We start from the raw sequence: 118,084 nt of genomic DNA on the forward strand, positions 1-118,084 counted from the left end.
CAGAATGCCCAGGCACAACCAATAGATGACCGATGAATGCCCCGGCACAACCAATAGATGACCGATCCCAGACCAGAGTGGGGGCCTGACTTCAGGGCACGGTTATGAAGCTGGTTGGAAGCACCCCCGCGGGGCTGTGGTGGGGAGAGAAGACAAAGCACCCAAACGCCATGGCTGCCTCTTCTATTCAAGCCCTCTCACCAGGCTCTAGCGAGCACCCTGCAGCCTGACCTTTATGGTATTCTGAGCGGGAGCAGAACTCCAGAAACACAAAGGATGTGTTAAACCCATTTGGAGACGGCTATTCAAAGAGCTCTCCGGTCTCAGGGAGGCCCAACGCTGCCCGAACAAATTGATACTTTAGGAAAATGCCAGCCTCACGATTCACCAGCGCTGCACCGAGGGCTATGACGACATCTCCAGATTCGGGGGGGAGAAAAGCACTATACAGGCCTTCTAGGGTGTCAGAGTACAAGCCACTTCCTGTGCCTTGGCTACTGACCAGCAATTAATGTTCTAGAACGGAATACACTAGAAACAGGTGGTTCCATAATGGAATCTGCTACAATGACAGGAAGGCAGCTTTTTTTTAAAGAATATCAGAGGTTTGGTTACAGGTAGAGATCACTCATAAACGCACGACGTTCAGCTGTGTAGTATTATGCATCAAAATGAATTACTGATCTCAAATTTATAGTACTAATTGGTAATTTACGTAACATAATTCAATTCAATTCCAAATACTGTATTTGTCCCCAGGGAGGCAATTTAAGGCAAGCAGATAACAATAAAACAATAAAATGCGCAGAAATTTCATCGACACACTAAAATGCTAACAATCTAATACAATCTACTGTCAATATACTGACAATCTAAAACAATCTCACTAAAATACTTGACAATCCAAAAAAAAATACATTCACAAGTATTTGATACCAAGGTTAAGTGCAAGTAACTGTAAGTGCCTGGCAATACCAATATTAATAACTCGAAAATTATCCTTATATGTCTATATAATTTTAAAATCTTTCTTCTGTAATGTTTCCTTTTCCAAGAATAAGAATGCAAGAATTATAGTCTGCAAAAACATTCATATTAAAAACATTAGCATCCAACAATAACTGTGTTTTGCAATGAAGTGTCATCTCTCCCTCTAGTGGTGAAAAGTACTTTTGCTTCCTGTCTTCTACAGTGCAGTGTGATGTGCCGCTACGGAGTGAGGAAGACGCTCATCAAAAACTTTAGCCTCTGGTGGTTCCATCATGGCCTCTTGCAAGATGCCAGTGTGGCCTTTATTGAATCAGAGCATTTTAAAATTTCTACATCGGCAATAAATGCCCTCTTACTGCTTGAGAAGCGGCATAATGTAGTGACAGACAGCCCAATCAGAACGCAAACTTAAACTATAGACCGAAACTTCACCTCGCAACCGAAGCACTGAACTGCACATTTCAGTAGGAGCCACTCAGCTTAATTGCTCCTCACAGTAATTGTGGCTATCAGTCACTCAGAACGAGGTGAGTAACACCCTTTCCTCTCCCTCCCCAGTGAGGAGCAAGAGCAGGGAGAGCTTTCGGGTAGCAGATTCATGTATTTATTTCTTGTGTCATCTGCAGTCCATTTGCCAAGGTTTCCATATAAAGTTTTTTGTGGGTCTCCAGGCTATTCGCAGTGAAGCGTGTCCATGCTATTGAAGGCTATTGGCTAAGAAAGTGCACATACTGTTACCAAGCAGTGAGACTCTAAGACTGTTACTGTTAAAGCCGGAAAGAGCAGAGGTCCCAGGGCCTCATGACAAATGACATACTCATGACAAAGTAAGACTGCAATACATAAGTAAGAAGGCATTCATTATTATTGTTGTTGATGTTGTTAATTTTGTTGTTTGTTGCTGCTGCTGTTGAGCTGAAAGCTGAATGGATCTCATTACTGCAGCTACTACAGCGCCACCCATAAATCTTCTGCTGTTACTACAACTATACTTTGAAATTATATTGCTTTTTGTAACAACACTGCAACCCTCATTAGTCAATAATGATTTGTAAAGTTAAATTGAGTTATATTACAGACTGTTTAGTACAATAACTGTAAAGGACTCATTGTGATTCATGTACACAAAACAATTTTGATACTATTTACTAGTGGAAAAGGACATGTAGGGTGGCAGCTACAGTCATGTAGATTAATGTCACACCTGTAAACAGGAGTGCTTTAATGACAGTAATCGTGTAGGATGAGTCCATTTAAACTTTCGTTTAAATGTGCAGTTCTAACCAATCAGGGACAGCTTGAGTAAGGCCTGAAGCTGGCCTGCTGGAATGTTAGCACGCCCCCCGGTGGACACCGGCTTGCATCACATTTAAAATGGCCAAAAGTGAGATATTGTGAAGCCTCGTGCTGCCTGATGCTGGAGGTTGTGCACACTGGCGGGGGGGGGGGGGGGGGTCGGTCATTCTGCCTGCAATCCTCTCCCAGCCACGGAGCTGCCGTGCTCAGCAGTTTTTTTTCCCCACTTGTGACTCCGGGAGCCTAATTGGAACGAGGTGCCAGGAACGACGTGTCTGTCGGATTCCATCACCCTGATAGCTGGGATAACAGGACAAAGGTGCGAGCCTGCCCCCAAGCTGCAAATGTGCTTGTCAGGTTCCATAACAAGGGTCCTTAGCCAGAAATGCCATCCAGAGCCCCCCCCCCCCACAAGATGCCAAGGACCCCCAGGGAGACTGGGTACTGGTGCCCCTGGGCAGTGCCAAGACCCCCAACTTCCCCCAGATCCCCTCAGTCACGAACCGTGAGTCATATCTGCCCTCACAGGAATAGCTGACTGGTTTATTGCATCACGGAGGACTGGGAGACGGGATTGACAGGCGGTAGCAAGGCATTCTGGTCCGGCGTTCTCTCTTCATACGGCAGTAACCATGAAAACGTCCGTACTTTAGACAGGATGCATCAAGAGAGTTGAAGCGTATTTCTCCAGACTTCTGAAAAATGCCAGTACATCCATACCTGGTATATATTTTTTTTCACTGAAACAAATCATCGAGTGTCAAATCAACCTTGGCTTCCAGTAGCTGCAACGTTGTTTCCTTCCTGTTTCATGGAACGTATCCTGGCTATGTTTTAAATAAGCATGCAGGTGGTTTTGCAGGCAGGTTCTGATCACTGTGGCGACTCATCGCCAGTGAACACTGTACATCTCGCCGCCGTTAGTATTTAATGAACAAAGCCTTGCTGTCTTTATCAGAGGACTAACAGGTAAATTCATTCAGACTAATCGTCTTCTCAGGTTCCAATTCCTGACTATACCGCCTTACGTTTAACTTAAAGGTTTTTACCTACTGAAACTAAGATTACCTGTGATGTATGTCAGTGGCCACCAGGGGGCGTGCTAACATTCCAGCAGGCCAGCCTCAGGCCGTAAAGCAAGCTTTCCTTCATTGGTCAGAAATGAAAATTTAAATAAAAGCGTAAATGGACTCATGCTGCACAATGATTAGACAGCAGATGGATTATAGTAACTCATTTTCAAATCAAGGAAATTTGTTGCACGTGGACTTTTGAAACCATACCTTACAAATCAGACAAAAATAAACGTTAGTTTTACAATCTTTACCGACTATGGCAATGAAGAAGAGTAGGGAGTGGTGAGTGTCTGTTTTGGATGATTTGTATCAGTTTATTTGGATTCGATGAGTGACATTTTCCCAGATTGTACGCATACTAATGCGCCGAGAGAGGATTTATTCAGATTTTTAAAATGTCACATTTTCCACAAAATAAACAATTTATTTGGGATTTTTTTTGTGACACCTATTTCTGGCACATAAAAAATGCAAGAAACTGCTGTACCATCCAAGAATCTGTCTGACAGCTACATCCACGTAATGCAGTTTCAAATCACTGTTTATTCGGTTTGTTAACTATTTATGCAGATGTGACAAATAGTGTCAAATTACACCAGAAGGCAAACCGTGCAAACCAGTAAACTGGCCAGGAACTCATTCACGTAACAGAGTTAAAGTATTCTTATTGTTAATCTGATCGTTGGTAACAAGGTTATACCTATGGAAGTTGTAGCGGTGAGATTTTTTTTTGGACAGGTGATAAATATTTACCCCGAGACCCTTGTTATACTCTGGTTCTTGGGCCTGTTGCATGATGGGATACGCATGACAGAAGCCAGGGAAAAAACACTGCAAAGGTTGTGGGTCAATTATGCAATTATGTAAACCAACTCTCTATTCTGAGATGCTTTAACGCTGGGCACGTCCCAGAAACTCCCTTTAGTCATTAGAAATATGTGTAGATTTAGAGATATACTCTGACTGTAATGTGAAACGTCAGGCGGCTTCCATCAGGTGATCTGGTCATGAGTGTTAACCTAGTCCAACCAGTACATCTGGTTTTTAATAGATCGTTTCCAGTCACCCTTTACACACTGACGCGGAACAGACGTCTATATGCGTTTGCACTTCATACACTTTTGGTAAGAAGGCAGGCAGGCAGGCAAGACAAAAGATACTGAATAATACCGACCTAACAGACAACAAATGAAACACGCACTGTAGCAGAGTCAGGACTCGCATGGGATGGGTCACATTAAGGTGGAGTTAGCAGACAAGAGGTCGCTCCCATTCTACAAAGGAGTAGCTAATCACTATATGATGTGAAGCATTATCCAGTCTAAATAAACTGATGTAAAAACCTTTAAACTGTTAAATACCATTTTAAACACTATTTAATTGCGATTTTGATAAATGTTTTTACATTGAACGCATTCATTCATTCATTCATTCTTTCCTTGTTTGTCTATGAGAGGATCAGCTGATCTGTTGTGGTAAGTCCCTGAATTCAGAGTGGTGTGAAATAGGATGGAAAACTTCCCAGCAGTAGCAGTTTGGCCAGTTTCTGAATCTGCTTTGCTGTCTTCTGAAAAGAGGACAATTGTCTTTAAAGCGGGAAGAACCTGGTCTCAAAGGAAGATCCATCCTGAAGCGAGGAATTCCACACCTGGATCAAAGAGTCAGCAGCTGATGGATGGGCGGTTAGCGTTAGTGGGCATTAGAGTGAATGGGGGGGGGCGCTGTGTACCAAGCACACAGCTGCCATGTCCCTTCAGCGCTAACCGGCCGCCGATGTCAGAGGGCCGCCGATGTCAGAGGGCCGCAAGTCGCTCAGGTCGAAGCCCCCCGCAGGTCACGGAACTCTTTGAGCTGCTGCACGGATGAGGGGTCCACATCCACCAGGCCGGCGGAGAGGATAGTGGCCATCACCTTGAGGTCATTGTCAGTGACGTCCTTGTTAAATATGCGTGGCTGGGGAGGCACATGGATAATTTCAGGGATGCTTAAAGGACATGTCTTACAGAATTATAAACATGTAATAAATGTCTATAGAAAGCAGCTATGGGTTTAGATTATGTATGAGCATTTGTAATAATTTTGTATTTCATTTTCCCAAAAAAGAAACAAACAAATACGATTAGATACCACTGCCTTGTGTCTTTGGATGAAACATTTTCAATTTTTCCGATTCTTACATAGATTTAACCTGTAACCCTATAATTGTCAGCTTCTTGTTCTTTGTGAAAGTGGGGAGCTGTTAAAAATCCCCTACGGGGTTGTGGGAGTACTGTGTGGTTCCGCGTGGGCTGAAGGGCGCCCCACACCAGTTTTTCCATCACCTTTTTCCACTTGAGGATCTGGGCCACCTTGCTTCGGGGCTGCTGGTGCTGCTGGTGTTGCTGGTGCTCCCGGCCTCTCTGTGCTGGCCCCTTCCAGCCCTGGAACATAACATGGCTGTTAGCATTTTGAGCAGCGCCCCAGGGGATCCAGCCTGCATTAATGTTTATTCACCCATTTCTAGCTCGCAGGGATGCCAGCAGGGATTTACAGTAAGAAGAGCTTAGCTTGCCTACTGCCCCCCCCCCTTCCCAAGTGACTCCTTCTGCTGATAGTTAGTCAGTTGATGCTGGAACAGAAAAATACATTCAAGTAGTGTGCCGAAGAGCCACTAGCAGTTTTTTTTTTAATTCATTCATTTACTTAGTTATGTTTCAATTCAAAATCTATTCTACCTGCTAAATCACAAAATGGGGCTGCCAAGCATATATATTTATATAGATTTTAGTGATGACACTGGAGTAGCTGCTAGGGACGTACTTGGGAGGTAGTTGCAGTGACCCACAATGACATGACTCATTAGATATTAATAAAGGTGACTGTGCTTCTACTTCACACACATCACTCCATCTCTCACTAAGGATTCACAGCGCAAGTTGTACAGTCTCAGCTTTCAAGGTTTTTTTTTTTTTTTTAACTCAGACTAGCACCTGTGACACACACCAATTTCACTGTACTATCAGTAATTTTCAAGTACCGCAAGCAGTCCCCAAATTCCCCTGAAAACAGGACATAACTCACCTCCTTTATATCCTTGGAAATGAACACAATGACAAACATGAGGCCGATGACGATCTGTCGGAAATTCAAAGCAAGACAGAGTGAATTCGGTTCCTGTGGGAATAGCTTTGCTTGATGGTAATAAGCCGTCTATCGACGTGTAAGCGACCCAGATCGGAGCCCCATCAACCAAAATCAGACGGTGTACAGGTTTGTTCTATGCGGAGACTGAACTGAGCAGAGTGTCCCAAGCCAAGAACGGCAGCTGGTAGGAGGAGGACCAGCCACAGACAGAGTTGCGGGATCGAGACAAAGGGGCTCAAACTCTCACGAGTCACCACAAGCCAAATAGCTTAACAAAAACCACCCAGGTGTATGAAGTGTAGCAGTACAAGCTTGTAAGCATGAGTGGAGAATAAGAGGATATCATACCCCCAAGAGATCCAGCATTGTGCTGCCTGTGTCTCTTCGCCTCTGTGTTCTTTGTACAGATGATTTAACTTTGCCTCTGAGCTCGCCTTGCTGAGGTCTTCACTGTGACTCTGGAATGCCCTTTCTGAGGGCTTGACTACCACAAACAGAACTTTGAGTCAGTGTCCGGTGTTCTGCAGGAACCAGACTGGCTGGTTTGGTAACATTTCCCTGCAGAGTTAGACAACTGTAGTATCACATACCATCTCAGAAACAAAAACAAATCACTCGTGTGTTTGGGTGCGCCAAAGAAATTTCTTAGTAGCAGGTGACACAAGTGTTTAGACCCAGATGTTCTGTAGGTTGAACAAATGGAGACATACTGTGAAGCCTGATACATTTTGGAGTTATGACATAATTCATAACTGGAGAGCAGATTGGCTTAGAAGATAGCACTGATTTGGTGACTCTTTATGCTCAACTGGTTAGTTGAAACAAAATTTTGGTCTGGATTTGTATTTACTGGACCTGAACTTTCCACATCTGTCATCAGGACATTTTACTTTAAAAAAAAAACTACCAACAACATTTTTGTCTCAGTATAATAGGAGAATTTTCAGCCCCTTCTTTGTTAATAGATCTGGTTATTACTGTGGCTGCATACCTTTCTACATATTACAATACGCACAATATTCTTAAAACATTTCTAGCCCCACTAGTGATTAAGAAATGCAATCCTTGGTGACAATGAGCTTCCACCCTTAAAAAAACCTCTATTGTAAATGAAAGGTGTGCACTATTTACGATTCATATAATAGGACAAAGCCCAACTAAGACACGCAGAGGGAAGATGCCCGTCGATGGGTTACCAGGTGATTTCTGATGAAAGGGAGCCTGACACGGGTTTGTCGGCATCGCGCTGGTGATCTGGTCAGATTGTCCTCCGGGCCTCAGATAAGGGGTTTGCCAGATACAGCCGGGAAGAAGGAGGCTTCTCATTGGAGAACAGCGAGCCGGCATGACGGTGACAGTGACGCAGCTTTGAGGTCTCGCGTCTCGCATGAAGAAATGCGAGTGTGGCCACTTCGCAGGAAAAGGAGGAGGATTTTCTGAGCCACTCGCTGCTTTATCTCACCTGGTGTTGTAATGTTACTCCAGATTCTCCCATGATCCAAAGATATGCAGTTAGACTAACTGGCGTCTCTATGTGTCCTGTAATGGACTAAGTATCCTATCCCAGGTGTGCACCAGCGGTGTGTCTTGTGGAAAAAATTAAGAGAACAGCACAATTTTCTGTTTCACTCATTTCTCAATTTCTGGGTGTGCATCTGTGAATAAAAAAAAATAAATAAATAAATAATATATATATATATATATATATATATATATATATATATATATATATATATATATATATATATATATATTATATTTATATTTGCAAACTGCATCTTCGTTCCCTTCCCTGCTTCCCATTAATGAAGGGCTCCTTCCTTGCTTTATGGGACTTCAGTCCTGCTTCTGGGAGCCTGACACGAACTGTCCTAGCAGTGCACCTCACACCTGCACGGAATGTTTCCATTTCCTTTTGAAGGTCACTTGATGTCATCCTACGATTTATGAAAAAAACTGTCAGATAGGTTGATGGTCATCACTGGCATTAGAAAGTCACTTCCGCCCTTTACCTGGCTGGTTTCTGGTCGTTCCCATTGTCTCTTGCTTCACCTTGTGCAGCTGTCTTAGAAATTTTGAGCCTGGAAGCAACCAGTCATGTAGTCTTCTGCCAATTAAACCAGGATTTGAAAAATATATAAAGATGGCTCTCAGTTTGTATATGGTGCATGCATATGTATTAAAGACAAGGTAGTCTGTCGTAAAATGAATGGTTCTAAGGGGGTCTAGCTATGCATGTACTAGTCCTCGGGGGACTTGGGGTGTGTGTCAATAAGCTTACTTGACTGTTCTTGTGTACCCATTTGATATTATCTTTTATTACGGGAGTACAGTTCAAAAACCCAGAAGCAGGAGTATGGAGGACGGTGAGAATCCCCAGGTGTCGTTCTTGCCTAGCACCAACTATGAAGGCTGCATCAGTTGCATCCTTAGCAATGACATCAATCCCATGATTCATTGCATCCCAAGTTCTTGGCAGGCAAGTTACCGAGTCTGCTCTTGCTAAGAACACGTGCTATTTTGCTGCTTGGTTTGGGAAGGGATGGTGAATTTTTTTTCTGTCCGTTAGCCCAGGATCTGATCTCCCTGAACTGCCTTGCAGATGCAGCGGGTCAAACAAACGATGACCTGCGTGGGCTGTGCCTCTGATGATTCTGCCAACCTTCTTCTTCAGTGGACTAGCATAAACAGGGTCCAGGTTTGGGTGGTTTGCTGGGCAGCCTTCACCACGCAGTGACGCTCCTTACACTCCGCACCTGTTTCGCAGGCTAACTGCACCATCAAGCCATAAGAGAGGATACTTCCGGTCAAGAAAAGAAGTTGACCAGGAGCCGCTGTGATATACAGCCTTTCATGGGCTCTTCCCACCAGATAATTGGTGGTAGGAAATCATGTGAGATCCTCTAAGGAGATTTCCTTTATCTTTGCAGGTATTAGGACCAGATTGTTATTACAGCACCATTCAGCCAGGTATGCTATCTCTGTCTTGGAGGCTGCCTTATCCTCATCGTATTTCAACTACTGGTGCGTCAGCGACATATTTCACTGTGTTGTTTGATGGGAGCATGTGGGTACAGTCATGGGTGAGAAGGCTGAAGAGCACTGGGCTCAGCGCACTGCGCTGCGGGGAACCTGTGTTCAGGATGAGCTGTGCATTCCAGTTCTGGCACTCTGTGGTGCATTTGTGGGAAAAATCCCATCAGGAACAGAGAGCGGCATCCAGGCCCGAACATCTCAGTGTCCAATTTGTGGGGAATGATGATGGTAAATGCAGAACTGAAGACTACAAATAACATCCTCATGTATGTGATCGTTCCAAGTTGGATTAAGCTGTATGAAGTGCAATGAGCTCCATCTGTGGGCAGGTTTACTCAATAGACAAGCTGGTGTTTGTCCAGATCTAAGGGGATGATGGATATGATGTGTCAGAGCACCAGACTCTGGAGGAATATAAAAGTTCGTCCAATATTTGCCTAAAGACACCTTGACTAAAGCCAAACCTTTTGACTCATAAGTCAAAAGTGGAGTTATTTGGAAGATATGGGTCTGGTCATATCTGACGTAAAGCTGACACAACTTTCCACACAAAGAGCATCACGCTCACAGTCAATCATGGTGGAGGCAGCGTGATGGTGTGGGGATGCCTGGCTGCTTCAGGGTCTGAGTAACTTATCACAATTGATGGAAGCATGAATTCTGCTGTGTAGCAGGAAGTAATGAAGGGCAATGTCATCAGCCAATGATCTGAAGCTCAGATGCAATTGGCTTATGCAGCAGGACAACAATCCAAAGCACCTGAACAGCAAGGCCAAGGTTTGTAGGTTTTGGAGTCAAAGTCGAGTCAAGTCAAGTACAAAGAGGCTTTATTGTCGCAACAACCATATTCAGTATGTGGTGTACAGCAATGCGAAATAACATTTCCCCGACCACGGTCCTACATATAGAGTCAACCCTTCCGCATAGTGACTTTTCCAATCACGAGGTCGGCATAAGAAATTAATTAGGAATTTTCTGGGACTTCTTGGAAGTTTTGACAAAGCCTCAGATGACGCATGAAGGCCGGCAGAGGACACAAAAAGTTTAGTTATTTGTAAACGTACAAAATATATGTATAGTGCTGGTTTGCAGAATGCCAGTGGTCCTTTCGGCAGCCGTTCAAGTGGTATCTCACAGTGATCTCGCAGTGATCTCGCATGTTCACTTCGCTCACCAAAGAGACCAAGGGAGCCAAAAAATGTCTTCATATGGCAGAGGGTCTGTACCCCTAACCCCCCAGAAGCGGAAGGGTGGAATGTGTATAGGTGCAGGGTGGGGGGGCGGGGCATCAACACCATTGACACTGATGGACAATGATAGAGCACCAGAGTGATACATAAGAATAATAAAGTAATAAAAAAAAAAATACAGGAAACTGTGAATAATGGTGCAATGGTGGTTAGTGCATAGTTCAGATCTGTGGCGTGGGGGGGCAGCAAAGAGTCCTTCAAATCCCATGTTGTGGTGGGATCTGAAATTGGCCGTTTGCAGCCCAAAACCTTCCCAGGGGGTTGAATTAAAATGACTCTGTAAAGGAGACTGGATCAAACTCCCTGCACAGCCATGCCAAAGACCGATCTCCTGTTACCAGAAGCATTTCATTGCCATTGTTGTTACTAAAGGTGGTACAACCAAGTATTTTTTTTGGGGGGGGGGGGGGGGCAGGATGCTTTTTCACATTTGTGATGTTCCCTTAAATAAATTAAACGATCATTTAAAACTTATGTATTATGTGGTTTCATCGGGCCATTTCTGAACAGCTTTTTAAATCTGGTCATGCAGATCCATGGCTAGTAGGATGGAGTCGGGGGCAGGGAGATGTGATCTGAGAGTCGTTAGTCTGCACACGACTTCGCCTTGGCTTCACTTACCATCCCAGCCTCCGGAAATATCCAGAACATTCCCCGGAGTGGGATTTGCTGTCCTCTTTTATAAGGCAATAATACCGACTGAGATGATCCATAGCATGCAGCCTTTAAAAATATAAACATTGTTGACTATTCAGGCTGAAGCTTCAGGACTCTTAAACCATGGAAGAGTCTGTCAACAATGCAAGACACGCAGCCTTGATCTCATCATTTAGACTGAAGATCTTTTCTTTTTAACTGGCCCTAAATAACACTGTGGGTTCCCTGCACGGCAGACTTATTCATGCCTGCCGCATCTTGCCATCAGTTCCCGTTACACTATAATCACCAATCTCTTCTCTTCTCACTGATCTTTCAGGTTCATCAGCAATGCCTGAGGTGCAATGCAGGGCAATTGGAGTTCAAAAAGAAACACAACATGCCCCTTATCTCAGTCATCTATAAAATGCTTTTTCTGTGGAAAAGAATATATGCATAACAGGCTACGACATGCACAAGCTTTTTGTCATTGTTCCTCTCCTCCATCATCTATAGTTTCATTTCCATACAACTTTCATTTTTGTTTGACATTAACCAATGTTACGATTGCCCATCCGGTTCTCGTTTATATTTTAACATTAGTTAAAGCTCTGAATATCAAGAAGATCCATCTATCTTCCAATTGTATATCCCAGGGTCACAGGGGACAAGGCTGAGGTACATCCTGCACGGCATGATATGAGGAAGAGTATGTATCGAGCTCAGTCATCGCGCAGGTTTACGTTTGTCTTACATAGTTCTGTTTGCGGTCAGTCACCTTCCTCATTGATCATCATGTTAGCAGCAGTGGGATTGACAGAATCACATGGTGGGTTTTGTTTACAGAGTGATTTTTATCTGTATATGTAATTGGTAATTCAATTACAAATGAAATTAGCCAAATATAATGGTGAGATTATGGAGCCAGATAATTGGAGCCATTAATGGAGCTCTACTTTTTGGGATGTTTAGTTCAGCGTGGTGTCTCCCAATGTGATCTGGCAACCCCGTCCCCCCCCCCCCCCCAGGTCACACATCCCGACTCGTGGAGACGCTCCAACTTCGTTAGAACTCATTTTCACTAAATCTCGCTACATCACACTCCAACTTGGAAATGGCTTCTAAATATAGTCATTTAGAGAAGTAAATTGATTTACTGACCATACTGAGGAACATGAGAAGAAATTATATGCCAAACAGTGGATGAATATAACATACAGCCAACCCCGAGGACCAGTAACAGAATGGATTTTAGGGTCTCATTCCGGTTGTGAGCTGGGGAGAGACACTTTAGCCGACAGGAGTACTGTGCCAGGAGCCAAACAGAATTCACCATCCTGTCATAAAATATAATGCAGAGAACATACCGGAAGGGCCAGAGGGGGCGGCAAGGGACTGGAAGAAGAAACGAGAGAAGCTGAAGTACCTGAAACTCAGAGTGAATATTCTGGATCCAGAGTAGGACACATCGGCATCGTTAATGGCTGAAGAAGTCAGAGATGAGGTGAGTTATGGGTAGCAGGTAGCGTGACAGTTAAAGGCAGAGACTCTCCCCAAGTACGCTGGCTGAAATCCAGGAGCATCCTGATGCTCACAGATCATCTGTAGACACGGATGGAACTGTGCTTTTGGACAAAAATGTCCGCTAGGCAAGACGACTGGAAAATAATGAAATTATGGACAGGATCAGACCTGGAAATGTGCGTTGGTAGTCTGAGCATCGCTCTCAGTGATGCAACAGACGAAGACGTCACAGGTCACCACGAAAAGGTGCCATGATGGTTAGGGCGGAACCTTATGTCTGCAAAATTTAAGCTGCTTTATAAACGTATACAGTGTGAGGAAATTAAGCCTAAAATGTATTAATCCAGCTCTGTATTAATCTGTGTGGTAGTGTGGAAGTTACGATTTAGGATGGACAAGGAATCAAAATCATGTTACAATTTTTTTATTGAATTCTCGTGAACGAGGAACTTCCCCCCCCTCTCACAAAGCCACTATCCTTTATACATATCAGGGGTGTGTTGTTATGCAAGAACCGTAACTCACGTCACTCATTTTCTCAATTCTCTTCTTCTCTAAAGGCTTTTGTTTCCAGCGCTGATATGACGTTTATGTAATTGTTATAAAAATTGAATTGCAAAAAAAAATATTCTAAATGTCTAATATTCTACCATGGTAGTGAACGTAGAAAAATCCAGCCTGTCAAAAAAATTAATTAATTTTAAAAAAATTATACGCGCAGTTGTTCGGTGAGGAAATGGCGCCACCTGCTGGACCTACCAGTTATTGCGTGCTGAATGATTCTGCTCATTAGTTGTCCGCGAAAATTATGACTGTTAATAAATCTTATCATCTACAGATGTCCTTTTTGCTTAAAAAACAAAAAACTCATTAATTACGATAGGTTTTATACAAACAGTCTACATTGCCAATATCAAGTGACTGCACTGGTATCCTAAAATAAGTACTAGACAAAATTAGCAGTGTTCTTGTACCACAACAGCGCAAACGAAGGTTGTTCCTGTATTTTGATCTCTAGTTAACTGGCCTCCTTCCAAATATAACATTTAATGCAAAATGTACATAAAAGAAGGACGGGAACTCCCAGTCCTTGGAAAGCAGCCGGTTTGCATTTACTTATTCTACGAGGAGAAAAAAAAATAAACAAATAAAAGTTGAACACCAGTCAAACGGCATTTACTAGATATTCACGGCTAGATAAACGTACTCATAAACGTGAGTCAGGAGCGTCATACAAAATGCATACGATTGTTATATCGCTTTGGACAAAAAGCCAAACATTAATTCAGGACTTATCGATAAGCTAGAGACCAACCCTGTATCCCAGCACAGGGATAACCCGTGTGATTCCCTAACTTACCAACTGTGACTGTATCATCTTCTTGCATTTTATTTTTCGAGAATGACACCGCCAGTGTTATTGTAAAGGACTCAGCTGAAGACTGTCACTCTGTGATCCATATACGAACAGTGTACATAATACGTAGCTCACACGTTTAGGTTAAATTCAAAGCTTTTAAAAGAATTTTGGGTCGTTTATTCTGTAGTACAGCATTCCTGCCATGCATCAAAAATATGTCGGTGAGAATCTAAACAATAGGGGGTGGATTTTGCTCATTGTAAATAAGCCACAAATCAGTGCATCTGCTGTTTTATCACGTGTATCGAACACATATGGCAAAGTAATAAACGACATTTATACAAAAGGTTGTTTGCATGCTCTCCACGCCCCCATGTGGTAGTAATGCGAATTTACAGGCATGCAACATTTTTTAAATCTAGGTTCATAACAATACCGACCTTAATGCAGATCTCAGGACAGGTAGAGCTGCATATTTTCGCCAAGGATCTGCTGCTGCAGATCGCCTGTGAAGTCTGATGGCTGTCAAACCACCACACCTGGTATTATTCAGTCATTCAGACCTAATAAGACAAGATGTCCTAACAAGCGCTGTCAGTCAGTCACATGGCTAATTATACGCAGTCTGAACTCAACAACACCCGCACTCACAGGTAGAAATGCAAACCACTCCCCCCATTATTCAACTGCTCAACAGGCATTTTCAAAATTAAAGCGAAATGCCCCATAACAAAAGCACTATTTCAATTATCCATCCATCACTGTAACTGCTAAATCCCGACCAGGGTCACGGGGACAGGAGCCTATCCCGGGAACAACGGGCGCAGGCGGGAACCAACCCTGGGTGGGCACCAGCACACCGCAGGGCACACGCACAAAAATACGTGGCCAACTTAGAGTCACCGATTAACCTACCGTGTAGTTTTTGGACTGTGGGAGGAAACCAGAGCCGCCAGCAGAAACCCACGCATTAAATGAGAAGATGCAAACGATACACGGAAAAGTCCCCAGGAATCGAACCCAGGACCTTCTCACTGGGAGGTAGCAGCACCACTGCACCACCTATCCTACACACCATCGTCAATATCATAATAATAATAACATATGTGACTATATATATATAACTCAGTAAAACTTGGATTTCTTTTTTTCGAGAAAAAAACTGCTAAAAACTCTTTTACGGAAAGCTAAATGTGATAAAACGATGCCAGATCTGCAATGGTCCCAGGTAACTCATGCATGACACAGACATGCCCGGACAATGAACCGCACTGAAACTCGCCACAGCTCCATCTGGCACCAGCCCAGCCGCCTCCGTCTTTAGCGCCGTTCACACACACGCGGGGATTACCGGACATCAGAAAGCCGAAAGACGACGGCGCCATCGGCGAAGGAGACAATGTGGAATCCTTTTGTCTCACTACAGTGCCCGTCCCCGTACGTGATTGTTGTACTTCACCGATCATCAGCGGCTCACTCAGAACCTTCCGGCGACAGCCATATCCCAGAATCCCCGGCTGCACTGCCCAGGAGACCCCGTGCCCCAGCGGCAGTCACACAGTACGTGGTGGTGTCGAGATCTGCCGTTAGCGGGCCTACCATCTCTCCACGACGGGCACCAGCGTAACAAAAGAACAGGCGTCTCATCCCGTATCACATTGCAGGAAAGCAGCCGAGCGGGTTTTGCAGCCCCCTGGCAAAAAAAGGGGGGGGGGGTTGAATGTGGAGAGGCAGACCAAGTGTGAGAGATCGAGGTCTTGATCGCGCAGCCTGGGGGCGTGGATCGGAACGCTGGAGAGCAGGAGACACAGACCGTTTGGCGGTAGAGTCAAGTGCCACATCGCCATTACAAGGCTTAAGATCAAACATAACCACTGGACCTTGGATCAGTAAATTGGAACTTGTAACATTTTAATTATTTATTTGGGAGAGATGGGAGGTGAGTTGGAGGTTATTTAGCTGAAAACCAGTTTCCCTCCAGTGAATCTCAGCCCACCTGAACAAACATTTAATTATGAAGGGGGTCACATTCAGCTAAGCACACACACTGGCTTACCTCACAAAGGTCACCTGTAGGCCAGCAAATTTGCCAGCAGAATCCCCTCGTTCACTTAATTGGGGTGTGTTTGTTTTCAGTAGATTTCAACCATCTAAAGGGCTTGATAAAGTGTGTGCTGTGCGTGCAGGGAGGAGAACGCTTAAGAGTGAAGGTTTGTGAGCAAGGAGCTGAATGCGAGAATGCGTTACATTCTCTGCGTGTGAGTGTGTGTGCGAGTGTGTGTGTCTACATGCATGTCAGGACAGAGAACTACAGTCCACAGCAGTTCTTGGGAAACCAGCCACAATAAAATTAGGGCACGGGGGGGGGGGGGGTTCATCTTGCATGTTAGTCACCTATCTTATCGTCTCGCCCACTGGCTTGTCATGGGGTTAAGCCAGGCAGTGACCCCCCCCCCCATTTCTACTTCTCATTCAGGCCACCCAGAAACACACGAAGGGTGACTTAACATCAACAATCGGAGGTGAGAGAGTGATCCAGAGAGACGCGGCCAGATGACAAGACAACACGAGGGTCAAATTAGTCGGTTTATTTTAAAGAAAAAAAAAATAAGAAAAATAAAAATGTTACTTTAAAAAGCAACCAATATTCCCAGAGAAAGAACTTTTCATCTTCCTTCTTCCACAGAAATACCAAAGCAGCCATGTAAGGATAAAAAAAACTAGGTAGTATGTATGTACACACGCACGCACACACATACACACACACACACACACACACACACACACACACACACACACACACACACACAGTCTACATGCCTGTTCATTATGGCAGGATAGCAGGCATCACAGTCTGCAGTGACATGGCCCAGTCAGCACATATGGACTCTCCTGGAAACATCTAACAGAACAGGTGCCACCTGCCCACGACAGACTGCTCCACCGTCCTCATTAAAAACCCTTGGCTTCCCATCATGCTTTGCGCAGTCTGCCGTGCCGATGCACTCCCAGGAAGATGCAATCATCTAATGCGGGGGGGGTGGGGGTGGGGGGGAGGGGTAGGGATTTGTCCTGCGGAGTCTGTTTTGTTAGGTTCAATGAGAGAAGGCGGGGGAGAAGACAAGGGTGGGCGGGTCCTTTCTTGAAAGCGGGCAGCACCACGCGGCGGGCCGCGAAAGTCAGAGTCATAAGGGACAACCAGGGACCCCAGAAGAGGCCTCAACGCGGGGGGGGGGGGGGGGGGGGCAGCCTCACGTCCGGTGTAAGCGCAGCAAGGGGGCTCCTGATGAGTCAGTCTCCATCTCCTGATGGTGAGGAGACACCAGTGGGGAAGTGGAGGATGCAGCTGTAGGGAGAAAACAAACCATCGGTACGGCAACCGGAGGCAGCATATGAGAGCAGATTCACACCGCAGCGGCCTCTACGTCCCCACGTCTTCCTCCAAACAGGCTCCACACAGACCCAACGCTCCATCCCCGGAGCTCGGCACTCCGCCGGCACCTTCGTTACGCGTCCGTGGGCATCCATGGGAAACATGAGCCTCCCGCCAGATCGGCGAAATCCCCGCACTGTCACCTCGGGCAGAACGTGTCGCGTTCCCAGGCATACGACACCGAGTGTTTCACGCAGGGCGCGCGGCAGAGTCACGTATCACGCAACGGCGGGAGTCGCGGTTTTGTAGGGGGGGGGGCATCATTAAGCCGCAGGGCGGGTACTTCCAGTCACACCTCTGATCTCGGATATCAGAGACAACCGGAGAGACTGAGCCTGGAATGTGAAGGGGAAAGCAGAGAGGATGCGACGATCTCCTCACAGGCCTGGGGGCCCATGCCAGGACCCCCACCCACATCTGCCACAATGGGCCATTGTCAAGTCCCTGTACCCCCCCCACAAACACCAGCTGAGATTCTCCAGTCTATACAGTTGTAATATGACCAAAATCACACACAAAACGGTTATGCTTAACAATACAACCGCACTTTAAACGGTTAAATAAGTCACTGGTGCAGCCTGTTTTACTCAATCCGTGCCTCTGAAGAGAAAATTTTGGAGAAGACGGGTGAGAACCTTCTCCGAAATCACACTCTGAAGTCTGCTGGTCCCCTGTGCATTTAGAGGACCACACCGCCTGGGAGGCACACAAAGGCAAGACCTTGGAGCACTTCCGAGAATTACTGAACCCTAATATCCACATCATCAATGAGTTTGTGGAAATGGCATGCACCATTTACTTATTTGGGGGGGGTTGAAAATTATTCATCTGCATGGATGTGGTCAGGGGACAGCTTTATCTGCCCCCAGCCCCAAAACGAGGACGATAGGATTAACAGGACATGCCACAAAACAATCAGAAGCAGTGAAGATTCATTCTGGCGACTTCCGTTCAATAGTCCGGCTCAAAACCTCAGCCGTGGTGTCATCCGGACCCCGCGGCTCGGTGCTCCTGCTGTGGTGGTCACTGGCTGGAACACTGGGAACTGGAAGCAGGTCCTCTCCACAGCCCTCAAAGCCTTGACCCAGAGGTCTTTGCTTTGTGTGTAGAATATCAGCATCTCTCGTCGGAGGCTGCCGTGTGGTCGCGTGACCAAACCGCCGTGTTTCAGAACACACTTCATCATGCCACCTTTCACACTCAAAGACCTGTTCTGTAGCTTCCCTGCCTAATGAGCAAAATCTGAGAAAACACCCCCTGGATGATTCTGCTATTGGATTCGCAGCCTTTTTAAAACTCCCATCCTTCAGGTCGTGTCAAGGACTCGTAGATCTTTTTTTAATAAACGTCCAAAAAGACGACATTGCATTTAGAGACACCAAATTCCTCTGGTAAGACGGGTGCTGACAATTTTGATTTATTTTGCACCCAGTATCACATTTTGCTGATGCTTGCTTGCATGCCCCAGAAAATTCAACCTATCAGCATGAATAGTCCAACCCTTTCTTTCTCAAAAACTGCATTTGTGCCAAATTCTGACTGCTTTAAAGTAAATGATTCCTCTTTTTCAGAAAAGTCGCAGAAATGTCATTACCGAAACACCCATTTATATTTCACTGCAGTGCGAGTAGAATATTCTAGAACAAGAACGACGAAAGCATAATGAACACGACTACTGTCACAAGGCAGGCAAAATGTTTGGACCCTGTTACTTCATTTCCTTCTGCTTAATCCCAGCCTTTGTGCTCAGAGAATGTGGGAAATGGCTGCAAGGTTGATATGAGCTGTGCTTTAATTATGACATCATGTGGCCCTAATCACGTGACAAATAGGTGATGCGCAGGCTGGGAAAACTCACCTCGCCCACTGTGTCTCAGCTTTCTGGCCAGTTCATCCGACTGCGTCTGTTCCGAGACTTTGACCTCCGGCTCCGCTAGACGTGAGAGAAAAGGACAGGAAGCTGACATCTTCCGCAAGACAACAGGCGGAATTTCGACTGCGGGAGCTGAAAGTGCATCTTAGGAAACGGGCGAGGCTGCTTTTCGGTAAATGACCAGATCCTACTCCGAATGGACAGCAAACCCAGGAGGTGACTGCAGCACAGTACGAAGCGCGAGACGTCAAAAGCATAAAGCAGAGAGAGAGTGGAATTATTTTCCAATAAATCCTACATTCTTTTCTTTCCCCCTCCTTTTACCAAAATTCTACCTGCAATTCAGGTAGAGAAAAACTACCTTTCATTTAGAAAGGTGACTGCTTACCTAAGCCAAGAAGTGACAGCTAATATAACCTTAAGGTCGTGCACTTATAACCTAAATACCTAGACGATTTTAGTTCAAGTCCTAGTCTGGTCCTTGTCTGTGCTGCTTGTGGGAACAGTCCTTAACCTAGACCCTCCATTGAAATATCCAGCTTACTTGTTTCAATAAAAAAATAAAAAACATCAGTCAGGTTTACATCCTATCTGATCATTTCACAAAAGTGAACCTATTTTTATATTAAATAAAACAATACTAAACTAATTTCTGTGCAATGCTTACATATAAACAAGTGAAAGAATGATTACAGAACATTAGGATGCAGACTAAATATAAACTTTTTTCTGAATGAAATTCCATCTTACTATCGTTGCTATTGAAGGTGTCCGTCATGGTATCGTGGCCACTATCAGAGATGGTTTTGTCCCGCCTCCCATTGACCCGTGACCACGCCTCCTGGGGGGCGGGGTCTCTGTCCCTGAGCACCTTGTTCTTGCGGGTGCTGATGCGAATGACACCCTGCACCAGCCGGCACTCAGCTTCCTTTTCCCGCAGGTTATAGTCCTGGGCGATGTTGTTGATGAGCTCGCTGATTTCGTTGGTCCGCCGGGAGAACGAGGAGTCTGAGGTGCACTGGGCCAGCTGCTCGATCTGGTGCATCTTATACAGCTCCAGAAGCTTCCGCTGAATCAGCGTGTCAATGTCCGTGCCGCTGTCACTGGGGTCGTCCAGGTACAGGTCCTCTCGGGAGTAGATGCTAGTGTCACTGATGGGCCGCGGGGTTTCGCCCTTAGGGGTGGTGCCAGGGGGTCGCGCCCGGCGCGAGGCACTCGGGCCATCTGGGTAGCGTACCTTCTGGCCGCCGATGCGCACGTCGTGGTACGTGAAGCTGTCAGAGCCGGGCAGCTTGACGGATTTGCAGGTGGGCTCCAGGGAGACCCCGCAGGTGGCGTTGCTGAGGGCCAGGCCGTTGGAGGTGAAGTTGCTTGCATACATCTCTGGGTCCCTCTTGCCAGAGGAGGAGGGGGCGGCACCGACTCCAGGATCGGGGTCAGTGGACGACTCGTCCGTGGCATGGCAGGGCTTCGGGGCGCCGTACAGGCCGCAGGTCAGCATGCAGCACACAAACGCCAGGCAGCCGCTCCAGCCACCCAGGGAGCCACAGGGCCCGCATGGAGGGGCCGGCACAGCCGAGTCCGCGGAGCCCGGCACGAAGCCCAGTGTCTCCGCCCCGCAGCCGTTAGCGGTCGGGGGGCGGCCCTTTTGCGAGTACCGGGGATTAGACGGCCTGGGGACCTCCACGCAGGGCTCACGCTGCGATTTCCGGGCGACTTTGCCATCCTTATAATACAAGGGTGGCTGGCGGTAGCCCACAGTTTCGGGACGGCTTACGTAGCGTGGATGGGGGCGGGGGTTGGGGGGACCCCGCGCACTGCGCCCAGGCATGGCTCAGCAGGTCCAGAACCTGAGGGACCAGAAAAAAGACAATAGCATCAGGGCTGGTCGACCCTCCAGGCTACAGTGTCCAAACCCCAGGTGCCAATCTGTGGTCAATATTCCACCCCTACATTCGTGCGTTCAGATTAATAATGTGGCTGCCTGTGGGTCCGTGAGGACCGGATTGGGAAACACTGATTTAAAAGGATGAAAACACATTTGTGTGTCACAGCGTTCCTTTAAAATCATCACTGGCACCATGGCATTAGGATCTGCTTGATGTTTTTCCACTGTGAACCCAAACATACTGGCAAGTCAAAGCTCTGCACTATACCAGGAATCCAAGCCAGAGAAGAATCGCCCAATCAGGCCCTATAAAAGCTACAGTGGACCTCCAGTAACCAGTGCAAAAACACACACACACACACACACACACACACACACACACACACACACACACACACATCCATTGATCTAAAGCACTTTATACAGCTGCTTTTACGTGATGTTTAAAGTCCAATGCTCACTGGTTAAAGGCAGCCATATTCTTAAAACAAAAATCAACAGAATCAACGTCGTCTTAGCAATGCAATGTCGTCTGAGCAGCGATCACCTTACCGGTCCCCCGTCCGTAAGGTCCCCGAGGTTCTGATCCCTCCTACTGTCCACAGTAACGCCGTGGGATTGGCCAGCCGGACTAATTATTATTCAGTTACCGACATGCTTTGCGGCACACCGTTGGCGTCTTTAAATATTGTACACTAATGTGTGTATTCACATACGTTTGTTAATAGTAAATACTGTAACCTTGTAATGTTTGCGTAACAAATGTGTTTCCTTAGCATGTAACCGCAAGGGTCATTTAAACAGTAGGCTTCCCAGTCTGCTGCTGCTAATATTAATATTGACAGTTCGTAAAGAGAGCAACTTCCATATTAAAATAGCAGTCATCTCCTTCATCAAGACGATTCACACACTCGCCACAATACAAGCCCTCTATATGTGCGTCTGCTGCATAGAAAGCATTCTGCACCTTCCAGGATTGCGGCGTGATGTAAAACAAACAAGGTGACAGCGTCATTTTAAGCATGTGACAGATTGTTCTTGCCGGCACGTTTGATTTCGTTTTGTCCGTACGTCATTTGAAGTTTCAGGCCACCTTAAGCCCAGAAGAGAGGCTGTCTGAGCTAATTCCCAGTGCCGTTTAGCACCAATGACAAGAACGGCAATAATCATACATTTCAACTCCGAAATGCGCCTGTATCTCCCAATAATATGCTTTGCAATATTTAGTGCGCGCATTTCCTGCCAGTACAACAGTGACAGACTATTTGAGAAAAAACCAGCAGCGCTGACAGGTGATGGACTATCCCAGCCAGGACAAACAGACCAGTTAACTGGGAGGAATCGTGCCACCCTACAGCTTATTACATGTCATAATGCAGTAAAAATGGACGTTTACAGAAAAATGAGGAGGAGATGGAAAAGAGGAGTGACACCTTCAACTGAATCTTGGAAACTATTTTGCACAAGTCATTTAAACTGGATCCTTCATCAAAATGGGGCGGTTCCAGATTTTTAAAAAATGAGGAAACTCAATCAATGCAGGCACTCTGTCGGTTAATCTGCGAGATGACTCAGAATTTTCTCCAAAATTCCCCGAGTGTTAACCGACCAAACCCTTCACTACAGGTGGGACAGCCCAGCGTCAGCAGAGACTGCTGAAATGACAGCAGTAATTCGTCACGCAATTGTACCTGCTTACTTCCTCAAAAACTGCTACCATCTGACACAGAAGGCACCCGACTTGCCACAGACATATGCGGGGGCGCACACGTGCGCACGCAGCAGTACGCCACGCTCCCCGCGACTGCATGCGAGCGCTGGGACTGGCTGATGCGGAGCCAAGGAAGTGAAGGAAACAGGAGCCGGCGGTGAGTCAGCTAACAGGTTAATCCAAACCGCTTTCCAGTTCTCAAACCAAACAAAACAGGTACAAGTCATGCCCGCTTTACCCCAGGCTGCTCACAAGTCAGCTTGCTGGGACCCAGAATCCAGAACGTAAAACGGAAGCCATCTTACCGGCTCACACATGCAGAATTATCCTACAGAAATCAGGACCCTGACACTGCTACTTCTATTTAACAAGCCTGGACTCCAGTCACAAAAACATGGAGAATCTCAGAGAACCTCCACCTTTGGCTCTAGTGGAGCCCCTCCCTCCAAGGACCCCCATAAGAGAACCACTGAATCCTGAAATCTCCACTGCTCTGGACTAACATGTGTACTCCGAGGGTAGAGGAACAGATGTGGTTTCTTCTCCCTCCACCACAATTAAATAGAAATTTAACCACAAAGAGCAAAAACATCCTATCCAGAACTCGAGTTCCTTACAGAAACACCTAAACACCAAGGTAAATACTTTTTTTTGTTAGAGCCAGACAATCAGTGCACATGGCAGAAGGTGGCTCTCGAAACCATTTACGTTGTTTTCTATTCAAAAGGCAAATTTCACACATCTCACAAAAATCAGGGCAAAATTCCCATCACCTAACATGTTGAGGCCACGACTGAAAGGTAACATTAGATAAAAGCGTAACACAAGCCAGGCTCCGAATGAGTCAGAGGCTGGGTCATTACTGTAACGCAACTGTCCAGCATGCGGTAAGATAAAAAGCAGCATGAAGATAAGCATCAAACAAAACACATCAAGTCACAGTTTTTAACCCCCACCCCCAGGAATTCCTTCAAGGCTGGGGGCCGCTTACAGAGTGTTTTAGAGGCTTCGGTAATGACTCATCAAACCTGCAAGATGACTGAGGAAACTTACACCTACAAACACTGCACATAGAACTTTTTGCATAATCATTACTGCCATGACCTTCAAGCAAATTTTTGCATTTTACAAAAATATAAACACATACAGAACATAAAATGAGCACTAGAATTCCATGCTATGTTACAAGATACATTTAAAAAAAGTTAATGGACAGTAAAGGGATAAAAACGATTTCATAAAAAGGGGTAGCAACTAGACAGCAAGATATCGGAAAAAAATTAACATCGCCATTTGAAATTTTGGCCATTTTTATGAAACAAAAAAGGAATCAGAATATACCAACATAAAACTATAGCCGAAAATATAATATTACCTACCAATAGATTAAAGCAGTACCGACATCTCGTTTTCGCCACGGAATCCAACATATTTTCATACAGCAGAAAACTAATGTTGTTCAGTGACCAGATCTTCACTTCTCTCCCTCTAATTTCTGTGAAATTTCTCACAAAAGCATGTCTGACCGATTCAAACAGCAAGCATGAAAATGATCGGGGATTCGCCCAGAAGTGCATGCAGTACCAGTGCAAAAGGAGCTGAGGGAAACATTAGCTAACCTTAATATGTACGTCGAAAACGTGGCATTATCCTGATAAAGAACATTCATTAAAACTGCAAAGCTTGTCAAGTTTTATTTCCTATAACAGAGTAAAAATGTTTCAGAGTAACTTCTCACCATAAACCACCTGACTATCACAGTTCGTGCAATTAACAACTGCATGTCCATAACAGAGAGAAGGCAGCCTGTCACTGGAATTATTGAGGTCAAAGGTGAACCGACCAGCATCAGAACACGGCACTGAGATACTTTGTTACATAATGCAATTAAAAATTAATAAAGATCAACGTATTCGCCACCCTGCCATTGTGATTTAATTGGTTACTTATAATCCGTCCTGTTCTGTAAAATCATGATGATAATCTTCAGGCAGAGAGCTGGATGCTGACTGGCTTCAACGTAAATCAAAGCCGTTCTTCATCATCCAGGTGACACTGATTTGCTTAATGGTGTCGAACCTCAAATGTTCCAAGCAAAGGCGGGAAAAATAGAATCACCCATCCAGCCTGTCCTAGGCAGCACAGGGCACATGGCTGGGTACTCCTTGGATGAAATGTCGGTCTATCACAGGGGACATGCGTGCACACACACAAACACACACACACTGGAAACCAGGGTACCCGGAGAAACTTACAGGCCATGGGGACAACACACACACTCCACCTGTTCTATTAACAGGCTAATTATTTTTTTAATTTAGTTAGTCATAGTCGAAAGACGCACATTTTAGGTGAACTGGCATATCATATTACCCATAGTGTGACAATGTTGCTATATACGTTAGAATTAGCAGGGATATGCAGACAAGGTGTGGTGCTCTACAGGCCGCGGCGGGGCGGCGCTGCTCTGCTCTACAGGCCGCGGCGGGGCGGCGCTGCTCTGCTCTACAGGCCGCGGCGGGGCGGCGCTGCTCTGCTCTACAGGCCGCGGCGGGGCGGCGCTGCTCTGCTCTACAGGCCGCGGCGGGGCGGCGCTGCTCTACAGGCCGCGGCGGGGCGGCGCTCTACAAGCATGGTGGTTTATGGAAGGTAATAGGAGCTCCAGACAAACCCAGTTACCAATAAGGGCCAATGCAGTGTCCTTCCGGACCAGCCAGTGACAGGATGTTTACTATGTGACCCCGCCCCCATGGTATACCTTACACCTTTAACACCTCATCTGTACTGGATATTGGGGGCATGTTCTCATAAACATCCAGTAGCTTCTTAAATACGATGGAAAGATGCCGTATTCTCCATTTGTACCATTAAATAGAATTTCTTACATTCTCACTCATTACTTCTTACCCTCCGTGAAACATGAGCCCTCCCACTGGTGAGTGTCTGGGGGACGGAGCGGAGGCTCAGTCATTTATCCAGCACCTCAGGAACAGGGTCTGGGGACAAGGAGCTTGGAGAAGAGCGACACGACGGCTTTGCCAGGCTCAGGATTTAAACCAGCAACCTCACACAGACCCTCAGAGCCCCCCCACCTCAGCATTGTTAACGCCCACCCACATGGACTGGCTAATCTGCTCTGTCCTGCCATTTTAATTTCTCCCATGTCCCATGTTGCTCCCACTTCTGTTCAGTCCCCATACAGCCTAAAAAGGGACCCCCCCCCCCCAATGTCAAAGACCCCACAGCCACCCTTACAAGTCTACCATCCCAACCAGAGCGATGCCCGCAGCATCCCAGCTTTTTATTCATGCCCCCCCACCCAACCCCACACACACACACACACACACACACACACACACACACACACAATTTCCCCCAGAACAGCGTTAATACACATCATACTGCTGCCCACCACAGCCCTACCCCAGCAAACACAAGGATCACATTAACGAAGATCATTAACACAAATATATACTCAATCCCAATCACCTATTTAATGCAACATAACATCAGTGGCTGAGTGAATCTCACACACTACTCCTCTATCATATTTAAGGGTTTTCAAGAATGACAAATACTACAGAAAAATAAACCAAAACTGAGACCCATTAATATTGCTGTCAAATCAATGCAAGCCAGATTTAGAATTTAGACTCTTTAAAAGTAAACAGGCTTACAAATGAAACAATAGCCTATATCACACACCCTCTTTGGTCTTTTTTTAACTGTGCATAATTGTCCTGCACTAATTCAGGATAAGTACCTGATCCAAAGGGCGGACATCGGGGATCCTCCTGAGACACGAGGCAGTCTGAGCAACGGGAGAAATCTTCCAGAAGGGATCCTGACGTCATCTAGCCAGTCCTTCTGATCACGGCTAAACCGCGCTGCAAGCCCAACTGCTTCCGTTTGACCGCAAATTACAAAGCACCCCCAACCCAAGAAACACGGCACGAGCCACCCGAGGTTTAAAAGGTCCTAGATCTCAGATCTCTCGTTTGTTCCAATTCATGCCCCCCACCTTGCCAATTCCGGTGGGTTTGTTTTGCACAGTACGGGAGAGTACCAGAGATGAAAAGCCTTCCGAAAACACAAATTCCCAGATGCCTTCTTTTAAAACTTTTTACAAATTTTAAATGATGCTTTTGTAAATATATATATATATATATATATATATATATATATATTAGTAAAAATAAAGCATTAACTTATTTGAGGGGGCAGCCTGTCGGAGAAAAGCAAAAATAGATAACAGTATTACCTGTGTTGCATAACAAACAGTACTTTGATTAGTATAATTTCAGCAATCAAATCGGGTCCAAAAGAACAAATGTTTTTTTTTTTTTTTTTTTTAATTAACCAACTAATTAGTCACCTGACGCTGAGGCTTTTGTTTCTCGCAATACGGACACCCTGATCGGTGAGTCATAGCGGCAGCCTGGCCGCGCTTTTGCAAGCAGGCCAATTCGTCTGCAAAGGCAGAAGTTCACGGTTCACGCCTGGCATTCCTACATGGATGCATAACGCACGGCGAAATCTAAACAAGCTAAATAAAGACCTTACACTTTCCTTTGGGTACTAATGTCCTATGAAACAATCAAAATAGAAATCCGCATTGGACATGTGTAGAAACCGGTACGCCCCTTACGGCCTAACCTATTATAATATAATAAGAATAATAACCATGTGCGGTGTTTTTCCATGTGTGATCATTATCCTAAAAATTAAAAGGTGTAAGTGCGGGTGTCAGAGACAAAGACAATTCAGTGTTTAGTCACAAAGCATCCTCGGGCTATGAGCGTTTAAGGCGTTTAATTAAAGACATTACAGCCCGTAGAGAGCAGGGAATAACCGGAGAACTTCTGCCGAAAAGGATATTTGATGCCTTGCACGCAGGCAGGGCTGAAGATCTGTTACAATCAGTATAGATTCTTTAATTGCGCATCTTTGGGACTCTTTTGCGGAGAAAAAGAAATTAGTTGTGGGTTTAGGATAAACTGGCTTTATCTAATAGGGCATCCAACTCTGCATATTACAGGACTGCAGTGCAAAGAGTGGTGTGGCAATCAAGTAACAGGCAAGGACGCGCACCTCGGACGGTGGCTCCCTCTTTAAAGTTATAAACCACAAATCAACGCTTTCAGCATAAAAGACAAATTCACTCTCAAAATATAGTAATTCGCGCATAATACTCTGCAGAAATTTCACTTCGCAAAATCGGGCTCGCACGGAGTATTTCATCATGGTTCATCATGGATCGAAGTGGTTTAACAGGTCGGGCGATAAAAGGGCCTTTGGAGAGCGATCAGCCGCACTGAGCAGCGTGTCCGTAAAAAAGCAGCTGCGAGCGGAGAAAACGCTCTATGAAAACGATTCCTGAGCCCAGACCGGTATGTGGATCGGGGTGTCCGAGCGACACACGCCAATTCCATCCTGCACATTCATTTAATCATTAATGTAATCATTTTAAGGGGAATCGCCGTCTTCCCACACCTTAAGGAAATCTTCGTCCATTCATTTGCAGGCCACTAATGGCTGTTCTGTAACGCAGAAGCGGACCGGAGCGCCGTCCCATACATTCCCCTTTTCTCACTTACCGCATACGAGGCGAACGCTGTCAGTCCCCGGATACCTTCCGTTCCCCTTCTCTTTCTTCCGGAAGTTTAACTTTTATTAATCTTTCCTAGACTCCTTCGCGGACTCCCTAACTTCTTCTTTCTCGGGTTGAGTTGGCGGCCCGAAGCGGCCGGTCTCCGCACTTCTCAGCGCAGTATTACCGCGGGTGAGGGGGTCCGCCGGGGGGCGGGGGGTCCGGCTCTAGGTCCGCTCGATCGATCGCTCGCTCGCTCGGGTTTTGTACTCCACGGCGTTTTTGTACTCCACCTTCTTGGGTATGTTACCTGCGGCAACAGGTAAATCCCGCACCCACTCATAGGTGAGGCGTGACGTCACAGTGCCTCTTTCTAAAAAAAAAAAAAAAAAGCCAATGCAACAAACCGATCTACAGGCTGATGCACGAAAATATGAAGTGCGTTAACAAAAAATTATAAACACTTTTCGTTTATTTCGCACAGTTTTCCCTCATTCAATCCCTTACAAAACACACATTTGCATTATTTTCCTCTTCGAAGAACGGATTCCCTTGCCTTCCAATGAAAACCTCTAGCATAACAACTGCTAAACACTCAGTATCAGTTGAGAGCAATCACTCCACACCGTTTACAGCAGCGTTGAGGGGGGGGTGCCTGGTATATTTATTGGACCAGAGTGCAGTCAATCCCAAAACATGAATTACTCTCCTGTGAAAACAGCATATTTAAACATTTGAAAAGGTATGATGTATATAGCAGCTTGTCATAAGAATATTAGTTACGACTTTTGTGATTGTGATAGTATTACTGTATCGATTTAACTTCAATTGTACTATCTTTACAGTAATTTGAATAGTAACTGTTGAGTTGTATGTATTCTTTAGTGGTAGAGATGGTTCAGGCAGGCAGCACTATTATACTGCACAAGACTTGAAAGTCACTTCATGGAAAAGAATGCAGTTTCCAGGAACTGACAGAGCAAGCTTTTCAACATCAGCAAGTGTAGCATGAAGCAGGTGTATAATGTACCTGCTGAGAGGAAGGTGAAGGAACTGCACCACCAATATGTCCAACTGCTTACCTCTTTACGCTTTTTTATTATTATTTTACACACTATGCACTGTAATTCTCATAAAAGCATAATGACACAACGAAGAGATGAAGCGCAGGCTTAGAGTCGGACCCCCAGAACAGTGCTTTAGATAACTGTCTGTATAAAGGACTTACATGATTCAATTCTAAACCCTGGAGGTGTGAGTTGGCTGTACCAGTTACTATGCCACCATAGCACCAAATGTGGGAGCGTCTTTTCATGTGAACTGAATTTAAGGGGAAATGGACAAGACAGAGAAGATCACTTGGTCATCAGGCATGGACTGGCCACCTAATAAATCCTTTGTTTGCCATTTGCACAAGTACATTGGAATTCTTTTCTTGCCTCATCTTGTTCTCCATAGCCTGGGGGTCACAGCACGGAGTCATCCAGCATGCAGCCCCCCTGGAGCTAAGCGTTAAGGGCCTTGCTCAAGGGCCCACAGACATGTGCCTGTTGTGCTGCCAGGGCTTGAACCAGCAACCTTTAAATCACAGACATGGAGGCGTAGCCCACTGACCCACCCACCACCCCATCTGGTTTCCTGGGCATTTTCTTGCTAGGCTGAACAGTTTGTGCCCCCCCCCCCCCCCCACTTCGCTGCTCGGCCCAATTTTCAATCCTGATGCAGCTCTTCTGGTCATCAAAGTTACAATCATGCACTAAAGTCGTGTCTGATGTTCTTATGACAAGCCGCTACTGTACAGGCAGAGTTCCCATGTTACGAACCAGATCTGTTCCCTAAATCTGTCTGAAAGTCAAATTTGTAAGTAAGTTGGGAAAATAATAATACATAATTATACAGTAATAATAAAAGTAACTACAATCAGTGCTGTGCTGCACCTCTAGCCAACCAACCGCTGAAGCCACACAATGTTTTCACAAACGTAACAAAATTGTCCATGTGTTCGTTTATTCCAAATCTCCATACTTATTTTTTTAACGTAATAGGCTTTCGGCATTCCATTGGTAAGTACGAGTTGTCCATAAGTCAGACGTTCTTGGCCTGGGAACTATCTGTACTTTTTCTCTTTTCAAATTTGTCATGTCCCTGGCCAGAGGTGGGGGGTCGAATGATCACTCTCAACAGAGTCATACGCAAGCCAGAGATCCTCTGTCACCGGGCTACCCCTGGTGTGTGTAACAGAGCACTCCTACTCATTTCCTGACATAATCCATACCTCTCCCATTTCACTGGAATTGAGTCAAGCCTGGATTTATCATAATGGAAGATATATCTCCCTCACCATTTGGACGGAGACAATATTCACAGTGACATAGATGAATAGTCCCTGCACGATTCTGCAAGTGCATTCATCAGTGGAATTGTGCATTGAGTTCTGCATAATGTCTTTCTTGAGTCGGAGGCTTATGGTTATGGTATAAGAGAGACTCCTGTGGTTCAGGGAAAATGCTGATCTGTTTCTGATATTTTGGAGGAAATGAGGAGGGCAATGTGCGTGAAAACAAATGAGAAAAACTGTAGCGTATTTGAAACCATGATATGTCGTTAAGGTACTTCTCGTTTAATCATAACCACTGTCTCCTGGTCGCTGATAAAATCTACTTTTATTTTTTGTCTTGTTGTTTGCTTTTAACTAGCCGTTTTGATCGTATCACCGTGACTTACTTTGCGATTGAAATGTAATGTGTTAGTTAAATTAACAGTAATGCCGCGCTGATGAACCACGTGAGTAATACATGGGATTTCGCCGAACGATTTATCCGATTAGTCATTTATTCGAGCTAATTCGTGCGGGAGCCCTGACTGTTCCTGTGGATTATAACTGCACTTTAAAATCGATTAACTAATTAACAATACATGACTTAGTGGTGGCCCCTTACGAAAAAGAAGTATATTTAAGTGTGCTATAAGTATATTTTAAATTTAGTAAGCATACTCTCAGTGAACTTCTTATGTACTTTACAGAGATATATTAAATAAAGTTTGATTTAAGTATACCTGGCTTAAACTGACATGTATTTTATCTTTAATTTTGGCATTCAAAATGTTGGTTCATTTTGAGTGACTGAGAGAAAAAACTAAGTATGTTTTGCAAATTTTTATTAGTGTAATCTACATGTAGTCATATCGCTACTGTGCTGTTTGTAGCAATTTCAGGTATAAAAATACAAATAACTAATATTACTACATAAATACATGTAAAATATATACTTTAATACACTAAAACTGGGCCAGTTTAGTCCCAAGAAGTATACTTGATAAAATGAACTTTTTTGGTAAGGGGCGTCCTCACCTGATTTTTCCAGTGATGAGTGAGGTGCAGTAACTCCTTGTGGAATTGATCGTGTGTGCGTGGGTTTAGTTTACATACCGCTCCATGCTTCCTCTGTACTCCGGTTTCCTCCCACAGTCCAAAATCATGCTGTTAGGTGAATTGGTGTCTCAAAATTGCTCATAGCCTATATACTGTGTAATTGAACGATGCGCCGTCCAGAGTCTCCCCCTGTTTCTTGGGATTGAGGGATATTACATTACAGACATGGGCATTACATGCATTGCATTACAGAAAAGCATTGTACTGGAGATGTGGTTCACGAAGGTCGGCGGTGCACAGACAGTGGCTGTTAAGATTAACAGGTGTTTTGTCGATTGAGTAACATGTTAACATTGTTCAGTGAACAGTGTCGATTGTTATATGCCTTATTGTATATGTACGACTGACAAAAGCAGTGCAAGTTTTAATTCCTACCGACATTATGTCGGAGCTTTTCAACTGAATTGTTTATGCAACGCGCAGAAGATTCAAGAGGGACCACCAACCCCGGAGCAATGCATACCAAAACCGGGCTTTAGTTCCTAGCTACTTATGTGGTCATGCTACTTATGTGATTATGTGGTGGGGGAGGGGGGGGGGTTATCTTTTCATCCTGCAAAGTACGCGGAACAGTTTCGCATGTAACTCAGAAATGCAATATTTTAATACTCCGATTAATATTTGTAGATGGTATATTATAGCATGGATATGCGCGGAAGGTATAATTTGGATTAGAAAAATAATAAGCTGCATATCACCCCACCGGTGCTGTGGGTTTGACTCCCTTTCGCCGCTGTCTGCATGGAGTTTGCATACTCACCTGCGCTGTTTTCTCCCGGAACTCAAATTTATGCTCCTAGTTTATTGCCGCTTCTAATTAGCCTTCGTCGATGACTGCGTACTTTATAACCTCTTGGGGTGTCTAAATGCGTTCTTTATAATAACCATATCGATTAATATTTTGAGTTTGATCTTGTTCCATTTACACGCGTAAATTGAGGGTTTCCATTAAAACATATTGTCGATCGCGGTTTCTGTTTAATGTTTAATAATTGAGCTGCAATTCGTCCTATTTAACACTAGATGGCACCAATTCACTGTCGTCTCTTTCGGTTAAACACATGATTGCTTAGAATACTGCCCACTGTTTGTAATTAGTATAGTGTTTATTACCCGAAGGAAAACAGCGTAAAGTTCGATAGATAACGTCGTGTGGTGACATTATTGTGAGTAAATTCTTCTTTTGTGGAGTGGCATTTTTGTGGGGGTGGGGGGTGATTTACTTATGGTGCTCCAAGATATATTTATGCCTGGGGGGACTGATTCTACTTTCACTGTTGTATTTGCTTAAAGGAATATGCGAAATAAATAAATGTAAACCAAAGGATCTCTAATACCGAAAGACTGTGCTTCTTCCTCTGGTACAGTTAGGTATTTTGCTAAGCCTCAAATGGGTTAACAGCCCTCCTCTTACACAAAACAATGTTACTGATGACCCAAGTGCAGCACAGAGAGCTGCGTTGAAAGCATGTTACTGGATGTAGTATGATGTGCTTCACCACCCACAATGGTCTCATTTGGAGTGAACACAAAGACGGCATGGTCTGGGTCACATGCTCGCATCTTCCCGTAGGATCTGAAGTGGGGCTCCACAGCCGCATCCTCTCTGCGTAGGATCTGAGAGGGGCCTCCATCGCCCACACATTTCGGATCTCCAACGGTCTGGCGCTGAGCGGAGATGAAACCCAACTCGCCGCAAATGGCACAATTACAAAGTAATGGGATGAATGAGCAGAGACAGAGACAAGCCGTGGTTGGTAGCCTGGGGGTGGAGAAGCGTTATGGTTTTAGCAGGATTGAGCAACTCGGCTTCAACTGATGCCTGTGCTGCAGATCTCTTCTTAAAAGACTAACCCTGTTGCATGCAAGTTGCTTCATATTTGGATGTATTTTCGCAGCTACACACCTCACCATTTTCCCAAAGCTTCCCTCTGTGGAAGTGAACAATCAGTGCAACGCTGCAGGTCTGCGAGATTCATATTCTTACTGTTCTGCCATGATCAGCGCTACTCACCAACGGCGCTCAGAATTAACGTGTCTGATCCCTTTTTTTGTCTTTCAAAAGCATCAAGGTTGTTAAGAACCCTCAAAATAACTGTAAATTTTTTTTATAAATGATCACTTGTTCAAAACAGTCTTCTGTTAAAACATTTTTATGCCATAATTATTATCCATCCATCCATTTTCCAAACTGCTTATCCTACTGGGTCGCGGGGGGTCCGGAGCCTATCCCGGAAGCAATGGGCACTAGGCAGGGAACAACCCAGGATGGGGGGCCAGCCCATCGCAGGGCACACTCACACACCATTCACGCACACATGCACACCTACGGGCAATTTAGCAAGTCCAATTAGCCTCAGCATGTCTTTGGACTGTAGGGGGAAACCGGAGTACCCGGAGGAAATCCCACGACGACATGGGGAGAACATGCAAACTCCACACCCAGGTGGAGACTCGTACCCGGGTCCCAGTGGTGTGAGGTAACAGTGCTAACCACTGCACCACCATGCCGCCTCCATAATTATTAAATGTATGATAATTAGTCCCCACAATGCAATATAATCCACACGCAAACACACACACCAGTGCACCCCCTACCAACACCCCTACACTATTATATCAGTTATCACATGGCTAGCCAACATATTGGGTTTTTTTTTACCCTGGAGTCCAATCATATGACACACATTCACATCAGGCTTCCTTCTCACCCCTTCCAGCAGAAATGCCCCTTAGAACAGTGATTCCCAACCGGGGGTACGCGTACCCCTAGTGGTACGCGAGCACATTACAGGGGGTACGTGGAAAAAATTTTTATATTTAATTTCCCTGATGATGGGTAAATATTATCAGCCATTCCATTAGCTGTGCCCTGGTATAGAAAGAAAATCTATCTGGGATGTGTTGCTTAATGAATTAAATGTTCAAGTTATGGAGATTTAATAAAATGTTTTAAATTTGATAATCAGTTGTACGTTCTACTTTTATTGAATCATCAACACATTTGACAAAGGGGGTACTTGTGGTATGAGAAAATCTCTCAGGGGGTACACAATTCAAAAAAGGTTGGGAAACACTGCCTTAGAAGACACATGCACAGCTGGCCTGTTCGCCACTTTGACTGAGGGCATCTGCTAGGGACCGTGGATCAATAACAAAACCTGGGCACAGGAACATCAAGCCCTTGTTACACGGTGCCGCCTTTGCAGTTGCACTGTAAGCCCTTTCTACTGGGAAACCCTTCAGCCATTAAGTGCCTCTGGGGGGGGGGGGGGCTCCTCATTTGCACCTTGCTGACCCCAGTATTCTTCTTCATTTTGTCTATTGCTGCTTGTGCTGGTACCTTAACCCTACACTCCTTCAGTTGTTCTCGATCTTATTTTATTTGCCCATCTTTCCACCAGTCGTGTCACCCTAGGAGTGAGTGAGATTCCTGGTTCACTGGAGTCCAGGAGGGAGGCTATTTTGAGCTGGTCGTCCGGTGCCACAGCGGGGGTTCCAGCAGCAGCAGTAATCCGAGCCTCCAGAGACTTCCCATGGGGGGCGGGGGGCACCCTGAGTATCCTGAAGCTGGAGGGAATGAGTGATTTGTCATAGACTCTGAAGAGGCCATGTGTCATACAGATTCTGGAAGAATCTGGTGTTTGACATATAATGCCACGTATTTTATACAGGATCTGGAGAGACCTGCTCAGTTGCACCAAGACCTGGATAAAGATCACAAGCAGTGTAGGGGCTGCATCAAGCAAAAGGCTGGCTGAGCTGTGCAAGGCTTTGACTGAGCTGGGACACCCGCATTACAGCTTCATCAAAATCGTCCATCCCACCATCTTACAAGCAAATATTTTGGTCAGGGTTGCAGGGGCATGGGGCACAGAGCTGGGTGGACGCCCAGGATGGGATGTCAGTCCATCGTAGGGCCCATTCACAAACTCCCACTCACTCTGGTGAGCTTAGAGACACTTGGGGTGTTTCTCAATACCAAGAACACAAAGTCCGTACTAGTTTTGGCAAGACTGGTCTTGCTAACTTGCCTTCCAAGAGTGAACTTCAGGCACAGTGAATCATGGGATTGGTCTCGTTGGCAAGGATACAATTGATGTATCCTTGATACTTGGGGTGCGGCAAGAACAACATCCAGTCATTTTTCCTGTCCTCTGCACTTCTTTTCTTGAGTACTGGAACTGGTCTGCAGCAATGGAAGATGACATAAAATGGCTACACGAGAACGCGAGTACGGTCAAGTATGCATATTGAGAAAACACCCAGAGTCTCTTCACTGTATCAGGAAACTGGTGCAGCTGGAGGAATCCCACACGACACAAAGAGATCATGCAAGTACAGTGAGACCATGCCACCCTGATCAGCATCATCCGCTGACATGTTTTCCACTCACATTTATCGTACTGCACAGAGTACTCAACTGAGAACAATAGATTCTGAGATTCTGAATACAAAATCTTCCAGTTCTATACCTCTTAGTACTCTGCATGTGTACTGTAAGCTCTGGACCTGTACATTATAGTACAGTGTTCACTATCATACAGTACTAGGCATTTTACTGCAGCACATGACAGCACTGCGTGTCATGAGCCTGTACAGTGCACTTCCTTACATCTCTTCGGGTTTCTGCCCTCCGTAGCTGAAGGTATAAGGGCAGCTTGTCGGCACCTGGGACCTTCAAGATATAATGAAGTGGCAACGAGGGTAACAAGGACAAATGATCAGGCACAGCGGTTCAGTGCCATTATTTATGCGACATCACTGAGCCGCCCCTGAGAGAGAGAGAGAGAGAGAGTGTTTTAACGTGCCCATCAGGATCACGCCAGCATTTTAACAGCGATCACACAAAGGCCACATAGGTCTTTAAAATACTGGGCAGTGTTTCCTTTGGTGTTTGTGTGTGTGTGTGTGTGTGTGTGTGTGTGTGTGTGTGTGTGGATCTGGTTTATATTACATTGTAGGGACCAATCAAAAACGCAATCAAAAAGCTAAAAATGCCAAAAGTCTCGTATTTTGTTTTGTTCCTTATGGATAAGGTTGGGGCTGGGTTGGGGTTAGGGTCGTCATGTTGGGATTAAAGTTTTCCCCATAGAAATGAATGGAGAGTCCCCACAAAGATATAATTACAAACCTGTATGTGTGGAGCATTTTGAATATGTTTAAAACAAATAAAAGTATAAAAATCTATACAACTCCTTTATCCTCATGCCATTCCTCACCACAGACCCTCCTCCCTCTCCCAAAAGGCCTCCTTCGGTGTAACCCAGGGAGAACAGCACTCAAGAACTTCTAGTCCAGAAAACATCGAGGCATGAGGTCACTACGGTCCCAACATTGGACACGATGATGACATAGCCACGCATTCCATGGCGGGCCGACGTGGGCAATACACAGCCTGCGAGGGGTTAAGCATGACATCCCGGCACCCAGGCATGGCGCCAGTATAAATGACTGCTGTTAATGGTTTTTCTGTGTGTGCTGCTCGCTTGCCACCAGTTATTAAAAAGCTGCCGCTTGTTTTTTTCAGGTTCCTGAACACATCTGATCTCTTGGAGCACATTCCACACACACACACACACACACACACACACACACACAGAGGTTTATAATTATATCTTCATGTCTATGGGGAAAACTCCAATCCCAACATGACGACCCTAACCCCCACCCAGCCCCAACCATAACCATAAGGAACCAAACAAAATATGAGACTTTTGGCATTTTTAGTTTTTTTTATTGTATTCACAGATCTTTGTGGGGACCTGAAAAATAAAAGGTTTTTATCACATTGTGGGCAACATCTGGTCCCCATAATCTAAAATGAGCCTAATCGAAACACACACACGCACACACAGTGAAACCTTCACAGTCACGCACACACGCAGCAAAAAGGCCCGCAAATCCTGTCAGACATGTAAGCAAACATTCCATCTGTCACACGCGTAGGAATGAACACTAACGCACACAAACACTCACAGAGTGTCAGATCTATATACATACTCTCTCTCACACATTCTAATTCACACAGAAAAAATTAGTATACAGTCTCTTTCACGCATACGCATGCACGTGAGCTGTGAAATACGCGCAGTAACACGCACAAGGTCTTTAATGCACACAAATGCACATGCACTCTTCCCTACCTTCTTAGGGACAGAAACAAATGTTTGCTGTCAATCTCAGCATGATCGATAACGATCATTACAGCCTCCTTGCTGCAGACAGAACACGACCACACTCTCACACACAGGCACGGAGGAGCTCGGCACCACCTGCCTGCTGCCAAAAACCCAACAGCCATGGAGATCCGTCACCTTGCCCCAGTTTCCCCCTACCCCCCCCCCCCACCCCATGGCCCCCTCCCCCCAGGCTGCCACGCTCACCCGACGACTGGGCGATGACAGCTCATTTTAAACGAGTACTTAGACCAACGTTAATGACAGGAATGACACACAGCCTCTTACATCTGGTACTGTATGTTACACCCTGGTGTGGGGGGGGGGGACCTCCACAGCTTAACACTAAAGTTAATTATGTAATTATCGTAAAACGAGCCACTGGTTTGAAAGCTGTTGATTTTTAATTGAATTGATACAGATCATGCTGTTTGAATGGATACAATTGTAAGTTTGGATGGAAACAGAAAATAAATCATGGAAATAAGTGATAATATAGCATCAATTACTGAGGGAAAGGGAATCATTGATAAGATTTAGAGATAGATATCTGTCTTATATCTGAGTTCCCCCATCAGCTGGTTGTTGTTTTATGTTCCACAGGTTAGATTAGCAACCTCGTAAACCCCATACCAACCGCATTCATTCATTTTTGCCCAAATGTCGTCACTCATGTCCTCCCTGATGCCTGCATGAAAAGGCATCGGATTCCTCATTTCAGCACCGTCCCGATGACATTATGCCAGGGATGTTGCTAAGGATTGTGGGAAGGCGCCATAAGCCAATCAGTACAGACCGTCTACCAATGGCGGTCTCCAGGCCTGGAACATGCCATTATGAGAACCGTCACCTTCCAGCACACCGTTTGGGGGGGGGGGGGGGGTGGATTGAGCGCGTTGTTAAAAATTACAGAAAAAAGGCGAAACACTCAGTCATGGGCAGATGGTGGCACCCTCCAAAGGCTCTGTGACCTTTGACCCCCCAGCGTGCTGTCCTCACACTGACCAATCCGGCACCAGGCCCCCTTCCGCTCGGACATCTGGCCGTTCCTGTGAAGTGATGAGAGTGTCAGTGTCACGATGAGTTCACCACTTCTGTACAAACAGAGGGGGGAACCCCGCAGATCCCCCAAACTCCGCCCTCCGCTACTACATGGATGTAATACTCTACCATGTGGCAAGGCCAGGCGAGCTGGTTTGTACAGTACGTTTCATACAGAAAAGGAATTCTAATGAAGTCCTAATAAAATAATACTATTAAAATGTACAATCGCTGTTTAAGCCATAAATTATGAGCTAATTAAAAGAGAAGAAACTTTCAAGACATAATAAATGTGTATAACGAAGAAGATATGAATGTGAGTAATAAAAAAGATAAATTACAGAACATTTAAAATAGAAAAGCGCAGCGCTTAACCTAAGAGACAACTCAAAGGGAGCAGCCGATGTTTTAGTTTGGTCATGAAACCGGCTACAAGATCTTTGTTCCGGTTTTGAACAGGATACCAGCAGGTTTCCAAACATTATGTCATATTATGCTTTTCAACAGCAGATTCCGGCATACAAACCGATTTATAAAGTTTGTTTGAGTTTAACTCAATTATAAAGCCACATATTTCAAGAATTAGGTCAGTTTAATCCCCAAGCTACTTAAACATAAAAAATTCTGAGTTAGTTACTCTCACCACAAACTCATCCAGCCTGCACGAGAGATATGTGTTCCCATGCAGAGGTGGATAGTTCAGGTCTAGAAAGCACAAATCCAGACCAGGATTTGGAATCAACCATCCAACTGAGCATAAAGAGTTACAGTCACAGAGCGTTCAATTGGCTGGTTTAAACCAAATATTGGTCTGGATTTTTACTTTCTCAAGCTAAACTACTTCCTACCCATGTTTACATGCAAAATAAGCAAGCAAGTCTTGTCGGATGGGTGTCTATCTGGGATACATTTTGCATTGGGGGGGAAAGATACAAGCAAAACCAAAGACAGCTTTCTGGCCCAAGCTGAAGTGGGCGGGCCTTCAAGATCGGTGCCGGGATCAATGATGGGTGGGGAATGGAGTTGGAAATGGCCGAGGCTTAATAAAAGTCAACAACGGCGGAGTCTGCTCCCTTTCTGAACCATTACAGCAATCTATCCTGCTCTACATAGCTGGGACTCGTCCATGGATGAATGATTAGTTTTCTTACAGAACAGGTTCCTCTTGTGTCAGCCCTGTGCCTAAACCTAACCCTTGTCTTACTAGACTTAGTCCTTTGAAATTACGAACCCTTATTTTTTTCCCTACTAAATTCTTGGTGGCTCACAGCTCAGACTTAACCTGGCTGGTTTGGGTCCGCGCCCGTGGTGCTGTTCAGCGGTAGAGTCCGCATGAATCAATCCCGCAAAACATCCAGCTGTACAAATATTACTGCACGTTAGCTAAGTATCAAAATAATTCAAATCCAGTGTGTCTGCTGCTTAAACCCAAACACCCAGCTTGCTTCCCTCTGGCTAAAATAAGCACTTTCTCCTATTTCTGTGGATAAACTCAGGCCATACCGCTGAGTGCACGCTGGTATCAAACATTAGCTACAGAGATAAGTGAGTAACATGCAGTATGAGATTCACTCTCCTCCCCTGCCGAGGAACTACCCATAATCCCACAGTCCTGGCCAGAGCAGACGAGACAAGGAGGCGATGAGCCAGGGTCTGCTGGTGAAAACAGTTCCCTGGTGATTTTCTCCAAAACGTGAATGTTGAGTCATGGTTTACACATGTCTGCAGGGACAGTTTGCCATGTTAAGCTTCTTAGTTACATACAGAAAACATCTGGGAAATTTACATATATCTTCTCCATTTTCCTTGTTGTGAATGAAACTCATGGTGCTTCCCAGGATCAATGTCCTGTGCTGCTGTTGTACTAGAACGTGCGAATAGCTCTAGATCCTATGGCTGGGTGGAGATGGTCGTCAACAGCATGTGTTAAGGACACTGGAGCCTTCAAAGAGGGTAAAAGATCTCCATTATTTATGGTCTAAAAGCCTCCCCTCCTAATCCCCCACTGCTGCGTGCCCTTTTAATGGTGTTTTCATGACCTCAGCTGACCTTTGACCCCATCCTGTGTCCCATAAGCATGTCACTCTTCTTGGTTCCCAAACTCGCAGTCCCATTTGTACCCACTGACAGGTTTGAGGGGGGAGGGGGCAGATTCTGTGCGGTCAGCACCATTTAACATGCTATTTAAATAATAAACCTAAACATGTATCCACATTTCACTCCATAAACATCCTAATATATCTAATATTACGTTTCGTGAAATATCTAATCGCATTTAGATAAAGAGGGGATTATTGTAATCTATGCGTCTCATTAACCCAATTAAAATATCTAGCTACTGATCCAACTGAAAAAAAAACAATAATTAATTAATTACAAATTAAAGTTTTGCTCAGAAGAACACTGATAAAGAAAGAAATGGCAAGCATTGGTGAGTTATAAAATGAGAAATTTCAAAGAAAATGTCGCTCTTGTTAAAAGCGTCGCTTTCCCCTTGTTATTATAAAGCGTCATTTTTTTTACCCATCCATCCATCCATTCATCTTTTGACTGCTGGCCCAGTTCATGTACATCTCCACTGCCCCCCTCCTCCCTCGGGATGCTCAGGAGCCATTGTTTAGCTGGCCACAGCTGGACACCAAATGTGTATTGTTCATGCGTCTGTGACTTTAGCAGCAACCTGCCCTGCAGCTTGCTGAGTGTCACAGTTTGGGTGTCACTAAACTTGCCCAGCTGACAGTGACTCTGGGTTAGCCAGACTCGGGGAGATTAATTGGTGGACTGACCAATGGGGGAACACAGCACTGGTGCTCCACCCCCAAGCCCTAGTCACCATATGTTAACAATAAAAGACGCATCTTACAGTTTCACTCTTATATACAGAAGAAAGTTTTGTTAGAGAGTGTCAAGATAACAATAGTCTACGAATGTTTTTGATTGAAGTTTGTATTTAATTGACCGTCTTCACAAAACAAAAAAACCTACATTCGCCATAAAAAGCTGAAATTATTGACTTAGTCCTGATTTACGAGTTCACTGTTTGCAACTTGCATCCTGTCATTAAAGTGTACTGTTTTACGGAATTTTTGCATTTAATTGCCTTACAGTGAATAGTTAACGGATGTGTTTCAGATTTTCTTTCGCTGTTGGATAATAGGATACCGCTGTTTTTAGTTTCCCAATTACCCTGGGAAGTATCTCCGAGGCACTTTGTGACGATTGTGCGATGCATAAAGAAAAAGATTAATTGATTTATTGACCGATTGTTGAAAGCGAACTTTACAAAAAAAGCATGTAATGCATAACAGCGGACGGATATTCCCATAGGTCGTAAATGTGAGAGTGGAGAGCCCATCTGGACCCGGGGGTATTATAGCCTGGGAGGGGGGGTCGGGGTCGAGCAGTACAGCCAGCGCGATCACTAACCCTATGAATGCTTATTTCAAAAGAGCATTAAACTGCATACCCCTCACGAAGCTCTTATCTGTAAAATATAAACCACTGGTGGTAGCCTAACAGAATAACTTTATACGCTTTTATTTATTCTAAATACGAAATTTTATTAAGCAGCCGAATTGGCTGATTAGTGTGTAATCTTTATTTAAATTTAACTGAGACTGCAAGGGGACCACAGCGTTCGGGTTTTGAGCAATAAGACTATTTACGCCTGCATTTTTAAAGCATGGAATTACGCGACTGTTGGATTTAACCCGTCTGTCTGACTATGCGCGCACCCGTGAGCCCGTCCGCGCGCATCGGGTTTATCCATTCAGTTACACAAAAACGGTCAAATAAAACTTTAAAAAGGCGAACGGGTAGGAAATTGTTTATAGACTGAGGAACACAGCCGCCTTGCCGTCTGAGATCGAATTTCCACAGATCCTACAGTGACTGTTGTGGCTTTTTTTACATGTTAAATTCTTTACAGATGTCCGGTTCTCTTTTAAGCCATATTGTGAGCCCAAGTCGCCTTACATGCTAGACGGCTGCAGTATGGTTCTAATTATCTAGAGTGACATGAGCAGCTAATTATTCTGCAGCAAACAATGTCTTTCAATTTTTATAGCTTCTCAAAACCACATTGAACAGAATATGGAAGAACAAAGTCGAACAAACTTCAATTGTTTCCGCAGTGGTTACAGACCGGACTGCGACGCTTCAAATGAATTTTAAAGAGTCCGCATTTAAAACGCTTTGAAAGCTCAGGAATGCTGTGTGCAAATGTAGCTGAACGTTATGGACAACAGACAGCGGGGTTAGCGTCGAGAAAGCCAAAGCAATGAATGGGATGTTTCAAAGCAACTGGGACTGCGGAAAAACTTCACGAATTCAGGGTATAAAAACTCAGTTCGTTCGTGTCCAGGAATATTTACCAATGGGCAGAGTCATCCACCCAGAAATCTGATGAAATGTAGCTTACAAAGAACACTAAAATAGGATACAGAACAGAATCACGCTACTGTCATTCTTTTTTCTGTACAATTAACAATTCAGATAATGGTCACCCATCCATCCATTTTATACACCCGACAGCTATGCAGGGTCACGTGGTTAGGAGCCTATCCGGGAAGCCACTGGCATAATGTACAAAGTAAAGCAGGATGGGGCGCCAAGCCATCCCAGGACACATGAAGGTGTGCCCCCAATGTTCGTTTTTGTCCATGAAAGCAGAGAGATTTATACTTCCGCAGAGAATCTACACCGTAGCCAAGTACCCTGCATCGTAGCCTGACGTGCAACTCCCAAGAAATGTAACTACATTTTGGTTTTCAGAGGATCTTAATTACATCTAAAGATGTATAAGGTAAATTGTAATAAGGCCCAGTCTGTAAACAAGTTTAGCTAAATGAAATTATTTATCAGCGTTTTACTTAGATGATGTCAGTATTGGAGCATGGCATTATACTGTGTAGGCCAAAACCACATGTTCAAAACGCGGTTCCAATAATATTTAAATAGTCAATTGAAAGTTGCCTACTATTGCAAGTGAAAGTCTTTTTTCCCCATCCTTAGCAAGCACCACCTTCGGAAATTACTTTATTAAAACTTAATATGGAGAGTTTTGGTGGAGCTGTTTGTCTGCTCCATCTGAGTCAAAAAAACATCACAATACCGCGATCCTAATAAGAGAGAAAGTAGAGTGGTAATCCTGGCTGGTTTGGGCTTGATGCTTAAGACATACCTGATATCCTACTGGGGTCCTGAAGAGATACAGGGTCTGCAGAGTCCGAACAGCAGCAGTTCTGCAGTACAAGATGTTCTGGGCTGAACGTTACAAAATCCTTTAACTAACGCAACGCCAGTTCCGTAAGGCAGCTCCTAAAAGTTGTTTTTTCTGAAATTTTTTATGAGCCCTAGTAAATAAGTCTTACTGGCTTCAACTAGCATTTCCACAAATGTATAACAAACCCACTAGGGAAATTAAAAAAAAAAAAAAAAACGACACAGGAAACATTTTCATAAAAATTCTTTTAGTGACTATAAAATAGCTAAGTACATAAACAATGTTTACTTGCTACGTTTTCAAATGCATTTCATTTATTTTATTTATTTTTTTGTATTTCAACATGCAGACCAAATGTCACGGACTACCGTTTCGTGGGCACAGGATGCGCTCGTTTAAAGCCACAGGGATTCATGCGACAAGAACCAATCAGCTCTCCCCGACAGCTAAGGGGCACAGCGCGCCGTAAATTCCAACTTCCCCGCTGATAACAATCATCGGCAGCCACCGAAGGGCACGCACAGAGAACTCACCACAGCATCACTGACAGCATGCTGGTCATAAACATTTTAGTCTGGAAACAAAATCAACAATTGATTCTGTAGGTGGCCGGATATTTTGCCAGCTTCTGTGCAATTCGCATTCATATTATACAGTCATATGAAATATGGTTTATTTGCTTCATTTACAGCCTGATGTGGCTTCGGTTGTGTTCCAGTTCTCTAGCAGCATCGTCTTACTGACGTAACTTGAGCAAAGCGTCTACATCAAAAGTACAACAGCGCAGGGATATATGTGCGGCTCATACACCACCACCGATCACTCCAGCAATACCCGTCTTGCCCTTTATTCTTCATCCCATTTTGCCCTCCAGCCCTGAGGCGATCCATCTCACCGGGCTAATGAGAGCTCGGCCCCCTCGCGCCACAGAAATGACCAGGGCTGCAGCTGAAACTTAAAATAATAACACTCATAGACCCGGCAGACACACTCTGTGTGGAAAATCATGTGTCAGAGAGCCGCTGCCTGTCTCGCTTCACTCCAGGTGTCTTCAATCTCACCCACTCTCAGAGCCAAGCAGCAATACCCCCCCCAAGACAAATGACACTGCTGAAACAAAGGCAGTGCCACAAACTGAAGATCCTCCTGTTCGGGAGAAAAACCATGAATCAGAGAACGACCATTTCTACTGTAGTTCTTCATCGTGAGGGAACATCAGCGATCGTGTGTGAGGGAGGGCTGAGCTCAAGGCTCCAGTCCGGTATGTGAGAGTGAGACCTGAGCTTTTATCCAGGGAGCTAAACCTGATCCCGTACCACGTCCAGGCAAGATGTCACTCACGCCCACGGCTGAATGTCCGCTACCGTCCCATAAAGTACCCTAAGGGCAGAGGTGCAGGAACAGCGGAAAGTTGTGAAATCGCTGCTAAATTTGGTCCAGTATTTCACAGGACACTTGCCCCCTGGTAGGAGTGATTGACAATTCTGAACCATCCACAGGAAAAGAAAAGGTGAAGCTACCGAACAGGGAACTCCACCGCTTCCGCATACTGACACATCTGGGTAATGTTGCCTGAATCGCAAAGGTGTAACCCCCGGTCAACCACACAAAAATCCCCCCCCCCCCCCCGCACAACGGACTTCTCTCTCATCATGTCCTGACCCTGGGATTCATGAGATCTCAGAAAGTCAAGGTATAACGCAGACCCTGCTTCAGAAGAGGAAGGGAGGGGTCCCCGAATTCTAAACAACGCACTTAGGTCCATTTCTAACAGGCCATCTGCATGCATATACAAAAAAAAAATGTGCATTTTAAAAAATGTATAAACATTTATACACCAGATATGCATACATGTATTTTACAAACCTCCATATATATATGAACTGTCTGGGATGAAACACTCCCCCTAAAGTCAGCGCATCACAAATCCCCCGAGGTCGATATGTGTGCCAAGCGTGGGTCCGAGTCGATCTCGTATCGATAGTGGTAGCCTTCCAGCACGTCGCGGCAGGCATCCCGCGTGTCCACGATCCACTTCTTAATGCCCCTGCGGTTCAGATACAGCACAAAGAGGAAGATGACACCCACGAAGCCCAGGACCACACCCAGGAAGGCGTAAGAGGTCTGCAGTGCCAGGCGGGCGCCCTCACCCACCGGGCCGTCGTGGCAGCCCAGGATCTGACCCCCCAGGCCCAAAATTGGCGTGCCACGGAGCGCAGCTGGGGATGTGCACACCAACCGCTCAGCATCGGTCATGTGCGCGCGGGAGCTGTTGAGCCAGGCGGCGAAATCCTCCACGCCACAGGTGCAAGCGTAAGGGTTGTCCCCCAGCAGCAAGAGGGCACCAGAGAGCTGCTCAAACTCCCCCAAGGCATCCTCCCCGAAGGTCTTCAAAGAGTTATGCGTGAGGTCAAGCAACTCCAGCCGCTCCAGGCCAGAGAAGCTCCCGTTATGCACGGTCACCAGGGAGTTGTTGGCCAGCACAAGGCGACGCAGGTTAGGAACATGACCGAAGATGCTGGAAGGCAGGAGAACCAGGCGGTTCCCCGACAGGTCCAGGGTCAGGAGGCTGCCCAGTGCCCCCCAACGTAGAGCTACGGCCAGGTCGCCAATGCAGGAGCGGTTGTACAGAGCCCGGCTGAGGTTGAGCTCTCGCAGGGAGCCGCCGGACACCACAAAGGCCTCCGGGTGGATCACAAACAGCTGGTTGCCACTTAGGTCCAAGGAGCGCAGGCCTCGCAATGAGGAAAAGGCCTGAGACTGCACCTCAGTGATCCTGGGGGGAGGGGGGGGGGAGCACAGGAGGGGCTGTGGTTATATACACTCCTCCCTCGCCCTGTTCTGCACATAAGACCAGCAGCAGGGTGAGCAGGAACTGAACTTGCACAATAAACCCGAATCCAGTAACTGTGCTCTTTAAACATTCATTCATTCATTTTCTCCCTAAATCAATACATAAGTAAAATAGACGAGTTTATATCTAAGCCCACTAATGAACATGTTCAACGAGGCATAACAGGGGCCAAATCTTCTCGTTCACGGATGATTTATAGAGACTCGTTCAGTCCTGTAAGGTAATCTCGTAAGAGACTAAAGTCAAAGGATAAGTTTGAGAGGTGTTAACGGGCTACAATTTCGTCTAGAGCTCTTCAAGTGTTTTTGTTTTTTTTTTAAAAGACAGAACAATGTACTCTATACAAATCAGACTATGACAACTCCGATCGAAGGAAATTAAAAACACTTTCAAAACAAACCGGTTTTAACTAAATCGGGCCTATTCTACGATCGAGATCAGTTTTATATGCAAATTAACTATAAGAAGCTGACAGCAAAAAAAAGTCAGGTATGAAAGATTCGAACAATTTGTGGTCTCTACGGAAAGCGAAATCTATCATAATGAACTGAGATTTGCACATAAAGAGTAAGCGTGTTATAGAACATTAAATACACGGGAAATTACATGGTAGAGATGTCAGAATTATTACAAGTGTCTTGAAAACGTGACGTTCCCGTTTCCTTGGTCTGCCGATGTGACGGCATCATATTTTACCTGTTGTTGCTTAGCGAGAGGTTGGTCACGTTCTCTAGACCCCTGAAGGACCCTGGAGCGATTCGGGATATGCGGTTCCCGGTGATGAACAGGTTCCTGGCGTAGCCGGGGATCCCGGGCGGGATGCTCTGCAGCTCCTTGGAGACGCATTTGACTGTCTGGGCGGCTTCCGAGCACTCGCACCCAGCCGGGCACGCCGAGCTCAGCGGAGATGCGCGGAGCAGCGCCCCAACGCATACGAACAGAAGCAGCCCGACCATCGTGGAGAGACGGAGTAACCACGGCCAGAGACGTTTTCAATTAGATTACTTCCATCCAAGGATTTCTAAGAAGTGCGCGGTATCCGCCTTGTATATGTAATGCTTAGCTAAGCGCAATTTAGTGGACACTTAATGCATTCACTGCTGTACCTTTTTAAGTGCAATGTCGCTTTTTAAAAATGCCCGCGGCTATTTAAAAGAGTCGATCTGCACTAAATTTGCTGCAAACATGCGATCGAGCATAGAGAACACGTCTTTTCTGGGTTTATTTTCATGCAATTTTAAGAGATTCCCGCTTTTTGAATAAGTTTGCCACTCTTCTTATTCCTCCTCTTCCTCAGACAGGGTCCGCTCCCGTTTCGTTTAAGCGAGACGCAGCTCCTTGCATTCCGGCTGCCTCGGCGCGTATGAGAGGCAGGAGCGCATTTCCATGTGAAAAGGCGAGCCTCCACTGTTTGACGCCTGGGGTGGCTCTTTCGTGGCTGAAGTACGCAGACACGCACGCACACACACACACACACACACACACAATGAAGTAAGGAGACTGGAGAAAAAGACGAGAGAGTCGCCGATACAGGAAACGGCGGGGGTGGGGCAGTCGGCTCAAAGCAGCTCACCACCTCCTTTAAAGCAACAAAGGGGGCCGGCGACCCAAAACCTAAGCGGACCGTTTTGAACAGGTCCGTAAAAGTAATCAACCACTAGCGCAGTAACAAAGGACTATCAGTTTTAAACTATTCAACAGCTCATGTTTTTAAAAAGTTACGGACGAACGTGGATTTGATATAGCACATGCCCCAATCTGTATTTATAGTATTATTCACTGCGGAACTAAGCGTTGCATTAATCATCTGTTAACATGTAAGAAAATCGTTGTTCTCATTTACCGAACACGTTCAGCCTAATGTGTTTCTGATGTTCCCGTAGCCAGGCAGCCCATAGGAAACCGCCGGGGCGTAAACACTAAAACTATGCGAAGTCTGAGCAGAGAAGCGAAGGTGTGGATGTGATAAATGCAACAGCAGGAGACGTGCTCCCCTCCCCGAAAAGGCGTTTTCTTATTGCAGTCCGTCGCCTGGGAATTCAGCGGTCTAGAAACACGGCGATCGTCACAGCTCAGACACGTGCTTCTAGTGTTTTGGTTTCCACTTTATAATGATTTAGTCCTATAATCATTATCACGATTCTAATTAGACTATTAATAACCTAATCAAGAAACATTAACTATACTATATCATACTCAAGCTTATTAGGTATGTGTGGATATCGATGATATTAACGATTGATCCCGAATACACAATTTGTAGAAGATCCATTAGTTAATCTGTAATCCACTGAGAAATATATATATTGAATCGGAAAATAATATCTGGGTCTTAGCCGGGATTTTTAAAAGACGGATATTGAAGGTGCTGAAAAAAACTGAGGACCTCATCTCAATTGAATGGGTATGATCACAATTACGTGTTTAGCCTGTATAACAATTAGACTACTGCATTTTCCAGAGAACAGATCTGCCAGACGGTTATAGGCCTTGTTCAAATCGACATCCCCGGTCAGGAGTCATCAGTCTGAACTCTTCTTTCTAAACCCAAACGTCAATCCGACTTTCCCTGCGCCTGTCATATACCTATATGAATGTATGTGAATAGATACCGGGCTTCTTTCACAGCAGTTCGCATTAGCAATTTAAATAAAACAGGCTTTGAAAACGAGATAGTCGCGTTCGGATGTTAGGTACCCCCACCAAAAACACCTAGTCGGACACGCCTACTCAAAAGCCACGTTTCTTTCGAAATGCATACTCGCAAGCTGCGCGTGCATGGAGCGATGGATGAGTGTTACGTTGCTCTTACCTCCCGCGGTCAGCATTTGATCTCCCAGGGGGTGCAGGAGAAGAATCAGAGACCGGTCTAAGCGGTCTGACTTTTGAGGGTGAAGTGTGAAACCGGATAGGAGCAGAGCATGATCAATCAGTCAGGACACAAAGAAAGAACAAGCCTGTCTGTGATGAAAATGATATCCGTTAAAACGTTTTTAATATTACTGGATGAGTGAATGTAGCCCTGGATTTAGAGCTAAATCACTGTGTTCTACGTTAGCCGATGTTATACATCTTAAATCTCATTCAAGCTTTATGCAGATGCATTGAATAAATAACTGAAAATATATGACTGTAGGTAATACTCAGAACCAGCGCCAATCCAAAGTCCCAGGGGATGCAGCCCTGGGCAAATCGGCATCTTCCCCTTATTCACAAACAGGTAAACAAATAAGCCCCTAAATAAACATATAAAGCACTTCTCTTAATGTTTATTTTTGACCAGCTAGGTTGTGGTTCCTTGCTATTATTGTCTGGGCTGTTGAATTTGCTGACTCAAATATGCAGCAAATGGCTGACTTAACCTTAAGCAACCTGCTTCCGATTCAACATTTTATTATCATTGGCTGTGAATATCCATTATTAACTGGGAGAGCAGTAAGTGGAGCTGTAGAAATGGTTTTCACACGGTGGGGTGGGGTGAGTGGGGGGGGGTGTCATTACTTTGTTGCTATGGAGTGATCAGCAGAGTGGACGGTCGCTGTGTGCAGGTCAGCCTTTATGCAGGGCTCCTGAGCGCGTTAGCCTTCGGGTCCCACATGCCTAAGCTGCGGCTCCTGGATACCAAGATGCCAGCTGCTTGGGGCGTATCTGGCGACACTCTGAGAAGACAAAGACTCGTCAAAGTGAGGTCTACAGTGACCATTAAAATCCCCCCCCTCCACACAGACCACGTACAGTTTGTGAAGTTATCATCAGAAACAGGATCAATGTAGAAACAGTGTGGAAACTGCATGTCTGTACTGTGCTAACAGAGTCATAGCTGTGAACTAAAGCAGGAAAGGTTCTAAAAGAGTCTAATCAAAGCTCTGATCCGGACCTGATCTAATTTGATGTAGTCTGAGTTCTGGTGTATGAGAGTCACAGCTGTGCATCTAACTGGAGTATGTTAGGGACATGAGTGAGTCACAGCCATGCATCTAACTGGAGTATGTCAATGATATAAGTGAGTCACAGCCGTTCATCTAACTGGAATATGTCAGGGACGTAAGAGAGTCACAGCTGTGTTTCTAACCAGAGCATGTCAGGGATGTAAGAGTCACAGCTGATATACAAACTCCTGAGGTAGTGTCTGGAAGACTGGGAAAAGAATTTCAGATTAAGAGAGAAACCCCAAAAGGAAGGCATTTAAGCCTCCCAATATCTAGCCAGCTTATCTCCATCGTAACTTTCAAAGAGGACTGACACTCCCCCGCTAACATCAGAGGTTTCATAGGCGTCGAGAACAATGTCCACCCCGTTGCTCATGGTCCTTTATCCAGGAGGAGGACACAGGGGCGTATGGGTCTGGGCCGTGGTGCTGGCGGACCCGGGAATGTCCCGCTTCCTGCTCTCTGTAAGCCACTGGCAGCTTTGGCGGGGGGAGAGATGTGGCTGCATCGGACCACTGGGCATAATAATTAGCTCAGCAGAGCCGAAGTGCTCGGGCAAGCTGCAAACCTACCCGCACTCAGACCCACCAAGACCCCTGAGACACACACGATTGGTTCACCCGACGTCTGATGACTTTAGCCAGGCGTGGCCAATGTGAGGAGCGACAACCACAAACCAGGTTAATGTTCTGGGACAGTAATTTCATAAATTCAGCTAATGAAAAGGATTACATTTATGCTAATAGGATATACTCCATTCTCAAATGGGGGGGGGGGGGGGAGTGTCTAAAATGTTGGTCTGTTAATGGATGAATTGGGAAATAAGGAGAAAAACTTCATATCTCATAGTTGTATTTTGATAAAACTGTAGTAATTTAATGAATTTCATGAAGAAGAGAAAGGTTTCAATGGTGAATGTTTTTGGTTTTCACGCCATAGCAGGAAATACGATAAACAAATAAATGAATACTGCACATCAAGATCATGACAGAGTACTAGATGTCCAGTATAATCAACATTTAATGAACGTTCACGTGGTTGAATTCATTTGTATGGCATCCATCCGTCCATCCATCCATCTTTCAACCACTTACCCTGCATTGGGTCACGAGTGGGTCTGGAGCCCATCCTAGGAAGCATATGGTATAAAGCAGCAATACATCTATTCCACTTAATCATAGAGCACACACACGCGCACACTACTCTCAGCAGATATTAGCTCAGCCATCGCATAAGCCTGATATCGCACAAACACTGAGCGTGTGTGTGACACAGGTGTGAAGATCACCCTGGCTGACACACTCCTAAACAGCAAGCAGCAGAATTCTGGGGGCAGACCTGAAAATAGGGCCCTAATTCAAAGCCGGAAGTAGACGGCGGGCTGGTTACTGCCAGGCGTCATGTCGCGGAACCATAGCAGGGAGACAACAATGCCAGCATGTCATGGGAATAACACGGAACTGGACTCGGAACCCGGAGCTCCAGATATACCCCCTCTAATTAAAAAGCTGTGGATCATTGAAACAAGCACCTGCAGTTAATTAACTTCTTGTGGAACATGTCAGTGTACTTGTTGGGGAAGGGGGGGGTTTATGAGGACACGTCCCCCCAATACACACACACACACACACATACATAGTCAAACAGCGGTGGTCATCGAGGGCTCTCCCACATGCCGGTGTGTGGGATTCTATGCCGATCTCACTGTACAGAAGCTTAATGCGGATTCATGCTTGAGTTCCACATGGCACCTCACTGGACACCCCCCCTCCTCCTCCTCCTCCTCTTCCTCACCCCCCAGCCTATTAGCGCACGTTGAGGACCACGGTGACTGTGATAATGACCCCATATAAGAGCAGGAAGGGCAACCAAGTCTTCAGGGAGCCTGCAATGCTGCTGGGTGGCGGTGTATGGGGGGGGGGGGGGGGGTAGTGGAGAATGGAGAGAGAAGAGAAAAGGGCAATGAGAAGGTGCAAGAAAAAGTGGGGAGAACAGGAGAGAAGCAGATACAGAAGAAGTTTGTATGGAAGATCTAATTCTGCTGTTCATTCCTGATTTCCATTGGACAAAGTCTTGCCTTTGTTTAACTGTCAATTACAAGCCACCAAATAAAACACAATCACAGGAAATGTTGGGGAAAAAAAACACTTCATTTTACTGCACCCACCACTCGCAAACACACACGGAGCCGTGGAAGCAGACACGGCCCAGAGAGGCGTAAAGGTGAATCACGCCGGTCTCAGGGCTTTGACGGCAATCTGTTTCCGCCTCCTTTCCTCACCTGACGTGCTTGCTGTGGAGCAGGGAGAGGAGGCAGAGGTTAATCATGTTCCACGTGGAGCTGCCGTCGTAGCGCATCAGGTTCAGGGCCAAGGCCACGTAGGAATGGCAGTTGTCACAGCAGAGGATGTGCTGCGGGAAACAGGGACACAGAGAAGAAAAGATGGCGAGTGGGGGGGGGGGGGGGGGAGGTGCGGGGTGGGCTCACACCCCTATCAGCTGGAACCTGGAGACAGATTCTCCCTTTGTTCAGAAACGTGACAGATTTCGGTATGCAAATCATTACAGCTTTCCAGCAACAGCCTGGATTTACCTAAACTTCCAACACACCGCAGAGCTGACTAAACAACTGCCCCCCCTTAGAGCAGAAAAGGTCAGTTTGGCATCACTAAATGCCACATCTAAGAGGTCAAAAGCAGAAAGCAGGCCCACGGCCAGAAATATATTTTGTGGGCAACCCTACTGAAAGGTCCCCCACTGTTTTTGCCGGTCGCCGGGGAAGGAAGGGGTGGGAGTGGGGGGGTGTAGGCGGTACATTTTGCAGATTCTGGGGCCTGAATCAAATTTCCAGGGAGGTTTCAACTCAAAACTTTACTACATGGCGCTATGCAACTGATTGGTAACAAAAATGATCTGGTGTGGGGGGGGGGGCTTCAAACCCTTTAAGTTATTACTCTAAAGGAGTCTGCGCTTTGTTGATAATTTACTCGCTGTCACGGAAGAGCATGACGCAGGGAAGGATGAGACAATCCACACAGCGGCTCCTACAAAGAAAAAGACTTTATTAAACTAACAAAAAAAACACACTAAACCAAAGGACCAGCAGACACAGGGCACACGACAGCTCAGCAACATACGACACAGTAACAACCATAGGATTAACCCAACAAAACAGAAAAAAACATTATTCGCACGGTAGCCAAGGGAACAGCGGGAACAGCCATACTGAAGGAGTGGGACAGGCACCGATCCTGACACACATCCTCACCCATCAGGGAATGTGGTGTCTCTTCTAACACATTAGGGAAAGAAGGAAATCCAACACAAGCTGTACTAATCCTCATCTCCTCCCCCACTCTCCTTGCAGACAGGATGGTCAATACGCCCCTGGGGGTGGCCTTTATGCTTTTAGCCGGGCCCCTGTATCCATTTCCCCATACCGGCCTCATTTCTCACCATCTTGTGCCCATACTGCTCCGACGCGTCGCGCACGGCCGCGTCCCACGCCTCAGGGCTCCGTCCACACACCTTGCTCACGTCCAGCCTCCAGTACCTGCAGCGGTAGCAAAATGTTGCAGGGATGCGGAATTCCCTATGGCCTTCAGTACCTTGAGTCCCTTTAACGTTTATGTATCTTATAATTAATCCGCTTTGGTCGCCAGTCCATATAAACTATTATAACCACTGACTGCTAATTCTCATGGCCATACTGCATTAATACGATGTTCACAGCTCCCGCTGCAAACTGAGCAGGCGTAATGCTAATGAAGACTCACGTACTTCGTGGGGCTGCCAAAAGCCATGTCGTCCTCCTGGTGAAATAAAGCCGGTGTTGAGGAGCAGTCGGTATGTTCAGGATCAAACGAGGCCACCATTCTTAAAGCTAACCCCAGGGTTTGTCTTAAAGACTTTAGACACTGATCCCAAGTATGATTTATCTTCCCATATTTTGCTTTATAAGCAGAAACCATCCCACATGAATACAGGCTTTTCAACAACAAAATTATTTTTATAATCACAAAACAAACAAATTACACGAATATCGTAATTGTACTGATTTACAGTTGGATATGTTACACACACACACACACACACACACACACACACACACACAACATGCACTGATGCCCTTATGGGAAGTACCATTGCTGGGATTTGAACCGATCACCACTTGGTGATGTCCATCGCTTATATTTCACCCGGCATAAATTCATAGTTTGCAGGCATTTAAATATAACCGTGCTAAAGAAAGTACCCTGCAAGAGATGGAAGAGGGATGTGACCATACTCACAGAGACACAGTAGGGCCCAGCAAAATCTCGAATCACACCGGAGGACGTGCAGATTCCCATGTGGCCAATGAACGGCAGCAGCCACCTGCACACAGGACAGGGACGTAAGGAGCAGGGGTACAACAGACAAGCACCTAAAAAGAAGGGGAATTTGTCAATGGGTAGTTAATACACAAACTGCTCCTGGGAGTAACTTGTCTCAGGTTACATGACTGTGCTCTCAAAGCAAGTTTGGACAGACGTATGCTTTCACGAATGGCCATTACAATGATTCGATCAAATATACAGGGTGCTTGCTTAGGGCTGTGTCCACCCCCTACTTCTGTCTGCAAAAAGGCTGCACCCAAGGCTGTCTGCGGTCCAGGCCCAGGTAACCATGGAAACCTGGGGGAGGCTGAAACATCCTAAAAACTGGAGCCATCAGATGCATCGTCTCCCAGAAATCGTTCAGATACAATAATCAGTTTTTATTAGAGTTACCCAATTTAGCTGTGTGTGTGTACGCGTGTGTGCGTGTGTGTATGGATTATGTTTATATTACATTGTGGGGACCAAATGTCTCCCACAGTGTGATAAAACCAGTTATTTTGACGTTGTGGGGACTATTTTTCAGGGACCGAAAAAGATCTGTGACTGCAATCAAAAAACTAAAAATCTTGATTGTCTAATCCAGAAGTCCTGTATTTTGTTTGTTTACATGCGTTTAAGGTTTGGGCTGGGTAGGAGGTAGGTCGTTAGGTAGGGATTAGCTGGATAGCAATGAGAACAGTCCGTATTGAGGTGTAATACCCACTGGGATATTGGGTTTAACCTACAGGGTGATGAGTCAAATCCCAAGAAGGGATCTTTGGTTTTATTCCTCAGCTGGACCCTTTGCCTGAATTATTCCTGTAAAACGTGTGTCAATGGATTATAATGTGACTCTGAATGACAGCATCCAACTAAATAACTCTGGGTTACAGACGAAGATCCCGCTTCGGCACATGGCCTCACACGGCATTGACGGTCCCTCCTGAGGCGCCCTGGGGCTGTAAGAATCAGCCGTGATTTTTCAGGTAAGGTCTGGCAATGGAGCCCCAATACAGGAGAACTTCTGAACCACTTTGATGCATCTGACCCACCTTGTTGGAGAATATGGGGCAGACTGTGTGCTCCTTCCCGTCGTGCCTCTACCTCTTGACATTTCCACCCAAACAGTAGTCTACTCAGCCCCCAGAGCTGAGCTCCCTGACTGTGTCCCCAAAGCCCATCAGCTTCCTCCCAGGAGCTACCTCACCTTCAGCCCCCCCCTCTACATCTTTATTTCATTCACATGCCCGCAAGACAAAGACAAGCTTTCTTTCCATTCATTGCTGTACATCCATCCATTTTCTGGTGGATTATATTACATATAACCTTTTAAAAATTAATTTTCTCACTTTCTCACAAATCAATTTTTAGCATGGTGGTACTTTTGACCAAAGTGCCGATATGTATTTCAAGATATGAATTGATCTAAATATACTAAACAGCAGATTTTAAGCCAGTCACGAAAAGACACGAGGTGAAATGGAAAAGTTAACAGGGGGCAGCGAGCAAACGCAGTGATCTCTCACCTGCTTCGCCCAATCTGCCCCATCTCCTCAGGTAAGCACTGCTAGCAGATGAAGTGTGATCTGCGTAAGCAATCTCGAGGTCATCTCGAGCTGTGTGCTTCTTATATCCTTGAAATTATGCAACTTTACATCGGCACATGCGCTTGCAGGGCACTGACCTATGGACATGTAAGACAGCTTTCGCGGTTTAGCGTTTTGATTTTTCCTTTGTGTTTTGTTTGCTTTGAAACACCCAGTGCGATACTGCGACCCGATCGTTTCCGTGCCAGGTAGTGTGACGACGGCGACGTCAGCTTTGGATTTCCAGCCAGGACAGAAAAAAACCATCTCACTGGTGCAATGAAATAACCTGACATCATTCGTAATACTCCTTTGCGAACTGGTTGTCCCTCTCTTCATTTTTTAAATTTGTTATTCTAATATAGCACTGAACTCTGGTGTTACACTGACTTGAATTGTATGAAAGATCTTACAAAATCCAACAACGAGTGTCACGAAAACTGACAAGAGAAACTTACGACAAGCCCGGAATGGGCGTCCAAACGATGCAATAAGGAAACCGGCTCTTGTCTGCGTCTATTTTCTCGCAGTCCTCGTTATCATTTGTTAGTGCGTCTGCCTCCGATGCATCCGCCATCATTACCAGTTACAATCAGAGCATTTCCCAGTTTGCCCTCCCACCGGCCCAGCATCTGGAAACAAAGCTTGTTTCAGGCTTTTTCACGCGGTCCCAGTGCCGCGGAGACTGGCGTTGATGCCAGTGAGCAGGAATTACCATAGCGAGACAAACAGTTCAAATCAGCTCAGCAACAAGCTTATAGCCAGTATAGTAATACAAATGTGGGGAAAATAAACGTAGCTAATACATATTATTATTATTATTATTATTGTTGTTGTTGATAACAACAACAACGATAGATAGATAGATAGATAGATAGATAGATAGATAGATAGATAGATAGATAGATAGATAGATAGATAGATAGATAGATAGATAGATAGATAGATAGATAGATCTTCACACATACTTTATTTTTAAGAAACAATGGCAGCTATAATAATAATGATGGACTCGCCAGTGATTTGGAACAATTCTAGATAAGACTTAAAATAAGTGAACACGTTGTAACGAGGACAGCTGCGAATTGCTCTTCGGGTTTTAATGACTTTGCTGCCTTCATTGTGCAGGCCGCCCTCCATACAGGTCACTCGAGAGACAACGACATGAAATTGCGCTACTATAATTTCCGTTCGCCTTACGTTTGCAATTTGTGCCTCGTCAGCAAATGCACCCAACTGTGACACCCGATCGCTCCTAGTCTTCAGGCCCTCGTTAGACTATTTGGTTGTACAATCTGCTCAGGGCTGCCTGTTCTCAGCCTCGCTGGGATGCGACTCGTATTCCCAGTTTGAGACGTGACCCGTGTCAGAGACGTCCGATACCGCCACCTCTTGCCTCAAAAAGGTAATTACACCTTGGCATGATGTTTGTGCTCACGGCGAGAAGTTCCCTGCCGTGGTACTTGATTGATTCACCCCAAGGGCATTTTGTACTTAAAAATAAGTATATCAGAACCAAGGGAATATATTTAACACCCTTAGCCTTCCACCAAGATGTTTCTACTAATATGAAAAGGGAGATGACATACTGGTTAGTGCTTCCAAAAGTTTTCTGGTTCAAATTTTATTTTCCGCAACCTGGAATCGCAGACATGTTCATGACAAAAATAATTTGATTGAGAGAAAAAAAAAAACAATGTAGGCTATTCCATGATCGTGGTAAAAATGCATTTTGATCCAAATGTCTGTCAGCACCCCCCGCGACCCAGTAGGATAAGCGGTTTCGAAAATGGATGGATGGATGGATGTCTGTCAGCATTCGCTATGGTGAATACATCGTTCTGTATACGCAACATCAACGAGAATCAGGACAAGAGAAGACACACTTGGGTTAGACAAACGAAACCTCCTTTGACCCTTTTAAATTTGTAATACCAAGAGCCCGTTGTTGTACTGTTAGGACTGTACATTTCCGATTAGCAGATATGGGCCAGGCTGGTATTGGGGTGGACGCCTTGGGACCGCAGTTGCCCGTCTGGTTTCATTTACGCGCGGCAAAAACGACGCAGTCAGCAAAAGTGCGCAGACTATGACAAACGAAGGCGAAGCGCTGCGGACATGGCGAGTTCATCATGCCCGCGACTGAGGACTCCTCTCGGGAAAACTCCGGCTCCATATCTAGCTTGCGCAACTAACCCAATTTAACAAGACGGTTTTGTAAGTAACTTTCTGTACAGGACAATCTAAAGCCATATTACGGAAGTCAGATGTATCATTATTTTTTATTATAATTATTACACCCTATATCAAATAGTACACGGCTATATCTACGTGAAGCTTCTTATGATAACTGCAGGCTGGCTGTGCTTATGGATAATGTGCATAGAGAGACGATCCCTGCCCTGAATCTCGTGGGACTCACACGTGAGCAGTTTCAGATGAAAATAGCCGTTTGGTAAAATGATGCGCGGCATTTCAGAGGCGTTCAATGTCACGGTGTTATGTAGGCCTATTGCCGGACAACTTGTCATTTTAAAATATGCACACTACAAGGTTCTTATTTACACTGGGAAAGTGGCTGTGGAACGCAATATGTGGGGGAAAAGACCCAAAATCAATGCGAAGACTGTGACCTAGATAAACGAAAATGCCTTTGTCTTGGGAATTGTTGTCGTTATGATGATTAATCGGATGTTTCGGTGCAGTATTATGGCCCTGTATAATAAACAATTTGTAATTCATTCCCCTCCTTAAAAATTGTGACACAGAGAACAAAACCGTGTAGCTTTTGCATTAAGGGTCCTGCTTTAGTGTGTATCGTGAGTGACCAAACTGCCCCACATTTCAAGAGGCGTCCAGAGTGGAAATTCGCCATGAAACCAGTAAGTTATCAGTCATTGTTGATTGAATTCAGTTGAAGGAGTCTACATTTGTTACCAACAGACCTACTGCATACCCAGTAGCAGCACAGCATAACCAAACCAGCACATAACCAGTTTGTTTGTTTAAGGATATATCCTACAGGTATTTTGGCCAGGGGAATAACATATATTGCAACATATATTTGTGCTTTGCCTGCAATTCTTTTGATGCTATTTCATTACAAGAACATTGCAGGTTAAAATTTCTTGCTTCAGGCAGATGCCTCCTGGGATATGAATCAGCAACACAGGGTCCATAACTCTGCTTATTAACCACTATCTGCCCTGTTCCAACAAAGTCCCTTCCACCCTGAACCCAGGGGAAATTAACGGGCGGCAGTGGGTGGAGCTTAAAAACACTTATGAATGAGAGTGGAAAGAATAATTAAGAATAATAATAAAGAGCTAAACCAAGAGGGTCATTCAATATTACTTTTCATTTATTCCTTTTTCCTTGCAACAAACTCAGAGTAGCCATGAGAAGAAAAGAATTTTAAAAAATGTCATTTTAATTGAAAAAAACACGCACGGAGCTCTAGTGTTAGAAGGCTCAGACCTTACATGTTTCATGTCCTGGGCCCGACGATCATTCCTGACACATTTAACAGGAGCACCGGTATGGTGATGTCTGATGCAATTTCGACTTCTGACTGTGATACGGAAGTATTCTGTCACAATGGTTGAGGAAATTGGGGGGGGGGGGGGGTGATAAATAAACCTTTGAAACTTATCTGGAACTTAGTGAAACCGAACCTAACAAAGCAGGACAGAGCCGATCACAGCCACTGACCAGCTCTGCCTGAATCGGACCGAACTCAGCCATAACAATTCAGAAAGAGTTTCCCGTGACCCTCGGGCCCTCATCTCACATCTCGCCTTTTTACCAGCATCATGACACTATAAGGATATAAAATTCTCTAGTATAAGAGTAGGGGGACAACAGGATGCTTAAGCAAGCCATGTCCTTAACAAAAATATATAATTGCAAAAACAAAACTACTGGATCACACGCAGAAGGGGAAATTATCTGACTTTTCTCCAGAAGCTGGCTTGGGAAGCTGGCGTATCACCATTCAAACTGCCTTCCCACTTTTAGCTTGATGTTGGTGAGCAGCTGGGCAGGGACGCCTGGAGCTCGACTCCAACATCCTGGCAAATAGGAGAGAACAGTGGGCTTCAAAGGAGTTTTTCCGTTCAAAAATCGAAACCCAAAAACAGAGCCTCCCTAACCTTAAAAAAACCAGTCCAAAAACCAACCAGTGTCCTCACACGTTTTCCAAGACCAAAGATACAGAACACAAAATTATCTTGAAGATCCACTGTTTTTGAAATACACAACAGAAAGGATGAAACAGTTTTGAGACCGAGAAGTGCACATGTGGGGGAAAACGTGGGCAGTGACCAGACCTCCTTCGTAGGAAATTACTTCTGGCCGTCTTGGTGCTTTCTGACGGTGAAGTCATCAGCCCCCTGTGGAATGAGGTTGTGCAGCTGTGTCTTCCTATGTGCTGTGAGACTTCCAGCCCATAGCTCATTCCAGTCTAGAACTTCTCCAGAACATCGGTGAAGGCTTACATTCCACAAGTCTCTCCTTATTTTTGCTGGAGGTGCTCCTCAGGTGCTCCTCAGTTACAAATGGATGCATCTTAATACACTGAAAACGGCTCTTTAAAGGGTTCTGTTCACTTCTATATAAACTTTCCATCACGTACCTCAAGCAGTTTAACATTTTGCAAGTTTTTTTTTCTGTTTTCTGGATAAAACTGAAATGAAACTCTTTGACCCAAAGGTTTACAAAGCAGACGGAAACCAAAAGAGTCTTATCGTCAAGGCCAGTAGCTCTACTGTAACTCTTGACTGCGTCCGATTTCTGGCGTGTGAATGACATCATTCAGTACCCCAGACCTACCACAAGAAGAAAGTCCTTCCAGACATGGCTTTCCAAGAACTTTCAAGGTGCGATTTGCTGCAAAAATAGCAATAATAATAATAATCAACCTCTAGAATTGGCGATGTATCTTGAAGGTCTGAGTTGGCTCCACACATACTTGGGGTGGAGGGGGGCCTCTCTGCAGGAAAGCTGAAGGACGCTGTAACTGTGCATCAGCTAAAGAAGGACGTTGGCGCTGTTGCTGCAGTTTGTCTGTTTCAGACTCAGTCTGTTTCCCACACAGCCAGAGTCTCTACCCCGCACAACGTCCCCGCCTCATAATATGTGGGGGTGGTGATGCGCAGAATGTCATTGTGGGATGAGGACAGGATACGGGGGTGACTGTTGCTGACACTGCTATGCATAAGACCCCAGTCACCTTGCACCAGCTCCCCCACCCTCGACATCCACACAGATTTTGGAATGGTAGACAGCTGTGACATTCATGACACATTCTTCCACTGTATGGGCCGGATCAGACAGGGTCAAAAATCATCCCAGCCAGAGAGCTCACCCCTCCACCTTCACACACGCACACGTGCTCAGTCTTACGCAGACACACAAAATATGCAGACACGCGGGTCCGGGTCGCAGGGGGTCCCAGCGGCTCGGCTCGGCGGGGTGCAGCGTCTAGCTGGGCCGGCACTGCACCTGGCCCTCGGAGCTGTCCTCGTCGTCGGAGCCATCGGGTCCACCGCTGCTCAGGCCCGTGATGCGGTAGCCCATGTTGAGTAGCATGACCTCCAGCGGGTCGGCGTTCATGCGCCGCTGGTTGGCCTGGGCGGCACCCTCCATGTCCACCACCACCCGGCCGTTCTCACTCTCCGTCTGGGGGGGAGGATGGGGGAGGAGGCAGGGGAGGAGCACGCCTCATTAAACTATCATTATGGGTCCAGTGCTGGATTCAGTTATCAGTATATTACACTTCTGTTGATTAAGGAAAGATCTGCAAAATATTTCAGGTAGAAATCTTTCATGAGACATAAGGCTACTTTGCTATCTAATGGATAACTCTGCTTGGGGACTCTAGGTGGCGCTAGCTACCTCTGGCCTGGGGTTCCAGAGCCGCACCACAGAATCGATGCCGCTGGTGGCCAGGAAGCAGTAGCTGGGGTGTGGCTGTAGGCAGTTGACGATGGACTCGTCCCCCTGTAGGATCCTGACTAGGTTGGTGGTCTCCTTCTCCCAGATGAAGAAAGAGCCGTCGTCTGAGCCGCTCACGATGTACTGCCCTTTGCTGAGGGGGACGGAATGAGAGTGACATCGGAGAACCAGAGTGGGACGAAGAACAGGCAAAATAAGCAAACAGACTGCCTCACTCTTACAGAAACATCCCAGCCTTCAAACGGAGACAGAACATGCCGTTGAGAGGCAGATCAAGCAGGGGAAGATGCTTGGGAGGATATTAACATTCATTCAAGTCTGCAGTATATTAAATGAAATCTCTGCTTAACATTTTACACATACATGACTAAGACTGTCTGATCTTGTCAGCCTTATGAACCTTCCAGATATCAACCTGCAACTTTCAGCCTTGGTTAAGTTACCACAACATACACCTGAAAGCAGACCTGCCAAGGGCAACTGGCTTTCTGAGAAAGGAATGGGTCAAAACATGCTCCTCATACTACGAGTAATCAGACAAGTTCAAAGACGTGCAAAGTCCCTCACTGGTCAAACCTTCAGATTCCTTAACTCTGGATGACGGACAAACGGTGGAACATTCTAAAGCCCCAGACCCTATGGTGACACTTCTAGAAGACGTGATCTGACCTGCCGAAGAAGTTGGCCTCTTTGATGTCTGTGGTGGTGTTGCAGTGGCCGCAGTAACGATGCTTGTAGTCATAGCTGCGTTCCCTCAGCACAGCCTCGTCCTCCGGGATGGACGGCTTTCGGTTGAAGGCGTGGAAGCGGAGAGAGCCGCCCTTCTTATCTTCCGCTACATATGCGCAACATGAAGAGGTCAAGTCAACTGACTTGGACTCAGATCATCAGAAGTTTTGCTTAGACACCCATCGAGGCATTAGTAGCATGCCAGCTGACGCCAAGACACACTAACATGCCAACACTCATGAAGGTCCACTCACAGGCTTCAGCCTTGGCGAACAGAGCAGCCCTGATGTCCTTGTCCAGAGCTTCGCAGGCGCTGCTGTGGGCCTGCTCGGGGAACTTGCCCTTGAAGTCATTTAGACACTCCAGTGCCTCAGCCACATACTTCAGCTCGAAGAGACAGCGTGCCAGCCGAAAGTGGGCCTTCAGATGGGCTGGGTTCAGTGCCAACGCCTTCAGGCAGTCCCGCAAGGCGTCATAGTGGTCACCATCCCTGGGGGAAACATTACAAAAATACTCCAATACACATGACTGGACCAATCATGATTCCTGTTACATAAAATGAGTCTAGACACAGCCATACCCAAGCTGCAAATACAGGTGAATGACTATTGTAGCATTTCTATTTAGGGATACGTAATGTAATGAAGGCTCCCCATTGGACATATGTGTCAGCTGGCCAGCAGGTAGCCGGCGGCTCCCTCACCATTTGCGCTTCATGTAGGCGGCCGCTCGGTTGCCGTAGAGCATGGCGTTGCGGCTAGCCTCGTGGATGCTCAGGCTGTACAGCTGGATGGCCTGCGTCCACTGCTGCCGTGCAAACGCCTCGTTGGCCTGCTGCTTGATGCGCTCCAGGTGGGGGGGCAGCTCGGCAGAGGTGCTGCCGCACGGCCAACGGATTAGGGGGAGAGGGAGACCCCAGGTCACAGACATAAATGGAAGGACGCCAGACGGACGACATCTCCCACTCCCATTGAGGGCAGAGGTCGTAAAACATGCTGAATTAAATATTTTTTATATGGCTCCTTTGTCAATACAAACTTCTTGTCAGGTATTTAACAAGTACAGCACCGCACAAGGACAAAGCCGTTAAACATGCAGCAATGCAAAGAATGAGGAAGAAAACACAGGGGAGGAAACAAGAACTCCTGGGGCTCCACTGCCAACTGGCAGCCCAACTACCCCAGGCACCCAAACTTCATACAAGTGAGAACAGGACAAGCGTGTGGAGCTGCAGCAGAAATCAGCAGTGGAATGCTGGTCTTCTGTTCAGCATGTTTCACGACAGGCCACGGGCCTGGCATGGACCATAACAACAGCTAAGGAATCTTGCACTCTCTCCTAAATTTTGTTGGTGAAATGCAGAGGGCCACCTTGCTAATGCTCCAGCACTGCACTGCAGCCAGGAGATCCCAAAGGCCTGCTTTGAAGGTTCCGATTAGCTCCCAAGAGGTCAAACCGGGCACAGACAGGGTACCTGTTAGAAGACTTGCCCTCGGCCCATCGCAGACGGCTGGCAGGCAGGTGTATGCCGTTCAACACACCATTGGTGGAGGTCTTTCCGTTCTGTACCTCTGCGGAGGGAGAAGACCCAAGTTCAGTGCAGAGGGCTAAGAGGGGTTGTATTGCCTTGGTAACGGGCAAGCACTTCACACTATGTGATGACCCCCAGTGAACCATACCTCCTGTCGAATGGCACTTCTTCGGTAGAAGAAAGGTGTATGGCCTCTGCTTAAACGTCAGGTCGAATAAGTACACCTGATGGACCGCAAAAAAAAAAAACAAGAAAATTTCAAGTAAAACAAACATAATGTTTAATGAAAACGTGCAAAGAGAATCACAACTCATATTCAGTTTGGGACTTAATAGAGTAGGGAGGCAAGTGGACTAGCACTGGACATTGGCAAACTGACGGAGGTACCTGCTCCCCACCCATGTTGACCAGCAGCTCCGTTCCATCTGGGCTGAAGGTGACGTAGGTGGCCACCAGGACACGTAGCCGGTTGTTGTAGTCAGGAAGTTTTACTGGTAGGTGACCTGGAAGGGAGAGGCAGGGTAGTTGGCCAGCTGAACCTAGCTACTCCTGAACTGCATGCAATAAGGAGCCAGATCCATACTCCATACTGCCTTAAATCCAGACCAGGTTTTAGACCATCCTCCAGCAGACAAGAAACACCATGATATCTTTCACAGTTTTAAACAGGTAGCCTTACTATACATCATTGTTAGAAAGGCAAAGGCATTCTGAATTCCAGAGAATGTTATGGAATGCTGCCTTTCCAACCTTCCTAGTCTGTGCTCCAAAGTGCTTCAAACTATACCATATCAAAGGGAAATGCTGCCCCCTTGTGGGCATCACAGTACAACATGACGGGACCACAGGAAGAACTGGGATTTTGTTATGAAATTATAAGAAGTCTTCATCTTAACCCAGCAGCAGAGCATTTAACTGAACTAATTACTTCCCGAATTGAGCTAATTTAGCCTCCTCTCTGGACTGAAATAGCACAGGGAAAAACAACCTCATATAGGCTCTGATGAATATCAGGGTGGGGGGCGAGGGGTCACACACATACCGGCGACATAATACTGCCCTGCCCCGTCAGGTATAGGCTTCTGCCTCTCGCAGAAGGTGTGCACGCCTGCCTGTGCATTCTGACTCAGTGATTTCCTGGGTAGAGAGAAGAAAAACATGAATTAATCACACCAGCTCCAGAGAATGTCACTTCCTGCAAGAGCTCATCTGGCTTTACTAAAAAGCCAATGCAGGCACATATGGCTGCAATGCAGACCTTTTATATGATAATCCATACCACGGAGTTTGTCCATCAAGACAGAATTATAATGCTTACGTCACTGCCAAAAATGTACGTGCATGTTGGAAATCTCAAATATATATAGCTTCACTCAGAGCACGTCTTATCAAGAGCATGTGGCAACAATTATATATCAATGGAAATAAAGCAGCTAATATCAGACAGTATAGTCACCCAAAGTTAGGGGGGGGGAGAATGAGAAAATTCACAAGTAATATTTAGGTACATTAACAATGGAGAACTAATGGCACCCAAAGAGTTAAGTTACCTAGAGAAACACGAGACTCCACAGTCATAGACAGCCAACACGTGAGTGACAAAGATGTACAACGTAGCCAAGCCGAGATGCTTAGATCCCATAATTTTGGTTTACAAAAAAAAAAAACTAACTTAAAGATATAGTATGCAGATACATTAGATGACATCACTAAATGTATATATTATGTGATCCAAGTCATTTTCAGTATTGTCATCATCCAAAAATATTCTCATCTAATTGTTTGTGGTCAGCTCCGCAAAAAAGAGAAATGCAGTACATAGTACACAGCCCATGGTAAACGAAACATGCATTTTTTCTTAATGTGTTTCACAAAATGTGAAATTAGCTTTAAGAATAACTTTTCGCCTTTATAACATTATTATAAAAAACTTCTAGTAGCTTAACTGCAATGTTTTAATGTACTCTTGCCATTCTCGTAATTTTTTTTTCTGAATTGCACAAAGACAAGGAGAGTCAGACGAGCAGAAATTATTGCCAGACTGTGGTGCAAGTGGACGCACGCGCGCGTGCACGTACCGGTGACTGTGAATCATGCGGATGTCATAGAGGCGGACAAAGGGCCCGTTGGCTCCCACTGCCAGGTAGTTGTTGTCTCGCGGGTTAACAGCCAGGCACTTGGCTTCCACCAGCTGGCCACAGTATTCGGTAAGATCTATGAGCACCTCGGATCTACGGCTGTTCTCCCTCAGGTCGTACTGCCTGTCGGAAAGAGAGGGGTCAGGTCTTATGCAGAGAAACACAGGACTGTTCCAGACACATCATAAGGCACTTTCAAACTGAAGTTCCAGAACCAGCTCCTGGTTACAGGTTCTTGGACTGTTAGAACTGGGGACCTGTGTGGTGTGAAGCAACACATGAAGGTGGCCAGGAGCTTCACACCACACAACAGAAACTGGGGGTTTATTCCAAAGAAGCATGGGATCTGCAAAAAACTTGCAGGTGAAACTTCAAACATAAATTGAAACTACACAGGCGGCCCAAAATAATGGAGGATGTACGAGCCGTTTTGTTAAGATATTTGTTAGTTATAGAGGGGAGCAATCGTGATCAAAACATGACACAGCCTTTTACTTATATTTTATTCATACGACATTTAAATTTCATTATTAAATCTGGCTGGCAGACCGATCTTGCGGTTTCACAAAAAAAAACATAATTCCGCCAGTAAGCACTAGGAAGTTTCACTGCAGACACTGGTGATATTAGACAAAAGTATATTGGTTATCAATTTAATTTTTCAATGCAGAAAAATGTATTGATTACATCTAAATGATACAAAAATAACTCCATCTGCTCAATTTTTGCTTTGTTAATTATAATTCTTTTCACCCACATTTCCACGCAACTTCCAGGTTAGTGCTGGTGCTTGTGGTCAACCAACCAGCAAGCAATCTCTGAAAGTGCCTCCCCAGAAGTTTGTGTTCAAATGAAAAGTGCCTAGTCTGGAGTAGGTACTAAAAAAGGGTTCTGCAACTGCCTCCAAGGATCTACAACTAGGGCAGGCTCCAGTGGTATGAACGTGACAAATGTTCCTGTTCTAAAGGTTCTGGTTCCTGAAAAAAGTTCCTGTGGTGTGGAAGAGCCCATGTACACTTCAACAAACAAACAAATCACCAGGCAAACAGAACAGGAGTTTGTTCTGAACTCTGCTCAGAGCTCTACAGGGCTGGACACTAGACACTCAATATCTGTATTTTGTGGGGTTTGTGTCTGGATGTTCCAGTCATTCGTTTCAGCTGGCTAGTGTTAACCCTTCAGGCATTCAGGTAAACAAAGAAGTTCCTCCTCTGGTCTTGTTATTAGATAGTACAAGTTATAAACAAAAATAAGATTTCTTTTTGTTTTTTGGTAGGGCTGCACGATATCAGATCTCCGTGTCCTTGCGATTGCAAAGTGCAAGTGCAAAAATTACGAGGGCTTTAGATGACAGGCAAAACATTTGTCCAGACACTAGCTTTTCAGTACTATACGAATGATTATTTACAATCACAATTTGGTGAGCAAATTAGTATAACACCTAAAATATTAGCAATCTGTATAAAATCCTTATGTTTAATAAACGTGTTAGACGTACCGCCACACCACCGACATCTTTTTACCTTGTTTATCCACAATATCTCCTCTTGTTAAAGATATTGATGTTGCGGTTGCTGAGCTGTCCCTTTCGTCATCGCCATTTCAGTGCTTATCACGACAATGATTTACCAAAACAGTAGCATGTAGCGTGCTCCACTAACACTAACAAACATAAGGATTCGCCGAATTTATACAGATTACTAACCTATGGCCATCACAATACGTACCTCATTAATATTTTAGGCATACTACCAATCTACTTGTCAAATAGTGGCCGTAAATAAAGCTGGTGTCCAGACAAATGTTTCACTGGGCATCTAAAACCTTGGTTAGGATTGGGCATGCATGCACCATACAATCATGAGGATATTGAGATCTGATATCGTGCAGCCCTAGTTTAAGGAGATCAGTGTGGCCATTCAGACTATCAAACCTGATCGTGCCATCCTCAGCTGCGCTCCAGAAGGTGTTGGGCCACATGGGAGCTGTGGCAATCCGCTTGACCCGGTTGGTGTGGTCAGAGAACATGTGGATGGTCTCCTTGACCGTCAGGTCATGCACATGGACCTTGGTGTCTGCCGCCCCTGTTACCAGGATGCGGTCATCAGTGTGGGGCAGGAACTGGTGAAGGAATGGGGTGAGGGCATAGAGACTGAGATCATAACTTTAAATCAGGGAGCAAACTTATTTAAGGTTATATAGCTGTTAATTGTCAAAATGATGTTTTTTTCCATAAACGTTATACTTGAATTTCACTTTATACTAAAATCAAACATCTGGATTTGAAGAGAATTAGTCTTTACAAAGGACTTCCCAACAGCTACCAAAAGTACACTCCTGGACAAAGTTTCACCAGCTCCCCAGCACGGCGCATACATGTGGATTAAACTCCTGTCTCACCTTGACAGAGAAGATGTTGGCTGCGTGCCCTGTATGCATGGTGATGAGCTTGCGATGCCGGAACGGGTCCCAGACGATGGCATGCTGGTCGTCTGAACCAGAGGCTAGCAGGCTAGGAGACAGAGATATGGTCATGGACGCAAATGCAAAGTGGCTTGTAAACAGATCCACATTTTGGCATCTAAACCAGGGTCTTCCAACCTTTCTTAAATAAAGGACCTCAAGAATGATTTTCTCTCTGGAGTCCCCCTTAAATAGATTATGTTGTGGGGGTACTGCTTGATTACTTGGTGGCAAGTGTTACAGAGGACGAATGAGAGTATCAACAATGCACATTGTCAACTTTTACCAAATGTTTCACTTGACCCTTGATTGAAAACCTCTTCTCCCAACTATTACAGAACATGCATCAATTAGAGAATTTGCAACACGTAGCCACACCCATTCCAGCACAGCCCCACCCCCAGGCACTGCCACACCCCCTCCCGGCACAGTCACTCACTCTCCACTCTCATTCCATTCCAGGCAGTTGACACATCCAGAATGGCCCTGAAAAAAAAAAGGAGGCGAGAGAGATGTTCTAATTTCATGTGAAATGGCCTCTTTCATAACTTTGTATCTAAAGCACAAGTAAATTTCTGTTAAAATGTGTGAAGCTACATTCCATAACCATTGGTTATAGAAGAATTGCAATAGATGTTACTGGTTATACTGATCCATGGCCAACAACAGAATCAGCCAACTGCAGGTTATGCAAAACATCTTACGCAGTCACACATTAAGCATAAATAAGTGTCAACGCGTGACATTCGATAGTGGAGGAAGATTGTGGAAGGAATCCAGAGGGCTACTTTCCACCCAAGCGAACACCATAACACAAAAAGAAGTGACAGCTGTCCCTGACCTGCAGCTCTGCTTCCAGCCCAAGTCTCTTGATAAAGGGGTCGGTCACATGATAGTGTCTCTGGAACCCTAGTGCTCCCTTTTCCTGGAGGAGACAAAGATGGCACAAGATTGACACCTCAGAAGAGCTTTATTAAGGATGCACTCCTTCCTACTCTGAGCCTGGTGGACACATAAAAAGATCTCTCCCTAAAATACACAACAGAACCAAACAAAACAAACTTAAGTGAGCGATTACCCTGGTATCCAAATCCATTTGCACCCGTTATACAAGGTTTAGGTGAATACCCTAAAACACAGACCACACTGAACACTTAAAAGATAAAAAGCTCACCCTTATTTGGCGGTGCAGGATGTCACTGGTGATGTTCACAGTAGCCATGGCCTCACAGCAAATCATAAGGTACAGGTACTAAGGGCTGTGGGGGGTCAGAGGTCGGGGGCCGGCAGGCATTGAGGTGACCCAGGTCTTAGTGCAGACGAACACCCACAATGGCTACATTTACCCAGCCTGTACAATGAGAGAACGCACATAACATAAGGTCGTTTGGGGAGAATTCAACTAACAGCTAATAGAATTGTTAAAATCTTATCTAGCTCCGATTTAAAGGAACCCAAGGTTTTAGCCTGTAACAGGAAGAATATTCCGTACTCTAACAACACAATGTGTAAAGAAGTGCTATCTCACCATCAAGGAGAGAACATATGAGCATGAATACAAACAGCCACACAGGGCTTAATCCTGGAAACTGGTTTCGGACTGGTACAGGGCTTAATCCTGGAAACTGGTTTCGGACTGGTACAGGGCTTAATCCTGGAAACTGGTTTCGGACTGGTACAGGGCTTAATCCTGGAAACTGGTTTCGGACTGGTACAGGGCTTAATCCTGGAAACTGGTTTCGGACTGGTACAGGGCTTAATCCTGGAAACTGGTTTCAGACTGGTGGACATCGATGCCATATTTTGGGGAGCATCCCTTTGTGATGCTGCATAAGCCAGGAACAGGAAAACACACATCTGCTGCTTTGACAACAGAATTGACCATGTTAAGGAACAGCAGTTTTTGCTCAGACAATACTGCTGTCCCACCTCCCCCTAGTCCCTTTTGAGAAAAGCATGACTGTCATCTTGGCAGGCTTTGTTAATCAACTAAAGGAGGAATGCATACATATTACGGGGTAACACTGGTCGCCAGTACATTTCCAGGTTAGTCAAAATACCAATGGCGACGTGTACATATCTACCGTATTTTCATTATAGACCAAGTGAAAACTGAAAACTTCACACCTTAATAACAACAACAACACTGTATAAATATGAGCAATTTACAATTGCAGCTATAATCTTAAATCATCCGTCAGGAAAAATATCAGCGAAGTTGACGAAATAATATTTTACGGTGAATATTATTAACAATACAAACAGCTACGATGATAGAGGGGGTGCGCGAGCGCGCACACACACACACACACACACACACACACACACACACACACACACACACACACACACACACACAACCCAATTAGGCAACCAGATCGCTTCGGCTCTTTTAAAAAAGAAGAAAAAAACAAACACACAACACACACAGGCGCGCACACATACGCTTCTGTGCAGAAAACCCAGGTCTGTTCAGAGACACAGCTGACTAATACTGTACAAGCAAAGCAACAAACACCCCCGGACAGGCACAGCTGGGCTGGTTCTGACAGCTCACGTCGGCCTGTTCCCTGGGATTGTCAGGGTTTACTACAGAAAAGACCCGGGAACACGCCGCCGCCAGCCGCAGTCACCTCACACATCACCACACCATTAGTTAGTCCAGAACTCGCTAGACTCGACCAGTAACCAGCTAACTGGCCGAGTGTGCGGAGCTCCGCGTCCCTCCTCGCCAGGACCGACTCGGAATTCATGTCAACATACGGTTAGCCGACCGTCCAGACAACTAACAACAACCGGAGGGGGACAGTAGTTAACTCCTTTGCGGGGATAATTCGCGCTTTAGTTAGTGCGTAAACATGTAACCAGTACCCATTAAACGACGGGTGGCCTGTTTCCAGTTAGCCGTGTCTTCCTTTATATTGGCTACCTGTTAAAATACACATACTATACGCACTTTCCTTCTTTCTCACTCTCGCAAAATGCACACGTAGTATGTATTAGCTGCTGCTTTAATTTTAGTTGAAATGTCTGTAGTGTACGTTGGCCTGCGTGCTTTAATGGCAGAATAAATACTTTAATACTACATAACCAGCGACACAGCTCACGTACCTGTCTCTGGCCTGGACTGGAGAGGGAATGGCAGCTTTCAACAAAAGCTGTCTTACTTATTTGTGCAGTAATACACGACGAATCATCCACGGTAATAAGTTGTCCGCAGGTTTTTTTTTTTTTTTTAATGCGCACTGTGTCCACCCTCTTGAATTACACCTCAGCTCATACGGCTAGTTGGCTTCATTTCTGACTGCCGTACCAGCTTCCGTCCCACTGCTAACTCTTACGCAATGTTTTATGCTTAATATATTTCGGCGTCATTGGCTCTTACACAAAAAATAGGCGTAAAAGCTTCTGTGAATATCTGCGCATCGTGCCGTTCCGTTGCGACCAAGCCGGCTGAGTGACAACTTGCTGGCCAATGATAGTGCTTTCAGCTGGCCACGTGAGAGATGCTCGAGTCACGCATGGCTGCCCACCTTCGCAGCAAATAATGCTGTGCAGTAAGCAACTGTCTTTGTGGTTAATGTAGTTAAATGTTATTTCGTACCCATTTTAGAACACCTTAATGCGCTGCGTTGGAGTGGATAGAATTTGTGCATCCAGCATTTTATGCCCTATATTTATTTTCGTTTCAAAGTTTAGTATAGTGTCAGTTTCTTCGTATTTCAAGTCTGATGTCTGACACTTAAATGTGTCGTTTAACAATCGGTCTGACAAAACACGGCATAAAACAAGAGCTTCGTTAGAACTGTTAAAGTTTGTACTCTGACATTCGCTTCTCGGTTTAAAGCAGACATTATTTGCGAAGAGAGTTTACAGTGTATTTTACCGTCATATCTAGAATATGTTTTAAAAATGCATTTGCCATGTAGCAGTTGTATGCATCATTTCATCAGTTAAAGTGAAACGTGGTTGCTTAGCGTCGTCTAACTTAGGCCTAATACTTCGTTGGCTGTTTATAATAAAGCATTACAAATCATCTGTCCGAGTGGCATCTGTAGGTGGATTAAAATAACTGTGGTATGGTGGCTCTAAGGCTAGGGATCTGTGCCAGCAACTGGAACGTTGTGGGTTTAAATCTCATGAATGCCAAGGGTGATTCTACTCTGTTGGGCTCATGAGCAAGGTCATTAACCTGCAGTTGCCTCATTCTGGGTACTAGTTCTATAAGGAGGTCCTACTACTTACAGGGGAAAAACTTGGAGCTTGGTGGCAGGATGAAACACTGTTTCATTCAGGCTAGTGTGGCCCTGAGGTATCACCTGCTTCATGGCTGCAATCAGGTTCTCATCCCTGAGGTGGATTGTCACATTATGGGTGTGGCGACACACTGTAATCAGTGCATGATCCTTACCTTACTTCTCTTTAGTATTTAATAGAAACTTTAATGTTTAAACTATGTAAATCACCTATGTGAAGGAGAAAACCCGTAAAACCAGTGGTGTGCTTAATTTTCTGATTCCAAAGTAATATTACCAATCCTCGCCTAAAATGTGCAGGGTTATAACTCAAAGATATCATTCTATCTTATAACTCATCCTGGTCAGGGTCACACAAGGCTGGGGTAAACCCCAAACAGGATGAAAGTCCATTAGGCTAATTAGACATACTACTTAGTCCAACTGGGTGTCTTTGGACCACAGCAGAAAACCCACAAGACAGAGGGACAGCATAGAAACTTATATACAGATAGTGAAGGTGGAATTTAGCCTCTATAATCCTAAAAGGTATGAAACCACAGTACTGTGCACTGAGCCACCACTCAGATGGTTATTAGTTTTGGATATTAGTCTTTTGTTCAGTTTTTCAGAGGATTAATTCAGCCAAACGATAATCAAAGTTAAGTGTTTTGCAGAATGGAAAACCTGCATTCATCATGACCTGCAAGACACTAAACAATGTAATTAAAATAACGGCACATAAAGACTCTTTTGATCCAAAGCACAGGTCAAGACTGCTGGTTTTTAAGACGTCTTTATTAAGAACACTGCAAAGGAAAAAGAAGAGCTTTGAGACCTGTTATGCCAGGGGATAGAAGGCTGTCTTCATTCTCAAAGTTAACAAACTGACAAATTAACTGAGATTCTCAGTTACGGTCATGTGTTAACAACCTAACTGCCCGGTGTTTTCACTCTCTGATGTGCAATTTGCAGAGTAACTTGTTAATTAGTAACTAAGTAAGTAGCCATGTAAATGTACTGCCCACAGCACAGATCCAGTGGTTTTTCTCTAATATAGCAGTTTTCCAGTGGCTCTATTTAAACACATGCAAACATTCACCAATCAAACATTTTAACACAAAGCTTTTCTTACCAAAAGTGTAAGTTTCATTTTCAGTTGAATTTCACACGAAACTGCATTTTCTCAATATACCTTCACTTCTGTAGATTTAATTAAGTGATGGATATTTGAGGAATTATCATGTTAGTATTTAGTGAGAAAACAAAAATCATAATCTGGAGCTCTCAGTTAAATCTTTGCAGTGACGTTACAGGATTGTGATTTGAAGGATGTAAAAAAACAACGTATGCTCTTACTGTGGGGAAGATTCTTCTAACAAAACTCTAACAGAAAGCACTTCATTATTGCATTTCGCGATTTGCATTAAAAAGTAAAGCCTTCAACAGAATTTTTTAACTAAAGGTCTGAGAAACACACGATGTGGTATATTAGTGGATCTATATAGGCCTATATTTCACACAAGGCCTGACACACCAGAGCTACTTAAAACAATAAACGTTAAGTACAACAGTACGGTATGCATTGTATGAAATGTATAACAAAGCATCTACTCACTGAAACATATTTTAGTTTATGCTTAATTTATCTTTTCTAAACAAGTACTGGTATGGCTCAATAAAAAGGGAAGGGAATATTTTGTGGCATGAAACACAGAACTTATCCGCCCTCGTTTAGCCTCCATGTTCCATAACGACTGTAGTAAAATGATAAAGGGCTACATAAAAGAGGCCTTCCCTTGAAAGTCAGAGAAGGGATGAACGGCACCTGGCCTTGGAAGGCCAGTCTTCTGCAGACCACAACTCCATCCTGTCAGCCCTGTAAGCTCCACCCCTGCTGTTCCTCCCACTGTCTGGGCTGCCTGCTAAAGTGGACTAGCTAATTTAAGTAACTGATATAACTGGAACATGCAACTACATCATCTGTTAATACTGTGAAGAAACACCGTACAAATCAGGCTAACAGGACACCTTCTGGTTATTTAGCTGGCTGCGTAATGCATTTGTTGCTCTTAATGACTTACAGGCTGTTTTTACTGCATATCTGACTTCAGAGTACATTAATCTGCAGCAGAGCGCAGCTGAAATTCATGGCGTTCATGCACAAGTTGCACCCCACCTCCTGCATTACTGCCGTCTCTTTCCAGCACATAAAAGTCGTCTCCCTCCCACAGTTCCCCGCCTCCCCCCCCCCCTCCCCCCGGGCTATGGCGTCCCCATGAGCAGATAGAAGGTGAGTGCGACAATGAGCAGTAGACAGAAGGGGGAGGAGAAGGTCTGGTAAGCCGTCGAGGGCATGAAGATGTCCTCGTACTTGTAGATGCTGATCATGTGGTCGGAGACGGGGGGATTGTCGATGTCGTGTCGGGTGATGGATCCTATAGATAGAGGAATTCGAGGTGTGAAGCACTTGTCAGGCACTCTAACTCTCTTATTTCGGGCGTCGTATTTTTGACCACAATTCCTAACACAAAACATTATAACATTCTCTTGATCTTTTCATGTTTTGTAACACAGATATTGCTGCCCTTGCATCTACAGTACTGCGCAAGACTTTCTTAGGCAGTAAAAGAAAATGACATTTGATATTTATATTGTTGTAAAACTATGCTATTATGCCTGTCAAAGTCTGTTAGCTTAGACATTTCAAAACCTCTGCTAAAATCACCCCATTGTTCCCAGTAACCATCCACACACCTATGCATTTTTTTGACCACTAGCACAATTTGTATAAGCTAGTAAATTAATTAAGTGAGCTGTTGGTGAAATTTAATAAATACTTGGAATGGCTGAGGTGCCCCTGAGGAGAGGTGCTTATCCAGCCATCCAACATGATTTCAGTAAGTTTTTGGAGAACACAAATGTTTACTAGTTTTTTTGTTACTGTTAATTTCCATATGTGTTTTTTTTTTCTGAGCAAAGCTGCATATACTATCCAGATAAACAGCTTTAAACATTTCTTTTGACGGCCTAAGACTTCTGCACAGTACTGTACTTCTGCAAACTGTGGAGATGTTTCTGATCTCAGAGCCTGAAATCAAAGGTTTTGATTGCATTTGACCAGGAGGGACCAGGAGAGGCAGCTGCTCACCTTGGATGGCAGGGCCCCAGGCAAACAGGTAATACCAACTCAGGTGCAGGTCCACCAGGGTCTCCTCGCGGGGAACGTAGAGGGGTCGCTTGAATCGGCAGGTGACGCGGTTGTTCTCGAAGACGCCCTCCTCGTCCCGCGCAGGGTTACGCTTGATCTCCTTGGCCCACTGGCCCACATTGTAGAAGTGGTGGATGCGTACGCGCCCATTGTCGTCATGGACGCAGCCCATGACATCATCACCTCCCTGAGCGCCAAAAGAGAAACACAGCGAGTTGCCATGCGTCACAACAAGGGATTCCCTGGTACTAAGGCAGCCGTGGGATTGTAACAGACCACAACCCCTAAAGCTATTCAAATAATCATAATTAATCGTAACATTTGAAAGTTCAATGTACGGTGATTGAGTTTTGTACTGCAAGTGTATTGTTTACATCTTACGTCTTAGTCAAACAGGTACATAAAGAGCCATGCTCTGAGTCCTGAGGAGCCCTGGACTGCTGCCCACTGAGAACAACTTGGTGAAAAATCTATACACATCCAGCCTATTACATGAGGACCAGTTGTTATTCTGACTTCACACTCATATCCAGATGCCCACAGCAGATGGCCAGCATCAGCAACAGCCTAACATGAGCGCCAGACAGCCAGCCCCCCCCCCCCCCCCCCCCCCCCCGGGTTTACCATCTTTTTGTCTGAGGAAAATCCCACAGCCACCCAACCGTCTGTGTCTGCGCTCATCTCGTACTCCACATCCGCGCCGATCCTGCGGTAGCTCAGGAAGTAGTCACAGGTCTCAGCATCGCAGCCCGGCTTCCCATACCTGCGGGGGGGGGGGGGGGGGGGGCAACTTCAACAAACCTTATTCACCGCTTTCGCCAGTCATCATTTCCACTGCCCACAGACTCGTCTTAATGTACACCTCTCCTCCACAGCCGGAGATGAAAAGTCATATCTACCTTAGGAATCACGCTTTGCTTAAAATCTTCAGTTTTGCCCCAAATAGATACTGCCTGGTGACTGGGGACACCCCCATGTGCTCATATATCCCAGACTACAGAATCTCAGGCTCTTAACACCTTCTGTGCCTTCACCCACCTCACAGGCATCGAGCTGCAGTTCGATGCCACCACATCCGACTCAACCAGAGAACAACCTTCACCTTCAACATCCACAACCTTCTCATCCTCTTTAATGATAGAAGATAAGGCCCATGATCTGAGCAAGCAGGATTAGCTGGATGCTGAGAAACCCGTCTATCACTGATTTAAATAGCAAAGGATTAAAATGATTATGATTGGCTCAGAGAGCTCATGCAGAAGCAGAGGAGGTAAAACTTTAAACTGATTTTTAAACATATGACAGAAAACTTAGACAAGGAACAATCATTAAAATTACGGAACTTGATCTTTTTTTTTTTCTTAGGACAGAGTAACAATGATTTAACTACCCCCCCCCCTCCTCGTACATTCAGCTATTCTGATCACCAACAATTAAAAATACTGGAACTAGATTACAAAATATTGTTGTTTTTGAAAATACCGTATACTGTGCCATAATGTCCAAACGGCATTATGAAGGTTCGAAAAAGTCCGATCTCAACCCAGCTGATTGCTTGCAATATGAGAGTTACTGATGCATAACATGCAATGTCAATATCAATTTTGCACGTCACCCAGCCCTGACTGTGATCGGTGGTTCGCTGTGCATGCACAACCTGCACGTCACTCACTAGCAACAAACTCCTTGTATCCAAAAACACTTAAATCGGAGTAAATTGTATCGGACAGACTTCTCGTCTGGACCAGTCATGGAACATGTGAACCGTATGAATTATCCGTTTGGATCAAACGGTAAACACATTGTAGCATGTTTGATTTCATTTGCCTTAGTTGACATCGCAGGTCCTGCGATCTAACTATAGCGCATGCACACGTCGTGATGATGATGCTGAAACGATATATGGTGCAGCAGTGCATCTAATGAATCGCCTACTAAAGCAGTACTTATTATTGATCATTTATTAACACACTGAACATATGGGTTCTGATTCTTCACTATATTTTCATGCTGAAAGAAAACCTTGTCCCTAAACCATTCTGGTAAGACCCAGCTCTGCTCTCCAGCACCGGAATGTCATTGGCACAAGCCCATCGTGTTTCCGTCTTCTCATCATTCACCTACGGTACTTTAGCGAGTCGGCGGGCAGGAGATCCCTCAGCACGAAAGGCTGGACTGGATGAATGTCACACAAGACACTCCCGACACGGCTTAGCGCCAGAGCTGCTCACAGTCTGCGACTGCATGAATTATAGTGACATAGAAATCACGAGGGAGCAGACTGCCTGACATTCCCACTGCCCACCAGCTGGGTTTGACAACTGCTCTGTATCTGACATCATATCAGATGTGATACCTAACATTTAACCATGATATCTAACTCTATATCAAGGCATCTAACACGATATCTAACCACCACATCAAGACAAAAGAAGAGCTTCTTCTCCTGAGCGTTTGTACCTCTCAACACCTGATCTGCAATCCATCTTTGGACTATTGCACCCTTGTGCTTTTCTCTATAATTTATATATTCATTCACAATACACAATAAATAATCTTCATGCTTGTCTTTATAACTTATCCTAATCCCTTTGTCTTACTGTTTTGTTTTGACTAGTTCTATGTGTATTAGAAGCAAACACACCACGTTGAATTCTTTGCATGTATGCATACTTTGCTAATAAAACCTGATTCTAATAACTAACACAATATGTAACAATAATGGACACAACATATTCCAAAGTATCTCACACGAGAAGTGATACAGTATCCAACACGATGCCTATTGCATCATGGAAAATGAAGACTGCATTACCTGCCAACAGAGTTCTTCAGAGAGATAGTATTATTAACCGGGTTCTACAGAACCAGTATCAGAATGTATTCACTGGTGAGAATTCTAAGCACTTATGTAAGTCGCTCTCGCTAAGGGCGTCTGCCAAACGCAGTAAATGTAATGTAAATATATTGCAATATCTAACAAGACAACATCCGGCCGTCTTACCTGATGCAGCCCTTGGTTATGCCACAGTCACTGACTTTGATTTTGGCAAAGGGATCTACAGGAGGGGCAGTTGGGAAGGGATATCCTATGAAACAAATGTTGAGAAAAGTTTGTATTGCCACTTGAATACTTAAAAAAACGGTCGGGCTATTGATCACATAAATGCTGACATACACGACTTCAGCATTTATGCAGTTAGCTATAACTGAAACTGAGTAAATAACTTATCCAAAGGTAGGGCACCCGAGGATACAGCAGCAGGATTAGGCTTTCAGTAAGATAACTTTTGGAGATTGTACCTTAAATATTCTGTTTCTTAACAAATATGGCCTCGAACTGATCATTTTTTACCAGAATAGCAATAGACCTGGTCTGTAGCTCAGTAGGTTAGTGATCTGTGTTCACTTCTGGGAGGCTGAGTTGGAATCCTGTGACTGGGAAAGTAGTCACTTTACTGTTGGTCAAATGCATCCCAGACCAGTCCGGCCAGCGGTTTGAGTGATACGGCTACAGTGCGTCATGGTGGTCGTTCACACTTGTGTTTAGCGCTGTCTACTTGCGAGCCAATTGTCCAAAGAAGCTTTTAAAAAACAAGTGAAAACATAGCTTCTGATCCCATAGTTCCTCACAAAAGTACGTATGTAGCTTTCAATAATAAATAAGACTCTGTTTAATTTCGGAATGAGTGAATTTAATCACCAGATGAGCGTGTAAACCAATCACTGTTATATCGGTCCTCTGCGAAAAGTCCTCCATCTACAAAAGAGTAACTGACACACAGACTGAAGCTCGCAGGCGCTGGCTTTGGACGGACATGAAGCCGGAGGTCTCAGCGGGCGCTGAACACTATGCTGGCGGCGCAACGGGCTACTGATCGCATTTTAATCACACACGTCTGGTGAGCCCATTTGTACGACCCCCCCCCACCCCCCACATTCCCAGTCACCGAGACCGAGCGGCTTCATTTCAGGATCACAAAAGCATCGTCGCAGGACCGCCAGATTAATACCGGATAGTGAATTCAATGAAAAAGCAGTTAAATTCAAAGGGCAATGGGGCATGGCAGATCAATCAAGGAATGTATTGTTTACCTTAAGGTCTTAGCGCATAATAATAATAATAATAATAATAATAATAATAATAAATAATAATAATAATAATAATAATAATAATAAATAATAATAATAATGGCGACAACAGCACTGGAGCACTGCTGCAGAAGTAAAACTTACCCTCATCTGAGAGATATCTAGACTCGAGAAATTCGGAAGCGAACGTGCTGTAGGAGTCCTGATGCGGCTCCTTGTGGCCCGGCTCGCCGTGCTCTCCGTGGCCGCCCCGCGCCGCGCTGTCGTCGGTGGGGCTGCAGACAGCACCCGGCCAGTGCGCGGGGTACAGGAGGAGTAGCATCTGCAGCAGAGCCGGCAGGGAAAACATGACGACGGCCTATGGGATGCGAGCGTGGGCTGCAGATACGATCATCGCCAGCATCTGAGCATATCTACGGCAATGCATAACGTCACTGATGTATTAACACGAAGCGCGATCTATATGCATTCATATCTAATACGAAATCAACTGTCTAATTGGGATGCAGGCAACCGCAAAGCAGGCAACCCGATGAACGGTAGAGGGGGCAACATACACGACTGGACCAACGCGGCTAAACCAATCTGGGATTACAGGGATTTGATAAAAGGATCCAATTTGTTTTAAAACATCTGTAATCTCCGTGGGAAAATGTTGTGTTTCTTGCATCGGGCATTGCATTTCTGCATGCATGAAACTATGGTGTCTGAACCCCGTCTTTTAAGCAAATAAATCTGTATGTAAGACGTTGGTTTCGTCCTTCTTCATTTGGCTGCATTTCTGAGTCCGCCGAGATGCTCGGCCGTCCGTAATGTCTGTGTCGTAGGGGAAGCAGGTGTTTGCATTTCGAATGATCTTTAAAGCCCCATTAAAATACATTTGATTCAAATATTAAGTCATGGATAAAGGTTAGCTTCCTCTTTATTTTCCACAGCATATAAATACAGTGATTGCAGTGGCCATTTTATTAGGTACACCTAGGTAGTGGTATGTAAGTTGTGCGCCCTGGGAAGCCTTCATGCACACGGCTGTTTTTTCTGTGCTTGTGGTCTTCCTAATAGCTTTAATCAATCTGACCGTTCTCCCTGAGCTCTCATTAATAAGGTTTTTTTTTTCTTGTCCCAGAACAGCCACTTACTGCGCCACACTCTGTAAACTCTACACTCTGTAATGCAGAAGTCAAACAGTGAACCGCTTCACCCTGCCTGCATGTGGTGTCACATCATTCCCTGTATAGGGGGTAGGTGGGCAGGTTGTTTGTTCCAACAGGCAGGTGTACCTAATAAAGTGTATATTTTGAAAGGAGGAAATGCATAGAGGTGTCTGTTGCCTGTTTTGCTAGCCCTTGCTAATTGTTTTCACATGACCTGTATTACTCTCGTTAGCCTGTTTGTATTTAGTTTCCTGATCCTGTTCTGTTCCTTCTGGAGTCATTGATGTTGATGTTGTTCCTGTTGCTGATGCTCTTGTTGCCTTTGGTTTCTGCTATTTTTGATTCCCTGCCTGTTCCCCGTGTAGCTAGTTTCCCTTTGTTGATCATTTTGTTCTGTTAGTTACTTTATACTCTTTTTAGTATCGACTCCTCGCAGTCGTTTGTATTTTGTAGCGTTCCCTGTGTTTCCTGTTCTCTTAATTAACTCCTATTTCCCTGTAAGCCGCAAGTGGATCATCCACCTCCTTTCCCCGCCTGCACGATGCCCCGCCCCCTGCCAGAAACTCCCAAAACCATGACAAGAGGATTTAAAAGGTCCACTGTCAGAGAACTACGATTAACATGCAATAATATAATACATAAAGGTGTGACTATAGATTTTGGGAACCCATGAAAGTATATAACACCGAGCCCAGAATCCAGACTAATCCAATTATGTTCCATTTTTGGGGGGGCCCTGTCACTAAGGGCCCCCTGACAGGGGTCCTAGGAATCATCCTAGCTTTCCTCTATTTTTGAATCCTTTTATATTGATTTATTTGTCATTTAACTGTATTTCACATAATTAGAACTCCTAAAACTTCTTTGCTTCGACATTGGACATGAATGAACCGTGTAATTTCATTTCACCCTAGTCTTCTTTTGTTATAAAAAATACTAACATTTCTCATCTCGCATCACTGCAAAATCACTGCAAAATCTGAAAAAGTAATTTCTCCATGGTGTTTGAAAAGCCACTGGGAACAAAACTGTCCATTTTTTATTGATACACCTCATGCCCGTGGCCAGTTAAAAGCTACTTATGTGTTTCCAATATATTTCATAAATCACTTGGTACTGATCAGCATTAAATACAAGTGACTTACAGTGTAGGAGGGTTAAAACTGACATCGCGCCACGGCTCCCACACCAGCAAAGACTCACCCACCTTGTTGCATTTCTTGTTGAGTTCGAGAAACTTCGTCTCTTAGTATTTTTAATCTAAAATACTGTAAGACTGCGATGGACTGGCATCCCTTCCAGGATGTTCTCCAGCCATTAATCCTGTGCCCCCTGTTATAGACCCCCGGCCCCCCATTACCCTGATTGACATCACTGTAAGACGACCCGGATTTTTTACAACTGCGTTTTACAACTATTTGATGAGTTTTCATAGTACTGTCAAAAAGATACCAATAAAACCGCAGTGAAATAGATGACTCGTTATGATATAAACTCATTTTTATGCAGTTTAGGAGAAATATTTAGTGGTTTTCATGAAGGCCACTAGTGGCCACTACATTAGGTACACCCTGCCGAACACATACCAGCACACACACAATCAAGAGGCTCAGTTACTGTTTGGCTAAGCATTATAATGGTTAAAACTGCTAGTCTAAACCATTTTGAATAGGGTGTGATTGTTGGCGCCTTATTTGCTGGTCCAAGCATCTCCAGAACTCCCACCTTCCTGGGATTTTCACACACTACAGTGTCTAGAGTTTACAGATAGCGGTGACATAAACAAAAACTCTCCGGTCAGCCGCACCTTGTAAATGAGGTTATAGGAGAATTAGCAGACAGGTGCTGCCCGTATGTTTATATTAATCGAGAATATTGTTGCGGTAATGACGCACTTTCTTCAAGAGGTGGCGACTCCTCCCTGTCCGCAGGAATCACTGCGCGTGTTATTCAATCATTCATTTATTCGCGTACATTGTGGCTTCCTTGTCTGTGGCGTTATAAGCATGGATTACAGGTGAATCTCATTCAGGTGTCTGGTTATTAATTCAAAAGTTAATAATCGGTCGGTTTTAGTCCACATTTGGCTTTTCGGTATTTATTTTACATAATCGATTTACAAATCCATAATTAAGAACTAACATTAAGTTTCTGCCCCACTTGCTGTATGGTCCGTGTTGCACGTTCACCTACTTCAGCTGTATCGCAAAGCTGTACACAAGTTTAAATAAAGTTATCTTGGCTGCTTGACATCGCGGCATAAGTAATGTACTCCGCCTTTTAATATGGAACTACATAAAACACCGCAGCTTCCAAAATTAAAACTGATTATACTTAAAAATCAATTACCGCTATTTTTTCAGTTCTGGCAAAATGTTCTGCTGAATGTGCTTCCTTTACAGGTTTGTATTGAGTCTAGCGCTGCAAAATGCCTGCAATTTCCTGCTATTTCCGGCAGATGGCAAAATCTACCCACCGATTACTTTACCTTCCAGGAATTTGTATATAAAATCAGCCGGTAACGCCACGGTATGTGCTTTTACGACCTGAATCAACAGGCATAATATCTGAAGGCAGAATTACGATACACATATGACACTCATATAATATAACATCCGTCTTTATTAATAGAGCTGTACACGTAGACTTCAAGTTAAGATTATAACTAATCACCGATTTTAACTTGTCCTCCATAAACTACTTTTCAGAGTTAGTATGTATTATTAAAACCGATGAGCCAGGTTGCTAAAAGAGTTGGCTTTGTTAATTCATAAATTTTAACCACAAGAAACTAGGGATTAAATGAGTAAAATAATTTGGCTTTACATTGATCACAACCTGGACAGCAACCCAAAGGAACATTCCAGGAACATGAATAATCTACATAGATCCAGGAGTTGTTCTGCAACTACAGTTTTGGGAGCATGAAGCTCTGATTCCAACTGGCCCAGATTCTTGGGTCAGTCAAGAAAGCTTTCATTCCAACCCACACTGTTTTCAACCTGCAACATCCATTATTAGCCTATTAAGGACCATATAAGCCTGAGTAAGGTGGGGATGGAATGAAAACATTCTGGAAGGGGGGGGGGGCAGGAACAGGACTGAGAACCATTATTCCTGTCAAATTATAATAATGAGTGTGTGTGTTCTGGTCTAGCACCTCGCACCTCACGCTTCTCAGGATTGGCTCTGGATCTCTGTAGCTCTAATTGGATGAGTGGATGTTGAAGATGGAGTGGCACATACATGTAGACCGCCATCTCAGGCAGGTGGGGGTCACGCTCGACACTTCGCGGAGTGACCTTTCCGCCGTCTTGCCCGCTCCGCCCTCTTTGCGGCTCCCTAATCGACGCCATCGATTCCCAGCACTTGTACCGGAACCTGGCAATTAGCCTGTGTTTATCAGGGATATTATTCCCTGCTTAGCTGAGACCGGGCTAATGGCCTTTTCCCGGTATTCCGAGCAGGCACTTGGCCAAGACGGCAGCCCTGTAATTGCACCACAGTGTAATGAAGGGCCTTGGGCATTTCTGCCTTATCTTAATAACCTCAAAGGGGGCCATTAATTAACAGGGAAGATACCTTGTGGCCATTATGAAATTGTTAAATGTCAAATGTGTTTCTCCTGGGTTAGGGGGACTCTGAGTGATGTGGGCGGGGGGGGGGGGGGGACCACAGTCACGGCTAACTTTGTGCATGTGCCTGGGTGACCTTATGAGTCCTGTTTCTGCAGCCTTGCTCTGCATCTTCCTGACTCCATTTATAATGAAATTCAGATATTTTTTTTACGTCACATTGTCATTTACCAGCTTTCACCATCTCACCACACTGCAAAGAACCAGGGAAACACAGTCTACTGACCAGGTGGGCATTTCAGGTCCAAAAAAAGCAAAAAATCCAGACCAAGATTTTGTTCCAACCAATCAGTTGAGTCTTCTGTGACTCTTTATACTCAGCTGGTTGGTTGAAACAAAATCTTTTTTTTTTTTTACTTTCTGGACCTGAAATGTCCACCTCTGCTATTGACAAACACACAGCCAGTAACAAAAAGCTGCAAGTCTTTCTTCTGCTTCTCCCTCTAAATTTGACTTGAGTTTAATTTCTGTATCCCAAGCCAATGTATTATCAGTAAAAATGGCCAAAAAACAGAACTAATTATAATTATCGCACCCTCCCTCTGGGGGGCAGTAATTTATACACAGTGTGCGGTAGAGAGCAGCATGGTACCACCAGCGTGCCCATTTTTCAGCAGCCACACGGTATGAAGGCTGCAGGATCGATAGCAGGACAGGCCACCGTCTCCCTCTTTCCATCAATCCTCCTGCTTGTGAGACCATTACCCATCAGAAAGAGTTCCCATTAATCTCACGGTGGTGGCGGTGGGAGGGGGCTGAGTGTAACCCCTCAGGGCTGCAACACTGAGGGACACACAATCGCCGGCCTTTATCATGGGGGTTTATCCGAGAAGAATGCAGCAGGGATTGAAAGTGGAGAGAGAGAGAAGGAGGGAGAGAAAGAGAGAGAGAGGACTTCATGGTGGGGCTCTTAGCTGAATCCCTGCATAAAGCACTGCAGTTATGCAAGTCAGAACATGGCAACCTCAACAAGCTCATCTGCTCACCCCAATGTCACTGGTTTTACCTCGACCTTGTAAGGCGCAGTAGAGAAAAGCACAGTAAGTCGCCACATGTGTGCTTTGCGATTGCAGTCTTGGATACATTGGGACATCACCCCATCTGTGCTGCCCACCCACTCCAGCTCCACACGTGAGACATTGGGAGTCACCTCACACCTCTATCCTCCATCCCACCCCCACACGTGAGCAGACCATAGCTCCATCCCAAGTGTTTGACTGTTTAAATGAGCATCTCAAGGCATGTCTGTAACACCGCTGCCCCCCCCCCCCCCCCCCCGACCTCCACTTTTTGTGGTATGTCACTGCTGCAGTCGGCATTGATTTCTGGATAAGCGTCTAATTTCTACAGCACATTAGGGACACGGACAGCCTCTCCGTAAAGGGATCTCCCTATTGCAGGACCTGGATAACGTGTGTGGGGAACTGGCATCGTCATGACGACATGACACCCTCACCACCTGCCCTTCTTGTCACGTCCCTGTCTGGTTCTCAGCTCTGATCCTGAGGTCCTACAACCTGAATGCCCTTTTTAAAAACCTACCAGATTCTCGTGAGCATTTCTGAAAGTCATGACAGATGACATATTCAGGCTCAAAGTGTCTGGGAGCTCACTCATAGTGTGGAGCGATCAGCTGTCAGTCTAGGAGTTCCAGCCAATTAAGGAGCTTTTCCCAACCCTATTTAAATCCCCACCCCTCTAGGCAGGCACTGGGGCCGGCTGGGCTGCATCCACAGCACCGACAAACTGTTTGCTCGTCAGCAGCAAGGCAGGCAGCTCTCAGTCTGCTGTGTGGCACCCAGGAAATCTCAGTCCCCTCCTTCCCCTCCTACCCCCTCTGACACATGGCGTCCAGAGACAGCAGCCAGCCATCATGCTGACAGGATAAGGAGGTCCAGAGGCCGCATTTAATGAAAAGTGGAAACACGGGTCGATCTTTATTGCTTTCTGGGGATGTTTTTGGTTAAGTCTTATCATCACTGTCGTAACGATGCCGCTAAGACAAAGGTGTATGTCAGCCTCTAGAATGGGAGGACAGTGGAAAAGGGATGGCTTGATATAGAGGGAGATGGAAAGGGAACAGGCTCAGATAGAGGCAGACAGGTGACCTGATTATACAGATGGAGCCAGGAGGCCTGCTTAAACAGAGGTAGATAAAAACCAGGTTCAGATAGATGTAGGCAAGAGGCTTGTTTAAACTGAGGCAGATAGGGACCACATTAAGATGGATGTAGGAAGAAGGCTTGCTTAAACAGAGGAAGATTGGGACCACATTCAGATAGAGGGAGGCAGGAGGCCTGCTTAAACAGAGGAAGATTGGGACCACATTCAGATAGAGGGAGGCAGGAGGCCTGCTTAAACAGAGGAAGATTGGGACCACATTCAGATAGAGGGAGGCAGGAGGCCTGCTTAAACAGAGAAAGATTGGGACCACATTCAGATAGAGGGAGGCAGGAGGCCTGCTTAAACAGAGGTAGACAGAGGAGCTGTATAGAATAAGGGAGACAAAGAAACTTAGATATAGGCAGACAGGAATGGGGCTCGGAATCACACACATTTCACACCACAAGTCGGCTACAAGAGTGAAAGATCAGCATGAAGTAGGCCTCTCACTGAGGGTCGGCCTCATAGTGAGATGGGTGCCTGCTCTGGCCAATCAGAGACACAGACGCCACAGCAGCCCCCCCCCCCCCCCAAATCATGCTGAAGTCATGTCCCCAGTGCTGTGCTCTCTATCTCCATCAGCACTGACAGCAGCAGAAAAGTGTCCAGGGATACAATACAAGGAGTCTGTCTATTATCTCCTTGAGCACCTTCACCAACGCCGATTACCTTCACTGATCCAGTTTGATCTGATCAGCAGTAAATTATCTGTAATCAAGTGGATCAGTGATGATGTTCTGGCTGTAAGATCTAAATTAAGCAATTTGAGCAACGTGTTTTGAAAGACGTTGGATTAAAACAAATAGTACTGAAGTACTGACCAGAAATACATGGAAACATTAAAAAAAATCCAAAAATGAACCGAACAACTGAAATATTCTCTTTTGTGCTTCTGTTCACAGTTAATACACATGACTGCTAGTTCACGCATCTTGGTCATTTCAATTTTTAATTTGTTTACCTTAAATTGCGTATATTCACACGGCACAAATATAAAACTTTAATAGCACCTTCAAAGCCTACTGGGCCATGTCTGTCGCATATCTGATCTGATGAGGACCGTCTGGTCTGGCCATCGTGAACTATGACCTTTGCTAGGCTACTTCAAGCTTTTCATCTGTCTTAGCCAATGCCCAGCAGCAGGGGGCGCTGCTAACACTGCGCCTCTCCACACAGCACCAGCCCCGGCAACAAACCCTGTAGCCGTGATTATCTGAGCAGGCAGCTGTGGAACCTCTCGCATCGGTCGAACGCCCCTCCCATACCTGCCAATAATTAGTCCCAGTTAATTACAGCTGTGCTCCAGGTTAAGCCACTGAAATCGCCTGGGTGCCCCAGCACACTCCTCCAGAGGCAGCTTTTATGAGCTCAGTGTCCAAGCCCTGGTTCGACAGGGGCGGGGCGACCCCCTCTCCTTCCCGGAGCGGCCCCCACCGCCGCCCCCCGGCCAGCCTCAACGCCGCCAATAATCGAAATTGCAAGCCTGGGTCTTAATCTCAGCTCGGCAGCCGGTCAGATACGGCCATTGCAGGGAACACGTCCGCATGCAAATGAGCGGGGGATTGGGGGGGCTCAGGTGAACAAAGAGGGGGTCCAAGCTGGTTTCCTGGGACTGTAACCCCTTCATGTCCAGACTGGAGGTGCTGCAGGGCACTTAGAGCAGCAGCCGCAAAGGCTTGTGTTAACTGACAGGCCGGAACAAGGCGTGTGGGACAGAAGCTCATCCTGCGTTCGATTATCTCCTGGAAGTCGGAAATTCTGAAGTGCGTGACGTCACATCCGACAATCTCTCGTTCGAGCTACACATCTCGGAACAAACATGGCCGCCTATATGAACACGCTGCTGTGTGCTGTTGCTTTATATTTTAGCAGATTTGGAGTGAGATTTTTTTTCTGAGAGACAAACAAACTACAAACAAACAAAAGACACTAACAAATCTGGTAAAAATCTGATATTTCCTGCTAGGATACTGTTTACGGTCACGATATGGTATTCTCTAAATCGGCCACGTGCAATTACATTCATAACTATTAATACATTTAACAAAATAAACATTTTTAAATATTTATAAAATAGAATTACTGTTAACTGTGTAAGACACCATATTGAAATGACCTCACAGGGGAAACTCGGACAGCAAAATTCTATCCGACATCAACGTCAGAAAGGAGACGTGTTTCCGATGGGAAGTGACGTTTATCGTGACGTTTTTATCCGAGTTCCGACTCGAGATATTCGAACGCAGGATGAGTTACAGACAGGAAGTGAGATCAGTTACGATCGGTCCCTGACCTGGAAACCCCATACACATTGTGTTCAGGGTTCAGGTAGATGGTCTGTGGGCTGCAGTGCCTGCAATACACTGAAACTCCACTAAGCTTATTTAGCATAGTGGCCCGTTACAGCAAGGATTGGTCAAATCCAGATGATGACAATAAACCTGCACTGCCCATGTCTGTTAGGTTTAAGGTCTACACTAGAAGGATATACAGAAATTGAATCAGGATTGACAGAGCTGCTGTATAAATATGCAGTGTACAGATTCTATGCTCACAGTCCTGAATCTAAATGACTCAAGTGTAAATACCCAGGGAAAGTCCTTGCAGAGCAGGGCAGCACCTCCGAGGGGGGGTACCTCAGTCTCACACCCGCTTGGTTGCGGGATTGAATCCAGCCTCTGGGTCTCTGTGTGTGGAGTCTGTATTTTCTTCCCCAGTTTCTTCTCCCACAGCCCAAAAACATGCAGTTAGGAGAGACGGTGTCCTCCATGAGACTGCTATGCCAATCATAAACGATCTCCAATGCCACCAGCAGGGGTGGGTAACATACAGACTTCCTGTCAAGGACCAAGATCACGCTTACACCTCCTTTACTATGGTAAGCAGTATTTCACACAAATGTATTGCTAGGCATTCAGCTGCAGCAAAGCACCATCTAGAAGCTGGTGGATGTATCCTTATTACTTTTGCTAATTAGGATAAAGTGGAAGTGTAGTAAAGGTACATATATTTGAATTTCAGCATTATTTTGCCTGCAGGTAGGCCTTCCCCAGCACAAACTCTGCGATACACCTTCCCCGCTTTGCGAATTCTCCTTAGTGTCTAATGGCCCTGACTTCTCAGTGGAGTGTATTAGTGAAATACAGGGTCTCTCAGCAGTCCTGGACACCAGGGGATGGTGGCAGCCGCCCATGGACGAAAATGCCCCCCCCCAGCAAGGCCAACCTTCCCAGGAGGCTCATTATACTACTAGGGCTCAATGCTGGCAAGCAAAACACATGTGGGAAGTGGGTGAAGGTTTGGGGGAGGGCATGTGTTTATTTTTTTATTTGCAGCTCTATTCTTAGAGGTGGTGGTGTGGGGGGGGGGAGGTTTAGAAGAGCATATTTGACCATGAATCCCCTTGAGTTTCTTACTCAGGTTTGATGCCAGTTCAGAGCAGCGGTGACCTCTGTGTGTTCTTGGTTTCCAGGGGACCCCCCAGGCTCACACTTTTTTAAGCAAAGCTGTCCGTGGCCGGTTCCGGTTCTCTCCAGTATAAGCCAGTCGCCTGGCACTTCATTTCACGCTGAAATGCAGAACCCCTGGCACCCACGTTGCCTGGGGTTCGGGTGCAAATCCCAATTCTCCTCCTCAAACAGCTCGAAACGATGCTGTTGGCAACACGAGGGTAACTTTTAAGAAACCAGTGATTTGTATCGCCATGGCCACAGACTCAAAATCACAGGTGGACCCTGCAGAGGTCCAGGGTTCCGGTTCATGTGTGTTCCCTTGTTGTTGTGGGGTTTCCTTCAGGTCCTCTAGTTTTCCCACACAGTCCAAAAACATGCTAAGGTGAATTGGCGTTGTCACACCGTCTGTAGGGTGTGTGGCCCGCAGTGGGTTGGCACCACGTCCTGCGTTATTCCCTGCCTTGTGCCTGTAGCTTCCGAGATCCGGACCCAGTGTCAACCTACAAGCAAGTATATAACATGGATGGATGGATCCTAAAGAGGCTCACAAACATTCCAGCTTCATTTAAAAAGCTCAAAAGTATAAACAAGTTATGCAACGTGAATCACCGGCATACAGATGCGTGAAAAGTCCGAGCTGTAAATCTTTCATTCAGCAGTAATTTTCCGATGAGCCACCCATTGGCTGACGGACTTTCAAAGGCCCATTCAGGCGGGTCCCCCGTGTGGGACATCTGCTCCGGGATTTGGGGCCCTATTATGGCCGCTCTGTCCCTTTCAGGCTCCGCCGTCATTTTCCCTGAAACAACGGCCGTTGTCTTGAGATCTCTAGACCTACTGACTCTTGATTAAAACCTTGGCGTGAACAGCTTCTTTTTCTTTAAGGCCTGTGAATAAGGACCCAGTAGCCAAAACGCAGACCGCGCTCACCATTCGGTCAGGGGGAGGGGGGTCGACGGTTGCAATTTATCCGTTTCCCTATTTATCTCCGTGACCCGAATTAATCCGTAACCTCGCGGACCCGCGTCTCCACGGCAGCCTTTTAATTTCTCCGCACAATTATGCCGCGTATTGATAACGGCCATTAGCATATTTATGATCACTGATTTCGCAGTTATTGTTTGTGCCGCACATTAATCTTCATCGGCGGCTCGTTGGCTGACAGCTCAATCTATTCCGCCATCTCCAGGCCTCGTCGGCCTCCGCCGCAGCCATTGTGTTCCCGGTAAATAAACGGCGTCGGCATGCGGGGAGGAGGGGGCGCGGCGGGACCGCCCGTGATTGACGTGAACTCGCGGCTGCTAATCAGCCGTACTGCCCCAAAGCCCCCACCCCCTCTGCCACTCCAGCTGGGTGGGGTTGGGCTTCTCAGCAGCATCATTGTGTCTCACGGTCCCACCACGCTGTGGCAGTCGATTGCTGTAGCCTCGTACCCGCCCCCCCATGATGTCTTCTTGCCTGAGAGTCCTCTTGGCCCCCCCCCTGCCACCCCAGCCCGGCCGTGATTATGCTTGCTGTCACTTTGCACGCCGCTGAGTGACAGGAAGCTGATTGCACGCTGATGGGTGTCTGGAGGGTGTCCAAGTTCACTGGGATTCCCCCCAAGCAGAACAACCCTGGAGAAAAAAAAGAGGGGGGGGGGGACTGGCATATGTCAACAGCTCATCCAGAATTACCACCATGGCACTGAGCAAGGCTTCAGGCCTAACCAGCACACGGAGGACCAGCCTGTATCAGTCACCGTGGCTGCCAGTACCACCGGCAAAAAATCACTGCGGACTCCTTCCCTCGATAACGGTCCAGCGTCACCTAATACAGTATCTGCTGTGTAATCTTAACTCGTTATGGAAATGCACACATCCCAGGGCAAAGGACAGAGATGGGTGGGGTGAGACGACTCCCTGGAAATCAATACGGAGAGCCAACAGGTGGGGGGAACAACAGCGATTACGAGGGACACCGCTGGATTCGGGGCGTGGGGAGGCGCGACAGCTTATTAGCTTGGCTGCACCCAATAATACAAATTTATAGATATTTAGTGAGGATAAGACTGCATTACAACCTTATACGCTCAATGTTTAATATGAATGTTATAAATTTGGCACAATTTCATTGAAATTTACCCTTTAATGCTCAGATGAAATTTCTTATTTAACCTGAAATAGCATGCTAACGGCGATTTCAAAGCTTCAGTCTCCATTGTCCGAAACCAGTTCCATAAAGTGCCCCCCCCAACTCCCCGCATAATAAATATGTATTTTATTGACTGCATCAATCTAGTAATAATGCACAAAAACGAGATTATTGATTGCTTTATGCCCTATTTTAAAATCCCGCGGAGATTGGTTTATATGTCACATATAAATCACATTTCCCTCCACTGAATGGCCAGTTTTTTTTTTTAACTGTTACAAGATATATGCTAATATATTTAAATATTTTATGGTAGTAGTAAAATTTGAAATCCATAATTTGTTAAAGTGTTCCATGTGATAAAGCGTTAAAAAGGCGGGCAATGACTGCAGATGCTGAGCTTCTCTTTTTTAAAGACGTCACGAACAAAAAGCCTCCCTAACATCTTTAACTCCTTTACACCTTACAGCAAAGTAGAAAAACTAACTTATGCCAACCTAACTAACATTGAGACCCCGGCTACTGACAAGTTATGTAATACTCTCCAAGTGCATGCACGTAGTAAAATTAATGTATAATCGGAATAATTCCGTGCTAGAGAAGGATATTTTACAGAGGGACCATAGGACGTTGAGCCTCATCCTGTGCTAGGTGTAACGGGGAGGAACCTCCCCCCACCTACCTGTTATCCATAACAATCAGGTAGGAAGAGGTACATAAATGTCTTGTGTCCTTTAAGCGTTAGGAGACCAATAAAATGCGGCGGTGGTCTCATTAATTAGACACGTGCGCTGAGCTGAGTGCAGCCGGTTTGCTTATCGGCCCTTTCCAGCACTTTCGGTGAGTGCCCAGCCCTGCCTTCCCGCAGACAGCTGCGGCTCCAGGTAGATAACAGCAGGTACCCGCCTCGGAGACGTTTAGTGCTTCCCGAGTCACAGTCACTGCGATCGCCCCCCAGGCCCCCAACCCGCTCGGATCCCTTACTGCTGGAGACCGGCGGGATGGCTAAATCTCACACAGCACGCTGACACCGCGATAAAATTCATCCAAATATGAACACGTAATATATTACCCCATTACCACCCCAACAAAATTAGGGTCTGGTCTGGCCACCCCATCGTACAGGACCTGGCTACGCCCCTGTAAATACACCTTGATAACAGTCTTTCTGGCTCAGGCCCTGGGGTCCTTTTTCTGCTGCCAGCCACTTGCAAGGTGCCGATTTGCAGTATTTCTCACCCAGAGTGTTTTAAAGCAGGGCTGCTGGCCAGGTACAAAACTACAGACTTGGGTGTACAAAAAAATTCTGCTGTGTTACAGTCATTCAATGGTTTGTGCGCTAGTTGGTCAGTTGTAATTTCTATACTATTAGGCGGTGCGGTGAGAAGCAAAGCCTGATATTGCTCCCCAAAATCCACAGTAGGCGGGGCTATGGTGTATGGTCAGGCTTCACCACACTTCAGAGAAACCGTGGCTCTGGTTTCAGACAAACTGCCAGCAAGGCTCATTTCACACCTCTGGCCCACAGGCACCACCGGACGGAGTCACATCAGCAGGTACGACCACAGGAGGAAGGTGAGGGGCGATTTTCGTCCATGAGTGTCTCAAACAGGCCAACCTTGCAAGAAACGCAGGGTTACCACAAGCAACCACTCATTGTCAGAATGTAAACACCATAGTAGGAACAAACTTGGTAGCCAAGAAATCAAGTATGATTCTTTATGCAACAAAGTCTAAACACCAGAAACAGTTTCATGCCACTGTATACCTGCATATACAGCTGACCCGACATTAAAAAGTGGATTGAAAAGCTACAGAGTGTCATGCCTTCATTTCCTCACTTTATTAACAGACCACAGCTACTTGCAGGAGGGAAAAAATACATAATACAGAGATAAAAATGTACATCTTAAATAAGGTGTTCATAGTGGCAGAAACATTCCCTAACAACCTTCAAAGGAGGACTTTGTCCCGTACCAGGCATAGTCAGATCGCTGCCTAGTCATTAAGTTCACCTTCCTGTCTCCTTTCAGGGGGCTGGATGCCTTCGATAGCCGGCCGAGAGACGGCTCGTCTGGAGCGTTGCCTGCGATGGTCAGGAGAATGCGCATTGGTCTCCAGGGAGATCATTCTGCCACGACGCTATTTTGAGAGATGTATCGGTAGAGCCGCTCCGAGAAGGCATCTGAGGAAAACCTCTGCAGGACGCGCCTCCTGCCCGCCTCCCCCATCTCCCTTTGGAGCTGTGGGTCATTCACAAACTTCTCCATGGCTTCGGCGAAGCTCGCTGCTCGGGCCGGGCACAGGAATCCAGTCTCTTTGTCGGATACGGATTCCAGCGGGCCGCCGGAGTTGACGGCGACGACGGGGCAGCGTGTGTACATGGCCTCCACGGGGACGATGCCGAAGTGCTCGTCACTGGGTGTGTAGAGCACACAGCTGCTGTGGTGCAGAAGCGAAACCTTCTGCTGGTCTGACGGCGAGCGCAGGAACGTCACATAGCCCTCCAGGCCCAAATTCGACACTAGGGCCTTCAGCTCTGAGAAATGCTCCACGTTCTCCACCACCCGCTCGTCATAGCCGCCCGCCAGCACCAGGTGGACCTGCTCCCGCTGCTCCGGGTTCAACCGGGCCAGAAGAGCCTCCAGAGCATGTACCGCCAGTGGAAGGTTTTTCTTACGCTCATAGCGGTTGATGGAGAGGAACAGCCAGCGTTTGCTGTCCGGCACGAGGCCGTCGAGCTCCTCCAGCTCCCCGTCGAAGGTCGCCGGGTTGAGGGAGGGGTACAGGACATCCGTGCGGACACCCACCAAGCTGGCAAAGGTGCGCTTGAAGACGCCGGCCGTGAAGCGGCTGTTGACCAGCACACAGTCTGCCATGCCCGTGGTGATCTCCTCCAGCCAGTCGATGGGTGCCCTGTAGATTCTCTTCAAGGCCGAGTGCCGCCGGGTGAGCAGCTGGTCAGGGTAGTGACAATAAAACAGGACCCTCTTCCTCCGGCGAGCCAACCTCAGGATGGGGATGCAAACCGACACCTGGCGGCAATAAGAAGAGCTGCTGAAAACAGCCCCAGGAACGACCCCAGGATATACCGGAGCCAAGAGCTAGACTCGGCCTTGAGCTAAGAGGTTGTGAGCCAAACGCAAGCAACTCTGTATCAATAATAAGCATAAGATCTTCTACCTACCAATGGACATCCGAAAATCCGATTCATGAGTGTATGAAGGACAGCATGAGGCATATGTTGAAACACTGTGACTGAACCTTCACGAGAAGAACCTCACCTGGTCACAGAAGGCCACGTCGAACTCCACCCCACTGAGGAAGATGAGGTACAGGGCCACGTAAACCATGCGCACGTAGGCAGACAGAGCGTGGAAGTACCCGAAAATACTGGTGGGCAGCCAGTCCCCCACGCATTTCACAGGGAGGTCCGGGTCACGGGTCTCCGGGAAGCAGTGCCGGGGGTCATAGTGCGCCGTCCAGATCTGCACGGCACAGCCACGGGAGCGCAGGGCCACAGCTGCGTCCACCACCAGCCGCTCAGCCCCTCCGATGCCCAGGTCGGGGTGCAGGAAAACCACCTTCAGCATCCTGCGAACACTGAAACACAGGCCCATCCATCAGTCATCAGCACTGAAGTTTCTTCAGAAAAACCTCACTGGACAGACCTGCTGCACTTGTATATTGGGGATGTTATTTTTAAGTAAATCTAGGAGACACTGTATATTTTATAACCAATACAGGGCAGAGAAGCTACATAAAATTCAGATATTCACTATCCCCATTCCCTAACAAGATCACATATGAAGATGAACTTTCGTACTTCATCTATTCATCCAAATTACAATTTTAAATGTTAGGTTAGGTTATTATACCGAATATAATGCGCCATTAAGACGGCAACGATTCCTTATGACAGTCTAGCGTCGTAGATCATTAACTGGGATTCACCTCACTTCTAATTACAGTCTGACTTTTAAAACAGAAGGGCGAGCTTACTGTACTTAACTAAAGAATGTGCAGCATTAAATACCCACCTAACAGCAGTGTTGATTTGTACAACAGAACAAATTACATACATATCCATATTACACTACTGTTTGTGATATGAGGAGCTTTAGAAACTTACCCTTGGCTCCCTTTCGCAACGACACGTTAAGCGACGTTTGCAGATAGGTACACTTCAAACTTCACATGACATAAGGCATTACACTACAGACCTGCAGTATCCATCATGGCTCGAGCTCTCCATAGAATTCTATGTCAGCAACGCGCTTAGCTAGAGCCCAAATGACGCCGATATCCCCCATCAAAGATCAGGCTATCGCGACGCAACCGTCACTGCTGTACCGGGGGCCTTTTGTTACACATCATCTTATACTGAGATTGTGTCTAGAATATTACCTGATAAGTAAACATACAATTCTGTTTAAATTAACTTTATTGTTTTGTTACCAATACCAATACATTAAAAATAAATGTATATGTAAAATTATTTTACAGACCAGTAACAAATTATGCAGTAATCGCGAGAAGACTTTCGATAAAATGCAGGCACATCTTTAGCCACCTATGCAGGTCCTACCTTGTGTTGTCGTGTTCCTTTTGCATTATAGTCATTTCTTCTCAGTTTCCCTTCGGTCAGAAGCAGGGGGTCGTTTTGCTGGTGTTGTGTTAAGTACAGTGTTTTGAAGTCTTCAAGTAATACTGAAAATGGTGAGAGTTACATTTAAGTTTAGTGTTTGTGTTGTCTGAATGTGCTTTGTCGTGACTAAGTTTTCAGTTATCCCGTTTGGTTTTTAGCTGTGTTCCATATTCTCTGACTGGACTGAGTGGTACATTGCCTAGTTTGATCGTTTTTGTCACTAAGCATGATGTAAATGAGACGAAATTTTGGATATTTGATGGGATTTTGTTGTAAAATATAAAGTCTGTTCTTTCGGCGGCTGCCTGAACCGAAATGAATGAGCAGTCTTTGCGAAGACTAGATGGCAACCATGTTTGCAGACGTGGCTGTCTTAATATGATCAGGGATACAGGAGCCGTACCAAATGCTCACACGTTCGCCACACATGGCCTGCTTTTATATTTATTTTTATATTTGCCGTGGTGGTGACTTTTCTGATGCAGGGTTTGCTCAGTATCCTTTAATGGCTGCTGAAATACGCCTTAATGTGCTTTGCGGCAGCTTCCACGCACTTATTTTTTCCTCTGTCGCGGTTAGCTGCATATTTTGTCAGAATCTTGCAGTATAAACTAAAACTTTAATTGTGTCCAAACACAGTACTATTTTTGTGTCGCACTATTCTTATGTGTTGCGCGATTAACGCCTAGATTGGGTAAAATCAGTTTCTAATAATATTGTATTTCCCTACAGCCTGGTCCTGCAGCGAGTGCAACAAACGTGGGTGCCTCCAGCCGCTCCCCCAGCAAAGCCGTGGCCCCCAGAGCCGCGGGCTCCACAGTCAGACAGAGGTAATGTGGGTCCGGTACTTCCCTGGAGAGGGTAACTGGGGCTGCACTTTGCTGACTTGGACATAACCCTCCACTGGCAGGGTGAGTGTAGTTGACAATGAACTTTGCCTGTTAAAATTGTACCGTTGTGCTGTGTGCAGGAAGGCTGCCGGCAGCGGCACTCGGAGTGGGGGACGGTCCACCACGTCGGCAGGCACAGGGGGCATGTGGCGCTTCTACACAGAGGATTCCCCAGGGCTGAAAGTGTAAGTCTGACGATCTTTGAACTTGTTTGATCCGTTAGTACGATGTCACCGCCATTCCGACATCTGTAGGAGACAGTTAAGTGACCTGATCGTTTCTTTGCTTTAACACGTGACTTTATAGTGGTGCAGAATAATTTACCCCTCTATTTGTCTGACACTTCAGTGTAACTGGAATTAGGTGTTAGAAATGTAACTGAAAAATGGATTTGACAGTTTGCCGGAGAGGCAAAATAAACCTGCATTAATCAATTTAAATTGATGACGGCTCTTATTCACTGTCTGAATTCAGCCTACCAGTTTGTATGCAGAACAGAAAACATCTGTGGTGAACTTTGTGCTGGTCTACAGCTAGTGTCAGGTCAAATGGTAATAGATTTTGTAAATGCTGGCAAATTGTTGAAATGAAACGTGGGTTTTGAAGTGTATCTGGATGCTTAGATCTGTTTGTAGAAGCTCATGTGTAGTTCTCGTCTGGGACGGTCTGCGTTGAGTGCTGTTGGCTGTTCAGATGTCCACCATACGTGAAGGTGTGTAAACAAGTAGTCTTTGAAGAACTGAACGTCTCAGTGCACGTGTGAGCAGTAAAGAGGATCTGTTGCACCGCTCCAGCTCAGAACCAGGACGCCCCTCTTCTCCATTCTCCTTATCGATGTTCGTTTCCCAAACAGCAGGGGTGAAGGAATTACTTTTCTGCCGACCTGCTTCCTCCAGGCGTAATTAGAGGTTACCACGGCAAAGGTCGCGTCAATTAGAGGCGACAGGAAAGGCTGGCGAGCGGCATTGCTGTGGCAGTGCCTGGTGACCGTCCTCCCTTTGTCTCCTGGGCCGGCCTGCTTGAGCCTAATTAGTGGTCTCCTGTGAGGCTTACTTGTATGGGCTTTGAGCTCGTCCAGGTGTGCCAGGTCTGCTTTGCACCTGCCTGAGGCTTGGTGCCTCATGGATGAGATGGTGCTCAACTGGAAAGTTTGTCAGCTGATGCTTTTGAGCTGCCATGAGGTGCCACACGTGTTGTATGGGTTTATTTTTAAAAAAATTTTTGAGTGAACAAATGTGGCTGTGAAATGGGTCTTGGCTGTTGTGTTAATGGTTTGTAGTTAGAACCAGTTTCTGCCTCTTGTTCAGATCCCGATGTGTTCTAGGTGGCTCCCCCCAATCTTCGGGGGTCCTCCAGAGGTCTTTATTCTTGCGTTTTGGGATACAGAGCCGAAGAGTCGTATGTTGTTCTTTCCATTCTCCATCTCGCTTGCCTCATATAGCCATTCAGCCCAACATACCCCACTGCATCCTATAGTCTACATTTCTCTGTCATGGTCTGTCAGTGGAGTAGATGTTAAGCAGAGATGGCCTGTTCTGTCACATGACTGTGCAGCCTCGTCTTTAATGTGCTAGGTAGCAACTTCGAGGATCCACTGCCGTTAATTACATGCCATGTAGTGTCGTTCATAAAGTACAAATGTTTATCAAGGCATGTCGATAATCCATAAAATGCTATTGAGTAATGCTAGTGTAGCGTTGCTGATTTTTATCAGGCGTTTCGGAGTTTGCTACTTCGAGAGGTCAGCTCAGCTCGAAGTTCCACACGACTTCCACTAGGGGTCCCTGTGCAGCTGTCAGTTTTCGCTGTGCTCATAACTTTGACCAGTAGATGAGAAGGCGCCTGGGCTGTTAGAGGCAGTTTCATTATTTCCTACCCTTTCTTCATCTTTAACTTTAAACTTGGAGCTGATTTAAATGAGCACATGCTTTAAGGTTTTCGTCTGAGTATGAGTCGCCCGATGGGACGAATGTGGCGACTGGCGGTGCTCATCCAGCTGTCTCTCTGCTGCAGGGGCCCTGTTCCCGTCCTCGTCATGAGTCTCCTCTTCATTGCATCAGTCTTCATGCTGCACATCTGGGGGAAGTACACTCGCTCATGAAGAGGCCTCCTGCCATTGGACCTGGACCAAAACTCCTACAGATCTTATTGGCTGCGATGTCTGGCCCCACCTTCAATTCGCATCACTTGAGCTGCGTGCTCAATGCAGATTCTTCTGCAGCCTTTGCATAACTTAACGTGTCAGTTTTATAAAGTTTCCCTCATCAGTTTTCTGTTCAGTATCTTTTGTAAACGTCATTTGTACAAATGTGAAATAATGTACAATAAAGTGGTTCTGGAACCCGGGTGATGTGTGATGCTGTGGAGTGTTGTCACCCCCTGTGGTGTCATCTTGGCATCGTCGCTGGACCTGCTGGGGTTGTACTGTATGCAACTCTCATTCTACAAATGCCTGCTGCAGCATGACGCCTCCATGGCGTTCTTGTAGTGTGGCGCCACCTACAGCTCGGCCGTCTTTGCCCTATCTGGTTGTTGTGCCGCGTGTAAATTTTTAATGCTCGCGGTTTCTTGAGGAGGTTTTGAACAGAAACCTGACACATCTTATATTTGATATCCGCTACAAACATTCCTCAAGCGAGGCCTGACAGGGTTAGGTGCCATCTTTGCTTATGTATCAAGTATCTGTCAACACCTTCTCGTTTAATATAAGATGGATACATGGTGAGGAAGGGGTGCAGGAGACGAGGGCTGGGGCATCAGAATGCAAAAATGTAGTTAGGATTTTGAACTTTTCAGCCTAAATCCTGAATTGATGTCATTTAATTCTGTAGAGCAGAGTTATGATACAGATGGCGTGTGTCTGCCTCAGATTTGGTTTTGTCTTTGGCAGGGTTCCTTGGTTTGTGAGCACATAGCTGTGTTCTGCTAATGCTATGCTCCGCTCCGTACGTGCTCGCGTGGCATGGCATGGCAGGGCAGGGCTGCCCCTGTGCCGAAAACCCTGTGAGCGAGCTGGCCGGCATTCCTCAGCCAGATTCTCTGGATCTCCTGCTTCCTGTTTTCCCGGTAACGTTACATGCGAATAAAGCCCGACACCTCCTGTCTGGTTCCAGCCCAATGTTACAAACCAACTTCATCCGTGGACCTTTTACTGCTTTAATATTTTTGTATGCCGGTCATTCATTGTTTTCATACTTATATTTTCATATTATTTTTGTGGACTTCTGGAAGCTGGGAAAAACAGTCAGGCCTGAAGCAGGTGCTCTACACTTTTATTTTCCAAATCATTTTCTGTCAGATGCTAATAATCGTGTTGAGTTTTGAATTAAAGGCGAGTAGGTTTAGTGACATACCTTGGATTTCACATTCTTATTTCAGGAATTGATCTGTAGCGTTTGCAGTGCCGTGGCCTGACCAGCAGGCCTCCTCTAGAGGCACTCAGACGGAGACGCAGATCTTTACCGCACTGTTTGTGTTACTGTGACCCTCACTGGAAGCGAAAAGAAAAAAATATTTAAAATCATACCAGATGACAGGTGTAGCCATATAGGGACTTTGCCACTGTACGGAACAATCTAGAAGATGACACCGATTTGTTTAATTGACTGTGGCCCATGTCCAGAATTCATGAGTGCCACAACTCACTGCTAGTCCCCCCCCCCCCTCCTTTCCCAAATTGGCCAGCTTTGCTGCCCCCCACCCCTCCATCACGCAGTGGCCCAGTTTACAGAATAATTTAATGCCCACAATTATAAATGAATCACAGTCGATTCCCTTGCAAAACAAATGCAAAGAATGGACTGAGTAAAGTCAGGGTGCTTCCTCTCACTATGTGACAAGCTCAGACATGCAGGGATTAAATGGTGACTGACTACCTGTGTCCAGTCTTCCGCCAGGAGGTGTCATCTGTTACTGCTGATCAGCAGCATACTTGAACCTCAGACCGTTTTCACGGCAGCACCTTTTACTGCCAGGACGTGACTGTCACCCTTCAAGGCTCCACAGCTCCATCATTGTCTGCACTGCCTATTCTTTTTCATCTGATTCATCCACCTGCAGCAAATAGCTTTTATTAAAACTCCTTTGATTACATGGATACTTGACTAGTGCAATTCAGGTTATGCTGCTCATTCAAGGGTACAACAGCTTGACCGTTCCAGTTAAGCCTGCAACCGTTCCGTTAGGCCTGCGTCTTTCACCATTGTGCTGCCAATGAAATATTAAATATTACTGAGAAATAAAAGAGGCGAAAGCTGATTGGCGCGTTTCACTCGTGCATTGGTTGATGCTACCTAAATTTGAAGGCTGCTTTAAAATTCCAGTTATCAGAGTGGAAAACTTAGCGATCTTGGGCAGGGTGGGGGGGGGGATTAAAATTGCAGATAACCCTCTGGCACACATCCAGTAAAGCACGACATGGAGAATGTGGTTTCCATGACCGCAGGCCAGGCCCCGCAATGCATGCTGGGATTTCACACAAGAGACGTCAACATACTTTTGGTGGCAGGGGAGGGGGTGCGATCCCAAATGTCCTACTTACGTCCTCCATTCTTGGGCCAGTTTCCGGTGGTCCGTGGCACGACGCTCCAAGAGCAGCCTCCGCGTGACGTTCCTGGAGGTGGAGCCATCTGTGGGACCCACACCGCACTTCAGAGGACCATCTTCTCTTGTTTTGTTTTTTTTTCACAGCTTTCTCTCTTTTCCCCCCTCTCTCTTTCTCTCGTAACCATTTCCTGTGCCGAAACCGCCGGGCGCCAATGCGGGACAGTCCCTCTCAGAGCAAAAAAAAAAAAAACAGGTCACTGGGTACAGCACATGCACACGGCCACGCACTCCTCCCTGTGTTTTTGCACACCGCTACACACGCACACTTGTGCATAAACACAGCCTCTGTTTACACATTGCGAAGGCAAAGGTGTGTGTTACATCACGTAATCACGCATTCATCACTCGGCAGCAGTAACACGCACATGTACATATGCGACAAGGAGCACAGAGAGGACAGCGCTAAATAGGTCAAAGGTCACGTGGCTCCTCCTCCTCATCCCCAAGAGCACCTGCCCTCCTGCCAGCCTTCCTTCTGAAGGCCCAGTTCACCGAGGAAACGGGATCACTTTCAGGACGTTCCCATACCGGGACACTCTTCTGATGCGGTCGCCCTGGGGAGAGGAATTGCTAAACAGAAGCATTCGCAAAAAAATAGCGCAAATGTTTTAAAACTTCTGCCTTTTGAAAATGGGAGTTAAGGCTTTTAAAACATCGCCGCCCACACACCTCAGCAGCATATCATAGATTTTTCAGCTGTGTAGAGCTTATTCACCTTCGTTGTTTTGAGATCGTTTCCGCATTCACCTAGCGCATGGACAAAAGGCACTTAGAAAAAAAAAAATCTGACTACAGTTTTGTCCATTGATGTGGCTAGATTGTGGGATAAAACCTTATTTTTTTTTCAGAGGCACAACAAAAGAACTTCTCTATTCTGCCGTTGATGCTGTGCGTGTGTTTTTTTTTTTTTATTTGTTGACAATGCTAAATTGCTTCCTGTCACGGTCAAAGGCACAGATGGTTGCAACATCTTTCAAGTGTGAAACAGGACAGTCTGGTTTAGACATCATTGTGCCCCTTCATCACATTTAAAAATTCCTCACTACAACAGGATGATAGCTTCTACTTCCTGTGTTTAAGTGTCCAAAATAGGTATCACACCCCACATGGAAAATATATGCATTTACAAGTTGAATAGTCTTTCATCACTGTAGAATGTTAACCAAAGATTTTATGGGTCAAGTGCCTGTTTGAAGGTCAAACAACAGGCTCCTACTGAGACTTTAGATTGTGCTCCTTAATTTCTTTTGAACTGTTCAAGTGAAACCGAATCAGAGGAATACAATACAGGAGGTAATTACCCCGGCGATGTTAGGAACTGTCTTTGTTTGCATCTGGCTGAGGTCATCAGGTTGGGTCCAGCAGCATCGCCGGTGCTCTCAGGAGCCGCGATATCTGGATGACGCTGACTGACCTGGAGATCTGAGGCCTTTTTTTGTGAGCGATAGTGGTGCCGTGAACCCATGCGAAGGTCACCGAGGCAGGGCACATGACTGCGATGCAGTTAGAACCATCCAAAGCGTTTTATACACTGCAATGCAGTTAGAACCATCCAAAGCATTTTATACACTGCGATGCAGTTAGAACCATCCAAAGCATTTTATACACTGCGATGCAGTTAGAACCATCCAAAGCATTTTATACACTGCAATGCAGTTAGACACATCCAAAGCCTTTTATACACTGCGATGCTGTTAGAACAGTCCAAAGTGTTTTATACACTACGATGCAGTTAAAAACATCCAAAGCGTTTTATACACTGCGATGCTGTTAGAACCATCCAAAGTGTTTTATACACTGCGATGCAGTTAGAACCTTCCAAAGCATTTTCTACACTGCGATGCAGTTAGAACCATCCAAAGCATTTTCTACACTGCGATGCAGTTAGAGCCATCCAAAGCATTTTATATCCTTTAGATCTTTAACACAAATTTTTTGCAGCTCATTTTCAAAACGGCGCAACTAAGGATAGTTTGCTGCAGCTCCTCCCTCCCATGTCTCTGAGTTCTGTGAGTATCTTTCTGTAATCCTCTCTCTCTGCATTTGGCACCACGGGGAGACTGCATCACGGAGAGGACTGCAACTCCCTACCTGCGGGGGGGCGAGAAGCAGGATGGGGCAGGGGGTTATGCCCTAAAAGACCAGGAACATTATGCAAGAAGTGCGCGGGACACATCTACTCACATCACCGGAAACATGATTAGGCGATCCGAACGCATCCGAAAGATGTTTCTGCAGGTAATCGATCTGTAGGCTACTGAATATGTTTATTCTGTGAAGTGGGGAAGCCTTGAGGAGATATTCAGGGTGAGATAACGTTACACCCTGCGAGGGTTATGTTGGAGGCCAGTCACAGGTCTCCACTGACACCAGTGGAAAGATTTACACAGTGCTGCTGGGTGGAGGCCTCTGCATAGGCCTCTTCAGCCGCCCGCCTTCAGCGGTGCCCCTCCTCCCCTGCCCCATCCTCGCTGCCTTCTTCACCCACTTGCCACGGCTGTTCTTCTTGCCAGGAAACAGGTGAGTCATCTCTGTTTCACACCATGCCAGATAGAAATTCAGGGCGACCTCAGACTTCCAAAGAATCTGTCTTAGGGTATAAAGTAAAAAACAAAATGCCTTAAAAACTCATAATATATTTGAGGTTGCTTTAATTGCTTTATTGCCTTTTTTGTTTTGTTTTATTATGACAAAAGTTCAGGAATTCTCTTGGGAGAACCAACAAGAAGAATGCTGATTTGCAAGTGAAATGCAAACTATAGGTTGACAGCTCAAAGTTTACGATCCCCTTATTTATGCAATTAGAAAATGTATCAAAACATCCATTGATTTTGCAGGGTCATGGTGACCTTGGAATCTACGACTGGCAGGGGCAGGGGACAGGGAGCAGGGGACAGGGGGCAGGGAGCAGGGGACAGGGGGCAGGGGACAGGGGGCAAGAAGCAGGGGACAGGGGGCAGGGAGCAGGGGACAGGGGGCAGGGAGCAGGGGGCAGGGAGCAGGGGACAGGGAGCAGGGGACAGGGGGCAAGGAGCAGGGGACAGGGGGCAGGGAGCAGGGGACAGGGGGCAGGGAGCAGGGGGCAGGGAGCAGGGGACAGGGAGCAGGGGACAGGGAGCAGGGGGCAGGGGACAGGGGGCAAGAAGCAGGGGACAGGGAGCAGGGAGCAGGGGACAGGGGGCAAGGAGCAGGGGACAGGGGGCAGGGAGCAGGGGACAGGGGGCAGGGAGCAGGGGACAGGGAGCAGGGGACAGGGGGCAGGGAGCAGGGGACAGCAGCCCATCACAGATAACCAAGAGGATCCAAGATACGGGCCACTGTTAAACATAAGGCCCATCACAAGCCCAATTCATCCTCTGCTATGTAACCTGTCCATCTGTGACATAATGAACGAACAAACGAAAGCATGTTATGTATTTTCAAACAGAGTTGGCCGTAAGACATTAATTGGAAGTTTTTACGGGGGGGCGGGTGCTGTAAGAAAATGGTTTATGACACTGAACACTTTCTACAATCACTTTTCCCAAATTTCTCTTCCTCTGTTCCCCACTCACTGAGAAGCAGAGGAGGGCCGTTGGGGGCAGCCCGGCTGGGTTTGGCCAGCCGCTTCTCCTCTGTGGATCACATGTTTGATATGGTTGTTGGAGCATGAATATGGGGGAGGGGCAGGTCTTTGAGTCTCTCACCCTGCGTCACTCCTCGCAGCGCTGGTGTTAGGCTGGCCCGTACGTCACCACGACAGAGCCTCTTCTGCGGGCCGCACTGGCTGAACGCCTGATCTATGGCGAAATAACGGCAGCGCGTTCAGCAGCTGGGGGGCGCTAAGCAACCAGAGATGGGTCCTGGGCTTGGCCGGCGTCCCAGCCAGGGTGTCATTCGAGGGGGATCTGGGCCCTGTCAGAAACTGAGGCTACTTGGGTCTTTCCAGTGCTGGGTATCTTGGGGGGGGTATCACCAAAGCCCCATTTCTGCTTTTGACCCCCCTCCACCATTGGCCAAACAGCAGCAGCAGCCACCCAAAGACCAAGAAGTTTAGATGAATGCAGTACAGCAGGGATGCTCCCCACCCTCCATACTCTGCGCGGTTTGGGTAACTGGCTAACTGCGCAGCGCTAATCCGGCACACCGCCTGCGCTCTGCAGCTGCCTACCTGGCTGCACCCATGTCTTTATACAGCCTGAAATCGTCAAATCAGGTGGCAGATTTGACAGGGCTCCCTTTATCCAGAAAATCCGGTTCCATGGCCACTGCCACGCTTCCTCACCACTGTCAGAAAACTCCCACACGGGGCTTGTGTGCCCAAGATCCTGCCGCTGTCTCCTTAAGTATCTGGGCAGCACTTAGCCTGTTTGGTTGTCTGAGGGTTCGCCTGCTGTGGTGTTTTCAGTCACTAAGGTCTGTTTCATTCGAGAGCTGCAGGCCTCATTCCCAGAATTTGCAGCCTTGTCTTTCCAGTTATTCCGAACACCACCTTGACTCTACACTGCTGTCACCCTTCGGATCGAAGCCTGAGGACGTGGAAAAATCCCAGCCGAACAAAAAGTACTAGTCTTCTTCCCGGGAACTGCACTTCGTTTGGTTACCTTTAGACGACAAAAGATGGAGGTGAACCTAAAGTTCACAATCTTAATGCCTGAAGGTTCTCAGATGACACGGTTCCTAAAGCTGCTTCCCGGTAGTTGTGGCAGAGCTAATGCGCAAATTCCACAAGTTACGTTCAAGAAGGTATTCCGCCACAACTGCCTGGAATCTTAGAGTCATCCAGAAGCCATTAGGATATGTTTTGATGTTCCCTTGTGCTTTCGGTCTTTTCGTATTGACGCTGCTGCCTAAGAGGCTGTAAGGTCGATCGCTCCCCTACTAGGAGGCTCTCCCTCTTCTCCCAAAAGGGTGTTTTTTTGCTTGCGGACCCTGTGTTCTCCTTCTCTCAGACCACGTCGTCCATGTGACATGGACCGTTGGGGCAGGACCTGCTCAGCGGGACTCCTGTGACTCCTGACAGGCCTTGTGTTGCGATGTGACCCCGGTAACCTCAGCCACCGAAACAGGAGCGTGGCCGGTAGCGCCTGTTTGGTGGGGTGGGGGCGGGGCTCAGGTTTCATTAAAGCCCCCTGTGAGCATACTCAGTTTCGCCCATGTTATTTTTAGCTGGTATTTTTTCCATTCCTTGTGCAGCGTGGTGCAGTCAGGAGTATCACAACAGGCATGCGTGCCCCCCCTGTGCAGACCATGACGTCGCCAAGGGGGGTCGCCCCGTACGTGTGGCCAAGTCATGCACTGTACGAGAGATGGTGCTAAAATTAGAGTCTAGGTACAGTTGAGGCTGATCCGCCACATGATGCTGCAGGCACATGGAATCTGGTCTGGTGTCTGGACCACGGGACGTTTGGTGGCTGATGTAGTTGGATCAGACATACAAAATAAAACTGGCCAGAACCCCCCCCCGCCAACACCACCATTATAACTGCAGCCTTAGCTTGGCTGCCTCTGGACCTCATTTTATTTGGCCAACCATAAAGATTCCCTGAGTTGCTGGGGAGCATTTCTGACTATTTATCATTCATTTTATCGGTGGTGGTTTCAGTTTATATTTTATTTTATAAATCTGGATACATTTTTTTTAGCCGACATGTTGTACTGTAAAAGGGAGAGCTGCCTGTGATATCCTCTATGTACCCCATAGAATCCTCTCTCACCTGGCTTCCCCCCCCTCTGAATGTCCACGTGAGACGGTCCTGTCCCGGGCTGTTTTTTTTTTTGTGACCTGCTCATTCCTTCGGTCTGCACCACCCGAATGACGATAAGGGGGTGATTAGGACTTCCGGAGTTCTAAGAATTATTTCGATATTTGACTTTCTAATTTATGGACATATTGCAAATGAATCCAGCATCTTGGTGTAAAATCTTGCGCTCCAGCTGATGGACTGATTCTCGTGATCTTTCACACTGCATCTCCGCATCGTTCTTCCAGCCATCCAGGGTTCTGCGGACACCACCTGACACCCAGACAGAGCACAGAGCTCCTCCATTGGGTGCGAGCTGCCCAGACAGCCAGGCAGCCAATCGATTCCCTCCTCTTTCAGCCAATCAATGTGATGGATCTGTAGACTCTGTTTGTTTTGGTGTCAAGATGAGCTTAGCGATCCCCCCCCCCCCCCTTTGTTATGTCTGTCTGGAGCAACAATGTGTGTTTGCTGGAGCCGTGAAGGTGGCATCATTGATCCGCAAAAGTGGACAGTCTGAAAGATTGTCGCACATGAAATGTACCACCCCCCCATTTCATGCGGGGGCTGCCATGGGACTCAGCCCAGTGGTCGTAGGCATCTCCAGCCCTATTCAACTCTCCTCATTACCTGCCACCGCCTGGTCGCGCCCCCGGCCGCCAGCGTTACAATTAAAATTGTTGCTCTATAACAACGGGGGGAAGCTTGTGGGCGTCGCCTTCCCCAATCAAGGCCATGTCCATGAACACCCCATTATCTCCCTCTGCTGGTGACCCCCCTGATACTGGGAAGTCTGGGAGAGCAGGGACAGGAGCACATGGAGCCCAGGGACTTGGTCCAAGAGAACTCAGAATGTTCTGCCCACATTAATGGTGACGTAAAGGAACACTGGACGTGTTAGCCCTTTTTTCATCGTACGTCTCATTGGATTCGACTCTGCACAGATGTAAACACAAATTGCAAAGCGTGTGACTGCAACCATGTAGGAAGCTGCGCCCAAAGATGTGGTGAAATGCAGACTTGCAAATTCACCCTACGTGTAAATTTGTTGCTAAACATTTTTTTTTCTACAAGCTGTCTAATGAATTTGGGGGGGGGGGGGGTGCATAATGCTGGCGCAGTGTGGTTGGGTGTGAAGTCAGGAAAGGAGAAAAGGAAAGTTTTGCAAGAACATAATGACGCACTAATTACTAATTATTATCAGATAATTTCTTAAGTAATTACATTACACACCTCACCGAGTGCTTCCTGTTGGAAAAAATTACAGACTTGTTTGACAGCTGCGAATTGGTTGATGTTTTCTGTGCACAGTTTATCTGTTTTTCTCTGACAGTAACATCAGAGTTAAAACTGGGTCTTATCGGAGATCAGTTTTAACGTCCAATTAGGCTGGCAAAACTCGCGGAGAATCGCTAGCAAATTCAGGTAGAATCACTAGCTTAATGGAGCAGCTCTTAATTGGTTCAATTGGGTTGATTAAGTCACGGCAACCCGTTGATGCAGAAACCTGCTGAGAACTATAATAATTCCAGGAATACAGTTCAAGGATGGGGATATTTGAGCCGTAATGGGTCTGTTTTTCCGGATGCAGAATAGATACTAGTGGGAAGGTGATTCATACACGTGATACTTACTTAGGTAGCTCAAGTGACGCGTTCGGCAGAATCCTGCAGCACCAGAGGTGGGAGGTGAGCCTTCAGCTCTGAGGTTTTGGGGTCATGCAATATATCTTCATCCAATCCGGAGCCTGAGTACGTATGAGGTCATGTAGGGGTGGGACAAGACTAGCTTGGGCCTTGTGGGGGATCAGAGCCAACATGAACGCCGTTGATCCCAGTGTGGGGGCAGGCTGGCCTCATACCACCACATCTTCAGACTTTTCCAGAAGGATCCATGTAGGATCAAGGGTCATGGGACCAGGAGAGCTTGTGCTCTGGGTAAAAGGGTGATTTAGGATATGTGCTGCATGAATCCCAACTTGCAGGCAGATGCCAGGAGACACAAGCTGAAACTAACCTCACAAATTATATTTTCTGCTCGATTACCTACATGCATTTTTCTTTTGATGGTGTTCTTCTATTGTTGCCTAAAATGATTCAGCGATTCAGCTACCCGTCCGTAACGCACCAGGGAAACCGTTAAAGTGTTTTATTTCTCTTTAGGCAGCCGACCCTCTCATGCCGAACACAAGGTCGTCCTGTCATGCACGTCTGTGTGGCTGCCATGCGTGTTTCTGCATGTGTGTGCGTGAGGATGCCGCTGCGTTCAGGACAGTATGGAGGTGCGGCATTAAAGTTACAGGTCCCTACAATGGAGGCCTGCCAACACTTCTGAGTAATCGCTCCCTCGCCCCTCCCCAACCCCCGCATGGCTTCTCCATGCAGGAAACATGTCTGACGTGCCAAGGAGTGCAATGACATCACCCCCCCGGTTCCAGGAATGTGTCACTGCCGCTCCAGTGACTCGAGGCAATCCCTGACGATTCCTTCAAATGGGGCAGGGTGTTGTGGGGGGGTTGGTTAAATATGCACCCCCTTCCCCTCCATGGCAATCCCAAATGGAGCATCTCAGGACGATACCCAGCCCTCTGGAGTTTCCGAATGTCTAGGCGTCATGTGCCAAGAAGGACGTTACTGTCCAGAGAACCTTCCAGAGCAGGGTTAGGCAGCCCTGATCCTGCAGTGCTGGTATCCAACAGTTTTTTTTTTTTTATCATACTTAATGAGTTACTATCTGCCTGAGATCAACTATAGTTCATCAGAGAGCAGGTAGGGTGGAAAACCTGCTGGATACCGGCAGTGCAGGATCAGGGTTGCAGGAGTTGCAGAAGTTTTCATGTCCAGATAAATTGTGTCTGTCCACCCATTTATCTGAGGGTTAGCCCCCATATTGGCTCATTGGATGTAAGGGGAGGGAATCGATTGACTGCCTGGGCAGCTCCCACCCACTGGAGAAGTTTTGTTAATGTCCTGTAGTGTGAGTGTATGCATAGATGAATCTGAAACCGGGAGATGTGTCCCTTTTAGAGTAAACAAAAACACACAAAACGTTTGTGGGGGCCATTTCAGTGTCTTTAATGTTTTCTTGACCACGGTGTGACCATGGCTGCAGCCCGCCAGGCTCTTGCGTAGTCGCATCTTCCTGCGCTTTTGCCTGCATCCGCTGTGCCGCTTTGGGTCTCGCAGGCACTGACGTGCAGGCGGAGCCGCAGCAGAACATGGCGCACATGATGACGGGGGGAGGGGGAAGCGTCTGCGCGCGTCTGCGTGGGGAGCGCTGGAACCCGCGCAGCTGGTCGCGGCCGGAGCCAGGACACCGTCCCACGGGAAAGCTGAGAATTCACCACTGGCTTCCCAAAGGGGCCTCCAAGCGAGGAGCAGAGAGAAAAAAACAGAAGAGGCCAAAAATAACGGCGGGGTGGTGCAGGGACATGGCGCAGGCGATGCGAGAGGCCGGCCTGCGGGCCTGCAACGCTGACGTCCATCCCGGCCACTGCAGCCTGCTGATGTCGTCACCAGACTCCACCGGACGGGGGCCCAGAACGTCATCAGCAAATGGGGAGAGAGGGAGGGAAACTCAGGGATGACGGAAACTGCCCACATGACACCGAGGGCTGACCGTACAGGATGGATTGGGGGGGGGGGCACACTACAGGAAGTCCCCCCCACTTGGACCTCTGCCTGGTAACAAACTCCAGAGGCTCGCATTTTTCAGAGATGGTGACGATCCATTAGGGTCTAATGGGGGCTTTTTAATTACAATACGGCACTTTTTCAGAAGTGGCACTTGCAGGTAATTGCTTCCCTAACAGGCCGTCATTTTCACAGGGGCCTCACAGGTAAGTTCATGCCCAAGAAAACAAGTCCTGGCTTCACCCACCCATCGACTCCAGTATCTTCTCCAGGGTGGATGCCGTGTTTGACGAGGTAATCGCTCAGAACCTTAGAAAGATTTTATGGACCTTCACCCACCTGGTGTGTATGTATCCCCCCACCCCCCCACAGCAGATTCCACAGCAGAATGAGGACTGATATCACCGTCTGGTTGCATTTGTCAAGTTGAACGCCAGAAGAAAACCCTAAATTTTGCCCATGCCATCCTCACATACCAGTGACCTTTGAACTTACTTTGCAGAGGGTGTACCAGAACAAGCCTCCCATTCAAAGTATGCGGCCGGGGAGTTCACCTGGAAGCAAGATGACTGTCTGTTCTGCCATCCTCAGTTAATATCTGACCTGTGTTTCTCTGGGGTTGTGAAAGTATCATCTCAGTGGCAGCTGAGGGACCTCGGAGCACGTCTGGACGTCATCTGGACGTCAGCTGAGCTGACAGAGGATGCAGTGGACGGAGGGCACCACTGGAGCCGCGACGGGCAGAGAGGAGGCGGAACGCTGAGAAGTCGTCGAACTTCTTCATTCAACCGAAACAGGCACGGCTGTGGATATCCCGTCTCGGTGTGGGGGAGGGGGGCGGTCACGCTGAGCAAACACTGGGTGGGCGGTCTGCGGCCCGTCTGCTTGGCAGCTACAGACGCGGGGGCTGGTTCAGGTGACTGTCTGAGGGCAACGAAAGTGCATCTCCAGCCAGTGTGGGGGCACGTAGGGTCCAGGTCAGGGGTGTCTGGGGAGGTTAGCATGCGCCTCCACCCCCACACATGAATGTATGGTAAGGGTCCCAGGAATCTTAGAAACCAGATTTAAGACCAGTGTCTATACCTTATATTTGGGGGGGGGAGCCAATTCTAAGGAAAACAGCTGAATATAAACATTTAAATTTACTTATATGGTAACACGTTAGTTTAAGATCTGCTCCTTAACTATATGTAAACTGTAACTAATCCATCCATCCATTTTCCAAACCGCTTATCCTACTGGGTCGGGGGGGGGTCCGGAGCCTATCCCGGAAGCAATGGGCACGAGGCAGCTGTAACTAATCAGTTGATAATATACAATGTTATAATGTTATAATGTTACAAAGGTATCTTATTCCTGTGTTACGAAGTATTTATTAAGAGCTTGTAAATGCTCAATTAAGCTTACTGATTGATTGCAAGTGATTTACAGGGTTCCGTAAATATCAAGAGTAAGATATGATTGTAATACTTTTCTAAATTTGTTTGTGAATGAATCTTTCTATCGGTTAGGCTCATCTATTACTAAGTGACTAGTGACGGTTTATTAATAGTTAAAGAGCAGGCCTTAAACACAATGTTACCACATTTATCCATTTGTTTGCCAAACACTTCTGTCCAAAGTAACATACAAGTGAGGCACATAGTACATCATAGGCATACACAAGGTCACATGACTCTTAGCACATCAAGGTCAAAGTTCGCAGTAGGTGTACACGTTGTCTTTTTCTCAATCAGCTGCCTGTGTGTCATGAGGTGCAGTGCAGTGGGAGAGTGGGTAGTCGGAGGTGTGAGACGGTCAGCAGGCCACGGTACATCCTGGCCCAAAGTTCTGTCAGCTGCTTCCATTATGGAGTCACGTTACACACTGCAAGAGAGTGACCTGCACCTCTCCAAAAATGCTGATGTTCATCCCAACAATTTGGAGCCTTTCCAGATGGCTCAGGGAAGCCACGTAAAAATAAGCGGTCACATGATGCGCAGGCCGCGTGGCCGCATGCTGGTGACACACACCGTCACCCCTGCAAACTGGGACGCCATGTTTAAAAATAGCCTTTGTCTAAAAGCAGACAGGCAGTAAAAATAGTCTGACACTGTTACTTTACTCTTGGAGTGGCACAAGTTATACCAGCCCCGCTCCCCACACCACCACCCTCCCCTGCCACCCCTCATTTAACAGTTTCATTATGCTGTTAGTGCGTCACTGGGCACCAAAGATGAAAGGAAAAAAAAGAAAAGTGAAAATAAATAAATAACGGAAAGGAATAAAGGCTGGTGGGAGAGCAGTTACCGTTACCGCGGAGACAGCTAAAGTTTCCTCCTGCCGGGGGGGGGGGCGACAGGACCTGGGTGAAGAACCCTTGGGGTATGTGTGTGGGGGGGGGGGGGGGTGTGGCAAGGACGTGTGTGGGTGTGCGTGTGTATGTATGCGTGCTTAGCAATTACGTAATCAAGCTGGGTCTCCCTCCCCTTGCTGGGATTTCTGCTGCAGTCAGGGTGGGGGCTGAGAATGGAAGTTGTAACAAACACACACCCAAACACACACACACACACACACACACACACACACACACACACACACACACACACACACAGTTCTCATCAGCTGGCTCACCTCCCGTTACTTTGGCTGCTCACAAAAGCCACTGGTTTGTTTGACGCAAGTTACCCTGCCCCCAGCCCCCCCCCCCCCCCCCCCCCCCGCCGAGAAAATCCCCTGCCCCGGCACCCTGACCCCCTTCCACTTGCTGCCAGGCCGCCTCGAAAGCTGGAGACAGAAGCGTCCCCCACAAACGTCTTCATTTCATGGCCTTTAAATCAATCCAACCCCCCCTTCCTTTCTCACAAAAGACACAGCCGTCGTGCCCCCCCGCCCCCTCTTGGCCGGCTCCAGTGTCTCAATCCTTAAGGCCGAATCACACACACAGCCGGCGTGAGGTAACTGCCGTTGGTCCTGGTCCATTTCGGTCCACTCTTCCAGAAGATTCCGGACTGAGGCCCTTTTGTCCACCCACCTCCCCCGCCGGTGGTTTTAGAAAATAAAACCCGAGGCAGAGTTACACCGGTATTGCTGCAATCCAAGCCCTCTGTTCTCAGTGAGGCCTGGAACCCAAACTGGGATTGAGCTTGACTGGGGGAGTGGGGGGGGGACTCTGGAGTGTTCTGCGTGTCCTGGCTGACTGCCGGTAGGTAGTGAGTTTTTACAACAGGCTGTCTTCACGACACCCCCATTATAATGCCTGGCATAACACCTCCGCTTCATACACAGCCGGCCTCTGATCAAAGCCTGCTGATGGGACAGCTTGGACCTGCACTCTTCTAGTAGAATCCACTGGACTGCTCTTGGTTTCCTTTCTCAAATATCAAATTTGCCCTTTTTTTTCTGAGTGTATTGCTGTCTTTCTCTTACCCGGACTCCCGCACTCAAATCTGACATCTGTGGGCTGAGTCAGTCGTGTCGTGACTCTTGCCAACTAAGTGAAGAAGCCTCTGTAAACATCCTGTCCGCTTTCTCTAACGGCGGTCCATGCTGGGCCCCTATGCTGCGATACCCCTATGGCTATCTGCCCTACATTGGTTGGATATATTTCCTAAACATCCCAGACCTGATCTCAACACCCATAGCATCTAAATCACCCCACTGATGATCTAATTCCTCAGTATTGAGACACCCTGCTGGAGGTGCTGCCCACTCATCTTAACCTTCTTAGGGTTGGGGGTATTGCTGTAACTGGGTCTTCAAAAGGTACCCTAACCCCACCTGATGTGGCCCCCCCTGGTATTTTTACCCACCTGAGGAGTCAGGCGCTGATGCTGGTACGGAATGTAATCCCCCCCCCCAGGCCACCCCCCCCCAGATCAGTTGTCACACCACAGGAAGGAGCAGCCCCTAAGTGCCTCGTGCCACCCATTGCGGTAACCCCCCCCCCCAACCCCCCCGAATACTGATCTGTGACATGAGCCAGGAAGGAATCACTGGGACGCATGTGTATATTTATAGACCAGTCCAAAGTGTTGGTGGGGGGGTTATCTTCTAATTGTTACAGCAGGTGGAGGGCAACTCGATACGCACATGTTTCACAGGACTTCTCTCAGCATCTCATCTAGTTTTAATCCAGGCATGAGCAAATGACTTGCGAATATTCTCAACCAGTTCATTTCGGATCCGTAGCATCTCTCGCTGCTTTCCAGGCACTTGCGGGGGCTACGGCCTTGCGATGTTCAGTGTAATGCGGGCCCTGTTCAGTGGAGTACCTCTCCTCATCTCCCCACCCTGTCCGCAATCCCCCCCCCCCCAGCCTGC

General features: G+C 46.2%; 7 protein-coding genes and 1 long non-coding RNA gene across 10 annotated transcripts; 1 reads left to right on the forward strand and 7 right to left on the reverse strand.

Moving 5' to 3' along the window:
- Positions 1-3,649: 3,649 nt before the first annotated feature.
- Positions 3,650-29,149, reverse strand: kdf1a (keratinocyte differentiation factor 1a). 2 transcript variants are annotated; one of them, XR_007399732.1, is made up of 8 exons: positions 28,794-29,145; positions 20,348-21,447; positions 19,583-19,657; positions 14,732-17,637; positions 6,834-6,969; positions 6,423-6,476; positions 5,684-5,782; positions 3,650-5,315 (listed from the first exon to the last, which is right to left on the reverse strand). XR_007399732.1 is itself a non-coding variant. In XM_049025880.1 (5 exons), the coding sequence occupies exons 2-5, from the start codon at positions 21,426-21,428 to the stop codon at positions 5,302-5,304; spliced, it is 1,269 nt and encodes a 422-aa protein (XP_048881837.1). In that variant the 5' UTR covers positions 21,429-21,447; positions 28,794-29,149; the 3' UTR covers positions 3,650-5,301. The 2 variants fall into 2 exon arrangements, 1 of the variants encoding a protein (XP_048881837.1); XM_049025880.1 differs by lacking the exons at positions 6,423-6,476; positions 6,834-6,969; positions 14,732-17,637 and having other exon boundaries at positions 28,794-29,149.
- A 15,756-nt stretch (positions 29,150-44,905) lies between these two features.
- Positions 44,906-49,557, reverse strand: LOC125749017 (trophoblast glycoprotein-like). The gene is made up of 2 exons (XM_049025835.1): positions 48,214-49,557; positions 44,906-47,439 (listed from the first exon to the last, which is right to left on the reverse strand). The coding sequence occupies exons 1-2, from the start codon at positions 48,471-48,473 to the stop codon at positions 46,584-46,586; spliced, it is 1,116 nt and encodes a 371-aa protein (XP_048881792.1). The 5' UTR covers positions 48,474-49,557; the 3' UTR covers positions 44,906-46,583.
- Positions 49,558-51,325: 1,768 nt separating this feature from the next.
- On the reverse strand, positions 51,326-58,049 carry LOC125749018 (transmembrane protein 222-like). Of its 2 annotated transcripts, none has more exons than XM_049025837.1 (6): positions 57,852-58,049; positions 55,739-55,823; positions 55,227-55,258; positions 54,903-54,999; positions 53,728-53,858; positions 51,326-53,339 (listed from the first exon to the last, which is right to left on the reverse strand). In XM_049025837.1, the coding sequence occupies exons 1-6, from the start codon at positions 57,971-57,973 to the stop codon at positions 53,252-53,254; spliced, it is 555 nt and encodes a 184-aa protein (XP_048881794.1). In that variant the 5' UTR covers positions 57,974-58,049; the 3' UTR covers positions 51,326-53,251. The 2 variants fall into 2 exon arrangements, with proteins under 2 accessions (XP_048881794.1, XP_048881793.1); XM_049025836.1 differs by having other exon boundaries at positions 51,326-53,342.
- A 2,683-nt stretch (positions 58,050-60,732) lies between these two features.
- Positions 60,733-73,551, reverse strand: wdtc1 (WD and tetratricopeptide repeats 1). Its single transcript, XM_049025834.1, has 16 exons — positions 73,321-73,551; positions 71,384-71,560; positions 71,051-71,134; positions 70,649-70,695; positions 70,147-70,258; positions 69,680-69,867; positions 67,687-67,869; positions 66,651-66,745; positions 65,996-66,111; positions 65,757-65,832; positions 65,552-65,648; positions 64,781-64,954; positions 64,332-64,567; positions 64,018-64,183; positions 63,289-63,481; positions 60,733-63,072 (listed from the first exon to the last, which is right to left on the reverse strand). Exons 2-16 carry the CDS (start codon positions 71,447-71,449, stop codon positions 62,875-62,877), a joined length of 2,031 nt encoding a protein of 676 aa, XP_048881791.1. The 5' UTR covers positions 71,450-71,560; positions 73,321-73,551; the 3' UTR covers positions 60,733-62,874.
- Positions 73,552-76,709: 3,158 nt separating this feature from the next.
- Positions 76,710-82,317, reverse strand: LOC125749483 (DOMON domain-containing protein FRRS1L). Its single transcript, XM_049026775.1, has 5 exons — positions 81,892-82,317; positions 80,660-80,744; positions 78,280-78,418; positions 77,596-77,842; positions 76,710-76,882 (listed from the first exon to the last, which is right to left on the reverse strand). The coding sequence occupies exons 1-5, from the start codon at positions 82,094-82,096 to the stop codon at positions 76,710-76,712; spliced, it is 849 nt and encodes a 282-aa protein (XP_048882732.1). The 5' UTR covers positions 82,097-82,317.
- A 13,672-nt stretch (positions 82,318-95,989) lies between these two features.
- Positions 95,990-98,631, reverse strand: alg2 (ALG2 alpha-1,3/1,6-mannosyltransferase). The gene is made up of 3 exons (XM_049026737.1): positions 98,417-98,631; positions 97,569-97,887; positions 95,990-97,319 (listed from the first exon to the last, which is right to left on the reverse strand). The coding sequence occupies exons 2-3, from the start codon at positions 97,875-97,877 to the stop codon at positions 96,411-96,413; spliced, it is 1,218 nt and encodes a 405-aa protein (XP_048882694.1). The 5' UTR covers positions 97,878-97,887; positions 98,417-98,631; the 3' UTR covers positions 95,990-96,410.
- A 236-nt stretch (positions 98,632-98,867) lies between these two features.
- sec61b (SEC61 translocon subunit beta) lies at positions 98,868-102,168 on the forward strand. The gene is made up of 4 exons (XM_049026670.1): positions 98,868-99,003; positions 99,665-99,762; positions 99,903-100,007; positions 101,836-102,168. Exons 1-4 carry the CDS (start codon positions 99,001-99,003, stop codon positions 101,921-101,923), a joined length of 294 nt encoding a protein of 97 aa, XP_048882627.1. The 5' UTR covers positions 98,868-99,000; the 3' UTR covers positions 101,924-102,168.
- LOC125749414 (uncharacterized) lies at positions 99,934-104,586 on the reverse strand. Its single transcript, XR_007399874.1, has 4 exons — positions 104,363-104,586; positions 103,698-103,875; positions 103,176-103,312; positions 99,934-100,070 (listed from the first exon to the last, which is right to left on the reverse strand). It is a non-coding gene; the product is annotated as an uncharacterized LOC125749414 (long non-coding RNA).
- Positions 104,587-118,084: the final 13,498 nt, after the last annotated feature.

Source organism: Brienomyrus brachyistius, chromosome 9 (assembly GCF_023856365.1).
Source record: "Brienomyrus brachyistius isolate T26 chromosome 9, BBRACH_0.4, whole genome shotgun sequence".
NCBI lineage: Eukaryota > Metazoa > Chordata > Actinopteri > Osteoglossiformes > Mormyridae > Brienomyrus > Brienomyrus brachyistius.

What these genes read in the sequence shown, in the direction of transcription:
- alg2 (XM_049026737.1), bottom strand. Translation starts at nt 97,877, where the DNA reads ATGCTGAAGGTGGTTTTCCTGCACCCCGACCTGGGCATCGGAGGGGCT. An exon ending in ACGTGGCCTTCTGTGACCAG is followed by an intron (nt 97,320 to 97,568) that starts GTGAGGTTCTTC and finishes TATTGCCGCCAG; the next exon opens with GTGTCGGTTTGCATCCCCAT.
- wdtc1 (XM_049025834.1), bottom strand. Translation starts at nt 71,449, where the DNA reads ATGATTTGCTGTGAGGCCATGGCTACTGTGAACATCACCAGTGACATC. An exon ending in GGCTGGAAGCAGAGCTGCAG is followed by an intron (nt 70,696 to 71,050) that starts GTCAGGGACAGC and finishes TTTTTTTTTCAG; the next exon opens with GGCCATTCTGGATGTGTCAA. An exon ending in GAGGGCAAGTCTTCTAACAG is followed by an intron (nt 64,955 to 65,551) that starts GTACCCTGTCTG and finishes GCCGTGCGGCAG; the next exon opens with CACCTCTGCCGAGCTGCCCC.
- LOC125749017 (XM_049025835.1), bottom strand. Translation starts at nt 48,473, where the DNA reads ATGGTCGGGCTGCTTCTGTTCGTATGCGTTGGGGCGCTGCTCCGCGCA. An exon ending in CTCTCGCTAAGCAACAACAG is followed by an intron (nt 47,440 to 48,213) that starts GTAAAATATGAT and finishes CCCTCCCCCCAG; the next exon opens with GATCACTGAGGTGCAGTCTC.
- LOC125749483 (XM_049026775.1), bottom strand. Translation starts at nt 82,096, where the DNA reads ATGTTTTCCCTGCCGGCTCTGCTGCAGATGCTACTCCTCCTGTACCCC. An exon ending in TAGATATCTCTCAGATGAGG is followed by an intron (nt 80,745 to 81,891) that starts GTAAGTTTTACT and finishes TTTGTTTCATAG; the next exon opens with GATATCCCTTCCCAACTGCC. An exon ending in TTTCCTCAGACAAAAAGATG is followed by an intron (nt 77,843 to 78,279) that starts GTAAACCCGGGG and finishes TTTGGCGCTCAG; the next exon opens with GGAGGTGATGATGTCATGGG.
- LOC125749018 (XM_049025836.1), bottom strand. Translation starts at nt 57,973, where the DNA reads ATGATGGCGGATGCATCGGAGGCAGACGCACTAACAAATGATAACGAG. An exon ending in ACGCCCATTCCGGGCTTGTC is followed by an intron (nt 55,824 to 57,851) that starts GTAAGTTTCTCT and finishes TCCTGTGTGCAG; the next exon opens with GTGGCTGCTGCCGTTCATTG. An exon ending in AGCAGTATGGGCACAAGATG is followed by an intron (nt 53,859 to 54,902) that starts GTGAGAAATGAG and finishes TGTTTCCCGCAG; the next exon opens with CACATCCTCTGCTGTGACAA.
- sec61b (XM_049026670.1), top strand. An exon ending in GGCTCCACAGTCAGACAGAG is followed by an intron (nt 99,763 to 99,902) that starts GTAATGTGGGTC and finishes TGCTGTGTGCAG; the next exon opens with GAAGGCTGCCGGCAGCGGCA. An exon ending in GATTCCCCAGGGCTGAAAGT is followed by an intron (nt 100,008 to 101,835) that starts GTAAGTCTGACG and finishes TCTCTGCTGCAG; the next exon opens with GGGCCCTGTTCCCGTCCTCG.
- kdf1a (XM_049025880.1), bottom strand. Translation starts at nt 21,428, where the DNA reads ATGCCTGGGCGCAGTGCGCGGGGTCCCCCCAACCCCCGCCCCCATCCA. An exon ending in CACCTTCAATAGCAACGATA is followed by an intron (nt 19,658 to 20,347) that starts GTAAGATGGAAT and finishes TCTCACGTCTAG; the next exon opens with CGGAGCCGGAGGTCAAAGTC. An exon ending in GCTGAGACACAGTGGGCGAG is followed by an intron (nt 5,783 to 19,582) that starts GTGAGTTTTCCC and finishes GTTATGTTCCAG; the next exon opens with GGCTGGAAGGGGCCAGCACA.